This window comes from Oryzias latipes, chromosome 9, assembly GCF_053564925.1.
Source record: "Oryzias latipes strain Hd-rR chromosome 9, Olatipes_Hd-rR_3.1".
Classification (NCBI taxonomy): Eukaryota; Metazoa; Chordata; class Actinopteri; order Beloniformes; family Adrianichthyidae; genus Oryzias; species Oryzias latipes.
Genome location: NC_136245.1, coordinates 20,973,021 through 21,106,416, shown reverse-complemented (window position 1 = coordinate 21,106,416; position 133,396 = coordinate 20,973,021). Strand labels below are relative to the sequence as shown.

General features: G+C 39.7%; 11 protein-coding genes and 1 non-coding gene across 24 annotated transcripts; 7 read left to right on the top strand and 5 right to left on the bottom strand.

Moving 5' to 3' along the window:
- The first annotated feature begins 3,897 nt into the window (after window positions 1-3,897).
- Window positions 3,898-25,271, top strand: serinc5 (serine incorporator 5). 2 transcript variants are annotated; one of them, XM_078952284.1, is made up of 13 exons: window positions 6,773-6,931; window positions 17,518-17,685; window positions 18,887-19,364; window positions 19,435-19,613; window positions 19,847-19,929; window positions 20,255-20,348; window positions 21,209-21,420; window positions 21,709-21,801; window positions 22,484-22,610; window positions 22,968-23,037; window positions 23,132-23,168; window positions 23,491-23,635; window positions 23,718-25,271. In XM_078952284.1, exons 4-13 carry the CDS (start codon window positions 19,465-19,467, stop codon window positions 23,860-23,862), a joined length of 1,155 nt encoding a protein of 384 aa, XP_078808410.1. In that variant the 5' UTR covers window positions 6,773-6,931; window positions 17,518-17,685; window positions 18,887-19,364; window positions 19,435-19,464; the 3' UTR covers window positions 23,863-25,271. The 2 variants fall into 2 exon arrangements, with proteins under 2 accessions (XP_004072472.1, XP_078808410.1); XM_004072424.5 differs by lacking the exon at window positions 18,887-19,364 and having other exon boundaries at window positions 3,898-6,931.
- On the bottom strand, window positions 25,177-34,579 carry thbs4a (thrombospondin 4a). The gene is made up of 23 exons (XM_004072625.4): window positions 34,354-34,579; window positions 33,578-33,775; window positions 33,253-33,500; window positions 33,079-33,178; window positions 32,887-32,978; window positions 32,442-32,493; window positions 32,135-32,349; window positions 31,905-32,042; window positions 30,123-30,203; window positions 29,884-30,036; window positions 29,688-29,792; window positions 28,956-29,063; window positions 28,698-28,857; window positions 27,584-27,702; window positions 27,452-27,504; window positions 27,286-27,370; window positions 27,100-27,196; window positions 26,834-27,012; window positions 26,391-26,439; window positions 26,102-26,298; window positions 25,850-26,022; window positions 25,625-25,764; window positions 25,177-25,545 (listed from the first exon to the last, which is right to left on the bottom strand). Exons 1-23 carry the CDS (start codon window positions 34,433-34,435, stop codon window positions 25,499-25,501), a joined length of 2,871 nt encoding a protein of 956 aa, XP_004072673.2. The 5' UTR covers window positions 34,436-34,579; the 3' UTR covers window positions 25,177-25,498.
- A 1,240-nt stretch (window positions 34,580-35,819) lies between these two features.
- On the top strand, window positions 35,820-41,156 carry mtx3 (metaxin 3). 2 transcript variants are annotated; one of them, XM_011479231.4, is made up of 9 exons: window positions 35,820-35,977; window positions 36,847-36,916; window positions 37,748-37,824; window positions 37,905-37,997; window positions 38,625-38,807; window positions 38,920-38,996; window positions 39,183-39,340; window positions 39,540-39,640; window positions 39,784-41,156. In XM_011479231.4, exons 1-9 carry the CDS (start codon window positions 35,897-35,899, stop codon window positions 39,877-39,879), a joined length of 936 nt encoding a protein of 311 aa, XP_011477533.1. In that variant the 5' UTR covers window positions 35,820-35,896; the 3' UTR covers window positions 39,880-41,156. The 2 variants fall into 2 exon arrangements, with proteins under 2 accessions (XP_011477533.1, XP_020561636.1); XM_020705977.3 differs by lacking the exon at window positions 39,540-39,640.
- Window positions 41,157-42,919: 1,763 nt separating this feature from the next.
- Window positions 42,920-51,960, bottom strand: cmya5 (cardiomyopathy associated 5). Its single transcript, XM_011479234.4, has 14 exons — window positions 51,711-51,960; window positions 50,341-50,986; window positions 47,672-50,260; window positions 46,457-46,552; window positions 46,147-46,365; window positions 46,038-46,060; window positions 45,746-45,873; window positions 45,519-45,653; window positions 45,151-45,297; window positions 44,859-45,006; window positions 44,635-44,768; window positions 44,409-44,526; window positions 43,630-43,806; window positions 42,920-43,543 (listed from the first exon to the last, which is right to left on the bottom strand). Exons 1-14 carry the CDS (start codon window positions 51,824-51,826, stop codon window positions 43,291-43,293), a joined length of 4,929 nt encoding a protein of 1,642 aa, XP_011477536.1. The 5' UTR covers window positions 51,827-51,960; the 3' UTR covers window positions 42,920-43,290.
- Window positions 51,961-53,771: 1,811 nt separating this feature from the next.
- On the bottom strand, window positions 53,772-68,446 carry tent2 (terminal nucleotidyltransferase 2). Of its 4 annotated transcripts, none has more exons than XM_078952282.1 (15): window positions 62,531-62,825; window positions 62,307-62,458; window positions 59,416-59,529; window positions 58,816-59,071; window positions 58,607-58,721; window positions 58,448-58,536; window positions 58,315-58,372; window positions 57,787-57,853; window positions 57,609-57,685; window positions 57,367-57,495; window positions 57,234-57,277; window positions 56,514-56,650; window positions 55,906-55,997; window positions 54,591-54,670; window positions 53,772-54,511 (listed from the first exon to the last, which is right to left on the bottom strand). In XM_078952282.1, the coding sequence occupies exons 2-15, from the start codon at window positions 62,411-62,413 to the stop codon at window positions 54,425-54,427; spliced, it is 1,452 nt and encodes a 483-aa protein (XP_078808408.1). In that variant the 5' UTR covers window positions 62,414-62,458; window positions 62,531-62,825; the 3' UTR covers window positions 53,772-54,424. The 4 variants fall into 4 exon arrangements, with proteins under 4 accessions (XP_078808408.1, XP_020561637.1, XP_020561638.1 ...); XM_020705978.3 differs by having other exon boundaries at window positions 58,315-58,369; XM_020705979.3 differs by lacking the exons at window positions 62,307-62,458; window positions 62,531-62,825 and adding an exon at window positions 68,263-68,446.
- On the top strand, window positions 63,871-84,623 carry homer1b (homer scaffold protein 1b). Of its 2 annotated transcripts, XM_004072627.5 has the most exons (9): window positions 63,871-64,642; window positions 69,301-69,457; window positions 71,562-71,693; window positions 73,719-73,811; window positions 75,685-75,833; window positions 80,477-80,633; window positions 80,804-80,914; window positions 80,981-81,061; window positions 82,347-84,623. In XM_004072627.5, the coding sequence occupies exons 1-9, from the start codon at window positions 64,638-64,640 to the stop codon at window positions 82,536-82,538; spliced, it is 1,077 nt and encodes a 358-aa protein (XP_004072675.1). In that variant the 5' UTR covers window positions 63,871-64,637; the 3' UTR covers window positions 82,539-84,623. The 2 variants fall into 2 exon arrangements, with proteins under 2 accessions (XP_004072675.1, XP_011477541.1); XM_011479239.4 differs by lacking the exon at window positions 63,871-64,642 and having other exon boundaries at window positions 68,979-69,457.
- An 83-nt stretch (window positions 84,624-84,706) lies between these two features.
- LOC101163416 (junction-mediating and -regulatory protein) lies at window positions 84,707-97,471 on the bottom strand. 2 transcript variants are annotated; one of them, XM_004072628.5, is made up of 10 exons: window positions 96,156-97,471; window positions 91,822-91,995; window positions 90,181-90,331; window positions 89,316-89,485; window positions 89,067-89,232; window positions 88,712-88,881; window positions 88,282-88,365; window positions 88,031-88,126; window positions 87,447-87,963; window positions 84,707-87,364 (listed from the first exon to the last, which is right to left on the bottom strand). In XM_004072628.5, exons 1-10 carry the CDS (start codon window positions 96,942-96,944, stop codon window positions 87,057-87,059), a joined length of 2,625 nt encoding a protein of 874 aa, XP_004072676.1. In that variant the 5' UTR covers window positions 96,945-97,471; the 3' UTR covers window positions 84,707-87,056. The 2 variants fall into 2 exon arrangements, with proteins under 2 accessions (XP_004072676.1, XP_011477540.1); XM_011479238.4 differs by having other exon boundaries at window positions 88,784-88,881.
- On the top strand, window positions 90,725-90,796 carry trnaq-cug (transfer RNA glutamine (anticodon CUG)). The gene has a single exon. It is a non-coding gene; the product is annotated as a tRNA-Gln (tRNA).
- A 3,277-nt stretch (window positions 97,472-100,748) lies between the features above and the next one.
- cenph (centromere protein H) lies at window positions 100,749-104,253 on the top strand. Of its 3 annotated transcripts, none has more exons than XM_004072427.5 (10): window positions 100,749-100,856; window positions 101,599-101,710; window positions 101,837-101,892; window positions 101,964-102,009; window positions 102,107-102,175; window positions 102,258-102,314; window positions 102,404-102,467; window positions 103,625-103,676; window positions 103,788-103,948; window positions 104,094-104,253. In XM_004072427.5, the coding sequence occupies exons 2-10, from the start codon at window positions 101,610-101,612 to the stop codon at window positions 104,184-104,186; spliced, it is 699 nt and encodes a 232-aa protein (XP_004072475.1). In that variant the 5' UTR covers window positions 100,749-100,856; window positions 101,599-101,609; the 3' UTR covers window positions 104,187-104,253. The 3 variants fall into 3 exon arrangements, with proteins under 3 accessions (XP_004072475.1, XP_011477542.1, XP_020561641.1); XM_011479240.4 differs by having other exon boundaries at window positions 101,952-102,009; XM_020705982.3 differs by having other exon boundaries at window positions 100,783-100,908; window positions 101,952-102,009.
- A 102-nt stretch (window positions 104,254-104,355) lies between these two features.
- On the top strand, window positions 104,356-108,308 carry dimt1l (DIM1 dimethyladenosine transferase 1-like (S. cerevisiae)). 2 transcript variants are annotated; one of them, XM_004072428.5, is made up of 12 exons: window positions 104,356-104,545; window positions 104,951-105,024; window positions 106,397-106,483; window positions 106,763-106,824; window positions 106,896-106,989; window positions 107,066-107,115; window positions 107,186-107,309; window positions 107,386-107,478; window positions 107,548-107,612; window positions 107,691-107,754; window positions 107,825-107,931; window positions 108,019-108,308. In XM_004072428.5, the coding sequence occupies exons 1-12, from the start codon at window positions 104,488-104,490 to the stop codon at window positions 108,059-108,061; spliced, it is 921 nt and encodes a 306-aa protein (XP_004072476.1). In that variant the 5' UTR covers window positions 104,356-104,487; the 3' UTR covers window positions 108,062-108,308. The 2 variants fall into 2 exon arrangements, with proteins under 2 accessions (XP_004072476.1, XP_078808406.1); XM_078952280.1 differs by having other exon boundaries at window positions 107,545-107,612.
- An 881-nt stretch (window positions 108,309-109,189) lies between these two features.
- Window positions 109,190-120,992, bottom strand: kif2a (kinesin family member 2a). 3 transcript variants are annotated; one of them, XM_011479242.4, is made up of 21 exons: window positions 120,777-120,992; window positions 117,564-117,658; window positions 117,286-117,405; window positions 115,746-115,800; window positions 115,505-115,621; window positions 114,128-114,228; window positions 113,927-114,022; window positions 113,754-113,808; window positions 113,502-113,664; window positions 113,200-113,290; window positions 113,029-113,092; window positions 112,846-112,937; window positions 112,625-112,767; window positions 112,267-112,471; window positions 112,074-112,184; window positions 111,927-111,994; window positions 111,582-111,674; window positions 110,924-111,071; window positions 110,697-110,798; window positions 110,420-110,555; window positions 109,190-110,227 (listed from the first exon to the last, which is right to left on the bottom strand). In XM_011479242.4, the coding sequence occupies exons 1-21, from the start codon at window positions 120,835-120,837 to the stop codon at window positions 110,142-110,144; spliced, it is 2,202 nt and encodes a 733-aa protein (XP_011477544.1). In that variant the 5' UTR covers window positions 120,838-120,992; the 3' UTR covers window positions 109,190-110,141. The 3 variants fall into 3 exon arrangements, with proteins under 3 accessions (XP_011477544.1, XP_078808404.1, XP_004072477.1); XM_078952278.1 differs by lacking the exon at window positions 120,777-120,992 and adding an exon at window positions 120,616-120,652; XM_004072429.5 differs by lacking the exon at window positions 111,582-111,674.
- Window positions 120,993-122,966: 1,974 nt separating this feature from the next.
- unc45b (unc-45 myosin chaperone B) lies at window positions 122,967-129,435 on the top strand. Its single transcript, XM_004072431.4, has 20 exons — window positions 122,967-123,149; window positions 123,634-123,795; window positions 123,885-123,921; window positions 124,022-124,197; window positions 124,446-124,535; window positions 124,638-124,805; window positions 124,924-125,089; window positions 125,243-125,413; window positions 125,501-125,672; window positions 125,764-126,064; window positions 126,181-126,275; window positions 126,454-126,595; window positions 126,938-127,078; window positions 127,179-127,306; window positions 127,513-127,579; window positions 127,840-127,953; window positions 128,084-128,199; window positions 128,287-128,404; window positions 128,501-128,656; window positions 128,773-129,435. The coding sequence occupies exons 2-20, from the start codon at window positions 123,634-123,636 to the stop codon at window positions 129,043-129,045; spliced, it is 2,793 nt and encodes a 930-aa protein (XP_004072479.1). The 5' UTR covers window positions 122,967-123,149; the 3' UTR covers window positions 129,046-129,435.
- The last annotated feature ends 3,961 nt before the right edge of the window (window positions 129,436-133,396 follow it).

The window sequence follows — 133,396 nt, the reverse complement described above, 5'->3', positions numbered from 1 at the left end:
CATCTTCATCTCCGCTACCTCCATCTCAGCCTCTTGTCTCTGTCTCACTGCTACCGTCTCTAACCCATAGAGCAGAGCTGGTCTCACCACTGTCTTGTACACCTTTCCTTTGAGTCTTGCTGACACTCTTCTGTCACACAACACTCCTGACACTTTCCTCCAACCGCTCCAACCTGCCTGCACTCGCCTCTTCACCTCTTTTCCACAATCCCCATCACACTGAACTGTTGACCCCAAGTACTTAAACTCCTGCACCTTCTTCACCTCAGCCCCCTGTAACCTAACGCTTCTACCTTGATCCCTCTCGTTCAGACACATGTATTCTGTCTTACTACGACTGACCTTCATGCCTCTTCTTTCCAGAGCAAACCTCCAGCTCTCTAGCTGTTCCTCCACCTGCTCTCTACTCTCACTGCAAATTACGATGTCATCCGCAAACATCATTGTCCAGGGAGATTCCTGTCTTACCTCGTCTGTCAGCCTGTCCATCAGCATAGCAAACAAAAAAGGACTCAAAGCTGATCCTTGGTGTAGTCCCACCTCCACCTTGAACTCCTCTGTCTGACCTACAGCACATCTCACCACCGTCATACTTCTCTCATACATGTCCTGAACTACTCTGACATACTTCTCTGCCACTCCAGACGACCTCATACAGTACCACAGCTCCTCCCTCGGCACCCTGTCATACGCCTTCTCTAAATCTACGAACACACAATGCAGCTCCTTCTGACCTTCTCTGTACTTTTCCATCAACATTCTCAAAGCAAAAATGGCATCAGTGGTGCTCTTACGGGGCATGAAACCATACTGCTGCTCACAGATCTCCACCTTCTTCCTAAGCCTGGCTTCCACTACTCTTTCCCACAGCTTCATTGTGTGGGATGAAGCTGTGGGAAATCAACAGCTTTCATCAACTTGATTCCTCTATAGTTGCTGCAGTTCTGCGTGTCACCCTTGTTCTTAAAGATCGGAACCAGAACGCTTCTCCTCCATTCCTCAGGCATCTTCTCACTCTCTAAAATCCTATTGAACAACCTTGTTAGAAATTCCACTGCTGTCTCTCCTAAGCACTTCCATACCTCCACAGGTACGTCATCAGGACCAACGGCCTTTCCGCTCTTCATCCTTTTCAGAGCCTTCCTAACCTCATCCTTTCCAATCTCTGCTACTTCCTGCTCCACAACAACCACATCTTCCTCCCTTCTTTCCCTGTCATTTTCCTCGTTCATCAGCTCCTCAAAATACTCCTTCCATCTTTTCTGTACACTCTCTTGGGTTGTTAGCACCTTTCCATCTCTGTCCTTAATCACCCTTATCTGTTGCACGTCCTTCCCATCTCTGTCTCTCTCTCTGGCTAGCCTGTACAAGTCCTTCTCTCCTTCCTTTGTGTCTAACCTGTCATATAGCTCATCGTAAGCTTTCTGTTTGGCCTTTGCCACCTCTCTCTTCACTCTACGCTGCGCTTCCTTGTACTCCTGTCTACCTTCCTCAGTCCTTTCTACATCCCACTTCCTTTTAGCCAACCTCTTCCTCTGGACGCATTCCTGTACTTCCTCATTCCACCACCAAGTCTCTTTACCGTCTTTCCTCTTTCCAGATGACACACCTAGCACCTTCCTACCTGTTTCCCTGATAATCTCTGCTGTAGTTTCCCAGTCCTCTGGAAGCTCATCCTGACCACCCAGGACCTGCCTCAACTTCTGCCTAAATTCCTCACAAGTTTCTTCATTCTGTAGCTTCCACCACTTGGTCTTCTTTTCTGTTTTCCCTCTCTTCTTCTTCCTGACCTCCAGAGTCATCTTACACACCACCATGCGGTGCTGTCTGGCTACACTCTCTCCTACCACCACTTTGCAGTCATTAACCTCTCTCAAATGACCTCGTCTACATAGGATGTAGTCCACCTGAGTACTCCTACCTCCACTTCTGTATGTCACTCTATGTTCCTCTCTCTTCTGGAAGTAAGTGTTGACTACAGCCATTTCCATCCTCTTCGCAAAGTCCACCACCATCTGTCCCTCCAGATTCCTTTCCTTCACACCAAACCTGCCCATCACCTCCTCATCACCTCTGTTGCCCTCACCAACATGTCCATTAAAGTCTGCTCCAATAACAACTCTCTCTCCTCTGGGAAAACTCTCTATGACCTCATCCAACTCACTCCAGAATCTCTCCTTCACTTCTAACTCACAGCCAACCTGTGGCGCATACCCACTGACTACATTCACCATCACCCCTTCAATTTCTAACTTTAGGCTCATCATCCTGTCTGAGACTCTTTTCACCTCTAGAACACTGTTTACAAACTCCCCCTTCAGAATCACTCCTACCCCGTTTCTCTTCCTATCAACACCATGATAGAACAGTTTGTATCCTCCTCCAATACTACGTGCCTTGCTGCCCTTCCACCTTGTCTCCTGCACACACAGTACATCTACCTTCCTTCTCTCCATCATGTCTGCCAGCTCTCTGCCTTTCCCTGTCATTGTGCCAACGTTAAGAGTCCCTATTCTCAAACCTATGTTCCTGCCTTTTCCCTTCTCTCTCTGGCCACGGACCCTTCTGCCTCCCCTCTTTCTTCCACCAACAGTAGTCAAATTTCCACCGACACCCTGTAGGTTAACAGCATCGGTGGCGGTCGTTGTTAACCCGGGCCTCGACCGATCCGGTATGTCTAAAGTGTTGTGGATGATTCGCATGGTTATTTTGGCAATTTTTACGCCGGATGCCCTTCCTGACGCAACCCTCTCTATTTATCCGGGCTTGGGACCGGCACAGAAGTTACTGGCTTGCAACCCCTGTGGCTAGATTACATTTGTTGTCCTAATAAACTCAATTAATCCTATGTTTCATGAAGCTAAATAAGCATCAATGTGTTACGGTAGTGAACCGTGAATATATTCAGTCTATTATTATTAATATCTATTCCATTATTATGGTTTGCCTTTCAAGGTAAATTTCTGTTCTTGTTCTCGTTTTTTGTTTAAAAATTTTTTCCCCAAAAGTGTGATTTCTATTCCATCCATAATTTTTTTTTCTTTGTTATGCAATTTTTGGCTCAATTATATTAATTAATTAATAATGAATTATTTATCTTAAACTAGTTATAATCCAAAAAATTTGTAGTTCTTGCCTACATTATAATCATGAATGAGTCTCTACTGCAGGTAGGCTCTATTTTAAGGGTTTGCATAAGATAAAACCTTATTATTTTGCAGATTACTGATTAGTTGAGGGTTGGAATGTTTATTTTTCTGCTTCTGGTTTTGTCAAATGAATTCTACCCTCAGTTGTGCAGACAAGATGTGGATGTTTGCAGCAGGTTACCAAGTGGTTTGCATTTCTTCTTCCTGTTTTTGTTGTGTTATTCGCCAACATTCTTCCCCTTTTGATATTGAGAGGATATTTATACTGACACAGATTTCACACTCAGTGTGCTATTTGCAAATGTGCTCTAACAATGAAGACATTTGACTAAAGTTGACTAAACTTTAAAATTCCAAAGAATTGAGTCTTTGTTGGAAGATTTATTTAGAGAAAGAGTCTAATTTTTTAAGATAGAGGAAAGACAGACTTGCAAGCAAGGAGCACTAAAATGCATCCACATGTGATGGATAACAGAACAGAACTCCTTCAGACATAGGCAGAGGACCTTAAAACTCTCCTTGTTCTTGCAGAGTGACTGTGTTTAGTCTTTGCGATCTGGAAACTGTCCTTGAATTTAACACAAAAACATGGCAAAGATTTGAAGACTTATCTAAGACCTACCATTGAGACAGGAGTCATTTTTCCAATAGTCTTTAATCTACTTTAGTATTATGAAATTAGATACCGTAGAAATTGACTCATATTACAATGTGCATCTAATTTAAATGTATAATGGAATTGACATTTGGCAGACATAAATACCTGCTAAATGCTGCTTTACTCAAGTGTGTGTTTGTGCGTTTGCTGACTGGGAAATGTCAACACTGACGGGGATAGCTGCAGCAACAGCTCTATCAGCACAGCACATGTCAAGGCCGCTCCACCGGCCTGCAAAGCTGCAGCTGCTCTGAAGTCAAGCTTTTACTGTCAGGATGAGATTCTGGAGAAACTGCAACCTATTTCCAGGCCAGAAAAATTTCCATTTATTTTCAGTTTGTAAGTCACCATTCTTACTTATAACTGTTTTACATGAGCATGTAGGGAAATGAAACCCAGTTGCTTTTTTGAAACTGATTCTCCGTTGGGGAATTCAACCAAAGAAAAAAACAAAAGCAGTTTGAACTCTTGACAGAGAAATCCGCTAAACATTTTGCTCTTAAGGAACATTTTAGATTTTGATTAGTATTTCCAGACAAATAAACAAATTGTGTTTTTTTTACTTGAATTTAAAATTCCGAATTAAAAAGTGACTAAAAGTAAGGACATGCTAAAACAAAAACAAAAAAAAACTGATGACGTTAAGCCATTTAATAACTTTGAGCCAATCACACAGCAGCAAGTTGCAGAAATTGTCACTCTTTTCAGGATATATCAGACATTGAGAAACAGCTGTATTTGACGAAGTCAAAGTATTTTATCATTAAATTCTACAATATTCTGCGAAGTCATGCAAATAAACACTTTATACTTGAAATAATTGTGATAAGGAACTTAGTGTGGATTTATTTATTGTGCGTTTGTAACAGAGTCAAAGTGACCTAGTTCATTATTCTCCACAGAGCTCACATATCTTCTTATCAGTGCCAGAAATTCAAACCTGGTTGTTCTTCGTTGTGTTTAAAGTGTTAGACTGACACTAGTACTCTGACACACTGCTTCTGGTCCTGCTCAAATTCAATGTACAGCATCATTTGTCAGGAAATTTAAAAAAATTGATGGATCCTGCTGTTAGCAGAATATACAGCAGAAACCTATTCAGACTGATTATTTTCTGTGCTAGAAAATGTCTTTCTACAAACTGGATCTCTGACAACAAAATTCTAGGCCATGGAGAGGGAATTAATTCTCTTTACCTCTCAGCAAGAAGGCCCTGGTTCAAATCCTGGCTGGGACCTTTCTGTGTGGAGTTTGCATGTCCTCCCTGTTCATGTGAAGGTTTTCTCTGGGGACTCCAGCTTCCTCCCACAGTCTAAAAATGGGCTTCAGAGATGAACTGATGACTCTAAATTGACCTTGGGTGTGAATGTGTGTGTGCATGGGTGGGTGATTGTGGCTCTAAACAGGCTGGCGACCTGTCCGGGGTGTACCCTGCCTTTGCCCTACAGTGGCTGGGTTAGGCCCCAGCAACTTATGACCCTGTCAGGGATAAAACAGTCTCAGAATATGGATGGAGGCCACAGTAGAAGCAAGTTGAATTAAACAATGTCTCCCTTGATTATCTGATTGGTGGACTCCATCTTTGTCAAGACCTGGGAAGCTTTTCCTTTAGTGCTCTGACACTAAACGCTATGCCTAAGTTCTTATATTTTCTGTACAGGTTTATTATGCCATTTTAAAAAAAAAAATTTCAGATACTTTATTTATCCCTCAATGGGGAAATTCTTCTCCGCATTTGACCCATCCCCTGGGGGAGTGGTTAGCTGCAACTGAACTGCGCTCGGGAGGTGGTAGCGTTAAGGGTCTTGCCTAAGGACCCTCACTGAGTGATGTTAACTGCTCACCATTGATATGGTAATTGCCCCCAGTACCATTGTTTCTTCCCCTCCGGGAATCCAACCCTGGATTCCTGCATGGTAGCTTCTCACCTTACCAACCGAGCTACTCAGCCGTCAAAATCTTGCACATGTAACATTTGTCTTCGTTCTCAGGGGTCAAGTGTTCTGTTTTTTTTTTCGGTGTGTGATTGTGTCTTGTTTTTTGGTGATTTCAACATGTTCTTATATCATGTCTACATATTAAAATTGCATTTCTGAGTATTTCTTCATTCAAAACATTGAGAATCAGGAGATGAAAATTGCCATTTATAATAAATGTTAGAGTGATGTAAGGGCATCTATTAGTCTTAAGCTTCCTGCTCCTCTCTGTGCATTCACTTCCAGACAAATGGATCTATGTACGTTGTTATTTTCCTCGCCTGAGCTGGAATCTGGATTAAAACTGTATGGCATGATAGCTCCAAAATTGCTCCCCATTTTTGTTGCACCAGTAATTTTAGGTTGGGGTTGTGGGCCTGTAAACTAGCATGGAGAGAGTATAAACAAACGGATGATGGGAAATGAGAGCAGGCTTACACGCTTACAGTTCTGCCTATAACTCAGAGGTGAATTTTTGGTGAACTACTGTCGCTCTGCAGAAACTATGTACTACAAAACAACAAGTTTTTTTTCTCATTTTGTCTAAAAACGACATGATGATAATAAAAAGACAACTGAGAACGTTTTTACAATAGACCAAAATATTATAGCAGTGGGAATTTTAAAGTGTTAAAGATTTATAATGTCAAAAAGTGTCACTCTAAATTTAAAGAGATCATCCTAACAGAAAAGAAATACGACCCACTGAGCTTTACTGACGTGTTTTTTTGTTTGTTTATTTTTCTAATTTGAAGCCTCATAACATAACAGACTTAATTTTGATCTCAGTTCGCATTTAGTTTTGTTCTCATAAAGAGCCCAAAAACATGGATTGAACGGTAATCATAGACATGAATCAGTAACCCACTTAGACATAGTGGGTTATGGAGTTTGATGCTGGCCGTGGCACAAACGCGCGGCTCAGTGTCTGGATGTACAGTGGGAGGAGAGACAAGAGGAGAAAAAAAACCGGGGGGAGGACAGAACGAGAGACAAGCAGCAAGCAGGAAGGGAGAACACCACATACGCGTTGCTGGTGAATTATTTTTGAAATAAAGAAAGACTAAAGCCTTTGCTCCTCTTATTCCCGAGCGGATCGCCTTGGGCTGGGAGCCGTCCTCATGTGTACCCCGTGCTGTGTCTCGCAGGTGAGGAACAATGGGACTTCTGGACGCCTGTTTGCCTGTAAACGCTACATCTCTAGGTCGCATGCGCCAACGGTTATTTCGGTTTTGTTGATAGTCCGCCGTTTGATGTGCGCTCGTGTGTGTGCGTTTGTTATCCTCTTTTCGTTGTCTTTCATTTATATAATCAAAATTCCAATTTGTATTCAACCCGGCGAGAGAATATCAGAACCTAATGAAGACAAAGCGGAGCGAAGCAAGGCCAGCAAACAAGCTGCTGGGAAAACTAACAGATCCAGATTGAGATCTTCATCCCATTTTAAGAATGGCGGCTATAATGTTTCCCCAATTTAACTTAGAAAACTTTTAGTTAAAATGGACATCAATGTCACCAAATATTTTATTTTTGTTTGTGTTTAAAAGTTAAATAAAATGTAATATTAAGAGGTCTGCAACCTTTAATGCTGAAGGAGCCATTTGGTCCAGTATCATGCTGACCAATCAGAACCAAAAACGTCCTATTTACGGTTTAGATCAATTGACTTTATTTATGTTTTTTGCAGCCATTAAGCCAGTCATTTATGACATTTAGCTTTAAATATTTACAAAAATTGAATAAATTATGTTATTATATTGATTCGCAAAAAACAGCTTTAAATAATTTTACTTTGACAGCAAGATCCTTTCAAAATAAAACACACCATGTGTAAAAAAAAAAAAAGAAAAAGATCCTCCTACTGCAGCAGATTTACTAAAATGAAAAAACAAAACAGCAAAAGCCAAGTAACATACAGCATCAGTATGAATGGATGAACAGTAGATTTAACTTTTATTGTCGTGTTAATAATCTAAACATGAAACTCAAATAACTAACAAAAAAATTTAAAAAAAAACAGCAGTAACTATGTTGTCTTCAAATTGTTTTCTTTCTTTTTTTTCAAATCCAAGGTAGTGTAGTAAGTATGGTAACTAAAAACTTCTTTAGATTAAATTGATACATTTTAGGTTTACAATGCATGTATATAAGAAAACTTCAAGTATACTGTCCCACATTAAGTATAGATTAAGTATAGGTGTAGTATAGAATGTCTGTAAAATACTGTAAAATACTTATTCATTGTGTTTAAGTACTAAGCACAATATATGCTTTCCTTTTAGTTTTCTGATCTATTTTAGTGGTTTATTGTGTCGTAGTACTTTTAAAAAAAATAAAGTGTTAGGTAAAGGTTTTGCTTATTTGGGAGAAACTGGCAAAATTGTTGATTTATTGTCTAAAAATTATTGATCACTTTTTTCATTACTAGTATTGTACCTCATGAAGCAGTTATGTGCTACTTAAATAGCATTTCTTTAATTTTAAGCCCCCCCCAAGAAAGAAATTGCAATATCAGCATTTAACCAACAAATCTGTGTTGGAAACTGTGATAGTTCTATTTCCAAAAGAGAAAAGAAAAACATCATTTGGTAAATATTAAGCTCTAGATGACCCGTTTTAAAATGATAACGAGGGATATAAATACTCTGAAGGACTAGGTTAGGGAATAAAAGCAAGTTAGAGGGGATGGCTCTCAAAGTAGGTGCCCTTCTTTTTCTAAAAAATACAACGAACAGATTGTTTTTGACCACAGGGTCATCTCTGTCCTGCTGCTCAAGACGGGTTTAATTACACTTGTACATCCCTTCTTTTTAGGGGATCCCTCCCATTTCCTGTCCCTTTCAAAGACGGAGAATGACGTAAACAGGATTAAGAAAAAATAAAGAGCAAACAATGAAATCAGCTGTGCTCTGCAGCTTGGGTGGTGTATTAATCCCCGTCACGGACACCCATTTATTTAGACTCCATTTGTAATTGTCTTCATGCTTTTTAGTAACTTATAGGATGGTGCATGTGGCACACTTCAGTGTGGATTGATGTGTGGTCTGTTAATTTCCTCTTTAACTTAAAGGTAGAAATTTAAGAAGGGTGGGAGTTGTTTGGGTTCACTTTAAGGCGAGCAGAATGCGTGGGTCGCTCGCTTGTAATTTTGCTGTGGGTTAAGGAATGTGTGTTGTGATGTGGAAAAAAAACTTGATTCCCACACTGAGCATTTTCCAAAGTGCTTCAAGGGTTGGGTGTGCAGCAGGCAGAACAGGAAATGTGTGGCTGTCTGTAAGCACTACAACCATGGTGCAGGATTTGGATCCACTGATAAAACTGCCATAATGAAAAGTTCTTGAGGGAGATTAGAGTATTACTTATTGCACATTCTGTCCAGTGTCTGGATCTTTTTTTCCCCCTATTTGCTAGCATTGGCTTCCCTTTGTTCATCAACTTCATCATAAATAATAAAAATAAGTCAAAATTGATGGTTTTTTTGTCTAGTTTTGTATTTAAAGCTAAGAATTTCACTTGAATAAAAAAACCAAATACCGTTGGAAAGGTAAAATAGCAGCTTAAAGGCTTTTATGTAACAGTTTGATGGCTCTGATAACTGACAAGCGTCACTTTCCCCCATCCTAGTGGTAACAGTCTCTCACAAGCAGAATTTCTTTCACAGCGGCATGATTAGAATCTCCCGCCAGCATTGCATATGCAAGAAATGCCTTCTAATTTCAACTTTGGCAGGAATGTGGCTGGTCAGCAGTAGCAAGGGGGTTAGCATTCCCTTAGGAATGTGTCTGACTGTAATTCATCCCCTTTTGTTTCAGTCTGATATCTTTCATGGCAGAGAAGATGTCTTTCTAGTCCTAATTTCCAATTACTTAGTTCAGTTTTCACTTTTGTGCAAGAGTTACAGGTTCTGATGTAACTTTGTGAAACTAAAACTGACTCTTGGGGGAATTTATTGTAAAAGTCAGCCAATATCCGTAGATCTTTGTCATATTTTCGACCATCTTCCTGCTTCTGTCCAGTGTTTCCTTTGTTAAACGCACTTCTGACTGTTGGGTTGTTTGCCTCTGATATTCTGCTCTTTGCTGTTGATTTATTTTCGATCCACTGGGCTAAAGTTTTTCACTGTTGCTTGTAGCCAGGGTCTGTGTTTACTAGGAGGGAAGTAAGGCCTCCCTTTGTGCACAGGAAACAGAGCAGTGATACATTTTTGCTGTGTGTGTTCAGCTGCCTAGCGGTAAAGACAATAGTGAAAGTAGCAATGCTATAACCATTGGGGAAAAAGATCCTGCCCCGTCTATTCAAGAGGGGTCTTTTATATAATTATTTTGCCTTGCTCAGGATTTTTTTTTTTTTAATCTCCCCACTAATTTCCTGTGTCTGCCTTCAACAACACACTGTTGTAATCTGATATTTCGAGGGTGTGTCTGTTCTCTCGGCTTTTTTTTTAGCTCACTGTTTTGAAGCTCCATCACACTGGGAATACCCTACATTTTTGTTCACTTTTGTGTGATACATTAATGACCCACTCCATTGAAATTTGTGTTTTGTGTGTTTTTAATAGGTTTTAGGGCATTTTTCCCATGATGGAGGACATGAATAAATTGCATTTCTGACCATTTCCTGATTCAAATGATGGTGAACAGTTGGAAAATCACCATTTGAAAAAGAGCATTAAACGTGACATAGAAAACACACTGGGCGGGGCACAAGCTCCCTACTCTGAGCTGACATCTTGCTTAAACTGTACGGCTGGATAGCTCCCATATTGTTTGCTGTTTTTTGGGGCACCTGTAATCTTTATTTTGGGGGTGTGAAGGGCTGTACGCTAGTGGGAGTGAGTGTATATAGATGGGTAATGGGGTAGGGGGCGGGCTTTCTATGCACCAACATTCCGGCCCACAACTTACAAGCAAATTTCTGATAAATTCCTGCTGCTCTGCAGAAACTATGTCCAAGAAAACAACACTGGTTTTTGGATTTTGGCTAAAAACTGTGTAATCATAAACAAAGACCACTGGGATCACTTTTACATCCAAAGATGATCTGAGTGGGACTTGAAGAAATAGCCATATTGAGCTGTTGCTGGGTCCACCCTTTCCTTCCTACTGTAGGAAGTCTGCAGAAATTGTCATGACCACATGTCTTTCATGAATCCTTTATGCTTTCCAAACTTTACAGTGGTAGAGTGACCTATTTTTTCAATGAGTTCATTTATATTTCATAAGCAGTCCTACGCTGTGATTCAGAAACCTCCTGTTGTTTTTAGATTGACCCTGACTGTTTATATTTCAGTACATTTCAGTCCTTAACTGTTTTAAGGATAATAAAGCAGTTAGAAGCTTTGAACTTGAACTGCCACTCATTTGAAAAAAAGCAATTTACAAATTTGGTATTTAAAATCATGAGTGCACAGTTTTTGTGTTTTCTTCTGTGTGTTGTCAAGCTTTTATAAAAATGCCTTTCCTGATGGCTTCCTACTGGTATAACCTGTTTTTATTGGCATTGGGCTTTGGATGTGTGTGTGGGGGTGTGTGTGATTTTAACAAAGTAACATCATCACTTATCCAGGTCCCAAAAACTGGTAGCCAAACATTGGACAGCTGCAGATTACTAGGTTAGTTGTGATGGAAAAAATGTTTAAAACAAAATTGTAAAAGTTAATTATTTTTCCAAGGAAATGCATGGAGCTTGTTAAAGTTCCACAAACTTTTTCTTTTTCTTTTTTAGAACCATAGGTTCATTGCAGGTTGAAATTCTGGCTGGGATTTAGGTCCATGGAGGGTTACGCTGATGCTAACGAATGACACCATTCTGGATGAGTGCATTTGTAACAAACCCCTGATTGTTAAGATGGTGTTAAGTTCAGATACACCAGCCACCTGTCACCACGCTGGTGGAGCAGGCAGCCAGTGGAGGAGGGGATGGATGACCTGTGAAGTGGGTAGGGTCAGGCGCGGTTCCCATGGATACTCTTTCTGTATCGAAGTGTGGTGGAATTCCTCTTTTTTTTTTCCTCCGCTCCCTCAATGTGCTTGTTCCTCCTCAGAGCTGGGTGTCAGAGCCCCCTCACTGTGTGCAGTCAGCTTGTGAAACATCCCCTAACTAATGAAATCTAAACACCCTCACAACTTGAATAGTTTTGTTTTTCTTCACCGCTAACTTGCAGGTTGCTGCGGCTAATTAATCGCCTTTATAGAGACATGGGTGCAGCAGAGACTATAGAATGGGATTATACTGTTCAGTCATGTGAAGTCTGTCGGGGATCAGGAAACATGGAATAAAGCTTAACATCTATCAGACATGAGACCAAAAATTCGTAAACTTTGTTATTGACTTTTTCAGAGATGCATTGTGTAATCTTGAGCATCAGGCCTGCAACTTTTAGGTGTGCATAACTCACTTTTTAAGACCAGAGGTATCTAGGTTTGTGAGGGAAATTGGAGTTCAGTTATGGGTTTAATAGAATCTCATGCAGTTTATTCCATCTCATTTCAAGTAAGCTGTTTCAGGTTATTGGAGGCTGGATAGCTGCACTTGATTTATTAGTCTATTATATTATTGTTCGTGCTACATAATCTGGTTTTCCAAGTGAAGCTAGAAGTTCTCCAAAAGATCTTAAGGTTGGTTATAAGTTTTTCGTCAATTTAATGTGTTTATCTTGGACGTTAATGCTTTCAGAGGTCCTTGTTTGTGGTGTAGTATAGGCCTACGATGTGTGTGTGATATGTTGTGACCACTTATGGTGATGTGTGCACATGAGCAGCAATGAAACAGCTGCAGACTTAAGCTGTGGCTTGGGAATGGATGGATTAGATCTCAGGTTTAAAAGTATTTTTCTTAGAGTGACTGAGTCTTTTACATTAAAGTCCCACTCCGACTAGCTTTTGATCTTTTCTAAAAGCGCTCCCAGTGGTCTGCCAAAATTAAAAAAATGATGTTGTTTTGTAGGACATAGTTTCTGATTTAAAAAAATATATATTTTCTTCATATATGTCCTCAATCGTGCCAAAGATGCTACACCAAAAACACAATATTCGTTAAAGCGAGTCTTTAATGTTAGAGTTTGAAGCTCTATCATCTGGATGGAGCTCAGAGTAAAAACATTCCTTCAAATAAAGACATCCCACACTGAATCTAGCCTCAGCATTTGCACTTTTATTTTACCTCCAAACTGATGCTCCTATTTCCTACATATGACCATAAAAACTAAGCAACACAGCAGAGGGTGAGACTCACCACACAGCTCCTAGAAAATTCCACTTGACAAAATGATCCAAAACCAGAAAAAGAAAATAACTGACCGGAATTTTCCCTCGGTTTTATTGGAACAAAGATTTGGTATTTGGTTGCCATCTCGCAAAAATATTGACAGAAATGCAAAACCCATATCTAAAGTGGATGCTCAGTATTCTGCCTCTCCCTCCCCTGAACTCCATAAAAAGAAACTAGACCTCCAAACAAAATATAATTTGATAGCAACTGAAAAAACAGAACAGCTTCTGTTAAAATCACGGGGATATCTCTATGAACATGGCGACAAAGCTGGACGTTTCTTAGCACACCAACTGAAGTGTCGTTCAGCTGCTCAACTTATTCCCCAAATAACAAAAAAAGATGGCACACTGACTATTGACCCAGCAGAAATTAACGAAGCATTTACTTCCTTTTACTCCGACCTGTATATGTCAGAAATGACAGAAGATTGCTCGGAGATGGAAATGTTTTTAAATAACTTAGAATCCCCTTTAGTAACAGAAATACACAGGACCAATGCAGAGCTTCCACTGGACCATAAAGAAATCACTAATGCAATACACTCAATGCAAAATGGTAAGGCTCCGGGCCCAGACGGGTACCCTATAGAGTTTTATAAAAAATTCTCAAACAGACTATCCCCAATACTACTTGATATGTTTAATGACTCTCTCTCCCGTGGCTCCCTCCCCCAGACATTAACTGAAGCATCAATTACCCTTCTCCTTAAACCAGGTAAAGATGGTAAAGACTGTGGCTCGTACCGACCCATCTCTCTCCTTAACTGTGATGCAAAGGTCTTAGCTAAAGCCCTCTCTCTTCATTTAGAATCCACAATACAGGATGTGATCTCTGATGATCAAACTGGTTTTATGCCGGGGCGCCACTTATTCAAAAATGTACGCCGACTTTTTAACATAATTTACTCTCCTGCCTCTGCAGCAGAGGCAGAAGTGGTAATTGCACTTGATGCAGAGAAAGCCTTTGATAGGGTGGAGTGGAGATATCTATTTGCATGTTTAAAGAAATTTGGTTATGGTCCCAACTTCATCTCCTGGATCAAGCTTTTGTATAAATCACCCAAAGCCTCCATAATTAGTAATAGCAAGCGGTCACAATATTTTCAGTTGTCACGGGGTACTCGCCAGGGTTGTCCTCTCAGCCCACTACTATTCGCTTTAGCTATACAGCCCTTATCTATCACACTAAAAACTTTACCATCAATCAGTGGAATTCACAGGGGCGGTGAGGAACATAGAGTATCTTTGTATGCAGATGATTTATTGTTATATTTGTCAGACCCCATTCTAAACGTCCCTCACATAATTTATGCTTTGAGGAAATTTGGGGCTTTCTCTGGGTACAAATTGAACTTAAGTAAAAGTGAATGTTATCCTGTTAATGATCTGGCTCTCCAAATACAAAATGGCGCCTTGCCATTTTAAATGTCCACAAATGGCTTTAAGTACTTGGGTATCACTATTACAAGAGATATGCAACATCTCCATCAAAAAAACTTCTGTCATTTATTAGAAAAGACCAAATTAGACCTAAAGAAGTGGAGGACTCTTCAACTATCCCTGGCAGGAAAGGTTAATTGTGTTAAAATGACTGTACTCCCATAAATTTCTTTACCTTTTTCAGTGCATCCCCCTCTACATCCCCAAAATATTTTTTAAATCTCTTGATAACATTTTTGTCTCATTTCTGTGGGATGGAAGGAAACCTAGGATACGGCTTGAATTGCTACAGAGGTCTAAAAATCAAGGCGGTTTAGCCTTTCCCAACTTTCAGTACTATTACTGGGCTTCAAATGTAAAGAATATCTTACACTGGCTCCACAGTCCGAGTGTGGACTGGTGCCGTCTTGAAGCTGCATCATGCATCTCAACTTCCCTCCGTGCTCTGGTCACCTCTGACTTGTCTCTCTCTGCCCTTAAATATACCGATAACCCAGTCGTCATAAATACTCTTAAAATATGGTTTCAGTTCAGACGGAACTTTGACTGTGGGGATCTCCTGCATTTGAGTCCCATAAATATGACTCACTTGTTTCCCCATGCTAGACTGGATTCTGGTTTCATTCTCTGGAAACAGCAAGGTATTCATTTGTTCAAAGACATGTACATAAACTCTGTTTTTGCTAGTTTTGATGATCTTTCAATTAAGTTTAATCTCCCCCGGTCTAGCCTATTCCGTTACTTCCAAATTCGCCACTTCCTTCAGCGTCATACCCCAGACTTTCCATATTTGCCATTATGCTCAGGTATTGAAGCACTTCTAGAAACTCCAGTACATCTTAGAAGATTTATCTCAAGGATATATGATCAGATAACTTCATTAAAAAACACAAATCTTGTAAAACTCAGGACAGATTGGGTGAATGAGTTGGGGGAGGAACTGGCTTTGGAGGACGACATATGGAATGATACTTTACTGAAAGTAAATGGCAGCTCCTCCTGTGCAAAATTAAACTTAATACAATTTAAAGTTGTACATCGCATCCACTATTCCAAAGCTAAACTAGCAAAGATCTATCCTAATGTAGAAGCCAGCTGTGATAGATGTCACCATACCCCTGCTGACTTAACACATATGTTCTGGCTGTGCCCATCTCTGATGTCCTACTGGTCTGTCATTTTTAAAACATTGTCACAAGCTCTCAAAATTAATCTTGAACCTATCGCAGCCATGGCTATATTCGGCATCACAGGTGGAAAACAATCTATTCTAAGTAAACAAAATAAACATATCATTGCTTTTACAACACTACTTGCACGTAGAAGGATTTTACTTCATTGGAAGTCAAATAAACCACCCAAAGTGTCTCCATGGTTTAGTGACTTGTTACAATTTATGGTGCTAGAAAAGATTAAATACACTCTAAGGGGGTCCAGAGACAAATTTCTATCTGTGTGGGGGCCGATACTATCCTACTTTAATAAGCTCAAAACTGTCCCCGAGTAGCAGCTTCCGACAACTTTCCTGTTTGCTTGTGTTGTCACACTGAGCCTTAGTGGTGCACACCTGCTTATATCTCTTGACGTAATCACACTTTAAATATAATTTTTATTTTCTATTATCAGATTTTTCATATATATATATATATATATATATATATATATATATATATATATATATATATATATATATATATATATATATATATATATTTTTTTTTTTTTTTTAAATTATTATCTTTATTTTATGTTCTGTGGGATGGGGTGGGAGTGGGGTTCAGCTATGTGTTTGTCTTGTTTACAAAAAAAAAAAAAAGAGAGCATTGTTTGTATAGTGCCTGACATGTGACCTTGTTTTTGTACATGTTCTGTACTTTTGTTGCTCCATTAAAAAAAAAAAAAAAAAGAAATGCAAAACCCACATTGGTTTCATGATGTGGAAATTTGCTTTTGCAACATTACATTGTCAATTTTTGCCACAATTGTCAGCTTCACAGCTAAATAGATATGCCAGAATCTGGAGGTCAAACTGGCAAACTTGTACCACTCTTACATGTAAGCTTTCCACAACTTAAGTTTCATTTCACAAAACGTCTATTTTGTTGTTACACACATAGTGCCACAACTCGTCACTGCACTTTTATCTCACCGCACAAGCGTGACTGCAGTTTTGTGAGTCACCACATATAGTTTGGCATGACTACATGCAGACTTTGAGAGGGGCCTTTCCCAACGAGAACACAGCGATTGTTCCTTTTCCACTGAGACATGTCTGTCAGAAGAGACTGCAAACATTTCTGTGTAAAAGCGTGTGTTTTGTTTTGAAAGGCTTTTCCGTCTGTTCGCTATTCTTTCTATGAAGAAGCGAGAGGAAACATGCCTTGTGATCGAAACCATGAGTCTGCAAAGAGACAGGAACTTTTGGAAATATTCCTCAGACAGTTTCCACTGTCAATTAAGTTGCCATACTTTGAATTGATAGAAAGAAATAACTAATTTAATTCATGTGAAAATCAAACCTTACACAAATGTACACAACAAAGAACCATTTTCACGGATTGCATTTAGAAAAGTCAACAACCTAAAAAATGGAGTGTTCTGTCTCTACACAGGGTTTTATTGAAAATTTTATAGAAAGTTACTACACCTTGGGGGCTTGTGGGGAAAAAACAGGAAAAAAGGAAAAAAAGAAACCTCATGTAAAAAGTAGAGAAGGATGTGAAACAACCACATTTTCTTAAAGAAACCTGAGAATGTCTTTAGTTTCCCTTAAAGACTTACTGAAACACTTTCTTATAAATGTGCAGATTAAACTGTTTTAATTTTTTTATTCATTATAGGGGATTTTACTGTCCATTGTCAATAGAAAATATTTTCAGAATCTTTCGAGTTTATAATCTTTTGCATCTGTGTTTAATTTTAGTCCAATGTTTTCCTGAAATGCCAATTGTTTAATTTATGTAATCATGTAATTTTTTGTATTTCTTTCTCTCTGTTTGTTTGCTTGACCCTTTTCTGTCCAGCTGGCCTGCTGCTGTGGAGCAGCGGCCTGCTCATGCTGCTGTAACTGCTGTCCGAAGATTAAGCAATCCACGGGAACCAGATTAATGTACGCATTGTATTTCCTGTTGGTCACTTTCATCTGTGCTGCCATGATGTCCCCCACTGTGGAAGAGGAGCTGAGGAAAAAGGTGAGTACACCCAAGCTCATTTAGTTTGCTGCAATGACTTTAAACTACTACTAACAGTTTTTTAGCCATTCATCCACTTCTGTCATTCACTATTTCAATATTCTGGGGGGGACAAACATGTTTAGTGAAATTTTCAAAATGCCTTTGGTTTACTTTTTTCGCGTTGTGCTTGAGTCTAAACTATTTGGAATTTGGAAAGAGAATTTTCCCAAAACTTCATATGGATGTTTTTTTTTTTTTTTTTTTTTTAACAAAAATGTGCACTGGAAAGCAAAGTTCTGCCCAAAATGAGTTGTTTCAGAGTCTGGCCTGAAGCGGTCATCTGCAAACTATTAACACTTTGAAGTGTAAACACACTGCTTAGAAAAACAATGAACCCAACGAAACAGCTTTCAAACAATTGCTTTCCAAGCACATTACTGATATTTTAGATTCATTTAAATTAGTTTTGGTTATTAATTTCGATTAGCATCTTTTATTTTGTTGGTTTGCTTTAGGACCGAATAGAAAAAAAACATTTTAGTTAAAAAAGAAATAGTGGTGCATATAGATGCGGGACGATGAGCTTCTGCTGACTCTGTTACCATGGAAATGGATGAGCCTCCCTGACTGAAAAAGTTATTTGGTGACAATATTTGTCCACCAATCTTCCTTTTCCTTTGAGCCCCCTTTCTCAGTCAGAGGCAGTAGTTCAATATTAAAACGATTTCCAACTGAGGATCTCCTTGTGAGATGAGAACTCTGCAAAAAGGAGCCATTCAGATGCAAAATGGCCTCTGATAGGACCACAGAATGCATGTCGTGTTGTGCACACTCACACACAAACTCCAACACACAGTCATGCACACTGTGTCAGTTACTTACTGAGCACAGTGGGAAGTCTCAGCAAAGAGAGCAGCCATTGTGCGAACAAGAGCGCTGCTCTTTACTGAAAAGATTTACAGCAGTGATGCTGCCGGGCCCTTTTCCTCCTCACCCCAGCTCTATGGTCATGCTAATATACACCTCGGAGTGAGACAAAAGCTCCAAAAATAGACGTTTGGCTTTCTGTTGTAATCTGACTCCAATCTTTGCAACACACTGAGGTGATGACATCTCTATATCCTGGCTCTTCACCTCAAGTTTAGAACCAATACTAATTAGTAAAGTTGAATTAAATCTGCAAGCTGCATTGAAAGGCCTTGTATCATGTGTTCTCCAGGGTCTTTGGCTCTAAGAGAAATGATTCGTCACCTGACTGGATGACTGGATGTGTGAGGAACGCTTGAGCTTTCAGTCACATCCAGGGGGAGTTTTGTTTTCTGTTTTTAAACCCCATTATCTGTGTTGTCCCTTCAGATTAAATACATATATATTCATAGTAAATATCATGGCAAAGGGAATTCTGATATTTGCCTCTTTTCTTTTACATTTCCTCTGCCTTTCTGACAAAAGGGGATTCAACTAATTCATCTGTGCACTTTGTTTTCATGTCAGTTAGTTCAAAGAGCCCTCCAACAGGCTGCAGAGGATGAAGGATGAAAGCGGGCTTCGTGCAGAAAGAGATCGTTTAATTGCAGCTTGTTCTCTCTTTCTGCCGACTTGAAGGCTTAATAGTGAACAGCGACCATTGAGTCCTCTCACCGAGGCCACGCAGCTCTCAAGAACAAACCCACCTCTGTTTCTGCACCGGAGCAAAGGTGGCGTTTCTCTCAAGCACCACCGTTGTCCCATATATTGACATTTAGCATTTTTGCTTTTGTCCTTCAGATACCGTTCTTCAGCGAGCTTTGTGTGAAGATGAAAGCGGGGGAGAACTGCAGCACTCTTGTTGGATTCTCAGCTGTTTACAAGATGTGCTTTGGAATGGCTTGCTTCTTCCTTTTTTTCTGTATCCTCACCATACGAGTCAGAAACAGCACAGGCTGGAGGTCAGCCATTCATAACGGGTATGAAGAAGTATTTCATTTTTTCTCTTTTGTCCCGTCACTTGGAGAAATCTAAGATTAAAGATAAAATCAGGTATTTAAGGTACTCTCCTGTTAGAAAAGAAAACACTTAAGTACAACAGTATCTGTCAACAATTTTCAGGTTATGTTTTCTTTACATTTTACTATCTAATTATGTAAAAGAATCATTTTTTTCTAAAGTTTTTCCTTCTTTTCTCTTAATCAATTATCAGATTTTGGTTATTGAAGTTTGCTTTGTTGGTGGGTTGCTGCGCTGCGGCATTCTTCCTGCCAGACGAGGACAACTTTTTGAAAGGTAAACATGTGACCCTCACTTTCAGAGCCCCAACACTTGTGACAAAAGTTGGAAAAACAAGGAAAAATAGTCAAAAGTAATTCAAAACCTTAAAGAAAGTTCTGTTTTTAGAATTTATCGAAGTGTTTTTGTTTATTTCTATCATATTTTCTTTATAGTAACCGTGTAAATACATTTCCTGTGCATTTTAACTTTGATAAAATGTAATAAATGAAAAAAAAATTTTGTGCTACCTTTATATTATTACTTCAAAACTCACAACTTGATCTAATGTGTCACATCAAGTGTTATTAATCCTAAATATTTACACATTCTTTCACCACAGTGTGGCGCTGTATTGGGGCTACAGGTGGGGTCTTCTTCCTGTTTATCCAGCTCTTGATGTTGGTGGAGTTTGCTCACAGGTGGAACACAAATTGGTGAGGGCTACATCATGTCACTTCTATACTCCCTGCCCTTCTTTTTTTTTTTCTTCATCTTTAAGAGACTAGGGCATCTTTTTGTGTTGTTATTTTAGTCAAAAAAAAGCTGTAGAGCACTAGCATTAAAAATAAGGGCACAAAGGCTCAGCCTCAGGAATAAGGCCACTTCATGGAATATTTGTTAGTTACTACATAAAATCCGGTTTAAACAAGTCAGGGCTGGTGTTTTATAACACAGAAATGTATTTAACCAGTTACATACAGATGGCTGAGAACTTGGGGCATCCAATATAACACAACAGTGTGAATTCTGTTTTGTAAAATGCATAAAAGTTTGGAAAGAGAAGCTTTCTATTGTGGACTCACTGATGTGAGTTTTCAGCTAACTGATTCCAGCTATCAGGGCTAAACTTTTAATTATACTTGTAAACCTATTTTGGACAAAACGTCTTTTCTTTAATGCACCAATAAACGATTAATTTCCAGAAAGGTGGCTCAGTGGTTAATAAGAAGGATATTCTTAAAGAATTTGCCTGTTTGTGCACACACAAGCATGTACATTATTTTAGAAAATTTCAAAAGAGATTCTTTGTCACATGTTTGTGCTGTTATATAATAAAAAGTGCTAAAGCAGCTGCAGATCTACCCCCTCTTCTCCCCTGGGTGCAGTTCTATCCCTCCCTCTGTTTAGTTTTTTCGCTCTTAAAGTCAATCCTACACGAGTCTTTGTTTTTTACCCCACTACAAAAATATTTCCATTGCTGTAACTTATTCTCCTGCATATGTTATAATCTTTTCCTTATATTCAGTATGTTTTTTCTTTCTTTTTTACCCTCCCTTCGTGTTTCTGCCAACAGGAGTTCAGGGGTTGAGTACAATCGTCTTTGGTACGCAGCTTTGGCGTTTGTGACTCTGGTTCTCTTCACCATTGCCGTGGGAGCATTGGCCTTCATGGGGATGTACTACACTCACCCGGAGGCCTGTTTGTATAACAAGATCTTCCTCGGAATCAACGGCAGCCTCTGCCTTGTTGTGTCCATGTTGGCCATCTCTCCCTTCATACAGAAATGTAAGCAGCTAAAGAGTCTTGTTTTCATCAAGATAGAGAGATAGATAGAGAGAGAGAGAGAGGGAGAGAGAAGACTTTATTTGTCCCATGATGGGGAAATTCTTTTGTCTGCAGCAGCAAAGTGACATTCAGAACAGTGTAACATTATAAAAGAACAGAAGAACATCTGGATTTGTTGCACTGGATATTTAGAGTACATCAAACTTGCTGTAGTGTTAAAAATTAATCAATTTGTTTAATAGAAACGGTTGCTTAAGTGAAAAAAATGATATTTTGTGTTTCCCGTAGTGCAGCCCAAGTCTGGCCTTCTTCAACCAGCGGTCATCAGTGTTTACGTTATGTACCTCACCTTCTCAGCTTTCTCCAGCAAACCCAAAGAAGGTGAGTTCAAGAAAAAAAAAACATGTCACCATCTATAAGATTGTAATTGGATCACAACATTGTTAATAGTATGCAAGAAACACTGAGGTTAGCATAAAAGGTGGAATTTATATATTGAAAGTTTTATGGTTGGATTTTTGCATTTATCCATATGATAACATTTTTAACATGTTGGCAAAATCAGAAAACATATTTAGACATATTTATTTTCATTTAATAAAGACACAACTCCACATTAAAGTTTACTGGGGTATTTTAATAGATAATTTATTGGTTTTCTTCCTTTTAGGTGAATTTTTCTCTCCAAATTAAATGATAAAAACAATGGTTAAGAGATCAAGCTTAAAAAGTTTAGATAAACAGTTACAGACCTTTGTAAATATTTGGACATATGTCTAGTCTTGACACATTTATAGACACTTTGGCAGATCGTACTGTAGCTCCCCAATCTTGAATTATGTTTCCAGCAATCATTTCTCACATTTTAATATCTTTGTGCCGATTTTGGCCGAGATGTTCACCGTTACAGGGGCTTTTGGGGTTTGCTCCATGTATTCCCTCCTCTCCTTTTGCTCTTTTCACCTATAAACTTAGCTCAAATGTTCACCCAAAGCCACTGTCTGACCTTTAGAAATATTTAGACTCTTCTTTATTCACTCTTGTCTTATTTGTTCTTTTCCAGTGGTGGAAATTGACGGCGGAAACACAACCGTATGCGTGTTCCCCTTCAACACTGGGTCAGAGAGTGACAAGAAAATCGTCACTGTTGTGGGAGGCTTCTTCCTAGTTGGCTGCATCATATACTCTTGGTAAAGAAAACGTTCAAATCCTCACATCACATATAAATGCAAAACCTCTACTCTGTAGATAAAAGTAAAGAGTTTTTGTTTAATATCCAAAATAAGCTGATACAGAGCATCATAACCTGCACAGTTTGCATTGGCTGCATCTGTAGGAGCAGCACTATTTTAGCAGCGTGTTTGCAGTAACTGTCAGAGATGGGAGTTATGGCTTTTTGCTTTCAAATGGAGACATTCTGTCTCCTGTGGTCATTTCCTGAACAGGAGCAAATTAGACCCTGCAGTCTTTTAAAACTGCATATGACTGGGAAAAGAAAGTGATAAATCACAATTGGTCGTCTTCCCTTTTCCCCCTCCTCTCTCTAGTCTGACCTCCACTACCAGGAGAAGCTCTGCAGCGCTCAGAGTGTATCGGAACTCCGAGCCGGAGGCAGAGGTAGAGTTATTTTGCACCAAAATTTTTTTTGATGTGTTGTTAGTAAAACAAGTGTTTATCTGAGTTTGTGTATAAAATCATTTCCCTCTTGCAGAGAGCTCGCTGTTTCTTCTGCTGTGGAGATGACACAGGTAAAAAAAAAGTCAATGTTTTTCCAATAGAGACATCATTAGGCATAAATACAGTTACACAGTGTGTTATAGTATGACTGACACTCAGAGGCTGCACTATTTGCTATTTTCAATCATTGGTCCTCAACCCCATGACGTCATTGTTACTATGAGGGCAGTGTGCAGTAAAGCACGTACATGTGAAAGTCGACACTGCCATCTGCTGGAAAAAGACAGAATTGTTTAGGAAAAACAGTTAACGGCTTCATTTTTTTATATTCATTTGTAAAATAAAAAATAATTAGACTATATATATATATTTGTTTATTTCTTTTCTTTTCAGAGGACTACGATGAGGAGAAAACTGGTTCAGGCCAGGATGTGATCTACGATGAGAAGGAGACAACCATCTATAATTATTCCTACTTCCACTTTGTCTTCTTCCTGGGCTCTCTTTATGTCATGATGGCTGTCACCAACTGGTTTCAGTACGTTTAAGTACTTGATAGTGAAAACAGCCATGGGATATGAGCACAACAGGATTTCCTAAGCTGTGTTCTTCTCTTGCAGCTACGATGGTCACAGGATCGAGAAGCTGTTGGATGGGAGCTGGTCGGTCTTCTGGCTCAAAATGGCCTCCTGTTGGGTCTGCCTCTTCCTGTATTTGATGACTCTAATTGCTCCTCTGATGTGCCCAAAGCGGTTTGAAGCCTAGATCGTACGTCACCGCTCAAATGTGAAGCAGCTCTGATCTGTAGGATGTTATCAAGCTCAGCTCTCTTGCTGGGACAAGGGACCAATCCCCAGCTTTCACTATGGAGGATTATCTGTTGCCTTTTTATTAAATATAGAAGTGTCTTTGTTTTACAATGTTGAGCTGTTACTACCTTTGTGGTCATTTTTTCAGTCTTTTTCTATAACTGACTGAAGGTTTATATGAAAAATGTAATGTTGAGATTCGTCGCTTTAGAAAAACTTTCAATCTAAGTAGATTCCCGGAATATGTCACACTGAAAAATGAGCTCATTGTCATCTGTCCGTTTTTGCTTTCCAAGCTCTGTCAGATATTTCAGTTCTGTGAAATTGTAGTAGCAAAGTTTTGAAGCAAATTTATTTCCAGAACAAGTTATTTATTTAAGTTGGAGTTTACAAGATAAAAATACATTTAATTTGATTTGGCCGTAATTATTGATTTCTCAGGCTAACATTGAAGCTGTAAATGTTTGTGTTTTGTTCTATTGTTCCTTTTGTAGAATATTTCTATGCAACAGATCAAACTCTTCTCCATCTGGGACACTTGGTGTTGTTGCGTTTTCATAGACAATTTTTGATCATGTCAGTGTTCTTTTAAAGCTGGTATTTCAAAGAAAAACCCATAATTTATGCATTTCCAGTCATCATTGTGCAGGGAAAGCCTTTCATTTCGCGTGCTTTATGGTGAAAAAATAATGTGGCGTTTCACTTTTCTAAAGGGAGCTGCAGTGTGGATCATTTGCCAAAGGTAAACAATTCTCATGTTTTGGTCTGTTACAATAAAAAAAAATAATGTTGTCATGCAGATGTACTGTGATAAAGGCTGTGGAACTTCTTTTTTTACATACGTCTACATTTAATGAATAAGATAAGGTAGCAAGACTTTAGAATCAAGTTATACAACACTGGATGTTGAGTTTAATGGCTAATTAAGACCCCCACCATGTAATCTCTGTGTGGGGGTGTTTAGAAATGTGATAACCTGCAAAAACCAGATCAAATTGTTTCAGTCAGTAAGTTTTTTGTACTTTTTTCCAAATTTTATGCTTAAAAATACCTTTGTATGTACATTTTGGCTACTGTGCATCAATCTGTGGACTTTGTAACTAGAATTTTTGCATGGCATAACTGCAAATCTGCCTTTTTTCGGAAAACATCTTGCATTTTAGTTGTATTAAAAAGAGTAAAAATGTGGTGCTCAAAGTTTTGATGCTGCAGAAAAATGTAAAGAAATGGGTGAAATCGGAGAAAGCTAGAAACTACGATGACACAGAGAAACGCATCGTAATTTTATTTAAATAAAAAAAACAATGTGTCATTCCTTTAATGTTTTTTTCTCATCCTTTCAATAAAGCATATGTGGAATGCCAATTTTTGTCTTTGTTTTTGTCTTTGCCACTAGTCACTAGTAGTAGTAAAAATGAAAATAAAACAACAGAGATTTTTTTCCATTGTGTATACATTTGATTATATAAATGCATTCAGAAATAGCTGCTTCACTTATTGATACTTTTACTGGTTTCTTAAAACTCCATTACCAAAACCAATTGCCATCTTTCTCTTTACTCTTCCGTCTTCATCTCTTTGCCGCAAAAACCTTAGGCCTGTGCTCTGGATGGATCCTGGTAATCCTCTGGAATATTATCTGTGGCAATAAGTTAAGCAGATGTCTGAAGGCTGATTTCCAGCTCCCATTTCAAAGTGGCCTGCATGCAGAAACTCACCGTTGCAGCGGTACTTTAAGTTGGACCAGATGATATTTTCCTGAGAGAAGCAGAACACACCCAGCCGCCCACCTCTCATGCTGGTGTCAATGATCACCCCCGTGTCCGCCACCAGCTCGGAGCCCTCATAAAACCGAGCCCTGGTGCACACATGATTTAAACGAGACAGTCGCTCATGCTGCGTTCGTGTTTATAAAATGTGTGTGAGACATTTATTTGTCTTACCTTATGTATCCAACCTGGGGTCTGTGCTGAAGGAACCAGCGGTAGGAAACTTTGTCCTTCCATCCAACATTCCTGGGGTCTTTCCATAGAAGTTGCACTTGGTCTGTTGTGTTTCCTGTGTGCCAGAGCGAGTTCCTCATATACTCCCCAGGACCTGTTCTAGACTTCACCACCTATTGGAAGAAGGCCATGTTGGTTAAAAGAGGGAAAGATGTTTTAGTAGTGGACAAAAGCAAAGCCTTCAGTCCTCACCTTGAGCTGTATTCCTGGCTCAGCGACAGCCCTGAAGGGTGAAGCCTGCCAGTAAGTCTGTTCTGTCTGTTTCCACATTACAACGTAGAAGGAGGAGGAGTCTTGGTAGCCGAAAATGAAGCCAGCATAGTCATCATCCGTAACTGTGTTTACATGGAATGTTCCTTCAAAGTCAACACCGCTGAATGCTGTGTAACCTACAGATGTGCACAGTACACAGATGCGTCAGCTCAAGGAACAGGACATGAAGAGATGGAGCTTTGACATTCAGAGGGACATCTGTGCTCACCTACAGCCAGGCCCGGGTCAGAGTTCATGGTCTGGACAATCTCCATGCCCTGATAAAAGAAAGGAGAACAACTTAAGTAAGAAAACCCTGGTTCAATCCCAACGAGTACCTGTCTGTGTGGAGGTTACATGTTCTCCCTGTGCATGTGTGGGTTTTCCTCCCAAGGTCCAAAACTGCTTCACGTGTTACTTGATGTATTAAAGTTATACCTGGGTGGGAATTTGAGTGTGGGCTGTCGTGTGGCCTTGCAAAAGACCGGCAACCTGTTCACAGTGTTTCCCACCTTTGCCCAACTGGCTGGGATAGACTCCAGCAACCCCATGATCTCAATGAGGGTTAAGCGGATTCAGAAGACGGATGGAGAGATGGTAACTTTCTGGCCACATTCTGAGACAGTCTGCCACTGCTTTAAAGTTAAGAAAAAAACAGGTGAACTTGTGTACCTGGTTAAGTACCACCCAATTAGGGTCGATTTGTGACTCCCCTTCCGGGTCGAGCACCACGGTCTGATATGCTCTGAAGTCAGTCAGTGTGACCTCGGCATTTTCAGGGCAGTGGTCAATCCTGTCAATCACGTTGTCTTTGTCAAAGTCTCCTTGGCAGGCATCTCCAACTTTGTCCACTGCAACACAACCCCACAACTCACCGTCACACAACAGCAGGCCAGACTTTGCTCAACGACCAAAACAAAAGCAAACGTGACACAAACTGTCTGAGTCTTTTTGGTCACGGTTTGCAACCAGTCTGCAGTTGTCCTCAGTGTCTGGGATGCCATCGTTATCGTCATCATCGTCACATTCATCTCCCTGCAAACAAAGACAACATGGAGCGGTGAAAAACACACAATATGAATCCAAAGTGTGGTCAATCTAAAAAACAAGGGAAGGCATAAAACCATTCCATCCTTGTCAGTGTCCAGCTGAGAGGAGTTGATGACGTCGGGACAGTTGTCTTTTGTGTTTTGGTGGCCATCGCCATCGCTGAACACAAATGAGCAGGTGAACACAATGATAAGCCACTTGTAAATGATTGCAACCCCCAACAACACAGGTTGCTTTTACCTGTCTATGTTGTCATCGCATGTGTCTCCTATAAGATCATCATCTGAGTCCGACTGCAGGCAAACACAACAAACATTCCTGATCAGGAGTGCTATCCAAGTAAGCCGTTTCTACCTATTGGTTCTTTGTTACCTGGTTGGGGTTGGCCACATCAGGGCAACTGTCACAGGCATCCCCAACACCGTCGTTGTCTTTGTCCCTCTGGTCTGGGTTGGGAACTTTTTGGCAGTTGTCAAGAATGTTTTTTAAGCCTGAAAAACCAAAGAAAAAATCTATTTCGCTTGGCACAAACTGTGCAGAGTTTAGCAGAATCAGTCACATCTGCAGACAGCAGAGATTGTTTAAAACGGAGGACAAATAGTTTCCAATGGCCTTCAACCCTCGTTCGAGGTTTACCATGGAAAAATTGTTTAAAAGAGCAGACAGACATGACCAAACGCTCAACAATCCAACCCCAAAATCAAAGATTAAACCAAATGATCACCAGGTAGAAAACCTGCCAAACTCAACAAAAAGGAGGTCATCATACTTGTGACCAACAAGGTTTCCACAGAAAACTTACTCAAATGTAAACACGTCTTTGAGAGTTTTTATCTCACATTTATCACACACCTTGAAATATTTGGACATTTTAATTTCAAAGCAGTAACCCTCGTGCTATCTTAGATGACCCCACCCTTACATTGACGTGTTCTCCCTACCATGACAAAGGTGGATAAAGGTGGAAAGATTTCATGTAATCCATGGACACCAGTGAAGATCACAAATCATTGAAGAAAAAAGGTTCAGAGCACTGTCTAGTGGGTCTAGATGACCCAACTCCCAATGGTAAAGTGCCTAGGATAGCACAAGGGTTAAACATTTTCAAACTAAGAAATTCAACTATCAAAAAAAGATATGAAGGAGGACAGATTTGCTCAGGTTACGTCTCTGCCGTTCCAGTAAAAGTGGCAGACCTCTAATCGGAAGATTGCAGGTCCGATTCCCGCCTTGCCCGCCCGTGTGTTGAAGTGTACTTGGGCAAGACACTGAACCCCACCTTGCCTCAGGTGGAAGGTTGGCGCCAGTGTTCGGCAGTGGAGCCGCCATCTGTGTGTGAATGTGTGTGTGTGAATGAGTAATTGGGACTGTAACTTTAAAGCACCTTGGGCCTTCAAGGAAGGTAGAAAAGCGCTATGCAAGGGTGCGCCATTTCTCATCATTGTTCGCCAACAGTAATGACTTAATGAACCGTCAAAACACTCACCATCCCCATCTATGTCATCATCACATTCATCTCCAAGACCATCTTTGTCAGTATCTTTCTGTGATGGATTTTCCACATGTTTGCAGTTGTCGCAGGCATCGCCATGGACATCTTTATCCGTGTTCTTCTGGTCCACGTTAGGAACCAGCCAGCAGTTATCCTGGTTTTGACAAATGAGGTCCAACATTTATAAAATTGGTGACAAAATTGTATAGTGCTTTGCAAAGTGTATTAGCCAAACATATGTGAATCACGTGCATCTTCATTGATAATGCCATCACTGTCTGCATCATGATCACAGGCATCACCCATCCCGTCCCTATCTGCGTCCTCCTGCCCAGAGTTGGGGATGTACAGACAGTTGTCCTGGAGATGATAGAACAAAAGTCAGCCAGAATACTTTTTAGCCCAGGGATGTCTACACTTTTTGCAAAGTGGGGCTGTTTTAGGGAAGTCAAAATGTGTGAGGGCCATCCTTTTGAACCCTTATAATAACATTAAATGCAAATGAACTATTAAATGAACTTTGCATTTCAATTTGATACTTTTCATTTCTCTACATAGGGCAGAATTATACCTAAATACATATTTTAAATAAATAAATTACAATTTGATATTTGAAGGCCAGAAAAAAAATAAAGAAAAAGTCAATCTGGAAAAAATATATTTTGTCAAAATTAAATCTGGGTTCATACGATATGCTACCTATTTTTCATGATTAAATGCTCACTGTAAACTTCTAAATTTAAATCATGTGAACATAGAAACAATCATAGATCATAGAAACTAATCTGTTTCTCTTATATGGCTCCTAAGGCCCATAAGGTTGCTACCTCAGGTTTACTACAGCTTATGACGTAATATGCTCAATCCCAATTAATAAATCATAGTTCTTAAAAAGTGTAGGGGGCTATATTTCATTGATTTTATAGCAGAAACCTGCGGGTCGATGGAAATTTGATAGAAGGATGAGGGGATAGAATTCTGTACCTTCTTACAACTGTTGTCGGTGCACAGGAGCTTGTTGTCAGGATAAGCATCAATATCTGTGTCCTGGCCACACACATAGCCATTGCCAGCCCAACCAACTCCACACTAACACCAGAACAAAGAAAGGAAGGAAAGTAACGGACATATTTGGAAAATACATAGTTTAGTTATATTTCTTTTCACATTGAATTCTCACCACACAGCTAATGCTGCCATCTCTTTCCACAATGCACTCCCCATGGATATCACAAGGACTGGGCTGGCCATTCGGGCAAAGCCTGGAACCATGGCAGCCTCTTATCTGGTCACCTGTGAAGCCAGTCTTACAGTCTCCACAGCGGAAGGAGCCCTGCAGAACGCAGAAGAGAGTCAAAAGTCCAGACCCTTCTTTAAAAAAATGCAGAGCAGTTCATGAAGCAGTTCCTGTGATCTTACTACAGTGTTGTAGCAGTGGGAGTTGGCCGTGCAGCCTCCATTCAGAGGTGGACCAAGGCACTCATCGACATCCTCACACACCTGGAAGGAACAATGAAAACCATTTTCGAAGAAAAATACTACTTTGGTATGTGTATCCTTTATTGCTTAAAACAAAATGTTCAACAGATAAAAGCTTTATTTGAACAGAAGCTCAGCGCTTTCAAATAGCAAAATCCCTGATTTTATTAGACTCTGAGTAGAGCCCAGATGCGCTCAGTAAACTTATATATTTAGCAGGTGTACCCCTGTTAAATAGGAAAAAAAGTTTGATTTGTTTTCTCATTTGAAGCAGATGGAAACCGATGGACTCAGGTGCTCCAGTCATTCTACTCGAGGAGAGGTCATGAAACCATTTTCAGCCAGTTGTTAAGATCCGTTTTTTCAATGCATTATTCATGAGCATAAATTATTTAAGTTAGTTTCCTTTTTCAGAAATTGATGTGTTAGTGAGTGTGCTCTACAGTGTGTGGGAAACCTACCCAAGAGCTACACTTTTAGAGAATTTTCACAGCAGTTTATCCCTGCTGAATCAGCTCAGAGCCATAAAAGAAAGCCTTGATTTTTCACTTGAGGGTCCAGGAGCTTGTTTTGGGGCATTATTGCAGAAAGGGTTAACATTACAATAATGTCCTCTAACTATTATGTAGTATCTTTATTATTTTTTTAGTCCTCTAGATTGTCAATTTTGCTCTGCAACAAAGTTCAAGTCAGTTGTCACACTTGTCAAACAAAGTAGACAAAGTAGCTTCAGTAAAAACCAAACAGCTAAGAGTGAAAGCACATTTTAAAGTTGGTGTTTCAAATATTAAAGTGTTTGACAAACCAAAGGAATCCTAAACCAATATCATTTGAACTGTCAACACTTCAGTGGGGAGGTTTATTGATGGTACAAGTGAATAAAAGCCAAACATAGAACATCAGCATTAAGTCCCAAATCTTTAACATCATAGGCAAAACTTGGCTGTTAATGTCCCAACCTGTCATAATGCTACTCTAAAACAATTGACACACAATTGGAAACAATAACAAACAGCTGGTGATTTTAACAAATTAAACAATAACAAAAATCCAGTAAAGAATCAATTTTCAAAACCTGACCGGGCTGTCCTGCAAACTACCATTGTTCACAAGTCCCCAAAACTCAAGGGGTCTAAAAGTCCCTGCCTGTGATGTTGAAGTGTACTCAAGTCAGAGTCTCGTATCTCGTATCCTTGTATCCGACATCAACATTTACATTGTCTAAAAGGTGCTGGAAGGATTGAGGTTTGATCAGCACAGGACTTCGTAATATGAATCAGATCATCTGTTACAGAGTTTGAGAATCGAATGTGAGTCCATGTGCTGAACAGTAAAAGTTGATTGAAATTTTGCCTTGTGGGACAAAAGCTCAGCAGAAAATATGGTTTACAGTAACTGAGAATCATGAATCAAGAGTTTTTAATGGTAAAAGTCGAGGCAGCTAATGCTTTTCAAGTTCACATACAGTAAATTTCAATGAAGAGTCCTTTCTTCAGGAATGGAGGGCTTCATTCAGGAAACACACTTTAAATGAGAACAAGTCAAAGTATCCAAGTACTTTTTTTGGGTGTAAAACCTTTTTCTTTCTTCTTAGAAGTCCATCTGGAAGCACATTACTGTAGCTGTTCCAAGGCATGAAACTATAATTATTATTTTACATGACTATAAGCCTGAAGGCTTGACAAAACAATCTACTGATTTATACTTTACTTTTTATTGTACCTGTTTGTGTGACTTAGCATAAGACACTCCAACTCCATCTATTTCAGCTCCTACGTATCCAAGAGGGCATTTTTCACAGCGGAAACCAGGAGCCGTGTTCACACACCGGACGCCAGGAAAACATGGATTAAACTGGCACTGAAACACAGGCGGGACACGAAAACGAACATCATCTGACATCTCACTATTTTCACTTATTGCAGCACACATTTGACATATATAATCCATACCTCGTCAACGTCATCACAGTTAACTCCATCTCCAGTGAATCCATCAGGACAAGGTGCACACTGGAACCCCCCTGATACTGTTGGGATGCACATGTTCTGTCTGAAGCAAGTCCCAGGCGGGCACTGAGTCAGGGGCTGAGGCTGCATGACAAACCGCAAAGGACTTGGAACTGCGCCTTTGTTGGCATCCATGTTTGTAGGACTGCCTCCAAGTCCTGAGCAAAATGGATAAACATAATGTGAAATTTCGGTTTTACGTGTAGATACTTAACTCCATGACTAAATTGCTTGGAATAGAGCTTCTTACCACAGGCCAGACACTCTGCAATGGTATTTCTCAGAAAGTTTGTCTCTTTAATCTGATTTGGAAAGAAGCAAAAAAAAAAATGTATTTCAGGGTTAATGAAGTGTTCAAATTTGAGTATTCTTTTGAAATAACTGCTAACAAATATATATTTTTTAATATCTTTCTTGAGAACTCATATATACAAGTACATAAGATAAGAAAACTCCAGTTTTTTGTTTCTTCATCTTCCGCAGTTTTTCTTCTTATTGTGCCAGAAATATGATGCATTTAGGTGTTACCCTTTACTATTTTTTCTATGATGGGCTAAAAAACAAATTTTTAAAAAAACATTATAAAGAAATAATCCAGCTATGTTTATTGGTCATACAAAATACGTTTTATTGCATCTTACTGTTTAAGACATCCTATATCAATAAAGTTTTTGATTGATTAAAAATAGTGTAACCTGGTTGTGGAGCAGCTCTCTCATTTCAGACACCATGGCCTTCAGCTCCAGCATGGTCACCTGATCTTGCACTACTCTTCCTCCCTGTATGCCTGAATGGATTTCACAAATCCTATATTAAACATGTGATGCATCCATATTATAAAATCCATGCTTCTGTTTATAAGTTTAACCAGTTCAACTTAAACTTACCCAGCAAATGCAGAGACTCTGGTTCCATAATGCATTCCTGCAGAGTGGCCACATTTTCTCTGGAGTCGTCTATAACCAGCTTTAAGTCTGTTAGATTATCCTAAAAGAAAGCAGTGATACTCATGTCAAGCATTGTATATTGTGTGTTACTGAGACTATAAATTCTTCTTTCACCTGTCCACCTGACTGCAGAGTCCTCAGCGCCACCTTGTTGGGACCCGGAGGGAGTGACCCAAACGCAGCTGGCAGATCATTTAAAGTGTGAACCAGCCTGCAGTCGACATACATGTCGAGGCGAGGAGGGCCGCGCTGTAGACCTCTGGCGTGCAGCATCACGTGATGGACCTGCCCGTCTGCCAGGGTTGGGTGGTTGAAACTGGTGGTGCCAAATCTCCCATCAGTCTTCTGGTAACGAAGAGTCACTAAATATGGGGCAAAAACAAAACAGGTCAGAAAATATGTATGCACTAATGTAGCATAGTCTGGTTTGACAACATACCTTTATTGAGCTTAGCTTGCACACTTAAATCCAGGTATTTGTTGTTGTCTTTAGGGTTGTAAACACTGAAGAGAGAGGTGGGGGCTTTATTAAAAAGCCTGAAAGAGGAGAGCAGGAAGGCTTCATCTCGCCCTTTGTTCTTCAGACTTCCTTGAAGCAGATCTGGCAGGCAGTCCGGAGACACCAGCAGGTCATACACTAGCAGGAGGTAACAGGAGGGATTTATTAGAGAACGACACTACCCTGCTTTAGAAGTATTGAACACATTCTAGAGACACAGCTAAGGGCCTGTATATAAGACTCAGCTCCCAGCTGCTTTTTAAGTGGCTCCAGAGTGTACTGTAACTGCGACTGCAGAGTTACTGTAATGTGGGACTTTATTATGTGTGACATTTTTAATGGTTTTGCATGCACATATGCATGTGAACAGTCATACCAGTGTCCTGCTGTTTTGAGAGCATTAGACCGAGCCGCTGCAAACTCTTTCCACTGCAGCACGTGCTCACACTGCCAGTAGCAAAAACTCAAGAACCCAAAGTAACTGTTTTTTAATAGAAATAAATACATTGGAGGCAGTTTGTGATTGTTTTGGAATATCTAACAGTGCAAAATCACAAAAAAAAGTTAAGTCATTGTGAGCTAAAAACGATTGTGTTAAGATAACTTAAACTACATAGTAAATTGTTTGCAAATAGAACATTTAACATCTGCAAATACTAAAACTCTCTGTGTCAAGGTTTCCAGAAAGACGTGGATGGAGTGGAGCAAGTACTTACCAATACCCTGAGCAGTGACAGTGAGTACCAGCTGCTGCAGGACCAGAGACAGAGCAACCGCTCTGCCACACATACCTCTCATCAGCACTTGGGTGAAAAAAAATCTGGAATATATATCCTCCTTTGGTCATTAAGAGCTTCAAAGAATAGTGTCCTTGAAAAGCAGAGTGCCAATAGAGGTATTGTGGCTTGGTGTCCACAGGCACAGAGTTTCAAGCAAAGGGGGAGGGTCCTTGTTCACTGTGTTGCGCATGTGAGTATTATTTTTTCAAATCTGTGGGGAAGCCACTACTTTTTTACTGTTTCCTGATTTATCCAATAATAAGGCCTGAGAAGAGAAAGAATTTACTATAAAACTTTTGAGCTGACCATTTTATTGAAAGACGTGAGTCACTTATGAGAAATTTGAGAATCAATTCCAGGTAAGGTTAGGACATGTGTTTGTGATAAAATATCAGAAAACCTCTATAAATCAGCCTCACTAAACTCTTTTAAAATTCCTGAAACTTTCCAGTGAAGAAAAGTCGTCTTTGCTTTTCCAGTTTTCCTAGTTTGCTAACCTGTTCCATAAATGTGGATTTGATCCCTCAGCTACCCGAGCAAACCCAGTTGATGCGAGTAAAATCCCAGCAGATGTTTTAAAACTGAATTCAATTAACGTCAACCCTTACGTGCCACCGTTAATTTTTCTTTGCCGAAATCCAGTGCAGACAGTAGAAAAGCAGGAATAAGCAGGGAAGCCTGGAAACACTTACTGATATCTGGTACTTGTCGGTAATCTTTCTATGTTCATCTCTGTCATATTTCAATAGTTCAGATGTGAGGTGTGGGCCAAATGAGAACGTTAGCAGTTTCCTCAGAAAAGTTCCATTTTGCATTCATCTAGTTTCTGGCTGTCTGGCCTCTGACCACAGCTGGCAGCCTTTACCCATCTGAAGCAGACATTATGCTTTTGTTATTAAAAGCAAAAACCGCAGCATAAAAGCTGCTGTCTTGAATTTAAAAGTAAATGGATATTTTTTTTTGTATTAATTTTTTTTCCTGGAAGGTTCATGGGATCTGCTTGTTTGAGATTAGTAAGACAAAAAATGAACCAAGCTATTGGTCCAGTCATACAGAGACCGGACAGCCCTCAGTAAGGCTCCCAGGGCCCCCTACACAGGATACCACAGGGGACGCGGTCGAACGCCTTCTCCAAAACTACGAAACACATATGGACTGGATGGACGAACTCCCACGAACCCTCCAGCACCCTAAATAGGGTGTAGAGATGGTCCACTGTTCCACGACCAGGACGGAAACTGTTGTTCCTGGATGTGAGGTTTAACTATTGGACGGACTATACCTACAATATAATTTAATATAATGTAATGTAATGTAATATAGTGTAATGTAATGTAATATGGTGTGGTGTAATGTAGTATAATATTTTCTGGTTATTTTTCAGGATTACCGGTAATTTTTTTAAACAAACGCACACCCTCCCTCGCCCCAGCTCTGATACGACAGGTCGGAGTGACGTCACCGGCTCCCTGTGTGAAACATGGCGGCTGCCATGGAGCTGAGATGCTGGGGAGCAGACTGGGGTTTGCCTTCTGTTCACACCGACTCCCTCGTAGTTCTGGTAAGGCTGTCGCCGCGTCAGAGCGACTGCTCTCGGCCCTTGCAGGGCTGCGCTTCGGAAGCCTGCTTTTCTCCCCGGTTCTTCCTCTGTCTCCTCCATTGTCACTTTCTCGTTAGCCCCCATGCTAACTCTGCAGCCTGCAGATATCAGCTGCTGGGCAGGAAAGCACGTTCAAAGCTTACTTTAGTGTCGCCGCTGCAATCAGGTCCGTGTTCACTACAGGGTTTGACCTTCATGAATGACTGCATGACCTTAGTCTTCCTCCCTGTGACAGAGGAGGGCTCCTTCAAGGTCAGCTTGTTGTTCAGGCTCTTTTTTAAATTGCTTTTTTATTAGATATTCATCAAAAATGTCAAAGGCAGAAGACTTGTGGGGAAATCAACACGTGTCTGGTGTTTGCTTGTTATTTGACATATTCTTGTTGATCCGAGTATGCATCATGTGATCGTTGTCACCTCTAGGTGACACAAATTTTCCAATTAAATAAATCATTTTAGAATCTAAATCTGTGGTTTAATTGATATTTTCTGGTTTTATTGGCAGCACTCTGACCTATTTATTAGTATTTATCCAATCCAACACATCAGAGTTGACCACAGAGAGCCCTTTGTGTATTTTCTCTTATGCCTCGGATTGTGCCCTAAACTCAACAAAGTATTTCTAAACCAAAACTCCATGCTTATCCTGAAGTAACCCAAGTACACACCATTTTTTTAATGTAAACATGCCTGTCGCTGCAGTAAAGCTATAAAAACCTTGTGTTTTGGATCACTCCTATCAAATAGTATTCTGCTGAAAACTTTAGCATACAAATGGGTCTTTTGGTGTGGATTTTATACGGATGTTTCATGTGTGTGCTTCTCTTTCAGGCATACTCCAGGTTTTCTGGCGCCAAACTGACGGTTTCCCACATTGACTGGACATGGAAAACTCTAACAGGTGGGCTGCAGCGACTATAAACGACAACCTAAAGACACAGTGGCAATGTTACCACTACTGCAGAGCTACATGACCCCTTTAGAAACCTCCTTTTTATAAATGTTTACCCAGAACAGCAGCTGGGAGAGGACTGAAAAAGATTTTACAACCTCAGTAGGAAATTGTGTTTTCACCTCTGCATTCTGGGTGTTTATGTTTCTGTGTGTTTTATCAGAGAAATTACTCCACTCAAGGCACTTTTCAACTCGTGAGACATTTATGTGCATTATGTATACTTGATATGATTTCTTAAATTACTCTAAGCATTAAAAATACTGCACTAAAAAAACTTTTTTTTGGATATAAAGTAATACAATGATTAAGAAATAAAGAAAAATGTAACAAAGATGTTAGAAGATGATTTCATCTTCCAGTGTAATTACTCATAATTATAAATAGAAGTTTTTGCAGTAATGTATACAGTACACACACACGTCACATTGGATGCATAAATATCATGATTAGCAGTTAAAGTCAAGTCGAGTATGATTTGTTTCTTGAAAGGGAGTGTAAAGAAACCCACCCCTACTAAGTATTTATAATATTTAGATATTAGATATAAAATAAAGTGTTTAGTACTTTCTTTTTGTTTTGGTTGAAATGAAATCAAGTTTTAAAGGTCAGTGTGCTCTAAAAGCATCATGTGGAAACATAGGAAGCAGCTCACAGCTGTCATAGTTTGGATTAACAGGTACTATTTGCAGATTGGAAGAATTGAATTCAGACATTCTGCACTGATCTCAAGGCGGACGTCCTCCTGCACTGCATGATTTTGGTCTCATTTGTTCTCAGCGAGCAGTCCAGAGTTACTTTGTGGAGAGTCTGTAGTTCAGGAACCCGCACAGATTCTCAGTTTTATGAGGAAACAGGTGAGATTTTGCTTTTATTCAAATAAATTATAATTAAATCAGCCGATTCACTCTATCTGAAGGTTTTTTTTTTTTTGCAGAGGTTCAATGCAGATTATGAGTTGACAGCCAGACAGGGAGCAGATACAATGGCCTACATTGCCTTGCTTGAAGAGAAACTCCGGCCAGCTTTGGTAACATCGCCTCTTAACTGCTTTTTCTTAAAGACCTGCTTCGGTGAAATTTTTTTTTAACATGTTCTTGTAGCATTTTACTCATTATGCAGGGCATATATAAAGAAATTTATTATTCAAATTCCTTAGTATTTCTTCATTGAAATCGTGGTCAGTCAGGAGCAGACAAAAAAATGCTGTTTGTAGTTATGTACAAACCACAATCGGCAGGCCACAAGCTCTCTGCTCTGCTCCATTCTTGTGCATTCACTCTAGATAAAGAGATCCATCTCTTTTAAACTGTACGGCTGGATAGCTCTGATATTGCTCACCATTTTTGTTGCACCGGGCTCGTGAGGGGCTGTAAGCTAGCTTGGAGAGCGTGTAAACAGAGGCATGATGGGAAATGACTGCATGCTTCTCCATGCCAACAGTCCCGCCCACAATACAGAGGCGAGTTTCTCATGAACTCCTGCTGCTCTGTCCAAAAAACAACCAAGCTCATTTGATTTGACCTAAAATCTGCAGAATTATTCTAAAAGATCACTGGAATTGCTTTTACAGTAGATCAAAGATCATTGGAATGAGTCTTTTACAAATCCCAACCATTGACTAAAAGAGATTTTTTTCTTTTTCTTACTTCAATAGCTTCACACATTTTGGGTGGACACTGAAAACTACACCAGCCTGACAAGGCCGTGGTTTGCCTCACGCTCACCTTTCCCATTAAACTTTATCGTCCCGAGTCGCCTCGCCAGGATGGCGCTCTCCCGCATCCTCCTCACCAAAGGGGAGGCACCGTTACACAGAATCTCGGAGATAGAGGGAAAGGTGAGAGCGGTTGTTTATGAGACATGAATAGTGTGGTCTGTCGACTCTTCCTGTGCGCCATCTGAGAGCGATTTGTGGCTTAGAGATGTAAATTATTCCCACTCTGCTTCAGATTTACAGTGACGCTAAAGAGTGCCTGAACCTTCTTTCCTACAGACTGGGAACTGCAAACCACTTTTTTGGCAACTCGTAAGTCTATTGATGTTGAAATATTTATCGAATGAACTGTTTATAGAAAAAACAGGGAAAACAGAATTGATTATTTGCAGTCAGACTGTGTATATATAACATTTTAATTGACCTTAAATGTACTTTTCCTAGCTCTAACATGCTTATTTTTGGGGGGTTTATGTCTGTGTGTGTTTCTGATCACAGGCCAACCAGTCTGGATGCCTTTGTGTTTGGCTTCGTTGCTCCTCTGCACAGAGCGAGTCTTCCCAGCAGCCATCTGCAGAGCCATCTCAAACAGCTGGAGAACCTCACGCACTTCTGCGACAACATCCTTGAAGTGTACTTCAGCTCGGACCACCCCTGTAAGATCTGGGCACACGTTGGCTCTCTGCAAAGCTAACCTCATCAGCTTCTCACCACTTCTCAGTTATTAGCTCCCAGCACTTCTTTCCTGTACTTTACTTTTGATGTTCGATGAACTAACACGCTTCCTGCTTGGCTCACTTTTTCTTCCATCTGTCTTTTCTCCATTTGTTTTTTTTTTTCTCCTTGTCTCTCCAGGTCCCCCTCCTCTTCCTCCTCCTGCTGTTCAGGAATCGATGGATGCCAACCTTCAAAAACTAACGCAGCTTGTAAACAAAGAGTCCAACTTGATAGAGAAGGTGCTCCTGCTTTCTTTTTCTCTTCTTTTGCATGGTTACTTTTTACTTCACCATTCCATCTACTGTAGCTCACAGCTTGTTAATTAGTGATAGCTATGCTTTTTTGCATGTGGGAACTAAGTCATCTGTACATTTTGCTGTAGATGGATGATAATCTTCGCAGCAGCCCGCAGCACAAACCCCACAGACTTGACCCCAAACCCAGCCTGTCCAGTGCAAACAGCTCCACTCCTGCCTAACAGCCAAGCTTTCAGCTCTGCTCCTGCCTCATGGAGCGCTCAAAGCTAGCGGCTTTGCTCTGACTCAGCGTCTTCTAAAGGGGAAAAAAAAGTCTAATGGCTGCAAACGGAAAATACATTATTGGTTAATTGGGTTATGTAATTACTAGAGGCTATTTAATAATACTTAGAATTGCTCTTGAGGTTTGAAGGGAGGAACCAGCATGTGTAATGTATTTAAAAAGAAGAGTGCATGGTCAAAGATGCAATACTGAGAAGTAGCTCTGGATTAAAGGGACACAGAACGTTCAAAGAAACAAAAGAGGAAATGACAGGAAATGACTTTAACCTTTGAGTTTCCTAATTTGCTCTTCTTTCTTCTTTTAACCTTAAACTGCTTTTGTTTTGTTGAAGGGTTATGTACTTTCTGTTGCACTCACAAGCTAAGCTACTAATGTCAGTCAAGTATAAAAGTAAAAGCATCCTACAACTGAAAATCAATGTACTTTTTGAGAATTCATCCAGTTATTTTCATGTATTCATGCTCTTGTACATTGGCCTCAGCTACAGTAAAGAAGTCTATTTTGGACGATGCTTCAGTATGTATGCAGTCAGGATCATTCCTTGCCTTTATCTCCACTGTTATTTATACATAGTTGTAAATATTTGGAAGGATTATAACGATTTTTTGGGGTCATTTTCTCTAAATAAGACCAAGTTAACTCACCTAAATTCTTTTTGACACACAAGTGAACAAGCTTTGCACTTTATTTTAAGTTGGTCATTGATGCTAATTTTTGTTTTAACCCGATGCCTAATATTTATTTAATTGTGAGCCTTTTTTTCCTGCTATATAATGATCATTTTCTGTACCTCTGTTGTTCATTTTGTCTGAGCTGAAGTGTCCTTTCATTGACATTTTGTTTGTGTTGTGGTTTATTTTTACCGTTTCTTTTCAAACTGTTCATAATTTGATATGTTTTTCAGCTGCAATGAAATCGTGTTCATACATTCAGAAATATTCTGCAGCACAAGGTGATTTCTCTGCTGGTGTTGTTTGGTTTGTGTGTGCTTCCAGCATCACACCACACAAAGTGTGGCTGCAGCGGGCCTTCATGACTGCCTGTGTTTCTGTTTGTGCCGAATGCCTACCGTGTCGCTCTTCGTTCACATTTTAGTGGTTGGTTTTTTTTCATGATCTTCATTTGATGTGCCCATAATGTGCTGACATTATAAAAAATCCACATTTTTTTCTCCTTTTTTGAACAAATTAAAAATAAAATGTCTCTTTTCAGACAGTCTTCTCTAATGTAAAATGTGTTTTTTAAGGAACTGCACCCATTTTCATTTAGTTGCGAAAGATTTCCTGGCTGTCCACCGCCCTTGAGCGATAGATGGGTTGTTTGTTTGGATGTCGAAGGATAAAGTCTGTCTGGTTTGGCCGTAGACATGGAAAACATTAAAGCAATCGGAGAGAAAAATGATGCAATCATTCCAGAAAGGTAGGGAAGTTGCAGGAAAAGGCAGCCGTCACTTCTCAGGCTGCAGCTCAGAGCCACACAGATGGAGGCCAGCTCGCTGATGGGTTGCATGTGTTTGCCCTCCTCTGTTTCCCTGCCGCCCTCCTTTTTTTTTTTTTTTTTTTCCTTTCAAAAGAGAAAAAAATTCTGAGACAATTAAGGACGGAGTCTGAGGGCTTGGGAAACAATTTGACTCTAATTGTTCGTGGCATGTCTTGAGGGGGAAAGTACATCATCTAGACAAAGGCATGATTACAAAGCCCTGAGACATGCATTTTACTAGATTTATGATGGAATATAATGTTATGGTGATGTTGAGGCCAATGTTCAGTGTAACCCTTGTGTTATCCTAGGCACTTTAACATTGGGAGTTGGGTCATCTAGACCCACTAGACAGTGCGCTGAACCTTTTTTCTTCAATGATTTGTGATCTTCACAGGTGTCCATGATTACATGAAATCTTCCCACCTTTATCCACCTTTGTCATGTTAGGGAGAACACGTCAATGTAAGGGTGGGGTCATCTAAGATAGCACAAGGGTTAAAAAAAACATATCCTGTTCTCGGCCTCCATCATATTGTGATTTTCAGTTTTTGTCTTTTATTAAATACGCTGCAACAACCTTTTTAAATATGTGAATATGCATTTTTTACATTCTAGTTATTGGGGGGACTAAATTGAGAAATTATGAGAACAAATAAAATCATCAAAACCTTAGAGAAACGATTTTGACTGATTTATAATAGTATAGGCCTGCAGAGTCTGTACACAGCTGATTTCTTTTTGCATGGGATCATATACATACAGCTTATGTGAAAAGGAAAAAGCCTTTTAAAATCCCTCTCACAGTAGATGGAGGGGCAACGCCCTCTAGTGGTGAATGCATGTTAGAGACCTCTAGTCGAAACAAGCCATCCATCTTCTACCACTGAATCCTTTTCAGGGTCACTGAGCTGCTGTGGCCAACCCAGCTACTGTTCGGCAAAGGTGGGGTACACCCTGAACAGGTTACCAGCCTGTTTCAGGCCTACACCCACACATATATGAAGAGAACATGCACACAAAGTCTCAGCTTGGATTTGAACCCGGAACCAGGGCCTTCTCCCGGTTGGCCAAGAGGGCTAACCTCTGTGCCACTGTGCACCCCTCAAAACAAGCTTTTTAAAAATGAAATAAAAAAGCTTAAATAAGGAATACGTTTTAAAAGAAGGAAGAGAATGTGTCTGTAACCCTTGTGCCATCCTGTGGGGTCAAGATGACCATTGACGTGTTCTCCCTACCATGACAAAGGTGGAGAGGATTTCATGTAATCCATGGAAACTGGTGGAGATCACAAATCATTGAAAGAAAGAAGTTCAGCGCACTGTCCTGTGGGGTCTAGATGACCCCACTCCCAATGTCAAACTGCCTAGGATGGCACAAGGGTTAAACACCCTTGTGCACAGAATCCTTCTTACTGACACGAAGAACAGTCTGAAAGGTGGTGACAAGAGTTTGATTCCCATATGTGTCGAGTAAGTAGTCAAAGAAAATGCATTCAGTTAGTCTTTAAAGTTTTTACTAAAGCAGTCTGTCAAAAAAACAGATGCCGGGGAAACGGTCAACGATAAATCTTTTACAAAAGATAGGAAAACTCACACCAGTGGTCAATATTACAAAACTCTTTCAACAAAATATTTTTTCCATTCTGAATCAAAATATTAGTTTTTTCTTTTTATTCTTTGAAGTTGAACTGCTATCCTATAAAACATGCAATCCTATAAATGAGATATTAACAAAAATGTCCCGTTGTGTTTTCTGCATTTCTTCTGCAACAGTGGTCACTTCATTTAAGAAAAAGAAAGCAATCAAAGCAGCAACAGTTAAACACCCTCTGTAAACGTTTTCTTTTAGAGTTAAGAGTGTGGCAGGGCTAGCTGTCCTTGGCAAACTGGGGCAGCTCCTGCACCATGCAGAGCTGCATGCTGCCTGGCTGCTCCAGCGCCAGAGCCGGGCAGCAGGGCTCAGTGAAGCGCTGCTTCAAGGTACCCAACAACCGGCCGCTTTCAGCGTTGTAGAAGGACAGACAGCCGTGCTGGTAGTCCAGGAGGGTTCCCACTCGCTGAAGAATATCCGTCACAAACACAGATGACTGAATGCTATTGTGGAGCAACATAAACCTGCAGCTGGAGACAAACAGGATAATAGAGATTTGAACATCACAATCCGAAAAGATTCTGGTTTTAAAGTGCAGAAAAGATCTTGTGCATACCCTGATGACGAAGGAACACACTGCAAACACCATGATGAGCTGTTTTCACCAAGGGAACCATTTGAACTGGCTGTGCTGTAGGCCACCCCGAGCCTGTAAGCTGCACTTCCTGACACAACTGTCTCCCAGTAATAGAGGCCTCTTGCTGGAAACATCTCACCCAGGATGGACGGACACCTAGAAGAAACACAAAATCTGCTTGATTCTGCTCGAAACATACATTGGTTTTTTTACTTGTTCAAATTAGGTCAAATTTACTCAAGAATGATCGCTTTTGTCATAAGTCCTGAAAACAGAAGCAGAATAAAAAATATCAGAAAATAATGAAGACTTCTATCAAAACTAAGAACAACTGCTATCTTCTTGCATTACAAACCATGGATTTAAGGCTGTCAGGTTGTTGATCAGGGTTTATATCCTATTCTTAATTAAGTCTCAATCCAACATTTTTTTTGTTTGTGGGAAGCCTGTGAGTTGTTTAAGATAAGTGTTCGCTAAACGTAAAAACTTTTTTCAACTCCAGTTGGTTCTGCTTTTTCCAATGTAATGTTGTTATTATTAATATTTGTCCCACATGATAATTTAGTGGTTATTTTGGGTTTCGGAATAAAGGTAAAGAGCCGGAAGATATGCTAATACTCTTTTTGGACAATTTTCAGATCAATCACGATAAATGATTTGTGTTTTTGTTCTTTACACGTGTTGTTAATTCCAAATTAATCTTCTGCCTAGAGAATTTATTGGAAAGCTTTGTGGGAGCTCGTCTGGGTTAAACTCACTCTGTGTCAGAGAATGCAACAGCTTTGCGAGCATCTGGAAAATAGTTCAAGGTGGTCTGGTCCTCTGACAGCTCCAGAGCGGCGTGAGCGGAGTCTTTTAGCAGGTGGAACCTCGTCCCTGCAAGGTGTAGCAAGCAACAGAAGCAACACGGAGATAAATACTTGTAATCTGTGTAATGTACACCCACTTGGAGCTGAATTCATTGCATCAGTGTGCGTTTTTGACCTTTGGTAGAAATGAGTGCAGCCTCGCTTTGCTCGCTGGCACCAGCCTCGTTCACAGCTTTGATGTAGAACAGGTAATTCTCGTTGGGCTGCAGGACGACTCTCTGTTCACAGACGCTCACTCCTGAGATGGACCTGTAGCACACAGGAACAGGCAAAGTTTTCAAGAGAAGCTTTTTTGTTTTAAAGGCTAAGGTCAGAATGAAACATTCTTCTGAGACAAACCTGAGACCCTCTCCCTCCAGTTCATACTGGCGGCAGTACTCCAGAGTGTAAGTCTGTCCAGGAGTCTGCTTTGCTGGGCTCCATCTCAGCGTGGCTGAATCCCACAGGACTGTGCAGCGCTCAGTATCCATCACTGGCACTGAGGGAGCTGCCAGAAAGAGGAGAGGAGCTTCAGGACTCACATTGAAACGCTTTCAAATTGTAGCCATTGTGATTTTACCTCCTTTTTTATGTCATAAATAGAAACAAGAAAGCAGTGACTTCAGTTTTACTGTGCAGAACTGCTACTGACCAGTTCTGAAGATCAGCCTGTCGCTAGGCAGAGAGCAGCCGGTGTAGTTGACAGCCATCACCCACACTTTGTACATCTTGTCAGGCTCCAGCTCCTCAAGGACACAGTAGCTCTCCTTCACCGTCACACGGTACTCCTCTGACACCACTGTGGACCACAGCAACACAATTTCAGCTCCAACATGAGAAAAAGTAATCAAGTATTTGTCTGTGTGCCCACAACAGGAAATATTTAAAAAGGATGAAGTGACAAGTTTTAGGTTTTATCTCTTAATTACATAATTTAGATCCATTTTTTAAATGTATAGTTCACTATGAATTGAGTCAAAAAAATTGTTTTTTTTAGTTTGAGCAGGATTGTGACAGTACCTCCCTGTGGATGCTCCATGCAGTAGACCTGGAAGCAGTCAATGACATCTCCAGTGTTGATTGTCCAGTAGACAGTGACACTAGTGCTGGTGGCTGAACCTGGTTCCTGGGGCTGCAGGGTGGGTCTTTTGGGAACTGAAGAACACACCAGAGGGATTCTCAACAGTCAAAACTCCCCACATCAGCAAGGTTTGTCTAGCAAACACAGTGGATGTTTGAAGACCTACCTGGGATTCCTTTGCGTTGGGCAAGGCTGTTGGAGCTGGAAGTGTTGGCCTTGGCGTAGTCCTCAAACACCAGCAGGCCCTTGGGACCCAACTCCAATGACAAGGTTGCATCCAGAGCTGCTTTTAGTCTGACCACAAATGCACAAGTTTATCTTCAGCTTAGAGTTTGACATTTTTCAAATAGCAACAGTTGGCAAGTTGTGGTTCTGCAGCAGTGTAGCGTGCTGCTACGAACAGTCATGTCTTTAAGTAGCTGTTGTGAAACCACACACCACCACACAAGGTAAATTACCTTGCATGAATGTCTTCAGGCGGCTGTTGGGAGAAATTGAAAGTTTATCACACATTTGACCCACTCTCTAAAACTTAAAACACCTGATCCACAGGTTTGCAGGACTCACCCGAGCATCAGTCTCTGCCTCCCTGGCTGTGATCTCCAGAGTGCTCTTGGCAGAGTCAATTTTCTCCTGGAAGGAAACAATCTTGTCGTATAGCTGCTCCAGCTTGGTCTTCTTCTCCTCCTCAATACTGACTGACATGCCATTGTACTGCTCCATTACCAGAGCCTTCATCTCCTCATTCTGCGCCTGCATGGCCTCCTCATTCTCCACAAACTGGTCCTGACAGAGAGAAGAGTAACCAACCAATAATGACCTTTCTTTATAGCTCTGTGGTAAGGAAAACTGTGCATTTACAGCAAAAAGGATGTACCTCTACAGAGTTGTAGGCCAGCTCCAGCTCTGACACCAGGTCTTCAATGATCTCTGATCTCTCCTGGAGCTCTGAGATCCAGTTGCCCAGTGTCTCCTGTGACACAGTAAGTTTACAAAACATTCTGTATTTTCTTTTAATTCTACATTTATTATTGCAGTCAAATTCTTTTGAAAAATACAGAGTTTGCAGTTTTGAGTCATGGAAACAATCCCCTTTTGACGTTGTTGGGCAAATAAAATTTTTACATTAAAAACAAACATAAAACCTTTTTTTAAATAAAGGTCATTGTCAGAAATCTGTTGCTCTGATGTTTGCTCTATCTTAGTTTGGCATCAAAAATCTTCAAAAAATGGAAAAAGGTTCTGGTGCTGAACAACATCACAGTCTACACGTGTTCATGTGTAATATGTGTCAATGAAAACTGAAACTCACAGTGTAAATGTATGTCCATTTGTAAAACAAAAGTAGGAGAGATTTGCCGCTCTAAGAACAGAGACTAGATAATAAAAAGGCTGTAGTAAAGTTGGATTGATTTTCTGAATTGATCACCTCTTTGTACTACAGTCAAATCTTTAATACAGCTTTGATCTCAATTCATATTCTGGCTCTTTATCTGAAAAGGACACTGAAAAATGTCCCTTCTCACTTTTCTGAATCCAGATTTTTTTTGCTTAAATATCTGCAACAGATAAACTTGTTTGTGACCTTATTGAAACAAATGTAGAGAATGAAACTGCGGGCAAAAAAAAGTTTTAAAGTTCTGGCTTGATTTTAATCTGGGGGCTGACCTTGAAGGAGACAACTGAGCTGGGTTTGTGAAAGGATCACATATCAGTCTGTACATCTGATGTCATCTTGGACCATTGCAATGATTAAAGCAGATCTGTGCAGCACAACAAATCAATGTGGGCGCTGCAGTCTGCCGGCTCTCTGAGAGCGTGCAGACTGTCAGGGTCAATGGAAAAAAAGAAAGATGACTAGATGGAGGCCAGTTTATCATCTGATGACACAAACTAAACCCAGAAATGATATGAAACTTGAGTAGAAAATGATAAAGAGTCACACTTATGATGCTGTCTGTCAGTAGAACTGTTGACTTGTGTAAAATATCTTCTGTTTTTAGTTTTTCTCTTACAAGACTTCCTGCCTCAAACGCTGCTTTCTGTCAAAGCCAGTGTTACGTTTCACATGCGTAAATCTGGATTGCATCACCTTGATCTTCTCATAGGCGTTATCCACAGAGTTGAGGTCATGGCTGAGGTGCTCCGCAGACGTGCTGTCGTCCTCTGACAGCAGACATTCACAGGTAGCACAGAACCAGTCCATACCCTGCAGCTCAGCAGCCAGTCGGGCCTGACTTTCCTCCTCACCGTCAATGATCTCATAATCTTCCTCATTGAGTTCTTCACTAAAAAGTTCAGTTTGCTCATCCTTCTCTATGTCCATTTTCTCTTCTTGCTCCGGGAAAGTCTTTCCAACCTCTGTTCCTGACTTTGCTTCTTGCTCAGATATTATTTCATATCCGAGCTCTTCAACAGCTACAGCTACACCTGCAGCCTCCAGAACAACCTGGTCCTGCTGCTGTTTCTGTTCAACATCCTCATTTTTCAGATCAACAATTAGAAGAGCATCCTCTGTAGGAATATCAGTCTCCATTGCATCTGCTAACATTTGCACATCAGCCTTTTGTTCCTCCTCTGTTTGCTTTGACTTCAAAACTTCCTCATCCAGCCCTGACAAATTGTCCCCAGGAGTGAAAGCCACTTTGTCCTCTTCTATACCCATTTCCATCTCATGGTCGTCTGTGGCTGGCTCTTCAATAAGCACGGCCTGTGGCTGTTCCTGCTCAAGATCAAGTTGATCTTCTTTTTCTTTAAGTTCTGGCTCTGCTTCATCAGTCAGAGGCTCTGGAGGCTGAAGTTTGCCGGTTCTGTCTGGCTCTAGTGGAACCACTGTTGCTTTTGGAGTCTTCTCTGACCATTGACCAACCTCTATGTCCATCTCTACAGTTTGTCCTTTGGGGACCAGAAGGATGAACTCATCACCAACACTCACTATGTCCTGAACATCATCTCCACTGTCTTGTGATGTGAATTTGGAACTGATTTCTGATGTTTTATCAGATTCTTTGTGGGTTATGCTTTGATCAGTTTGATGTTTGATGGCTGGTTCTGTTTCGGTTTCTGCTGGGATCAAAGGCTCTGTCATCTCAGCCGGTATCTGGGTTTGAAGCGCATACTCCTGACCTTCATCTCCAGTTTCCACTGGAAGAAGCACTTCTTCAGATGTTTCTGTTTGAGATTTTGGCTCTTCCACTTTTGTTACCTCCTGATCATCAATCCTAACCTGCTTTGCTGTTTCATCATCTTCCTTTTCAGACACTTTCACCTCTGTCTGTACTTCACAGTCACAGTCAATGATAACTTTTATCTGTGTAGGAGATGCTTCTCCTTCTGGACATTCAGTTTCCGGTTCAGGCTTGCTGGAAGCTTCTTTTTCAGGTTCCTTTACATGATCTACAGCCTCTGCTGCTAGTGTTTCTTCACTAGACACACTCTGAAAATACAAACTGTTTTCAGTGTTTTCTGCCTGTATTTTAGTCATAGTGTCGAGTGCAGGCAGTTCGTTTTGTCCAGATGCTGTGGATGTAGACATTTTTTTAACCACCTCTTGCGTCTCATGTGGCTCTGCGGTGCCTATTCTGCTTTTGTCAGTACCTTTCTTATCATCTTCCTGAATCTCCTTCCCCTCCTGTGTTAGCTCAGCTTCCAATACAGGTATTGTTTCTGTGCTTGGTGAAGGAGATTCTGTCGCCTCTGCTTTTTCCTTGTGGAAATGATCCTGTTGGTCCAATATCTGTTTCTTCTCAGATTTAACCTCCAAATCTTCTGCAGCTTCTACAGCTTGGGCCGCTACAAGGGGTTCCTCTACAATCTTTTCAGAGTGCAGATCTTCTCCAACACTCTCCTCCTGCATCTTTCCTTCCTCTGTCTTTGTCTTCTCCTCCTCCTCTTTTTCTTCTACCCTAGTCAGGCTTCCAGTCATTTCAAACTCGCTCTGTGGCCACACCATCCTCCCTTTATTTGTGTCCTTCACCAACTCCACCTGTTCATCCACAACCGGTGTTTCGTCTTTTAAAATGAATTTCTCCAGGTACCCTTCTGCCTCCTCAGAGTCTGACAAACGCCTTCTGTAGGACTTCTCAGAAACCACGCTCTCTGCCTCAGAGCATTCTTCATCACTCCTCCTCCTCTCACCTTCAGCATCTTCATACAGGTCTGAGTACATGAAGGATAAAGCAGAAGGCTCTTCCAGGAGAATGGGGTCAATGATCTTAGGAGGTCCAGGAGAAATGAAGATAGGAGTGAGGGTGGTCTCCTCAGTCATGAAAAGGACAGAACCGCTCTCCTTTGTCGACCTCTGGCTCTCACGTCCTGTTCTCATCCTGGCTCCACTGTCCTCATCTTCTCCCCTCTGCTGCAGTGCAGGAGGTCCTTCTCCATAGAAAACCTCATCCAGGTGTTCTCCAACTATCTCCACGTCTGTAACAAACACAAATGAATCTTCGGATGCAGAGGGGCTCTCTGTGGCGGCCTCCTCTGCAGCCTTTCGCTTGTCTGTTGGGGGTGTTGCCGCTGGCTTTGCTGCGTTGTCCTGCTGTACTGATGCTTGTTCTCCAGAAACCACGTCCAGAAGAGTGAACTTCTCAAAGTAGTCGATGTCACAGGCACTGTCTGTCTGAGCTGGTGTGTGTCCAAGCCCTTTACCCAATGATGGCTGTGAAGAATCTCCCTTTGAGGACTGAGAAGAAATCATCAACTATCAATGATTTTTGAATATCTAAACTTATAATAATCAAGACTAAAATGTTATATTAATACCTCAGTGGTTTCTGGTCCTTCATCCTCCTCCTGCTGGTCATCAGTCTTATGCTCTGCCCAGTTCTGGTGATTCCGAGCTTTAATCTTTGGAGTCTGGTCCAGATAAAACAGATTGTCCTGCAGCTCTGTACTCTCCTCTTCATCAACAGTGGGAAGTTTGGAGGGAACTCTGATGTTTAGAATCTCATAACCTTCTGAAATTAAACTAAACAGCTGCTGATCTTTGTTTTTTATTTCTTCCAAGTCTGTCTCTGTTCCTGTGTTCTCCTCTTTGACGTTGGGAAGAGAAACTTCTGCCATCTCCGGCCGCTCAACTCCCAAAGCCGAAGCTGACCTGGAACTCCCAAGCCTGCTCAGTCTGTCCCCCAGTCTGCTGCTTCTTCCTCCAGACCTCGTCCTCCTGCGGATGACTTTGTCCTCATCAAACTCAATGGTGATTTTTCCTGCAGCCCCAGAGCCCTCCATACTGTAAGATTCCGAGGTGGAGCTGGCCTCAGAGGCCCAGGGAGTAGAGCAGCGGCTGGAGGCTGTCTCCCAAACAATGCCGCTGTCCTCACTCTGAACCGTTACCATGGAGAATGATGGATCCACCATCAGGCACTGGAGCTTAGGCTTCACAGACTGGTCCTGGACAACCTCTCGTAAACTAAAGGAAAGAGGAACAGCTAGCGTTAGAGGGCGAAGAGGAGGCTGTTGGTGCCATCTGCAAAAAAGAAGAAGGGCATGACAGAAAACTCTGGCTTGCAAGAGGAGATCCTTTTGGCCCAGGCATTGGAAATCTAAGCGGAGCACAAACCAATGAATCAAATCCAAACATGTTTGAGCAACTTACTTGAATGTTCTTCAGTCTAAAAAAACCGAACTGAAAACAAGCAAACAAGTAAATCTGTTGTTGATATCAGGTGTCTGGTGCCAGGATCTCTGCATGAATTATGGGAAAAATTCAAATGCACCAGAGGCTTTCCCCCCCCTTATCTATGAATACATCTCAACTCACTCTGGGTTATGGGAAGGTGACGTCTCAAAGCGTCATTTATGTAATATTAGAAAAGAAATGCTTGGCCTTGTCAGATGCAGCCAACATATCAGTGTCTTCTCATATTTCTGACATGGCACCTATGCTCTGAACTCTTAGTTTTAATCATGTGAACGGTACAGAAGCGCATAATATCCAGTAGAAGAAAGAAAAGCTAGTGTTGTAGGGTCATGTTTTCTTCCTTTGGGAACCAAGTCCTCTTTTCTGTTGTTTTAAGACACTAACAAGCCACATTTAAAAGGTTAACGGACGTTTCTGACAAACACAAATTGATCTCTCTACAGAAATCCTTTTCAAACTACATAAAATGTTGTGATCTGTTTTCGAAGAGTACCTGTTTTGTAGCTCCTCCACTTCATCTTCATCATCTTGGCTGATGACATCTGAGGCTTCATACCGACTCTCCTGTAGTTCCGTCATCTCAAACGCTACACTCTCACATTCCTCCATCACGGTAGTTTCTTCCAGATTTGCTCTTTTGAGCTCTCAAACTTGTTTTTTGGTCTTTTGAGGTTCAGTCTCTCCGTATTGGGAGGTGGTCTGCCTATTTGTGTCATTTGAAGTTGGGACTTATCCATCTGACTCAGCGCGGGACAGAAATAGAGTGGGGGAAAGAAAACAGGGGAGAGAAGGTGGAAAAGGAGAAATGCAGAGTGAAAATGAGGGGATCACTTTTGACAGCTTTTAAACAAAACTAAAAGTCAACTCTGAGAGAGAAGTTCAGATCTTTAGATCACGACAAAGACTGGAATCGAAATACAGCCTTGAATGCATCAGTGGTCCAAGCTTGATTGAGGCGATGTGGCTTTAAGTTCTTAGCTTGTTTAAAAATAGGCTCTGTGCTGAAACAGTAACCCTGGTTCCTTTACAGCTGCTGGCAACAGTAAGCCAGACATGTCATGTAAAGTACCCCCCCCCCCCCCCCCCCCCCATGCCAGGACTGGAACTACAGATTAAAGTCATGTAACTAAGTGAAAACAAAACAAGATCCGAATAACTGCCGGAGGAGTTTGATAAAAAGTAAAGAAAACAGTACTCATATTTTATTCTCCTTTTTTTTAAAGCTTGTGCACAAGACACCAGAATTAGGCTTCCACAGAAATTTCCTGAAAAGGTTCGGCTTTAGGACTTCACAACCATCAAAACAATGCTGAACTCATCGGAGGTCTCTGAGGGCTGGAGCTCATTTAGATGGATCAAATATTTTTACAAATACTATAGAAAATGATGGAGAACACCTCTGAATGCATTCAGCTAAGTGAGTTTCACAGAATTTCATCCCAAAAGATTCAATACTTGATCATTTTTCTATTCACATCTTCTAGTTTTTTCTCCATATCATTTTTCCAGGTAGAATTCAAAGATAAGAACATATTTTAGGGGTCTAATAGAGAAATGAGAAAAGGAAAGCCTTGCTGGGAAAACTAACGGTACACATATTTCCACATGTCCATATTAAAAATATATATTATTGGTCCCAGCAATGTTTAAAGAAGGTAAAATACAGATTCTCAATTTTCAAATAATGTATGGTTTATTTTAATTAAATATTTGGTATTAATTTTGAGCATTATAGTCTAAGTGCATGATAATGCTGCTTTTGTACCTTTTTCAAGTAATTTTGGTTTAAAAAATGACTTTCAAAGAAAGATGCATTAAATTGTTCTGTCTTGTGACCTTGACTTCAGTAATGGTGGAAAAGATTATAAACCACATTATAAACCCATTATAAACCACACACATTATAAACATTTTTTTTAAATAAAGGGGGGGGGGATTTGTGTACAAAATCAGACAGAAAAAAAAAGTGTCAGAAGCAAATGTTTGTATGGATTTAGATCTGAAAATGAGAAAAGGGAAAACATGCACTTCTGCACATATGACAAAGAATGATAACAGAATTACTGGAAATAAACCTAGACCTGACCCAAAGCTGTTTTACACAACTTTAAGACTTGGTAAGAACTGTAAAACCGTTTTTAAACATTCATTTGGACCTGTTTTTATTTGATCTGTTTAGTTTACTGACTGCGTGTCACAAATTCTGAGTTAAAAGCAAATTTGTAACAGTGCTGACATATGTATTTTATGTATAGTATTATTCAAAAATCTTTAATGTGTCAAAGTATGCAGGTTCATCCACAACTATTTTTTTTAGACTTTTAACATTTATTTCTCTGTAGGGAGGGTTTTGGAAAAACCTTTAAAACCTGATGATAGACATAGTCAAAGCAGGCCAATTACACTCAAGGTACACAATTTCAAACAAAGTTTGGCACCATTGTTTAGATAAAAATGTAAAAAACTTTAAGGCAATAATCAAAAATTTTGACCTCATGTTTTAAAGGTCAGCCTTGAAATGAATTTCTGTAAGGAAGAGCTTGGAACATCAGGCTGGTAGAAAAAGAAACTGATCTTTAATGCATTTGTAATATATCCTTCAAAAAAAAAGGTTCATATTCGGGCAACAGCTTTGTGAAGTGCTGACTAGAAAAAAGAACAAAAAACAGTTTAATGTTTTTATATCACAAATCCACACAGCTGATACGATCAATAAATGATTGGGCAAATTGACCGATTGCCCAATCAGATGGAGCAGGAATAATGACATCTTCAGGTGGATGTTACAGTGGAGAAGATGTTCCATCATTGTGACGAATCCGGTAAATAAATCAGGAGAGCGGAACCTTTTTAGTGCAGATTTGAACACAAAGTCACATTAAGTCATCTTCAGATGTAAGAAAAACTTTTCTGCATGGATTAGGAAAAACAGGTCCAGCAGAAAATGCAATAATGAAAATAAACAATTCAGAACAGTAACTGTCAACAGCTTTAATGGCAGTATCTTGAAGTCCACTTGTTTATTCCATTTTTGAGGGCTTTCATACCAACAATCCTTTGGAAAAATGTGAAAGATCCTACATCAGGCACTCTGCAGTCTAAAGTCTACACTGCTGTGTTTTACACGCCAAAGGTCATCCATCGTTTCAGGCTTGGTCTCTTCTTGAGGTAGAAATCACCAATTAGCCGAATGATAAAGATGGCTGTTCACCTCCTTAAGGCCTCCTTATTGATGATGGCCCTCAGTGGGAGGATGGAGTTCAGGTCCCGTCTTGCCTGCAGTTTCCTACTAGACTGTTTCCAGAAGCAAAGGAGTCATCATAAGGTGCAGTCAGGGAAGTGTCAAATGCAAAAAGAAAGGACAGAAGCGTACCTGAAAAAACTGAGCTTTGATGGCATCAAACTTCAGTTTCTCGTGAACAGCTCTGGCAACGTTATTTCTTTCAAAAGGTTCTGAAACACAAGTTCATATCAGGGACATGTTTCCTACTGATACATGGACTTCACCGCTTTTTTATGGCCAGTTGTCCTGGAGACCAGAATCCTGAAAGAATATGACCTGGAGGACTGAGAGTCCACATTAACAGGAGTTGGTGGACATTGACTTATACAAAAGATTTTGTTGATAACATTACAAATTATTTAAATTCAAAGTCAGTAATGGAGATTCACAAACAAGAAAATATGGGCTTGTTTAAAAAACAATTTGATTTTTACTTAGAAAAATGCATAATTACGGTAATATTAATTAATTAATAATTCAGTATTTAGCTTAAAAATAAGGTATTGCATCTTTTTTCAGGCAAAAACTGATTTGAGAAAGTTCTTTAATAATCATTTGTAATTGCATAAATTAGTGTTCAATCTTTTTTAAATCAATAAGAATGTTTGCACACACAAAAAATTGAATTGTAAACCTGTGAACAAAATTCCAATTGATCTGGTGTTTAGGCAGCATCACCTAAAAGAGAATAAAACAATCATACTATTGGACGTAAACATTTCAAGTCGAAGGTGGCAACTAAGTGTGGCTAATTTGGGAATAAACAACAATAATTACATCACCTAACTCATCGAACATTTATTTTTACATTAAGATAAACTAATTGACAATAACACCAATACAATTCTTGGGACATGCCATGATTCTTCTACTTCCTGTGACATCACTGATTTTAATATGATCATTTTTTTCTACTGAAACTTTAAGTTAATTTCTTTATCTTTTTTCCATCTTCATTTTTTTTAATATACAAATGAGGACAGTAGGGCTCTATCTGCACAGATCAAGCAAACGTCAGTGTGTTTACAGTGAGAAAGGAAGCCAAAAAGGAATAGAGCCAACTATAAAAATAAGACTTTATACCTTCATCACATGTTTATTTCTGATTTTAAACTAATCAATAAAACTGATTAGAATTATGCAGACCACAGTAGCATTTCTTCATCTCCAACAGTGTTTTCAGTTAGTCATGGTTTTCCAGCCCAAACGTATTCTTAAAAAAACAACCAGACCCCATAAAAAAATAAAAATAAAAAAAAGGTTAATATACGTTCAAACTGCCAAACAGACCCCAAACCCATCCACCTATTTCCTCCTGGACAAAGCAATTCATCAAAATCAAAACCTCCCAATTGGGCGAGAAACCACCCAATCTGGCAACGCTGATCTCCATAGAACTACTTACCTTCCACACAAATGAATTTCTTTCTCCACTCTTGAGCGTACGTCTTGGGAAAAGCTGTGGCCTCCCGCACTGAGATCACCTGTTTATCCCAACTGTAAAACACAAAGAGCAGTCCAACAAGAGGATTGCTTAATGATACAATTGTGAAAACGCCCACACAACTGTGTGTGTGATTCTGCAAAAAGCCTGAATCGAATACTAATGTGTTAATCCAATTGGTTGCAACGGAATTCTGCAGAACCTGCAGTCTATAAGTTAAAAGAAATTTTAAAAAATGAACGAGTGGTTTAGTTGTTTAATAATGTCATGCAAAAACAATAAATAAATAAAAATCTCTCTGTTTGAGTCACAGTATTTTAATTCAGCACAGTCAGTGTCACACATACTGCAAATGCAAGGATTATGGTATGTCATGTTAGTGCCATGTGAGGCCCGCCTGCTTCTGCCCCTCACCCGGAAACATAAAACCAGAGAGGACAGAAGGTGAGGACAGACGAAGGACCACAGGGGGAGAAGTTGGCACAAAAAACAGGGGGGGGGGCAACGAGGAGGAAAGCTGTGAACGCAAACCAAACTCAAGAACTGATCATTTGATTCCCCTCAGATACCTGAACTCTGACGCATAATATCTGAGAAATCCCAACAGCAGCTCTCCCAACGAGGACTGGTTCCTGGAGATGTAGGGTGGAACATGTGTGGAACCCTCTGGAACCATGTCAATTTCCATGCAGGGACTAAAACAATCCTGAAGAGAGAAACATGCACAGGATGAAACTGTCAGAAAGGTCAAATGAGTGCAAACTCAAAGACTTTATAAAATCCTTTTAATGTCTTAGAAGCTTTTTTAGGGTTGAATATTGTTGCCACTTGTGTAAATACATTTCATTTAGATTCTAAAGCTCTTGATTTGATTTAAATTTGTATATGAATAAATATACATTTTGTTTAGTTACACAAAAGTGGTAGTTAACATTGAGCAAAGGGAGAATTTGCTTTAATAAAGTAAGAATTTCTTGCCTTATAAACTAACAAAAAAATATTTTTTAAGAGAAGAAGAACAATAAAAAATGCTTTAAGGAAAAAAACGTGATCCATGGATTTTATCATCCAAGTAAAGATTGACTTAAGTTGATATATTTATTATAATAAATGTTATTTCAAAAGTCCTATTTTTATTTTAAGGACCAAAAACAACCAATAATCTAACTATAATCTCAAACATCTGCATTTCTCTTAAACTCCAATCCTGGCAGAGTAAAGACAGAAAGTAGGTTAAAAATAGTTTGACTGATCCCAAAAACTAAATGACAGTAAAGCCAAATACTTACGGGGTGATCCCTTTGCAAAGATGGAAGCACCGGATCTCTGACAGCTGTCAAAAACAAACAAATCGGTTCAGATGGCTTATTAGTTTTAACATGTGGGATTAAATCTGAAAGGATTCTATATGAATGCACAAACTCTGGAGGTAGTGAAGGACCATCAGCACCAGCGTGTAGCTGCTCAAAGTTCCTTTGCTGGCATCATTGATTTGATGGTGACACGCCCATTTTTTCACAACAAGGATCATAGGTCTTACTCTGGGATCCGCTGAGAAAACATGAGGACAGCAGATCAAACCAACTCGCATCTTCAATACAAACCACACAAAATCAGATTTGAGGAGGTGAACAAAGGACAGTGCTATGAGCCGCTTTACCCACCATGGGCGTAACTCCTCAACAGGAATGTATTTCTGATCCCCACCGTGTTGTTGATGTTCAGATCAAACTCAAGGTCACTGTGGAGTTTAGGAATAACATGGTCACGGTCATAGAGAGGCTTTTATTGTTAGACAGAGTAAATTCACTTTTTTTTTTAAAAACAATATGAGAGTCCTACCTGCCTTTCTCTTTGAACTTCAGAATCGGCACTTTAGCACGTATCAGACAAGTCCCTTCCACATATGCTAGAAATTGAAGGTTAAACTCTGAGGTCAACTCTGTTCAGTTTCCAAGAAACCTTCTCAAATGAGAAAACGGCTCCACCTAGTGGGCACCGTAAAGAATCTCACAGCAAGAATAAATACTGTGAAACAATCCTCTGTCCTTTGTTTCTGTGAGATAAAACAACATGATTATAGATCCAGGGAAACGTAACAATCAACCTAATATTTACAGGACTTGAAAGGCTCCCAAAGGAGCAAAGGGATCGGCCGATGATGACCTGACCCTCTTCTGTTGTATCCCACAGAATCTTTGCTGACCCATTTATTGACAGAGCTGGGATCTATAACCAACTAGGATTCCTGATGCTGTGGTTATAAATAAATAGAAAATTTCCAGCTATGTCCACAAACAACTGACTTTCAGCAGCGTGCCATGAATAAAAATGTATTGAGAGCTGCAAAAGGTTCTTCATTTGACTTACAGAGTGTCCTGAAAAGCTTTCTGAGGCGAGACAGGACAGAGAGGGGATCAGGCTTCTTCTGGGAAACAAATAAAGATGATTTCAAATGATTTACAAGCCCGTTTATTTGGATCAAAAACTGATGAGTACTCACATTTCCCGTTATGACCAGACACAGGTCTGCGTCGCTGCTGCGGCAGCCAAGTCCATTCATAGATGACCCAGTCAAGTAGAGCCGTGCCACTGAGAGAAACACGTGATAGGAAACTTAGCCATAACATGCAGTTATAAACATCCGTGTTTTGCTAATTACCTGAAAAGATGCTCTGTATGTCTTCCTGCAGCCGAGCTCGAAATACCTCCTTCCGTTCTAAATCTATAGACTGCTGCTGGCATGCCTCAAATAGCTCCACCATCTGTCGACTCAACTAGATACAAAAACACACGCAAACCCAGTTAAACCACTGCATCTGCATGAAAACACGGCTGGCCTCAAATTAACTTGGTAGCAGGTTAACATACATGATCTCCAGCATACACCTGAAGACTGTTGAAGCTTTTTGGCACAGTTTGGCCCTGTGGAGGGGTAGAGATGTGTCTACTGGGTCCAAAACGATCCAAACAAGAGAGAGCTGGTGTCGAAAGTGCTGCTACAGCTTGATGTGGAAGGCGGCTAGGTGGGGGGGCCCAGTTTAAAACTGGTGAAGCTGTGGCATGGGAGGGAGGATCAAGGCGTAGGCGCTTCTCAAAATAAGGGGTGTTGTCGGCATTTGGCCTCCTGGAGGAACCAGTGATGAAGGAAACTTTATTAACAGAGCACACTTTACACATAAAAACAAGATATTACAAACATCACCTAAATTCAAATGATCAGATTTTTTCAAAAAGCAAAAAGGTTATCTGGAATGCCAGTATTTTCTGAAATGGACTTTATTTATTTTTATTTTTTACTATTTTATTATTATTTTTAAGAATTTTAACAAGAAAGTTAGCCACCATCAGGGATTGAGGTCCAACAAAAATAAGCCAATCATCAAACGCTTCAGAGTTTGTTGAAGCAATACAGATTATCCCTTTATAATAAACTGAAAGTGATGACTGAAATGACTGAAAGTTACATACTTGCGCCTGTAGTTCAAAGCTGGTTTCTGAGGAGGAACCATTGCAGGAGCAAAATAGGGAGGAGGGCTCCATACATACGGAGGAAGCCTCTCTTGTTCAAGGACATGGAAGGCTCTGAAACATATAAGAGATAAGATAAAACGTTATTCATCCCACAATGGGGAAATTCTGGTGACCACTGAGGCCACCACAGTTTCATAAAAGGTCCTAGCAGCTGTCTGCACACACCAAAAGACCAAAGTCTCCTCAGTAGGTGCAGGCGACTCTGACCTTTCCTGTACAGAGCATCTGTGTTATTGGTCCAGTCCAGTCTGTTGTTGAGGTGAACACCCAGATATTTAAATGTGTCCACAATCTCAATATCTGAACCCTGGATGTTCACCGGTGGGTGTGATATGGGGGACCTCCCGAAGTCCAGGACCAGCTCCTTTGTCTTGCTGGTGTTTAGCAGCAGGTGGTTGATTTCACACCAACCAACGAAGTCAGACATGACCCCCCCTGGGGGGGTATTCCAGGAAGCATGTTTAAACTACTCTGACTTTAAGCCTGAACTCTGGCTGAAATCCGCCTGAACTTGCTTACTCTGGGTATGTCGGTTCCAGAAGACCGGATATGAGTAAGCGTAATTGAGCTCGACTTGGTAACCCTGGATTATGGCTAATGCACGTGCACAGCAAGTACATAAAGACATTCTCAATGGATCGCCGATTTCCGGACTCACCATGGAAACGCTTGGAGAAAAAAAAGAGAGCGCCATACTCCAGTGACTGAGACGGAGTCAAAATGACGGCGTATGAAGATTATGCGGCCATCAAAAAAGTAACATGGCTCATCAGCAAAAGAAAGTTTCTGCTTGGTGAAAAAGAACGGACAAAGTAAACGCACGAGTTTCAATCTCATTTCTATTTTCATTGTGACACACACACACACACACACACACACACATACATATATATATACATATATATATATATATATATATATATATATATATACATATATATACATATATATATATATATACATATATATACATATATATACATATATATATATACATACATACATACATATATATATATATATATATATATATATATATATATATATATATATATATATATATATATCCAATATTGCCAACTTAAATTAATTACTTCTATTGGTAACAAGTAATTGAGTTAAATTTATTCAACCTAATTTCTTACGTCTATAAAACTCAATAACTCAATAATTGTTTATAAAACTCAAATGTACATATTTATCTAACTAAATGTCATATTACTCAAATTCAATTAATATTTTTTTCCATCTTAATTTATTGTAATGCTTGAACTCTCATATGTCTAAGTTTGCGCCGGCAGATATACTCATTTTTACAAACAATAAAAAGAAAATCAATTTTTCACTGCCAACAGTGTTCCATTTATCCGACACTGTCTTTACAATAACAAGCACTAGGGGTGCTATATAAAGTCATCATCCTCTCCCTCCCTCTGACTCATGGTGAAGAGACTTAAACATAGTAGGAAAAAATAACTTGGCAAAACACAGTAAAACAGCTAAACAACTAAACACATTTGGTTAAAAACCCACACTTAAACCCAAATCCGTCCAGACAGGCAAAGGGAATGGTATCCCAGAATCCCTTGCGGTGCTGATCTAAAAGCAGCACCAAAGTTACACCTACTTAATTGAATTAATTTGAATTAAAGTAAAATAAATGTCTGATAACTACGTGTTATTTTTAAGCTGACTTAACAAAAAAAATGATTTATCTTAACTGAAGCAAATAATTAAGATAGATCAAAGTGAAAAAGTTTATCTTTCCAACATCCATACGTGGTCTTATCACCCTCTCATGGTGTTGAAAAAGTATTATCTGAGCTTCCTCATCCACTAAAGCATCTTCAAATGGACACGCCATGCTGCTGCACCTCTCTGAAAACAATCTAACCTTCAACTAAACCTGCTCCAGACCAGGTTATGTTCAGAGCACGAGTTGCTATGGCAACTTGACATACCCTGAAACATACCTCCATTTCTGGAACCGAAAGCTGAGGTTATCAACTTCCTTAGCCTCAAACTTACCGTGGGAGCTAGCATAACCTGCTTTCTGGAATACCCCCCTGTACTCCTACTTGCCTGTTCCAGGCGCTGCTCCAACTTCTTCCTGTAGCTGTCTTTGCACCTTCTGATCTTGTATTTCAGGTCCCTCTATTCTCTTTAAAAAAAACTCTATACAAAATGTAATCTCTAAATTAGCTATAAACACTCGTATATTGGTATATTATTCTGATAAAAATAAATAAATAAAAGTGATTTAAATCACAAGTAAATATGTTTTCTTTTGTTCTACTATTGTTAAATGCATTTGTATTGTGTCTAGTCCAGTCTTTTTTTTTTTACCTTAGAAAAAAAAAGTTTGTTGAAAAAAGACACCAAACTATATATATACATTTTTTATTAGAGGAAATGCTTAAAATGTTGATATTTGCCAGACCAAAAACATCAACACCAAATGATTTATTGTCTTAAAACAAGTCTTTACATATTATTGAAAAGTTTTTGTTTTGTTAGTTTTGTCCTGTATTAAGTGTAATACGATATGTAAACTAAAAACTAGACAAAAATACTTGGTGAGATTTTGTTGTGTGGTACAGGAAGGCCTCGTCTTCTCTGCCAAGAACTATTTTTTGCTGTTTTTTTTCCTTCTTCTATTTTGTCAGACAATTAATTCGAATATTTGGATCTTTCATTTTAAAAAAGTGAGATGTGGAAAGTAAAAAAACACACATTTGAAGATATTCTAAAAAGAAATAGAAGCTGTAAATTTACGGGAATATCTGGGTTAGTTAAAAATATTGTCGCCACAGCTGCGGTTTACTCACCTATTAGCGCCTTCGATGCGCTGAGGATTGTGATTATACGTAACAGAGACCTGCGTTGGGGGATAAGGACCGTTTCTGTGTGACGGTGCCCCGTTTCTGTGAAACATGGCGGCGCGCTTCAGGAGGCTCCAGCATCAGTTTCAATAAAGTTCCTAAAGCATAAAACTCAGACTTGCAACTGGTTCAGGTTTACAGCCAAGCTTTCAGAGGAAAGCGAAACTCACCTGTAACCGGAAAGTGCAGCAAGCTAACGGTTACTTAATGCGAGCTGCCTAGCTAGTCATTCAATAAAAAAAGAAGAAAAACGGTCCAGTTTAATCCTTTTAAACAAGAGTGACACTATAAGAAACGTACCACTAAAATTAGATGGTGTTATTTTAATTCTGCATAAAACAAACACTGTTATAAACGCCAGTGTCAACAAAAACAAAACTCTAGCAGATCCCTCCGCGTGGACTTCCGCGTTAGTTTTATGACGTAATGCACCCCACTTAAAGTGACCGCGTGCTTCTAATCATTAAAGGGGCAATCAACACAAATCTTTAAATATTTCTGCTAAAAATATTTTCACGTTTAGTGTACACATATAATATTTAATAGATAAAAGCCCAGGTTTTATTTTTATGAACATTTTTTGTACAAAATTCAGGCAGGCCTACGGTACAGTTATGTTCTAGTTTTACATACAAACATGTCAGAACATTTTCCTCAAACAATTTGAATACAAATAAGAGAATATATAAGTTTGTAATATATTTGAACAATTTACGTACTCTGTTTGTAATGACTTCTGGTTATATACTATTTTCTTTAATTTTCTATAGATACATTTTAAAATATGTTTCTTTAAAATTATTTAATAAGGGGACATTTCCTAACCATTTTCTCTTATCTATAAAGTATTTATCCAAAATAATGATTAGGTTAATTATATAAGTTTAGTTGGAATGGAAAATTGAGTCATTAATGATAAATAATATCATAAATAATAGCACATTTTCCCAAGCATGCCTCTAAGATATTGTTTGCAACTTTAAGGCCATTGCAGGGGAATTTAAAAAAAAAAACTAACTCTGGTTTAATTGACTGTTAACACATTCGGCACTTTGTGTGTGAGAAGTATTTGTTTAGGATAATATCTTGGAGGACAATGAAAATGTTTTATATTTGAATAACTGATCAGATTAGCTCCGTAAAAACTCTATGGCTACAATCAGTTCATCTTTCATTCACTGGCTGCCAGCAGGCTTTGTCCATAAAATAAAGACTTAAAAAAAACTCAGAATAACGATTTACCACAAACGCAACTTGGGGAAGAAATTGGATTTTAAATCACAGAGGCAGAAAGTGGCTTGAAAAACAAGTGTTTTTTAGTGTTTGTTACTATCAATATTCATAGTGACGCGTTGAAAAATGAACTGGCCGTTTATTTGACATGTTAGTGGTTGTCTGCTGCTGCGCCAGGGCTGGTTTGGCAAAAATAATAAACAAAAGTTATCTTTTTCAACGACAAACGCATCCAGCGGCCCCCTGAGCACTGAGTGACGTCACTGCGGAGGACGACACTGTCACGTGGGCAGCTCATGAACTGAGTAGGTGGCAGGCGAACGCGTCCTCCAGATGTGGGGGATTTGGTGGGGTTGGGGTACGAACGTTGGGGGATGAGGATTCAATCCGTTCCCCAAACACTGCAGGATGGCATTAAACATCTGACTGCTGCTGCAGGAGGGGAGGGGGTGTCACGAAAATTGCGTTAATTTGTGTTGCAGAACCACAAAAGAGCACTTTGTTAGGAAACGAGGAGTTTGTGCAGAGGCTGCAGACTGGGGGTGTAGCCTGTAAGCCTACTATAATAGGCTAAGAGGGAGAGAGGGAAAGACGTGGACAGTGATGCTGCGCGTTATCTTCCCACTAAATGAGGGTTGTCTTTCCCAGTTCAGGCAGCAGGGCTCCTCCACCCAACCAGCGAAAATCTGGAATTTAAGCGACAGCAGCAGCAGGGCGTCTGTCTGCTGGACTCCCATCAACCGCACCTCCGCCGCTCCTTCGCCACACGCCAGAAGAGGAGGAGGAGGAGGAGAAGACTCGATCGCAGTGCCATGTGCAGAACGCCACGGATCCGTGAATTCATGCGGTGACAGACGAGCTGGAATGGAGCGCTTCTCCACAAATTCCTGCAGACGCACCGCCTGTGATACGCTGGGGCTTCTGCTGTAGAGCGACAAACCTTCACGCGCAGCAGTCAACCGCGACGATCCGGTCTTTATTGCAAAGCAAAAATAAACGCGGATCTGTTGTCAGGTGTCACCTTTCAGTCCAACAACCACAACAATGGGGTAAGTGTTCAACATTGTCTATCATGACCGAGTTGCCTTCACTGCGTTTTCTCTCTTGGTTGTGGAAAATCAATGCTGAATCTGTGCGTTAAATGGATTAATCTGAAGTATTTTAAAGCTTCTATGAACAGATTGTCTGAAGTGTGGTGTCACCTCAAGGCCTCTACGTGACGTGAAACAAAACTACTAATTCCCAATGAGACAAATGATTTTTTATTTTCAATCTTCTTTTCTTCATATAGGTTGCATGGACAGAAAGAAATAGCACAAATATGGCCCCATATTTTTGATATTTCTATCAAAAATGAAGGTGCAGAAGTTCATCCAACTTTTGGGATGAAAACTGTTTTTGAAATGTTTTTGAAAAAGTTTATGCTGTTTGGTTTCATTATTTTTCCATATAACACTAAGAAAACTGCAGCACAGTTTTAGCTGCTGCTCGGATATATTATGTAACTCCCACAGCAGCATCATTTTTCCAATTGCTCTTCGTTCTCCTGCTCCAATGTTCATATAAAGTAAGGACTGAAGGAATGTGAGGAACGCTTCTGAGCTCAATCCAGGCAGCTCTCTGTCTCTGTGGCAGCATATAGTGAATGCTACCTTTTCACATCCTGAACCACAGTTACCCCAAGTGTCATCACCCACAAGCTTCATGCACTCATCTGCATGTTCCCTGTCCCTGAGCTCAGCATTCCGTGTCTTCCACCAACCCAGCCGTTCATTAACGGCTGTCCCCTGCAGTTCGTTGTGATTAATTACCCAGTGGGAGGTTAACAATATGGCATGAGCTTGGTGTGATTTCAGGGCATCAGCCAAAACTCCCGCTTGAACTCTTTACGATACACTGGAGGCTGCCCAGCCACCCACTCTGTCCTGCTTCAATGTGGGCAGCCCACTGTTCACTCATCCGACTCAGCATCAGCGCTCCACCAGGCTCTGCCATATGGGTGACTAAGTTACTGTTATGCAACAAACTCAATGACTCAATTGACCCACTGTGGAATTTTTCTAAACTTTGCTTCAGTGTCCTTCGCTGCTACCAGTGTGTGTGATGATGTCGAAAAATGTGCGGGTGAGATTGGTGCAAATGGGTCCCCTGGATGCTTGTCTGGCTGTACCAGTTCAGGCAGATGGAGTCATGCTTCACTTTCGGCCTTTTGGCTCAATGCCAAGGCTGTTGCAGCTCTAATTTTAATGCCACAGAGGATAACTGTGGTGTTGGACAGGACCAAGATGCCTATCAACACACCCTCGGTTTCTACATCCTCTTGCAAATGCAGTCCGTACACAGTTGAATTCAGTTTCTTTCTTGCCCGCCTCCTCTTTTCTCAATTAAGCGTGTGCAAATGCAACTCCAGTCAGCCAACAATTCCCGGCACAGACTATCTCTGTATTGACTTCTCTCTACTTTGAATAAAACCTGTTTCATGATCTTCATGGTGGAGTTAATGGAAATCTTTGGAAATGAGAGCAGGTGAGAGAGGGAAGCAAATGGAAGAAACCGAAGGAGAAAAGGAGATCTCAGGAGAAAGACAGTTTTATTACATGTCTGCATCCCCTTTTGGTCTTTGCAAAAAAAGAAGCCCAGCTGTGCAGATGAAGGGGAAACACTGGAGTTGAAAATAGAACAGAGCCCTCTGAAGTAAAAAAGAGGGCGCCTGTGCAGGCTGTACTTCAACTCTGCACTGCGTTCACATCTGGGCATCAAATCCCAGAAGCACAAGAGGAACTATAGGCAGCACCTTTAGCCGTTCCTACGTCTGTGTTTGTGTCATAGCTAAACAGCAGTCTCTTCACTGAAAAGGTCAGCCTTGTTATCAGCTGGGACCTTTTTGTGTGGCTCTGGTATGTTTTCCTATGGATTTCTCTTAGCTTCTTTCTCTAAAGCATCAAACAGCATTCATGTCGACTGAACTGATAACTCCACATCTGCTGTTTAAGCCAGGATGAAAAATCACCTGCTAATGGCAAACACTAGAGCTTTTTGCCCAGTGACATTGGTTCTCTCTATTGTTTTTTCTGTAAATAAGCCTTCATTTACAGGAATAAGATGGAAATTTCCATCACCTACAAAAAAAACAAACCTCTTTTCCAGGGTTTCCCAAACCTGGTTCCAATCTTTTTATGTATTCAGTTATAGAACCAGATAATTACCTACAAGTCAGAGACACATTTACATCCACATTTTTAGTTATTTCTTTGTAAATAATTTTTTTTAATAATAATTTTTTATTATTGTTTTTAAATAAAGTTGCAACCGTTTAAAAGTCTTAAGTTACCCCGGTATGTAACATGGTACGTTTTCAAAAGCCCATCAGAAGTCCTCTCCTAAAAGGGGCCTCTTCAAGAACAATTTGTTCTTTATTTGGACAAAAAAAATTGTGAAATTAACAGTCAAGATCAATCAGAATTAGAATAAAAACACTTTAAACTGCTTAAAGGAACTGAAGCAGGCACCATCCACCTCAATGTTTACATATAATCATATGGTCTTATTGGCGCCTTAGGGGAGGGAAAAATAACAAAAACAATAATGAATGATACTATTATTATCATTTTACCTAAAAATCAACAACATATTCCCTGTGTTGCTGAAAAAGACTTCCCTTCGGTTTTCCTAAAAGATCCCTGTTGTGTTCGTCAGACTGAAGGAGCACTTTGCCATACGTCTTATAATTGCCTGTAGCACACTGATGCAGGTCGGAGCATCCGACTCCCTTCGACGTTTTCCTCCCAGAAGATGGGTGGATTCATCAGCGCTTCAACTTCTCCCACATTTATCACCTCCTCCACACTTTCCTCAGCTCTTTTCTTCCTTCACTTCATCACTCTTGCTCCTAAGCTTCTTCTTCTTTCTTTATAGCTTTCCCTCTCTGTTGTATTACTCATCTTCCTTCACCTGCATCGTGCTGGCACCTCCCCATCCTGTTTCCCTCACTCTTTTCTCAGTTAAACTACTTGCTGACTTTTCTTTTACTTCTTATCCAGTTATTTCTGTTTCCTGAAATCATTTTTTAAAGGGAGTCAGCAGATTGTTGGTGTAATTTCTGTGCAGTTTAGTTACTAAAAACTGTGAAGGATCTTGGGTCAGTCCAGAATTAAATGTAGATATTCAACAATAAGCCTTTTTTTGAAGGAGGTAAGTTACACTTAACATTAGGAGCCTTTTTCAGATTTGATTACAGCCATTTTAACTCAATTTTAACTCCTCCAAACTGTGTTCTCAGATTAAGCTTTGCTTTTCTTTCACTGGTGGGTGTTTTTTTGGAACAAAGCTCTTTGGCACAGGCATTCATGTAAAATAAAAGCTCAAGAACATTTTTGTTTTGAGTGCACACAGCAGACGAAGCAACAAGAAGAGCAGAATTTTAGCTGAACAGCCCAGAGAAACCGCCAAGTTAGAAAGCGTCCAGCGCATGGATTGTCAGGACAGGCCATGTTTGTGCTAAGAGAGTTAAAATGACTCACTGTACCGCTACTTACACTGCTGTCGATGATTATGATAATTCGCACGCAGCCCTCTCTACAAGCAGCTTTGTGGAGCGACATTAATCATCCCAGACTCACTCTGACTTGTTTTACCCCATCATTCTCCTTCTCTTCCCGTCATAACGTACCTCTCTGTGTCTCCATGTCTTCATGGCTTCTTGTTCTTCCCCAGTTGTGGCTAATCACACACACAGGAGGGGTGCTGCTGTTGAATTTTAATATTCATTTATACAGCAAGTCTTTGATGTCCCACATCACCCCCACAGTGCGGCGTAAGCACTTCTCTATCTCGTGTTCTGCCAGCACTGCCAGCCCAGAATATCTCCCTCAGCACCCTGCACTTTCAGTGTCTGCGTATGTGCGTGCATGTGTGTGTGTGTCTACTGGAGATACTAACCATTAAACCCCAACAATGCTGCAATATATGAAGGGGAAAAGTGGAGAGAAACCTATGGAACGTGAAGATGAAACCAGAAACAAATCAAATTATCAGCTAGTCCTAATCACTGATCACTGGTTTGTGTAACACAAAGGTCAATGCAGAATTAATCCATTAAGATTGGCCCCAGAGCAGAGTTTCCATCATCACACATGAGCTACATAGAAACACACAGTTTAGTGCGGATTCATAAATCTAAGCCTTTAGTGTAATTGTTTTAAATGTTTATGAGTGATATTTTCCGGCTTATGAGAAAGCCGTTTGCTCCGTGGGGTGTGTCTACAGTATTTAACCATGACTTACTGTCTATATTTAGCCCTAAACCCCTTCCTTTCTCCCCCTGTCCCCCTGTGTGACCCTCATTCAGAGCTGCAGGCATTCCCATATCTGAGCAGAGAGACGGTGCTGCCTTGTAGAGGTGCAGAGTTGCTGAGTTTCCATCGTCAACCTACATTGCGATAGTGTTTAGGTCAAAAGTAAACGCACAAGAGGACGCTCAAGCTGCAATGGGAAAGCTTACACAGCTGACAATGACTGTATTTGTGGTCTCGAAGTGACTTCTTTTTTTTTGTGCTTCAATCATGCAAGATGGGGAGTTGGTAATAACGTTGCCAGGGCGATCTGACTCTCCCGTGGGCAACAGGGGTTTTCTTGCAGGTGGTGGACTTGGTGAGACACTGGTGCTTCGGCACAAAGAAGTTCACCACTTCTTTTTTGTGCCCTTCAGGGAGCAGCCCATCTACAGCACGCGAGCCCATGTCTTCCAGATTGACCCCAACACTAAAAAGAACTGGCTGCCAACAAGCAAGCACGCCGTCACTGTCTCCTACTTCTACGACAGCACGCGCAATGTCTACCGCATCATCAGTTTGGATGGCACCAAGGTGAGCAAGGACTATTGCACCGTATCACCAGGTTTGCCTCATTAGAGCTAAATGCATCAGAAGATTTAAAACGCGTTTATTGTTCTTGTCTGGTTTGACGGGGAACAGTGTTCCTTAAAAAAAAAAAACTTTGCTTTAAATTATTGACATCTACAGAAATCCGTTGATGCACAATTCTGTCTTGAAGCAGCATTTTTAATCATTTCAAGGTCTGGCAGCACCCTGATTCTTTTTCCTCTTCAGTCATTTTTATTGTAGATTTAATTGTATTCTTGGTGTCACAAAACCTCATTTCTGTTAGCTTTGGTATTTTTATATATATATACTCTGGCATATTAGTGACTGCAAAATAAGCTCAAGTGTGTCGTCTTGATGTTTGACAGTTAGTTTTTTTGGTTATTCAAGATCCAAGATACATTTATTTGTCAACACATTTTTATGCTGTGTTACTATTTTTAGATAATTGATTCCTTCCTGTCCAAAGACCATTTTTTATGATTTGCTCGGATGTAATTTTTCAATTTTGAGCCACGATGTGTCTTTTTTGTGAAACAATACTTTAACCTAACATGTCAAATTAAATGAGATAAGTGGATACCATGGTGCTTCCTTCAAAAATTACTACCTTATAAAATTACTCTACACTAATGTCAATGCTTTTGCATTGTTTCAACAATAGACATATAAATACGGTTTCAACACACCTAAATGCTTATTCTAAACAGTAATTCTCTGCTTTGGTAGATGCCTGCACCACCTACCAGCACCTGGCTACACCTAAACCAAACATTTAGCATGTGATCAGTTCTCAGAGTGGTGTTTCTGCGCTTTGGTCAAAAAGCAAAAGAGATTCATGTCATGAGTTTGTTCTCTTATGAAGCTTCGTGCAGTGAGAACTCCAATGCTGGAATAGTTCAATCGATTGATAAGTTGTCAAAAAACATGTTTTTAAAATGTGAACTGTATAAAAATGAGTGTTTTTTTTTTAACAAATAACCAAAAACAAAACAAAACAAAATCCTTTAAAAATTTACCCTTAACCTGACAGCATTTTTGAAAATGGCGCATTAAAACCAAAGATGCTCATTTCTTAACAGCATGTTTAGGTTATATAAATTCCAATTTATTGGAATTTTGAGAAGAATTCTTCTGAATTGTTTAAAAAAATAGCTTTTGGGAAAATACAGTAGTAGTTCCTTTTTTTTACGTATGTTCCAGCATTACATATGTTCTAGCATTGAGATTTTAGTTTGATTATAATATTTAATCTATGTAACCCATTCAGGAATCATTTCATGTCCTGGAGAATGGTAGAAAAAACTGATCACTAAAACGTGCAACAAACTCAACTGCTGCTGATGTTCCTGAAGCATGTACTGACATCACACAACACCCACCATAAGTTTGTTCCACACTAATATATATTTTTTAAAAAGGCAAATGAATTGTTTCACTCTTTTAAACGTACACTTGCAAATTAATTAGTGTTTTTTTTGTTCTTTTAAAAGAAATCTGCTGATGAAACAAAATTAAACCCTACTTTCCGTACAAGAGCTTAAGGCTTTTGTTTTTCTTTTTGATATCAGCCATTAAAAGTGTCTTCGAAAAGAAAAAAATGATTTTCTGTAACAGCTGGACTTGAATTCCATCACTTGAGCTTGTGCTGTTTCCTAAGAAACTTCCTGACATCTTCAAAATGTTTTGCAAATCATGAAGAAAATCTGCCGATGTTTTTCAATGTGACATTGTGTTCATTGTAGATTTTTTTTAATGTTTAGAACAGTGACATGCAGTCTGAATAACACAATTGTACATTTGTACAGTTACCGCAGAAAATGTGTAAAATTTTAATGCCTGACCTTTGTGTGTTGAATTACTGGCAATATTAGGCTGCAGATGGAATTATTTCCTCATGAAAAACCAATAACAGTCTACTGAAGAGGTCTAACGTTTAAAAATGTAGCTTATTATTTTATGCAGTAAAACCCTCAGTTTGAAATGTTCAGTTTTGCTCACCACAATCAGAAATTGTCACACCAAAAAAACCTACATCTGATGTATGGTAGTGTAATACACACTAAATGGGCTGGGTTTTTTCTTACAGGCAATAATCAACAGCACCATAAGTCCCAACATGACCTTCACAAAAACCTCGCAGAAGTTTGGCCAGTGGGCAGACAGTCGAGCAAACACCGTCTACGGGCTGGGATTCTCCACCGAGCATCACCTGTCCAAGGTAGCATGTCATCCACTCCAACCCTGTACGCTCAAAGCCTCCAGCGTCTCATGGTGGCTTACTTCACTTCTTCTCAGATTGAGTGAAGTAGCTACAGATATTTGTGAGATGATAGAGTTTCACCTTCTAGTAACAGAAAAACTTCATGTAGTCTTGTAATTGTATGAAAACTCACACACTTACACCCACCTTTATAAATAAACTCACACTTTCCTTCATTAGGAGAAATCAAATAGTCTCTGCTAATATTATTGCAAATTTTTTTGGATTATTTCATTTATGCGACAAAGAAACCTTTTTTTAAAAACTGCTAATTTAATACTCCAAATTTTCTATTGCATGAATGAAAAGCTCAGCAATGTTATGGATGGGACTGTGCTATTCTGCTTCCGAATCACTGTGCACATGTCTCTCATCTACCTATCCTGACTCCTAACTTAAAGTCAGTTTTGTTATCTCTGTAGATCCAAGGTGAAAGAATGTACTGCTGCTTTCAGGTCTTTTCATCTATTCTTGTCAGATTTAATCACAGTGATCATTTAAAATAAAAAGTTAAGAACAACTTCATACAAACGAAAAAAAGGCAGTTGTTATTCAATGATTTTTATTCAAAAAACAGAAGAATATAAAAGGGTTTCGGTGTCTGTAAAACTGTGAATGCACTGAATTTTTGTTGAAGCTTTTTTCAAATGCAATATTAGATCAGTCTTCCTATTTCAAATTATATCAATATGAAAAATAAGTTTTCTTTAGCACTTTAAGAAATAAATGAATGAATAAATAGGAAAAAACTCTAAAAACACTTGCAAAAAAATACAAAAAAAGTTACTAGTTTGACTAGGTTGAATTTGACAAAGTCAAGTAACAATACAGAAACAAGGAGAAATCATTACATCTATAATAAAGCAACCCACTGTACTGGCTTTACACAAAATAGGAAGTACAAATAAATTTCAAAAATGAACGTTTTTCACCCTAGAAAACCTAAGAAAAATCTCCCTTTGGCTTTTTAAAGTTATTTTAAACATTTTTTAATAGTTTGTTCATTTTGGATGGCAGAAATTATCACCCAAAAAAATAAAGGACTAAAAATTAAATTATAAAAATGGAGAAAAACTATTTAAAATTTAAATTAAAAAAACTGAAAAGAAAAAAACTGAACAAATTTTCTATGTTGGTTCTTGAGGTTATTTATAAATGTTAATTGTTAAAGCAAATTCTGAGCATGCTTATTAAAAATGGTCAAAAATGTTCAATAAATAAATAATAAGAAGATTACAGTGCTGACCACACACTTACCAGCAAGATGTGAGGATCTCCAACAAAGTGTATTTTACTTCTCAGATGACCATGCTTCAAACACTTCTCGAGCACTTAAAAGAGATTCACTGCATTTGGACCTCTGCAGAACCATTAGATTACACCAAAGTTAAAAGATATTGGGTTACTCTTTGCAGCTCCACTAATGGTGAAGACAAGACCAGCTCCTGCAAAGTTTTCAATTAGATTTCCGAACCTATCAGGTTTCGGAAGCCTTATCTGTGCTAAATTACTCTGTAAACTAAAGGAGCTGTATGATTGATGAACTGCTCCTTAAAAGGATGTGTGCATGTCTGTGTATGTGTTAGCATGTTTGCTCAAAACTACTCAGCTGAGCTCATTTTACCTCTTAGAGTTTGCTACATGTACCTGAGCTCTCAACCCAAAAAACCTGGAGAGAAACTTTTAGTCTGAGCACTTGTGGAGAAAAGCACTATGGCCCTGTTGTGTGTGCTCTGTGTATTTTTGGATGAAGGTGGGTGGACGTTTGTTACGAAAAGGTTACCGGCGCAGACCTATTGGTGCTGGGAGGTATTATGGGTAATTCTCTTCAGTTCAGCAGCGGGTTGTCATTGGCAACAGCTTCCCTCCATCCTTCAGTGCTGACAGTTTACATACTGATCTCCCCTTTCACTTCTATATGGCTTTGCTGAGCAGATTAAGCCTGTAGGATTTACCGCACTGATGGCTTTCCTCTCTGTCTAGTTTGCAGAGAAGTTTGCAGAGTATAAAGAAGCCGCGCGGCTCGCCAAGGAGAAGAGTCAGGAGAAGATGGAGATGGCTACATCTCCTTCTCAGGTAAGATTTTAGCACTTACATTATCTCCACCTGTGCCACCCTCTGAATGACGTGTGCAGTGGCAGTGAACGATGTCACAGGACAAACTATGGGTATAGAAAATCTTTAACTGACATAAATAAGTTTGAATGTTTATCCTAAAATATCTTTTCACTACTTATTTACAAAATGGACTAAAACTTTCTGGATTTTACCCCCTGGATTCTCCTGGGTTATGCTTAATAATATGTCCATATTTCACAACAAATCAGAGAACAAATTTTGCTTTTGTGTTTGGTCTTTAAATGTTAAATTTCAGAAAGGATATTCAGTATAAATAACCGGAATATTTGTAGCTGTGTGTTTGCTTTTGATAAATCATGCAATTCAAGTTGGTCAGAGTGCATCAAGAACAGTTCAGACCTATGACGAAGCTGAGAAGGCCATGTGTGCCGTGGCTGCAACAGTAATATAGTGACAAGAGTCACGACAGGCTGTAACTGTGAAGGCTCCCGGCGTCCTGACACAAGCCTACAGGACTCAGCTGAAGCTGTCTGCTCTCTTCATTTACAGACAGTCAGGGCTTCACCCACGAACCATCTGGCTTTCACTCTAACCTCCTCTTCCTCACTTCTCCAAATGAAGCAAAAAATAAATAACTAAATAAACGCATTAGACAAATAAATCTCAAATGCTGGTTCCTGCAGGCTAAGGAAGTGCATCGAGAATGGATATTAATAAAATTTGAATGAATATAGGAACCAAATGTTAAAACTTGCTATAATCTCCTCTGTACTTCCCCTCCTTCCTGCCCATTATAAGCTTGGAGAGAGCCTCATTTTTTGTCTGCATTGTGCTCAAGCCCAGAGTCTTAATAGCTTTGTTTTATGTGAGTGCTGCAGTTAAAACTATTTGTCTCTCGAATAATTCTGTGGTTGTATGGTTGTGAAGATAGGAACTCATCTGTAATTTTTTTCCAATGCCAAAGACGGTTTAACAGCCTATGGGGATGTAGACGAGTTGGCCAAGATGTAAGAATGTGCAGCACTGAAGCTGTGCAGGCTTTGTCAGAGTATGTCATTCTGCACTGCCGCAGTCGGCAAACACACTGCTTTATCATTTATCATATCTCAGCTCTCATGTGGGATTAATAAAAGAAAAAATTGCAAAATGGACCTAATGGTGATATTAAAAATGTTTAACATGATTTGTATATGAATAAATCAAACTCGAGCGGTCACATCACTGAGAGTTATAAACCCAGAAGCTTTGCCCAAAAAGTCTGGAGGTTTAAAAAAAAAGGACATAAAGAGGACTTAGTGAGAAATCTGTGGTGTTTTAATTGTCTCTGTCTAGTAGGGCTGCACGATATAAGGAAATTTCGCGATTTGTGATATTTTTTATCAATATTTCAAAGATGATATAACTTGCGATACATGAACAAATAGCAAAAGATCTAAATACATAATTTCCATTTCACTGTAACAGTCTAATTTAAATAAGAATCAACATAACTTAAATTATACTCCAAATGACTCTCATCTACATGAGAGGTGAACAACTACTGTTTACGTTGTTGACCAACATAAACGGGTCCATCTGATTGGTCAAATGTATAAAGGGATTTATTTGATTGGTTAATTACTTCAATCTGCCACAAGATTGTTTTAACACGTTTAAGGTTACCATTTATCGCAATTTTCGCCCACATTTGCCATAAGCGTATTGCACTGCTTGATATTGCGATAACGCTAAGTTTTCAAATGATTATGCAGGCCTACTGTCTAGTTTTTCATTAAATCTTGACGGCCAATAATAATGATCTGAAATGAAGGGTTTTTCTCTTTTTGGTTGGCTTGGCTGGAAGTCACAGTGAGCTTTGTTTTCTTTGAAGGAGTCTCCAGCTGGGGAGCTCGCCTCGCCTCTGACCCCCGTGACTCCACCCATGGAAAATATCAACGGCACAGATGAGCTGTGCGACACGACTCCAAACTCAGACTCCCGTCCAGAGCCAACCCAGAATGCGCTGGCATTTGCACACAGGTACACCCCGCAATGTGATACTGTGTGCTCCCGCTCCTAAAGTTCCTGTGGCACTGATGTTGTATTTTGAACATTACACACAAATAGATCCATCTTTTTTATGCACCCCTTTTTAATTTGTTACATGTCAGCATGGCAGTAAAACCTTTCCATTCACAGCTGCTCTTTCGTGTGTTTCTTCCCTAGGGAGCAACTTAAGACATGTCGGGTCTGCTCTATCTAATAATGAAGTCTTGACAACTGCGACACAAAGACTACAAAATAATAACTTAGCAGTCTAAAAATGAAATAAACAATCAGGTGCAAACTTTTATTCACAAAAAGTTGTTCCTGGTTGCATTACAGCAACAAGTATGGTGCTCCTTACAAAACCCGATGCACTGCCTGGTTAGTCACTAATTCCTTAAAGTTCCACTCCGATCATCTTTTGATCTATTGTAGAATTCCCAGTGGTCTTTTAACAATGGAGTTTGTGGGTAAAATCAAGGAAAGTGTTGTTTTCTTGGTCGTGGTTTTTGTAAAGCGGCAGTGGTTCATTAGAAATTCATCTCTGAGTTGCAGACGGGAGTGTTGACACGAAATAGGTCTGCCTCTATTTCCCATTATCCCTTTGTTTACACTCTCCTGCTAGCTTACAGCCCCTCACAACCCCAAGCTAATATCACCACTGCAACAGAAATGTTGAGCAATATTGTGGCCATCCAGCCGTACAGTTTAGAGCCAAATGCCAGCTCAGGCGAGGAAAACGAAGACGTACATGGATCTATTTGTCTACAGCAAATGCATCAGAATGGAGCAGAGCAGGGAGCTTGTGGCATGCCCTTGTAGGTCTGAGGTTACAAGCTTTTACTCCTTCTGATTAACAATGATTTGAATAAAGAAATACTCAGAAATGCAATTTCAGTCATAATACTTTTTTATACATGTCCTCCACCATGAGAAAAATGCTACAAGAACATGTTAAAACACAATTTTCATTGGAGTGGGTCTTTAAATGAAAATGAACGCAATAAAACACCAGGAAGCTTGAATGCAAGGAAATATGTGATCGCGAATTTCTCTCTGGAATACCCAGTAAATTGCTCAAACTGTCAAAGTGACAAAGTGAAGTCAGACAGATGAACTTTTTCAGTAGTTCATTTTTTCAGTCTCAGCATGTTCTGTCAGGAACATTAAATGTACAGCAGTACATTAATAGAAATGCAAATTGACTGAGTAGGTGTTGATGTCACCTCTGTGCATGCACCCCAGCTTTTGTATATATGTTGCTGTTTGTGTTTAGTTTAGAAATTGACCCTGAAATGTTTCGTGTGACCCAGAATGCAGATCCATAAAACATTCGTTTGTGGAAAATAAAGAGGTCAACAAATGTGAAATTTGTTCATGATGGCTGATAAGGTGCTGTCTTTCTGTCGCCCAAAAGGTGTTAATGAAGTAATTACGTAAGACTTACATAACATAAAGTGGGTAGTGGGAGGCACAGATAGAGGAAGACAGACACTCGGAGTGTGTGGATTGTATGAAGCCTCTACATGAGTCATTGATACCTTAACATCCACCATCAGGACACTTTTATTGCGTTAAATGAAGTGAAAAATGATGTTTAGGAGTCACGTACAGGATTTCTTTTTTCTTTATTTGTAAAATTTCTGTAACTGGTGGCACTTTTATCATTTCTATGGCTTTGATTTAATTAAAGATGTCAATCCATGACTTATTGTATTGTCACTCTTTTTCTGGATTCCCAAAAGAGAAGCTTTTTGGTTTTAAGTGTAAACATTTGGAGATCTGGAAGAGCAGTCTGTGATATTGTAGAAAAGTGAAATTCCTTCCACTACGCGAAGAACTGTCCACAGCTGAAAAGATTTGGCAGTGAGAGCAGTGTGAGGACACCCACTGCCTACTGCAGCCCTGCTGCAGATCTGTCTATTATAATGCATGCGTGGGAGACAGGGTTGACTCTGCGCGCTCGCCGTGGCAAGTGTGGACGTAACAAGCAACCCCCAATTTCACATTTTCTCAGAGGCCAATTTAAAGATCTTAGATCCAAGGACCAACCATATTACTATTGTTTCCCTCCTATTGAGCCACTATGACTCACTTTGATCGACTCTTCTAGTTTCCACAGTTAAAATTGTTCTGCATTTTATCCCTTGTTGTGTAAGCATGTGATTATTCCCCGAAAAGAACTAATAAAATCTTGGCAGTGTAATTTTGTAATTTGTATGCTTTTCTGTGGGGATTCTGAATAATTTGAACACAGACAGCATCCACCTGCAAACACAGGTGTCTTACCACACCAAACTCCCGCAGTGAATTTGGTGCGTCTTCCTGACTGCATGATGGCTCGTCTCCTCTGAATATAAAGCATGGCGCTGCTCAGCAGGGCTGTGTAGGCAGGTGTGTGTGGGTGCAGCGCTCGGATGAGGAGCAAAGAGGAGGCAGGATTTAGTTTGTGTGTGTTTGGCAGATCTTGACTGGATTCATGCCGGACGGTTGTTGGAGGACTGTAAGACCTTTTTGTTGGGACTTCCTGCGTTGGATGTGGTGGTTTGGTGTTGATGAACGTAGGCGTCAGGCTGTGTGTTTCTGGTAGGCTTGTGTTAAGGGGGATGTTTTTTTCCTCTTCTCCTATGGTGCTGCCATGGCAACTGCTGTGCCTCTCTAGTTCTTGAAGGGCTGTGTGAGGAGCAAAAACCTACCTGACAACAAACCCCGATCAGGACATCAGGCGCGCTATGTGTGTTTCATGAGTTCATACTTGATGGTTTTACTGAGAAATTACGTTGGACATTTTGAAGTAATAAAACACACAAGAAGCTGTTCATGTTTTATTCAAGACTTATAATATTGACATCAAGTACAAGTTAGGTCTCCAACTGTAAAAGCATTCCAAAATTCAATTAATAAAAGTTAAAAGAACATTAAAAACAACATAAAATATTAATCGGTTGCCGTTTAAAATTAAAACCTGCTTTTCAATGACCATTTTTGACACAAACAGACAAGTGTTAGCTTCTTTTGTCCAAATAATTAGTCCTAAAATATTTCTATCTTTCAAAAGTAAAGCAAAAAATTCCAAATCAATGTACGGCAATTGTTCACAAAAAGCAAAAAATTCTCATAACAACATATAATGGCAAAAATTGACATTTCAAATTCTGAAAGTAATTTAGCAACAAACTTACCCACAGTGCGCTTTTGTCTCTGCTGCCCAGACTGTCATTCAGCTCCTGAAACCTTTCAGCCAGACTCACCAAAAAAGACAAACACCAGTGTCAAAACGGCGTTCATTTAACTCTCCCTCCGTCGCTCTCCTCCGCTCTCCTCCGTCCTCCTCCGTCTGTCTCCATCTTCACATCCTGACATCTTGCCTGCACTCTGCCGCTCCGAGCTGCTGTGTGGGGTTTATACATTGGCGGAGCGGCATGCCGTGGTGACAGCGCTGCTCTGTCTGTGTGTGAGTGTGTGTGGTGGTGTGTCAGATACGTGCATGTGTAGGATGAAGTGTCGTCTTGCTCCTATGCGTCATACATGCAGACACACTTACACTCGCAGAGGGGGCGGCAGTTGTGTAAGAACTGAAGGTGCCGTGAGAGTTCAGCGTGAATTATCGCTCTTCACAGACTCAAAGTTGCAGCACAGTGGAGTTCTGCTGCAGTGTGTGACAGTACACAACAGGCTGTATGAGAGTGTGAGTGTCAGTGAGTGGACGTAACATAAACTAAGTGTTTTCTTTCATTCTTATATCTCGGCTTGTGTGTGTTTGCATGACTCTGTGAAAGATGTAGGCCTGAAACTCATTTTCAAAAATATGTTTATTTCACATATTTTAATGCATTCTCCTGCCAACATCAGAGGGAATGGACAGTAATCTCAGTCCAAAACGACAACATGCAGTGAACACGTTTAAAAGACATGATGTGCAACCTTCTAAAAGATTAACTATGAACTTAAAAGATGAATTAGGGCTGAAAATAAGCAAAACAAAAACACAGCTTCATACGTCTTAAAACTAATACATTTACATTCTAACGCTATGTTAGAAAAGAACAATGAGCGTGGAAAATGGAAGGAAAAATGACAAACTACTGTCTCAGGTCCTTATAATAATGCATTTTTTTTTACTTGTCCTGTCCAACAGCTGAGCAAACAGAGGAGACCTAAAAGCCTCTTGTGTTGGACATATTTTACTGTTACATCAGGGGTTATGAATCTTTTGACACACTAGATGTATATTTGAATTAACCCCTTTTGTAATTTAGGCTAAACTTTATTCATCTTACTTATATTTGTAATATTTTTTTGTTGGAGTGGACGGAAAAGAAAAGGAGGGAAGAAGAGAGAGGGATGTTAGAGAGGGGGGTAGGAGGATGATTATAGAAAGCAGCAAGTTCCTGGATGTTAAAAAAGAAATGAGAAAATTAAAAATTCACAGGAAGCTTGCATGAAACACAAAGATTTACACAGAACTCAACCAAATTCATGCGTGCATAAGAAAGAAACGCCCAAATACTCAAAAATGCAGCCAAGGTTCTGACACAGATACACTGTCATTAATCTACTGCAGCTTTCATCACTAAATCTGAGCACTTAGTGCTGGCAAACTCACAGCATGTACCGAACATTTCTGTGTTCTGCAGCCCAGCCATGACCAAACACTGGGAAGCTGAGCTGGAGGCGCTAAAGGGGAACAATGCCAAGCTAACGGCGGCTCTGCTGGAGTCCACGGCCAACGTCAAACAGTGGAAACAGCAACTGGCCGCCTACCAGGAGGAGGCAGAGAGACTACACAAACGAGTGAGCATGGAAGGGCTTGTTTTTTTCTTACTCATCTGTGATTAAAACACTTTTGATCAAACGAGTGCTCAAATAGAGCTCACTCAGGGTCCAAATATTGAAGTTGGCAGGAACGAGATTGTGATCACAGTCCTGATGCAACAGTTTAAAGGAAAGTGTTGTCTTTCCAGGTGACAGAGCTAGAGTGCCAGAGCAACCAAACCCTGGTGGTCAAATCCCAAAAGACCGAACTCAATCAAACCATAGAGGAGCTGGAGAACACTCTACGGGATAAAGAGGAGGTGGGGTCAGAATACCAAATAGGAACTGCATTTGTCCTGCAGTCTTTTAATGCTTTTGACCCGCAGGAAATGGAGAAGCTGAAAGAAGAGCTGGAGAACATGAACGACCTGATGGAGCAGAAAGACACACTTACTCAGAAGCTTGAGGTGAGCCTCAATATTAAGTCGTATGGAGTATAAGTCGCATCGGAGTATATGTTGCATCAGAGTGCTAGTCGCAGGAGCCAAGTAAAAAAGGCACAATAAAGATGAAAAAACCATATTCAAGTTGCTTCGGGGTATAACCCCGGATTTACACTGGTCCATCTCTGGTTCGTTTCCATTGTTTTGCGTGAGGAGTCCATCTCACGACTGTCAGTTAATTTACATTGACCCTGTTGCGTCTCCAGCCCATCACCCCTACCCCCTGGATCCTGGTGGAGTGGTTTGCCCTTTTTGAAAATACAACGGAATTTTTTATCATGAAACCTGGACCTGTTTCCGTTTTCTCTGGCTTTTTACCTTGAAATTGACGCGTAAGCGGACTGGAAATGGAACTCCTGCGTAAAGCTTGGGTTGCGTTGCGGAGGGCTGGACGTGGATCACAGACATGATGGAAGCGATGTACACATTCTGATGAATGTTGTCTTTTTTTGTGTTAACGCAAAGGAGACACACTGCAGACAGCCTAGTGGAAATAACTCTTAAGTCGACATCGACGATCTGTCAAAGGAGCCCAAAATCAGCATAGTAAAGAAGAAAAAAACAAATTCAAATCGTTCTGGAGAATAAGTTGCACTTTTATTTCAATAGTTCTGAACAAACCTGCCAAGCTCTGCGTAATGCTGCGTTCACACCGAATGCAATTCACGCGTCAAATTTCTATCTGGAGCCTCTTTTTCGACGCACATCAAGTTCTGTGCTCAATGCTTGTCCAAAAATGCAGTTACAAGCTTGACACCCCTGTTGCGTGTGGGAGAAGCTATTGTTTTGGAAGCATTGACTGTATATCTCATTTACAATGCTTGGAAGACGTGGATGATGTTGAGATATTCAGATTTATTTATTTTGAGTCTTAATGCAAACAGAAAAATATCATTAAGTTCAGGAGTTGAACGATGAGATTGTCCTCCATGTTTGTTTTGGGCAGTGTTTCTTCTTCTGCGTTGCTTTCGGTGGCAAATGCTGGTACACACACATGCAGTGCCCTGTAGTGGTTGTTAACAGGAAACAACCGCTAAAGAGCAACCGGTTATTAGTGGGGGAAAAAGCAATACGTGAGCCAATATATATATATATTTTTATATCATATATATATAAGAGGCTCCTGAGTATGAGTCGCACCCCTGGCCAAACTATGCAAAAAAATGTGATTTGTACAATACAGTACCTGCAAAAGGATCAGGGCAAACCCCCTGTGTTTGGATGAACAGCTTTATGTAACTGTCTGCAGGAGACGGAGCTGCGCAGCCGGGTGCTGGAGGAGCAGCTGGCCGGAGCCGAGCAGAGGCTGGAGGAGAACCAGGAAGAGCAGGAGAATTTCAGAAAGAGCCTGCGAACACTGCTGGAGCTGCTTGACGGGAAGATCTTTGAGCTGACGGAGCTCAGAGACACCTTGGCCCGGCTCATAGAGGAGGCCAGCTAAAGACAAACATCCCTAACTTTCACAGCCAGAGCCATATTATAATTTACTTAAAAGCCCAAACGTACCGGCACCATACCCTCCTCCCTACTTATGAAAAATGACAAACTGCACTGCCCACACTTATACGTTACTGACAAAGGGCAGCTGATCTCCTGTTCTAACCTTGCAGGCTCTGAGTTTCTACCAACTGCAAACAATCCTGCAGTTCAAAATGACGCAGGGACTACCTCAGCTCGCCTTCTGATTGGCTCGGTCAGCCTGGTTGATCCGGTGGTACATTTGTCTGCTGTGACATACTGCAACTGCCCCCCCATCCAGTCCAATCACACCCACACGCTTGAGACCTGTGCCTCAGTGCCATCTATCGTTTGACCAGGAGAGCTGCAGCACAGCTCACAGCTACATCAAACCCACAAACGCCCCTCAGGGGGTACGTTGAAAGACAAGTGGAGATCATTGTTGTTAAGACTCAGAGAACTGTGCCAAAGCTGCCAAATCTCCTGAAAATGTTGTCCTCTTGCTTTGATCCAAAGTAACGTTGTGTACAGAGAAGATTTGAAGAACACACACACTTACTCGTTGTGCCACAAGAATGTAATTCACAACTGAATATTTTAAAATCAGCTCCTAGTACCGTTTTGGCTACAAGTGGCATCACGGTTGCCCCCCAGTTTGACTCCCTGCTGGGAAGTAAAGTCAGCCCCCCAGTGAAAATAAAGGTTTCTCTAAATCACTACCTCTATTAAAACTCCGATATGATGAACGACTTTTGACTCTCCTATTGTCCTTTTTCCCGTCCAAATTAATCTGATTGAAATTAAGGTTTTTTTTTTAACATCCAAACTGCTTCCACCGCCACAGACAAGTGAGCTGTCTTCCTGCCAAACTCAGTGTGGCAATGTGTTCTGACAAGGTGTGACGTAGTGTGTGTCCTGAAAGCACATGAGGGGGCACGTTTGTAGATAACACACACTGAGCAATACCAGACAGGCTCCGTGTAACAGTTTCAGGTAACATACTCAGTGGAAAGGACAAACACAAATTAGGCTGATCCCTCCCTCCCTCCCGTCTGCCCGTCCGTTCCCCCCCGCCGTCTCACAGAAAGTGTACTGCTGTTGACCGCTAAACTGTGTGGCAGCCCTGTGTGGTCAGAGTAGTGCATCCAGAAGGGCTTACAGAGCGTCATCTCCATGTTCTTAAATCTGGACCCTCAGTGAAACTGGCCAGATTTTCACTCCTTACAGGTGAATTCAGAACTGTACTTTTCTTTCTGTTTTACTTTCTTTATTATTATTTATTTTCCACTGGACATACTACGGATTATTCCAACTGTATTTGACAACTTTATACTCATGCTGGCATTGTAAATGAATGGATGGGTTGAATGCAGTGACACCCTGCAGTGGCTTATTGCTGTGTATTAACTGTGCGTGGGTACACTCTCAAATCCTCTTCTGTATATTAAAAAAAAAAACAATCAAACAAAAGCACTCCATGTGAACGCTTAGCATTATATGTTTTGTACCAAATTACACATGTATAAAAACAGCTTTCAGCTTCTTTTAAAATGAAAAATATATAAATATTTATCCTCATGAGGTGCTGCTGATCTCATATTTTAACTGAGCGCCCAGTTTGCACTATGTTATTACACTGGTATAACTTAGTCATAGACTAATAGAACTGCATTTAGCACTAGTGCAAAAAAAAAAAAAAAAAGTCATGTACCTGAATTGATTTCTGTAATTAGTTCCACAGGTTAATACACCGGAATAAGACTAAAGGAGGGGTGTGACTTTCTTCCATCCAGAGATGCAGTCCCTTCATATTAATGCTGTTGTTAATGAATGCCTTTGTACAGTAGTGGATAAAAAGCTTTTCATTCTCCTGTTTTGTAACTTATAGTATTTCAATGTAGGTATTATTATTATTACTGTTGTATTTAGACGTATGAGAGGACTGGCAATATTTTTGATTATTTAAGTAATTTTGAACTGATAATATTAAAGGGGTACCTCAGGTGAGCTGTGATTGTAAACTGGTGAGATTTATGTCTGCAAATGAAAGAATTTGCCCCCCAAAACAGAGATGTTAGTATCTGTTAGTGTGTCTGTTGATGGAGAAAATTCTATTTTTTTTATTTTGTTGAAAAGAATTTGACAACAATCTGCTGCTTTATAGGATTTATTCAAATGGAGGAGTGAGGTACATGAAAAAGCTTTCAAAGAATGAAAACAGAAGGGAAAAAAGCTAAAATTTCTTAACGTGTTATACTGTAATAAAAAGCAGTGCTTAAAGGTCCATTATTCCAGGCAAACTCAGAAAGCTTTTCTTTGCTGTTTATTTTTTTTTCTTAATTTCCATATTGCACTCTGTGTTGAAGGACCAACTCCAACAACAACCACAAAAATGTCATAGTGTACTTAAAGTCATAATAGGAAACCTTTCAGGCAATTTATCTTTGGAGAGAAAGAACAGATAATAGCAACCTGCATTTAAGGTTACCAAAAGGTAAGTGTAAAATCCATGACAGCTGCTCAGTTTAGATAGAAGAGGGGGGGGGGGTGTCCTCTTCAGAGGTCTTTCCTTCAGCTTCTGTGACATCAGGGCCTCAATGAGGCTGAGGTCAGGGTCAACTTTGCCTCCTGCTAAAAGAAAACCCTGCAAAAGAACGCTACACTAATAATCGTGCATTTGTTTCATGGACTTAAATTATTTCCTTGTAAATGATTTTGGTGTCAAAACAAGGCTTTTTTTGGGTAAGGTTTTCATGTTCTGTTGCATCCTCCCAAACTACTAAACTGTAGAAACATCTTTTGTGATGTTTCACCCCTGGCTTTGGTTACTGATAGATCATCAAACATAAATGCGATCACAGAATCACTGCATCCTCTCATTATAATCTAATTATTTTTGTGTATTGGTGTCTCAGAATGACTCCATGAAGTGAGAGCACAAACCAAAGAAGCACAAAAAGTAGCAGAATAACAACGAAGCTCTTAAAAATCTGAAATATGACCTTAAAAACCTTTTAGATTTCGTAGTGCTCCAAAAGTCTTTGGTCATTTCTCCCTATCATAGATCTGTTTTATCTGTGGGTGAAGCTGCAGTGTCGATTTTTACACAAAAACTAACTGAGAGAATGTTTTTCGTAAATGGGCTGGGGTTGGCTTTGCCAAACATTTGTTAAAAGTGAAACATTTTTCCTTCCTCCTTCTGCTGTTCGCTGATTGCTGGGAAGATGAGAAATCTGCAATACAGATGCGGAAACCGAGTGAAGGAGACGGCATGAGGAAATGCATCAATCACGACTGCCGGCTGTGGAGCCCGCGGTTACCCTGCTTGGCACTGAGGGAATCTAGCCTCCCACCAAGCATCCATCATTGGAAAAAAGTGCAACATGTAATAACAGCTCTGTCATAACAATGTCAGAAAAAAAAACAGTCAAAAAATTTAAAAGAACCTTCTGCTATGCAGCCCCCTCCTTGAAGACCCACTCCGATGAAAATTGTCTTTTTAATGTGGCATTTTTCTCATGGAGGACATATATGAAGAAAACCGAGCTTAAAATCAGGTTTCTGAGTATTTCTTTATTCAATTGTTGTGAATGAAAAAGAGCTTATTTGTGACAGAAAATATGCTGGGTGGGCCTCAAGCTCCCTGCTCCGAGCTCTTCGCAACAGATAGGGGAAGGGGGGCGGGGTTGCTCTGTCCCAATATCCCCACCCATAACTAAAAGGTGAATTTCTAATGAACTCCTGCAGATCTGCAGAAACTATTTCCTAGAAAACAACACAGATTTTTTTTTTATATAGACTAAGAACTGCTTAAACATAATGAAAAGACCACTGGGAACACTTAAAATAGACCAAACGATGATCGGAGTGGGGCTTTAAGGATGCATTCTCTTTTTAAAAATAAAAAAAATAAAAAACACGTTTGAGACTTGAGATGAAGCAGATGGAGACATTGCCAAAGAGATAAATTGCTAAATGGCTCCTTGTACCTGAGAGGGGTTGGGATCTGGCATCTGGTAAAGGGAGAGGAGATGTTGGTGTTTTTCATGATTAGTTTGATTAGAAAAGCTGTGGTTCCTTCAGTTTAAAGCATGAAACGTGTGAAAATAATAAAGTTTAGAAACTCTTGACTGTTTTTAAGCCAGAAGTATTGAAGTCATGCTGATGATGTAAATGCTGAATGATCTCACTCCTCTCATAACTTTCCTCAACCAGCTTCAGTTTCTTTAGGTGACAGTACGGTGCATAAGTGAACAAAGTTCAGAACTTCACAGTACACTTCATAAAAATTGAAAATCAAACTTGGCATCAGAACAATCTGAAAGTAGGAATGAAACCACAGTGACACACAGCAGAAATAAAAACAAACACCAACAGGGTGAATGACCTGCCGTAACCACCAGGTATATTTGAGCCTGTGCTGTGTGCTTGAATGAGTGAGCTATAGTGTTTACAGCGGAGCGCAGCGGTTTTCAGTGTCAGGAGGGCTATCTGATAAACCTTAACTCTCCCAGTCAAGGCCTGCCACTCCGTCATCATCTGAGTCCGACTCTGGGGAGGCCTCCTTGATGCGCCGCAGCGCCTCGTGGATGCTCCTGGTCAGGGGGTCGGTGGATGCAGCGAGCTTTCTCTGCTCTGTTCTGTCTTTACAGGGAACCCGTTTCAGTTTGACCCCCTTGCGAATCTGAACCAGAATGCTGTTGGGATCGTCGTCACTCTTGGAAGGAGGCAGGGGCCGTTGGTCAACCTTCCTCAGGTGAAAGCTGCCTCTCTTCAGGGAGGCCAGCACCTCGTCCATGGGTGAACTCACTGTGTGGGGGACAACAAGCAAACTGATAGGTGAGAGAATGCAGGCATGGTGTAGAGCTGTGGACTAGTACTCTAACATTACCTCTTCTGCTGTGAGCTTCAAACTCTGGGACTTTCCTCAGCTTCTTCCGTGCGCTCACCAGTTGGCTGCTGTCAAAAAAGCGAGGGACGAATGGACCGAGTGGGGTGATCAGAAGTTGTTCTACGCTCTTTAGTCCAGGGCTTTCAGAACCCAATGACTGGTCTTTTGCTGGAGGTGGAGGTGGGGGAGGAGGTGGGGGAGGTGGAGAAACAGGGGAGCCTAGCAGTGAGGAGAGGGAGCAGGGAGAGCAGGAGGAATCTGCCGGGCTGGGTACCGGCAGAGGAGGGACTGATGCCCTGACCGTCGCGACGGGCTGAGTGGTGAGCGTGGCGCTGGGGTCCGTCTGCACGCTCGTACTGAGACACAGGGGCTGGTTGGCCGTCTGCACGCTTACGGAGCCCACACACTCCTCATTCTCGTCCACGACCGTGGTGTCAGCGCTTCGGCCTCGTTGCTTTCTTCTGGTGAGGGCAGCGCTGAGCCGAGTGGACTTCAGAATAACCTGACCTGGGTATCGCTGAGCAAAAACAGTAATCAGTATCAACACACCCTAATATGCAAAGTCATAACAAACGAGCACTTACCTGTTTAAAGGAGCGCAGTCTGTCCAGGGTTTTTTGCCTCTCCTTACGTACTCTGCTGTTCTTCATTTCCTCATCTTCATTCGTTTCCATTTGTAGCTAGAAAAGCGTTTAGATTAAACAATGTTTGTTTACATTCCTATGAGAAAAGGAAATGCAACCAAAGAAAAACCTCTCTGGGGTGTTTCATCCTTTAAAGAACTTTCCACAAAAAAACACCTGGTTTGTCTAAAATGATTACAATACAAGTTTACCTGCAAGCCGTGGCAGCAGACGGGGTCCTTGTGGATTTTTAGACGTCTCTGCTGTTTCTCGTTGTGGTTGGACACACAAATCTCCTGCAAAGAAGAGGTCAGTAAAAATAACAAAGCTAAACGGTTCCAAAAGAATAAAAGTTACTTTAGCTTTTAAGACCAAAGAGCACATTGAAGGTTAATTCAGTGTAAATTCCAGACACTTAAAAGGAGGCATTATTTCCTCTGAAGATGCGAGCATTTTATTGTAGTACCAGCGTTCCTGGTTCTGCCTCTTTTCTTATTATGAAGCTCTCTAAAACCCCCAAAAAGCTCAATTATTTATATGTCAGAGAGGTGGGGAACACGCAGACAGGGATCCTGGAGATCAGGACTGCTAAGACTCTGATGTAGCATCCAAGAAGAACTTAGAGTCGGAGCGGAAACACACCCGTTTGTTCCGCAGATAGGAGCGCTTGGCAGTGATGCGGCCTCGCCTTGCCTCAAGCTGTCGAGCGCTCACCCGAAGTCGGCGGAGTTCCTCTCTCTCAGCAGTATCGACTTCTGTTATGTCATCTGCACTTTCAAACGTGTCATAGTAAACCACCTCATTCTGACGTTCTGAAAGCACACAAACATAACGCTTTGTGTCGTCACGCTTCACGACTTTCTCTCTCACACTTTTTATAATTATAAAATCTTTTTTTCTACTCGCTCATCACATTTGACCTCAAAATGGCAACACATATATTATTATGATGTCTTTCTCTCATAAAGTTGATCAAAATGGGAGAAAAGTAAAAGACCTGTCATTTGTCTGTGGATGCTGTCGAGCTGGGCGCTGAGCAGCAGCTCCTCACACTGTAATATCTCAGCCTGTATTTCATACAGCTGGAGCTGGAGCTCATAATACTGCGTCTCCAGGTGGTCTAAAAGGGTCATCGCGTCCTCACTGCTGCACAGACCTTGCATCTGATGGGGAAAATCATGAGGAACAATCATGAGTAAAACTCCAAGAAGAACTTTTTAAAGGGGTTGAGTGAAGCTCCACACACCTCCTCTCGAAGTGCATGCTTCCTCTGCTCCAGACTGATCTCCCTGGCTCGCTGGAGCTGCAGGGTTTCCTTGGCGACAGAGTAGCGCAGTCTCTCCATGCGCTCCACCGCTGCAGTCCATGAGGATTTCCCAAACTTTCTCTGGTCCAGTTTCATACGCTCATAAACTCCTACTCACACACACACAACAAGATCATTATAAACAGACACACTGAGTGGGCCCGTTACCCAATAAACTATTGTCTAATGTGGCACTCAAAGTCATCCCAAAGATTGTTAAGTATTTAAAAATAAAGGCAGACCTCTCTAGTGGCCACATCTGAGAATTACAACCATTTTCTGTACACAGCTGAAATAGGACTCTAGTAGACATGAGACAATTCAGGCATCAGTCTGAGGAGAGGATGGGAGGAGAACGCAGTACAGAATATTCCAGACAGGGGAAAAAAAAAAATCCCCGGCCTTATCTGTCTGATCGATCGCCTGTCCCCATTTCCTCTCATCTCTGTTGGAAGCTCGGCTTTCTATGGAGACTCATTTTAACAAATTCAGCCCGCGGCTTGAAAACCATTCACAAGTCAATAACAAGCCAATACCATAATATATATGTGTGTGTGTGTGTGTGTGTTTCTGTCTCTGTGTAGTCTCTGAGAGCCGTCAAAGCCTTTTTCTGCTGCTTTATTAACTCATCAGTAGTGATGCCATACACATGTGTGTTGGGTTATATGGCTTACCAATGGGTTCTATGTTTTCTGTATGAACACAGTACAGGTACAATTCATCTCCAGTGCCATTTAATTTTGTACTTATGTCTAATGCTTTGTGATGAAAAAATAAACGTATGAATAATAAAGAAGAGTAGAACCTTTCTGGGCTCTGGCAGTGATCTCAAAGTATTTTACGGTGAACTCCTGGATGTTCAGGACTGCCTCCTGAGCTTTCTTCTGCCAGTCAGAGTCCTCCTTTTGTAACGCCGCAATGCGTCTCGGACCCAAGTAGTCATTTTCCAAAGAAATCTGATGAGAGAAAAACAATACATTTGCAAAAAAATGTTGATGATTCAGGAAACAAAGTGCACGCTGGGTAATAATTGAGTCAAAATCAAGTTGTGCTCTTTATTTGTGAATCTTGTAAATGGAAAACATCTCCATTTGTCACCTATAGATACCAAAGAGCAGCTTCAATTGCTCAAATGAATGAATACTTCCACCTTAAACACTAGAAGTCCAGTCAGCACAGTGTTTTCTAGCTTTCTGGGTTTGAATCAATGAGGTTCAAATAGATGTGTTCATCCTGAAAAGAGATTCTATTGATTAAAGAGTATAACAAATAAAAGGATCGTAGTGGTTAACATTAACAGCCACAAACCCTAAAGCTATGTAGTGGCACAGCTGCCACATGCAGCAGGTGGTTCCATGGTGTAATGGTTAGCACTCTGGACTCTGAATCCAGCGATCCGAGTTCAAATCTCGGTGGGACCTGCCTCTATAGCACCTTTTCTTGCAAACAGTCGGCGACCTCGCTGCTTCCTGCTGACTGTAATCCACCAAACATGCTGACGCGTCAGTGCACTCAATTAACTGCAGTACAAACCGAAGCACAGAGGCAGAAATGAAGGTCTGCCACAAAAACTGAGAGGTGGAAAAGATAAAGTGCCGACATGTTTAGTGTCAAACGCACAGGGATGCGATCTGATGCAGGCAGGCTGCTTCTTTAAAATGCTGTTGTAGAAGAATTGATCAAACATTCAATCCTTGACATAAACTCAATCATTACATCGGAAGCATTCGATTTGCTTCACTTACACGAGGAAACTAAACTTTAGGTTTTCTGCCTGCTAAACTCTCTGTGTCAGCAGCTGTGTTTCCATGCAGTAAATGTAGAACCGCGTATGATATGATTTATTTATGTCTCTGTAAAACTATAGGAAACTGGAGATGCCTTCTAGCTGCCAACATGTCACTCAAGCCCAAAATATAACAGCTCATTAGTATTTTAGCTATTTATGCTGGACAGAGCTAAGAGAAAGAAGAAGGGCTTTTAGAAAGAAGTAGTTCTCTTTGTAAATTGATTTTTAGTTTTTTTTACAAATTAAATCAGGTCATTTTGATTCACAATTCAGTTCAGTTATTCAATTAAATATTGATTTATTGTGTACATATATTAGATATATAGAAAAAAATGTGTTACTAGAAATGTATCAACTCTATGAATCCACTTTCTGATGGATTCTTTTTACAATTCAGCCTCGGCCAAATCTCATCACCCATTTCAGCTGCGATCAGACCTGCACTGGGAGAACGGCACAGCTTTTAGAGTTTCTGCACCACTCTTCCAAATCCACGTCAACCTCTGTTCTTTCACAGTGATTCTTATTTGTCCAATAACATGAGAAAACTGGACATTAGTTTTAGTGAATCACTACAAATCGATTTTTGTGACAAATACTTTATTAGTCCAGGATGATTCCACTTTTTGTTTTTACTGTAACCCTTTGATTGCTCACCTTGATGTGCTGTCTGCGCAGCATTGCCAGCTCCCTCATGTCTCTGAATGGCTGCAGCAGGTACTGGTGCAGCTGTGTGGAGGCCTCCAGCAGCCCTCCATAGGCCTGGTCCTCCTGCTCATACAAGTCCAGCAGCTCCACCATGCTCTCTGTGCTTTTGTGCATGTCCAGCAGCTGCAACAACAGGAGTAGGTCTGTTTAATGAGTCATGTTCCATGAATTCCCCCCATTTGAAAAAAAAAAAAATTAAAACTGGATACCTTTTGTGTATAATCTATTTCCTGGTGATCAGGAATATCAATGCACAAACATTTTAATCAGACTGAACAGCTCTGTTTGTAACAAGAGCCCAATAGCAGAGGCATTAAGTTAGCCCTCAAATGGAGTTAGAGGATCAATGGTTCAGTGCATGGGTGGGAAATCTAAACCAGCAGCTGATGAACCCCAGAGCACTGTCACTTTAGAAGGAGGATGAAGAGCTCGTTCTTTATCCAAAAGCATCTTCAAGCACAACCTCAGAAAGACAAAGAAACATTGGTGTAGAACTAAATCAAATCTGGCTCACTGACAGATCACTGTCCCACACTGACTTCTCTACTGTCGGATCGGGACAGAAACGAGGTTTTGGGTTGAAAATGGAGGTAAAGCTGACTGGGCGGAATGACACATGGTGGGGTTATGTATCTGTGCAGCTCTGCTGAAAAGAGGAGCAGAGAGGAAACGTCTCTGTGAGGAAATCATTCAAGCATGTCAGTAATCGTGTATGGAGTCTCAACCATTTCCTTTAGCAATGACAGGAAAATCCAGGCAGATGGAACACAGTCAGAGCCATGCTGTCACCTGGACTCACCTGCAGCTATGCAGGATGTCTGCACATCCATAGTAGATACTCTTCAAACTGCACCATTCAGTAAATGGTGGTCAACATTGCATAATGTTAAAATAACTTAGAAGGGATAATTACAAAAAACATGTTGAACTGAAATACCTATTTTTACTTTTTACAACGTGAATCATACAGAATTTATTAAACCCGAACAAGATGGTTCTTCAAATTTAAAACCCATTAACTTTTTACACAAACACACCCAAACACACATGATAAATTGTAAACACTATAACTCAGATTTGTGTTTGATAACATGTTCAGATAAAGGCATTTTGAAAAAGTTCATTGCAAAGAAAACATCAGAGGAAATTCAGAACATGCATAATTGTGGATTCAGATATATTTTTTGAGAAGATTAAATTTTTGGACAAATAATCAAGTTTGAGCCAATTTCACCCTTGTGCTATCTTAGATGACCCCATCCTTACTTTGACGTGTTCTCCCTACCATGACAAAGGTGGATAAAGGTGGAAAGATTTCATGTAATCCATGGACACCAATGAAGATCACAAATCATTGAAGAGAAAAGGTTCAGCGCACTGTTTAGTGGGTCTAGATGACCCAACTCTCAATGTTAAAGTGCCTAGGATAGCACAAGGGTTACTTGCAATTACAGTGTAGGGAATGTTTGGATGAGGCGACAGCAAAAGTCTGCATATCTAGTTTTCTTACAGACAAATATTTAGAGCACAATAAAAGCTGTTATACTGGGATTTTCCTATATCACTAGTCTAACTTGCTTTTAGTACTTATGCTATTTCCTACAGTAATCACAACACTTTGATGCATGAAAATCAATCAGTTGTATATGAGACCTGCACTGAACAGCTATTCCATGTTAGTCAGAATAGCCATTCTTGCTCTGCTACCTTTTTAAACATGTTGTAGCTAATCCTAAAAAAACATTTTTTCATGATTTTTTCCCCGTAGTGCAAGGTATTCAAGTTATAAACTGGTCAATCAGATGCCTCGATAAAATGTGGTCTTGCGTCAAACGTTCGAATCGTTTGATTGACAGATTCTACCGAGCCCGCTTTCAAGTGAGTGGACTTCGAACAAGCTCACTCCTGATTGGTGAGAGTGGTTGCCATAGAAATGTCGACTCAGACCAACTCGGACCAATCCCTGCTTACTGACGACATCTGCTTCCAACATGGTGACATACGTATCACAAAAAAAAGTTGCAACTGAACTGACGTCGTGTGGTTTAAACCGGAAACAAGTCATTTCTTTGGGTGACATCACACTCGCTCAGTCCAGTTCTCATACACAGTCAATGTGCAAATCATAAACAAATCTTTGAAAGCAAACTGGTCATGGCCTGGATTATCTGCAGCCACCATCCCAGGGGAAGCTGGCCTACCGAGTGGAATATGAGTGTGGGTCAAAGGAGAGGAGGAAGCTGTGCTTTTAGGCAAAGAGAGAAAAGAAAAGGCAAGCGTGCGGAACTTTGAATAGGAACTCTGATTAGGAAAACTACAGCGTTGGCTGACATGATGAAAATAAGAAGGATGAATATCCTGTGCCTAAAGAGACCAGAAAGGAGAGCACGTTCAAGCTGTTTTATCCTGCTGTAGATGGAAAGAGGAACAAAGGAGAATTGATCCTAAAGAAGCTTGGTGTTGTCAGAGGTGGGATGGGAGCTAAAAGAAGGAGAAATTCTGAAGGGAGAGAGCGGTGATGGTGGCAGACTTTAACGGATATAGAGGAAGACCAGGAAGAACCTTCATGTAGTCCAGAAGGATATGAGGATGGTTAGCGTGAGGAGCAGGATTGGCACTGGCCTGTCCACAGACATGTAACCCTTGTGCTATTCTAGGCACTTTAACATTGGGAGTTGGGTCATCTAGACCCACTAGACAGTGCGCTGAACCTATTTTCTTCAATGATTTGTGATCTTCACTGGTGTCCATGGATTACATGAAATCTTTCCACCTTTGTCATGGTAGGGAGAACACGTCAAAGTAAGGGTGGGGTCATCTAAAATAGCACAAGGGTTAATCACCTTTTTACTCTCATGACAAATGTAGCCCTTTTCAGGTAAACTTATTTTCATCTCACTTTATCATGATCCTATAAGGATTGATCACTGATTGTGCCAAATAATTAAGGAATTATTTTAAGAAATACAGGTCTCTAAAGCAGACCTTTTTGCACTGGAATAGTGTTTGACCAGGAAGTGAAAAGGAGCAGAAAATGTTATTTTTGCCTTTATGAAAATCATACTTAAGCAGGTCTTTTAGTGCTCAAAGATATTTGCTACCACCAAAATGTACACTTGTATTACTTCAGAGCTCTTTTAAAGAAATATTACCAACATACCACTACAAAGGATCTTGCAAATGATTTTAAAATGGTTATAATATTAGCTCATCAAAGTTGCTTGAAATCATATGCCTTGTTTTTTTCTAGAGCAAAATGGTAAATGATATGTGTGTGGTACGTTGGCTTCATGGAAACTTGGGTATATGACTAAAATGATTAAAATCCTTCCATGAAATATTTCAACCTCCTCTTGCTTTGTGGGGTTAAATGGAAAACTGCTGCTTTAATGACAGCTGTCCATACGAGGGTCAGTATCTTAATGAAGCTGTAATTTTCATTAGGAAAAGCTCTCAAAAACTAGATCTATTCATTTTAATGTCTTTTCCTCCAAATGTTTGTCCTCTTATTTTATTTAGTCCAAAAAGAGCATAAATAGAGAACTCTCAAGTCACTATTTTTGCTTGGAGAAAGGAGTTCAACTTAAAACAAATAAATAAATGTTTTGATAACTTGATGCATTTGGAATTCATCATCTGGGTGTCAGAAAATCAAAAGACCACTGTAATCATCTTTTGATCTATTGTAAAAGCGTTCCCAGTTGTCTTTAAATTATGGTTATGCTCTTTTTAGGGTATTTTCCCCCCATAAATCTGTCGTTTTCTAGGACATAGTTTCTGCAGAGCGGCACGTGTTCATCAGAATTTCACCTCTGAGTTGTGGGCAGGTACTGTCCCCTCATTTCCCATCATCCCTCTGTTTACACTCTCTCCCGCTAGCTTACAGCCCCTCACACCCCCAAGTCGTGGATGTACAGGATGAGGAAAACGAAGACATCCGTGGATCTATTTGTCTGCAAGTGGATGCATCAGAATGGAGCGGAGCATTTTTTCCCCGTCTACTCCTGATTCACGACTTAAAATAGAAATGCTCAAAAGTGCAATTTTAAGTTTTACTTTTTTCTTAATAAATGTCCTCCATCCTAGAACATGTAAAATACAACAAAAACTGGATTTTAATTGAAGTAGGGCTGTAAAACAATATTCAAAATGTTTTTTGAAAGAGTAAGTTAGTAAGTTAGTTGATTCAAACTATTTCTAAAATGAGATATCCTGTTTTTTAATATAAATATTAAATAGCAATAAGTCCTTTAGAAGAGCGTCCTCACACTACTACTTCTCACCTCCTGCAGATGTTTTGTGGCTCGGTTTAAAGCGTCTTCGTAGCCAGACTGCCTCAGCTCGCTCAGACTCTCGTAGTACTCGTCTGGGTCGTCGTTGTCCGTGAAGAGCACCTGCGACAGGATCTTCCAGCCGCAGGTGTCGAGCGCGTGCCCCAGGTACACCTGCAAGCCGGCGCACAGCTCGTCCATCTCTGTCTGGGACACCTCCGCGGGGCCGAACAGGACCGTCCACATCCCCGCTGGCTCCTCGGGGAAGTCCGGCAGGCACGGCTCCAGCACCGAGTCGACCGCGCACAGCTGCTGGTGGACGGCCCGGAGGTCCTGGAAGGAGAACAGCCCGGCCCAGCTGCAGTCCTCTCGGCTTATCTCCTCCAGGTCCAGAGAGTCCATGGAGGCAAAGAGATGCTCCTCTGCGCAGGTGTCGACGTCGGCTGTCTGGGTTTTGGCGGGGCTCGCTTTGGATGCTAGCAGAAACTCTGCTTTAGCGCCACAGCTTTTGCCAGCAGCCTCGTCGGTTCCTTTGCTCGGACTTCGAGACACTTTATCCCGGATGGGACTTTCGGGCCATTTTGTTTTATCTTCATGATCTAGGCTCGTCACCGCAGACAGAGGGTCCCTTCCCAGGCTTCTCCTCTGAACGGTCCTGTTGTGACACGTTATGGCAAATTTTCCCTCAACTTCATTCCAGGCGACGATAAAAACAATTTTGTGCTTCTCCTTCTCCTCAAACGCATTTGGCCGAACGGCTACCCACCCGGACTCCAAACTATCCTCCATTGTGAAGGACATTTCTGCAAAGTATTTCAACGCAGATGGACTCCAGAAAATCAAAATTAATAGAATAAATAAGCTACAGTACGCGGGGCTGAAAGTGTGTTTTATTAAAACGCAGCTGTCTTCTTCCCTCTGAGGATACTTCGGGGCTATCCTCCATCGCGGAGGGAGATAATAATTTGGAGCATTGCGGTGTCATTTCCCATCAGTCTCTAGTCTAGCCCACCTGCTTCCACGGAAACCTCCCACCGCCGGTAGCTTTCGTAATAGAAAAGACTTGATTCTGACTCATAACCCGCATCAGTCGAGCCTCCGGCCGGCCGAGAGGCTTATTCTCCATCCATTCCAAGCCTCCTCCTTTTAAAGTATTACAGCTGGGACCCAAAACAGAACGCGGTCCAAAAATGAGCTACGGCTGTATATCACAGCGCGGTGATGGATACGTTAGCGTCCAACTCCCATCATTCCACGGTTTCCTTCACCTCTGGCTCTTCTATTTATTTACTGAAAAATACTGATGAGACGCAAAACGGCGATGCCTTCACGTACCATCAAAAATGTCGGAACTACTTTGGAAACACAAACTCCTCGGATACATTTGATGACAATAGTATGGAAATTTTAAAGTGAAAAGAGAGCTGTCCGTATTTCCTATTGGGAGTGATAACACCGGGGCAGGGCTAAGAAAAAAAGTTGATGCATGACATAATTAAACGAAAGAAACCCCTTGACACTTTTTAGGCTCTGAAGCACACAAACGTAACACTGATACAGTTCACGTATGGACGAAATGACGTCTAGAATGACTCCTATTTAATTTAGTTCATTTTATTTTACTTTATTTTTGAAAAATTGATATCCAATACCAACATAATGTGTTCCTCTCGTAAACCTGAAAATTGTCACTCATTTGCTTTATTTTGGCTTTGCTCCTTTTCTCATTCTTTTTTGAAAAAAAATGTTTTATGTCTTTTGTTACAAATTTATATTCACATTGTCTTTTGTTACAAATTTATATTCACATTTTCTTTCTTTCTTTCTTTGCACCAACATAAGAACATGCCATCTATATTTTCACTAAACCTATTCATACTCCTTGCTTTTACATTCATAAATGTAGATTTTCCAACAAAATCCATTATTTTTCTTTCGTTTTGGTGGACTTCAGTGTATTCTTCGTTTTTTCCATAATCCGTTTTTTTGTGTGGAGTTTTTCCTTACTGCAAAGGAAGGTCTAAGGGAAGGGATCCCCAGTTTAGTTTAGTCTATTTAGTTAAAGCTTAGTATTCTCCTATTGAATTCTATGCATTTATGATCCTTTTGATTGTATGTTTACTTTATCATTACCGGTACGAAGCCCATTGAGACGACTGTTGTTGTGAATTTGGGCTATTCAAATAAAATTTAATTCTGAAGTTTTTCAAAGAACACAAAAAGCTTTAAAATGTCTTACAATTTGTTCTCAACATAAAATTGTTTAAAATGTTATATCTGTAATGTTTTGTCCAATCTAGTTTTACATTTTATGTATTCACTCCTACCCCTTGTACTCGGGACCTCGTTCTTTCTGTCACGACCCAGAGCTCATGACCACATGTGAGTATTGGAACCGGTAAATTGAGAGATTCGCTTCCTGGATTAGTTCTCCCTTCACCACAACGAACCAGTACGAAGACCGCCAATCCGCCTGTCAATGTGACGCTCCGATCTTCATTCACTCGTGATAAGACCCCCAAGATCTTTAAACTCTTCCACCTAGGGCAGGAGCACTCTATATGCCCAAAGAGGGCAAACTACAGTGAAGAACCATGGCCTCAGATTTAGCTGTGCTGACCATCATCCCTGCCACTTCGCACTAGGCCTTCAAACCGCCCCAATGCACGCTGGAGGTCCTGGCTCGGTGAAGCTAACAGAACAACATCATCTGCAAAGAGCAGAGAGGAAATCCTGTGGTCCCAAACCAGATCCCCTCCGGCCCCTAGAAATTCGGCCACCTAGAAATTCTGCCCGTAAAAACTATGAACAGAACCGGTAAAAGCAAGCTCCTGCTCTGGTCATTTGAGACCGGACAGCCCTCAGTAAGGCTCCCCGGACCCCATACTCCCAGAGAGGTCCCAGAGCTTCCTCTGTAGGATGGCTGAGTGCTCCCTTAGAGACAGGATGAGTCACCAGCAGAGAGCTTGGAGTAGAACCACTGCTCCTCCACATGGAGAGGAGCCTGTTGAGGTGGCTCGGGGATCTGGTTCAGATACCTCCTGGATGCCTCACTGGGGAGGTGTTTCGGGCATGCCTCAGGACTTCGGGGATGACCCAGGACGCATTGGAAAGACTACGTCTCCCGACTGGCCTGGGAACGCCTCAGTGTCCTCCCAGAGGTGCTGGAGGAAGTGGCTGGGGGGAAGGAAGTCTGGGCATCTTTACTTAGACTGCTACCCCCACGATGGATGGCATTCCCACCCCTGACATTTTTTTTGATTTTTATATGTTTGTAATAATATACATTGTAAAGTCTTTTGATATTTTTGTACTTTACCTGGCATTTACAAAAAGTTTTATGTTTATCTTTAATAAAATTGTACATTGAATACAATAATAATATATTAACATGAATGTGTTCATATCAGTTTAATACTGAATATTCACTCTTACTAAGGGCAGTTTAGAGTGTTAATGGAACTTGTTAGTATTTCTACTGTAGTGAAATGTATTACCTTTTAAGAGTGAATACATTATTGATGAAATTTAATACAAAAGCAATTGATTTTAAAACCTTTTAAGTATTCCTTGGAGAATGTGTTGTCCAAATGTACTTGAAGTATCTGTGGACAGAGGTGTATTGTTGCCTTCATGGGCTGTTTCCACACATTTGTCGGAGGCTCTGCAGGAGACATCGACATGAAAAGCACTTTTGGTGTTTTTCATGGTCAGTGAACCCCTCATCTCAAATTGCAGTATTTCTTATGCAATTTGAGATGAGGGGTTCACTGACCATGAAAAACTCGACTGGTGTTTACCTTTTTTTCCCCCCTTTTAAACAAGCTTCATGAGGCACCGTGTTTTTATGGTTATGAATGCTCAAAAGTTCTTTATCAAGTGTAACCATCCCTCACCTTAAAATACATTTTTAAAAATCCTGTTGTGTGGATAACAGAGCTAATCTTTTCAGAACAAGATTAGAGATGTAATGCAGTAACAACAACATAAATATTGCATAACTTAAATAAAAGAAGTCTGGAATGGCACCTGGGTTTATTCATTGTATCTTTGTGACAATATGATGTCTAACGTTTTCACCTGGGTTTGCCAAATCATGGTCCAATGTCCTTAAACTGTAAAATATAGGGAATGTTCTTTTTTAAAGAAGGTCTTTCAGTTTAGTTTAAAAAATAAAATGAATTAGAATGTATCAAAAACATGTTTTATTTTGACTGACCCGTTGTTTTTTAAATAGTATATATACTAATGTAAATCTTAAATTTAATTAAAATTTGTTTTTGAACGAATGGTAAAAAGAAAATCTAAAAATTCGCTTTTTAGAACTTCCTTCCAAAAATCAACTTCGGGTTTAACCAACAGCAAAAACAACAAAAATCCATGGCTAAATAAACGTAAATCTATCTTCCACCCATCTTCAATCAAAAAATATAAATATTACTGTTTGATGGCATCTTTCTTGATCTAATTTTCCTTCAGGAGTGATTGGTTATTTGTCTCTGATCTGCACTGCTGGTCTGTCCCTGACAATCCCTTCTCCAAGTTGTAGGTGAAGTAGTTAGTAATGGCCAGGAGGAGGCGCTACATTTTTTTCAAGGACATCAGTTTGAAAAATGTGGAAAAAAAATGCAATGACGTCACTTCCTGGCGGGTGAACAAACCCTATTGTACAGATTTTCTGTTTTTATGATATTACTGTTTTATAAAGACGAGGTAAACTATTTATTTGACTTTTCTTCCTTTGGTTTGCTCGTGTAACAAAAAGGTAACTGAGTCGAAAGCAGAGAAGTTTCGGGGATCGAAAAGTTTGTGTTTACATCATTGTTTTCCGACATGCGAGTCACAGAATTTGAAACGAAAGCAAGAAGATTATAAATAAAGTCGATGACTTAGTGTTATACTGTGGTCTTAAAATTATTTGGTAAAGATATTATTTTTTTGGTAAACAATGCACGAAATGTCGTATTTTTTAATTTTCAAAACTTGAGTTAAGATTATAAATTATGACCGCACTGTTTACGTAAACTTTAAGTTTAACGTAATCGCTCACTGCATAGGTTTTCTTTACGGGTTTCGCTGGTAAGCACTTTGACTTATACACACACACGGTCACGTTGCAACAATGCCAACAATGTAAACAGCGAGCATTCTGTCGTTTTTTTAACAACGCCAAGTGGAAACCTATAGACGCTGTCACACATATGAATCGGAAATTTAGTTTTTCTGATTAGTGTAATCTGTTCAGACAAAATGAGAGCAGATTCCTTTAGATTTGACCATTACATGATGGTCAGACTGCAAACGCAGTGCAGTTAAGATGGTTCAGAGCAAATGTAAACACATTCATTGCACTATATTGTATAGATTATTCTATATGATCTTTAAGATACAGTTTAATTTGATATTTTTGCATACATTATATGTTTAACGGGTCTGTACTTTGGCTGCTTTGCAGAGCCCCCAGACATGGATTCATCTGGTGAAGACATAAACGATATGGTAAAGAAAGATGATGCTCCTAAAGGTCCCTCTGGACAGAAAGAAACCTCGACTGCAGATATGCTAAGGTTTCACCTTCTTTGTTTTGTACTTTTTAAATGTTTCATTAGAAACCAAACGCATCCTAAAATCCACATTCAAGATTTCCTATAGCTCCACCGTGCTTGCAGTAAACGCCACTGATTTCCTTTCAGAATTAAACAACAAATGTCAAACCAGTGCTTTGAGATGGAAGTACACCTTAACGCAGGTAATCAAGCAGAGTTTTATTTCAACAGATTGTAAAGTATTTTAAAAAAATCATTGAAGTTTCTGTTGCAGGGAAAAACAGACGATCTTGCAGCACTTCTGAAGCAGAACGAGACTAGTAAGTATATAAACACCTAAACATTTTTTAAATCAAATGTGATGTTGTAATCCGTTCTTAGATCTACTGTCTGTGTACATGGTTTTAAATGTTCCAGCTCGGACCACATAAGTGAGCTTGAAAGAGTAAAGACACTCCGATTTAACCAGACTTTGGCTCTGCACAGGTAAACAGGTTTTGTGCAAAATAGAACCGAGATGCTGTGAACATGCTGGAAGCGTTGACTTCATCATGTGGGTGTCTTTCAGAATGCAGATGTGGCATGCTATGGAAGAAAAAATAAAAACCAATGATCCGGAGGCAGAGTGAGTTGTTTTTCGCAGAACTCAGAAAGAAGTAGTGTCTTCTTGTTTGACTGGTTTTGACTATTTTTACCTACTTGTTTTGTTGTCAGTGCTCTAAGAGCTGTCAACCAACGCTGCATGGCGCTGTGCTGCCGAATAAAACAGATTCAGCAGGTATGTTGTCCTGAATCCTAATCCCAAATAGTGGCTATGATTGAAATATTCAAGTTTTGTGATGTGGAAAGATCCCATTTATCTGGTAAAGTTTGAGTTAGTCCAACCTGGAGAAATTCTCAGTGGGAATTTGTGGCAAACACATAAAAAGGTAGCATGGAGTCAACTATAAATAATGATGTGACCGACTATATTCAGCTTGTTTTTATGTTGAACCACAATATGTTTAAGAGCCATATTGGAAAAAAAGTGTATTTAACTTCACAGAATTTTAATTCTTCTAGCTTTAAGTAATGAGCAGCTGCTCTTAGAAAACAGGTTTAGCACTTATAAAACAAATATACCTCAAATTTTTGAACTTTACTTTAATACAAATGTTAATAACACAAAATTGTTGCCAGTCAATTGTGAAAACAATAAATTTATTGAAACTAAAAGTTTTTTTTTAGAGTGTTTTTTAGTAACAAAACAAAACTATTTGTATAAAGCCCAGTGTCCCAGTCAAAAATTGAATGACTAGTTAATCTTTTTATTTGCACAAATTGAAAACATCTGGGGTTTTTTTTTTGGGCCGACGTTATTTGTACGTAATTCAGTGCAAACAAGCACAAAAACTGACATTTAATACGTATTAACCTAATGTAACCCTAAACCTTCTTCCGGGTCCGTAGAGCCAAGAAAAGACTTCAGCACATATTTAGAAAATTCCGTGTGAATAGTCACTTTCTTTTATTTTTAGGTGAGATTGTTCTGTAGTTGCTTGAGCTTTAATCATATAACATCTCATTAATACAGATGCTGTAAAAATAAAAGCCCCCCACATATCTAGAAGTGAAACATCCATTTTTATCTTTCCAGACTTTATCAGATGCTCCGGTTAGCTACTTAAAGACCCCTCTTGTCAAAGTCTTAAACTGTGATAAGCTCTTTCTATAAACTCTTCTATGCTGTTTTTTTGTAATTGAAGGTAAATATTAGTGTTCTAGGTATTGTGCAAAAATCAGATGACACCATAAAGGGTCATTTATTAATTGAATCTTGATTGGATTCAGCTATTTCTCTACTTTGAACAAATAAATTCTTTTTTTGGAGTTAATACATATACTATGTAAATGATAGGCCTATTTTTTAACACAAATCCTTCTTGTTCTTAACAGGAGACAAGACTTTTACAAGATGAAATAACAGAACTACAAAAGAAGAGACTCGGTATGTTATAACTGTAATATTTGAACTGTTTCCTGCTGCATGTGGAGTCAACAATAAGATGATCAGTGCGTTCATCCATTTGATTATTTCTGTTTGTTTGTTTGTTGGCAGAGATGAAACGCCTCACACACGAGAAAATGAAGGAAATGGAAGACTTGATGTCCCGGAAGGAGCACCCAGATACAGAAAAGTACAAAGCTGCATTGGAGAAGGGCCAAACAAACCTGGAAAAATATAAAAAGATGTCAATCATGGCACAGAATGTCCTCAGGGTAAGCTATGTTCAAGATTAAAAGGAAATGTAGTTAGCCTAATTACATTTTTACAACAACTATTTTAGAAAAATAAAAATAAAAGTTGGGCGGTGAGTTGCAGACTCGGGAACCATGTGGAGCTAATGTGTTGCTGTCTCATCAGGGCCTCCTCTTGGCATGTAAAATCAACTGGCTGGATGATCCCAAACTTCGACACGTTGCAATGACACTGGAGGAGTTCCCTATTACTGACTGAAAAAGGCATCTAGTCCACTGTATCTATTTATCTATTATTTTATCAATAAATTACACAACTGTTAAAATCGTGTCCGTATTAATGCTTTTTTTTAATTATTTTTTTAAAACTTTTATTTCGGAAATTAAATAATTCTAAAAAAGCTCCCGCTAGAGGGCGCTACTATCTAAAGTCTGCCGTACATCCAAGCCAGAGAAGAAGTTGCAGCACACGTGGTTTTAGCTTAAAGTAGAGATACTCTAAAAAACAACAAATATCAGTACTTGTACTTCACGGATAGGCCTATAATACTACCAACAAAATGCCGAAAGTTAAAGCGGAGAAGAAAAGCAGGCAGCACCAGGAGATAAAAAATCAAGGTACGTTTACAGGAATGTTCCTGCTAGAAAGTAGAAAACCTTCCCATCAGATCAGCTGTGCAAGGATGGTAAAAACAAGAATATAATCTGACCTTTAACATTTTTTAAAGTATCCTTTGGTTTAGCCGCATATTATATACAGAGAATATTGTGCTCTTTGACGTGAGTTCTTCTTAGACGCTGTTATGAGCCTGTCTTAATTTAACATTCAAATCTTCATCATGGATTCATAAGAAACCGCTTTTACCAAATGCAAAGTAAAGTATATTTGTTGTTTCTGCTGTTTCAAGATCAGGTCAAACCAACCAATCAGGATACAATATTTGTAATTGATATCTCATTTATTTAAACAAGCCCGAAGCTTTCGATGCCCCAGACTGTTTTTGAATGTCTGTATTTTTGAAGGCATCGTGTTCAACACCGGGATTGGTCAGCACATCCTGAAGAATCCTCTCGTCGTGAATGGAATCATTGAAAAGGTGGGATCTTCAGGTCAAGACTGGAAATAATTCCCTTCATTGCATGATTTATGTTGTCATAGAATAGGGGTCTGCAACCTGAAAGAGTCTTTAATTAGTCCAGTTTCTTTCAGACTAAACCAGTGAGACGCCAGCAACTCCCACTTCAATGTTTAGAGAGAGAAAAATATGTTTTATTTTTGTGGCCATTAAGCAATTAGTTAATAAAATGTTTTAATATTTGCAATAATTGAATTATAAGTGTTAAATTATAGTACTCATGACAGCAGTACATACAAGTTCCTTTCAAAATAAAATACATCCTGTGTCAATTGAGATCCTCCCGCTGCAGCAGATTTACCTGCAAGTATATTTTAAGTACTTTGCCTCTGAACAGCAACAAGAAACAGATTTAAACTTATTCTCATATTAACCAGTCTGACAATAGATCAAACCTTTTATCATAATTTTTCTTATGCAGGAATGGTAAAGCTTGTAATGCTGATTTAGTGTGACTTCAACAGTGGTTAAAAAAGTTAATTTTTACTCATGTAAGACCACCACAGTTTAAAACTCTAAACAGAAATGATAGAACGTTATTAAAAAAACAGTTATTTATATTCAAATCATTGGCAGCCACTTGTGTCTCCAGAGTCTCTGGTTGTAGACCCCCGGTCTAGAATAAAATACTAGAACTCATCAATCCTTGATCTGGATGGATGAGAATCTTCATAGACGACAGCTTGTCATTTCAGAACTTTAAAAGGTTTTAGGATCTGGCGGCTTATTTTCGGAATCATCCTCTGTTTATGTCAAAGATGTAACCCACGCAAAGATAATGGTTCACATTTTAAAGCTTGTTTCTATTTACCCTAATATGATGCTGAGGACACACATGAGTTAAAGATCCAGACTCTGTCCCAACTTGAAGACTCATAACCCAGTACTGAACGGGTCTATGAAATTGTGTTGTTGACATTTATAGAGGCTCAGTTGTCGTTTCTTCTTGCTTAATAGAATAGAACCAAATTTGGATTTCCAGATTTTAATGTGATGCGACCAACATGGTGGCAGATCACTCCAGAGGGTCTCTGGCATCTTTTTAGGTCTTTCAGTTTATAAGGAAACATTTATCACTTTTTTCTTCTTGTGACACAAGGCATAAAAAGAAATAAAAGGTAATTTTTCCCCTTAAATACTTTTGCACTTACCATCTTCAGGTTGGATTCATTTACTTTCACATGAGAGCAGATTTGAGCTTTCAGGCAACAACAACAGGCATTGTCCAAAGATTAATTTTTTTTGACACAATCACAAAAGAACTTTGTTGTTATTGTACAGATGATGGATAAACTGTTCTGCAGCTGTTGTGTAATGTGTCGCTCGGTTTCAGGCAGCGTTGAGGCCAACAGATGTGGTTCTGGAGGTTGGACCTGGTACTGGTAACATGACCGTAAAACTGCTGGAAAAAGCTAAGAAGGTAAACTTTACCAAGAGAAAAAGGACATTTGTTTAATAATTATATAAAAAAAGCATCACTCAAATACAAATTACTGTGACATTTAAGAAGCTTCCTGTTTGTAATTAATCTTCTAAAATAACTTTTACTTCAGTTCAATTGTTTATCTAAAGTTGGATCAGCCAAACAACCGATTCAAACCATTTTAAGGTTGAGTTGTCATTAAGGTTGAGCAAAGTTTTAGGAAAATTGGACAAAAAGTTGAGAGTTTTTGTTTGAACAGTCAACCCCTTGTTGCAGGTGGTAGCCTGTGAGCTGGACACCAGATTGGTAGCAGAGCTCCAGAAGAGAGTTCAGTGCACGTGAGTTTTGCTTCGGGACTTCAAGGGAGTGTTTGATTTCAATGCTAATATCATTTTATTTTATCCCACAGACCAATGCAGGCAAAACTTCAGATCCTGATTGGTGATGTTTTAAAAACAGACCTTCCGTTCTTCGATGTCTGCGTGGCTAACTTGCCTTACCAGGTAACGGACGCTGGAAACGATGGATTCTCCTCATCAGTGATCTATGGTTCCTAACAGCCTCTTTTTGATGCTGTAGATTTCATCTCCGTTCGTCTTCAAGCTCCTGCTGCACAGGCCTTTCTTCAGGTAGAGGGCTTGTCGGGAATCTTGATGGTATTTTCTGTGTCGCCCCACTCAGTGTTGAACTTTTGTCCAGATGTGCAGTGCTGATGTTTCAAAGAGAGTTTGCCATGCGGCTGGTCGCCAAACCTGGAGACAAGCTGTACTGCAGACTCTCCATTAACACGCAGCTCCTGGCCCAAGTCGATCACCTCATGAAGGTCTGACATTTAATTACTTTGGCATTATTATGGAGGTGACTTCAGGTGCTTCACTTCACGGTTCTTCTGTGACCAGGTAGGGAAGAATAATTTTCGGCCTCCTCCCAAAGTGGAGTCCAGCGTTGTCCGTATAGAGCCAAAAAACCCACCTCCTCCCGTGAACTTTCAGGTAAAGTCTGCTCGCCGTCTGTCTGCGCTCTCGGAGAACATTTTTCTCATTTCTATCCTCTTTCAGCAGGAGTGGGATGGTCTGGTCAGAATAGCTTTTGTACGAAAGAACAAAACCCTGAATGCAGCGTTCAAGTGAGTGACTGCCTCCTGCAAACATGAACAGCTCTGTCCAAAAAAGAAAAAGCAGTCTAATTATTTTTTAAATTCTAGATCCACAGCAGTAGAGCAGCTGCTGGAGAAGAACTACAGGATTCACTGCTCCGTTCACAGCGTGGTGCGTGGATTATCCCGACGGTCGTCTTTTCCCCGGTCTGGTTGGGTTGATCTTTGTTTGATCTCCACAGGACGTCCCAGTCGACTTCAGCATCAGCAAGAAGATAGAAAGTGTTTTGCAGGAGGCTGGCTTCAGCGAGAAGAGGGCCAGATCAATGGATATTGATGACTTTATGGTGTAAGCTGTCTTTGATACTTTATGGTGAAAAACATATCAAAAATTCTGCTTAATCCTCATTGAGACCTTCTTCTTTTTGTTCTTCAGGCTGCTGCATGCGTTCAACTCTGCAGGAATCCACTTTTCATAAATGCAAAGTGAAGCTAGCACCTTAATTCAGGCAACAATATATGCTGCCCTAATGAAGCAGCATATGAAAAAAAAAGAAAGAATGGAGGATTAGATCATATAAAAGGCTCATATTGAGTGGTAAATTGAGTATTTGTGCAATCGATTGATTTCTGACATGAATTTAAGATGAGATCTTTAGAGACTGTGTTAAAATAGGATTTTAATTCTCAAAGACTTTCAAAATAAAAGAAATTATACATCCTTAATTTGTGTGGTCATATTTACTGTCTGTGTCATTTTTGTCTAAACAAAAAATCCTTTTGATGCTTAAAAATGAACAAAGTCAAAGTTCAGGCGTGGTAATTTTATTGGCTTTTTTTATTAATTCAGTTTTTTCTGAGAATAAAGGTTTTCATAATCTGCAGTAATCTAGAAAGGGATCCTTGGTGGATTAATGAACTGCCACCTCTCGTTGAAGGCTTGCTCCAAATTTAGGTGGGGGTGTTCGTGTTTGACCCGTCTACCAGAAACACATTTGTGAGGTCAGATAGTGATGTTCTTCACAGGCTCGGCCTTCTTATTCATTCTAAACCTCCGTTGTCAGGGATCTTTAACAGATAGTCACATTCTTCCAAAGTTGTTCATCGGTCTTTACAGAGCTTGCTTTCTGCCTAGAAGCTTAGTCGTAATGGAACATCGCCCAAAAAACCTCATCCATCTCTGCCAAACCTTAAACTTGGTACAATTTTAAGTCTTCATCAGATTATCAAATGGAGAATTTACTCTCTGGGAAGAGTGTTCGCTGAGTTAAGTGACACAATGCTTTGCAAAAAGCATCCATCATTTTCTATTGCTCTTGATGTGTGACATGGATACAACCGCTCGCCATGGAAACCTTTTCCATGCAGCTCCAATACCCTGATCTGGAGTTAGGCCACACGAGATTAGGATGTCTTCAGTGATCAACTCTGCAGAAAGCTACTGACCCGTTTATGTGGTTTTCTCTGAAATTTACTGATCTCCTGCGACTCTGGAAGAGTTTGAAACACCTTAAGTCAACAAGCTCATCAACGCCGTGTATGATATTTACACACACATTTCAATGAATTAAGAACTGAAAACAGCAGAGATCCGAGTTGATCCAGACTAATAGAGAATCCATTTCCTTTTATTACAATGAATCATTAAATATGATCAGATTATTTCATGCATACATTTTGCAAAACAATGCAAAAATGTAGGGAACAGGTCGATTTCAGATGGTGGCGTGAGAGTTTCTGCCTTTAAGGTGACAGTTACTTGTTTATTCTGAAGTCCTTCATCCAACTTTAGATCAGTGCAAACACACAAAACAATGGTAGCTCTGTGGCCTTAACATTTATTAACAGTTTTTCTTGCTCTTATTTTTTTTACAACAATGGAATGAAACGTTATCTGATGTGAAGAAACATGTTTAACATGAAGTAAGAGCTTTTAAACACTTTGCCATATAAAATGTCATGGCACAAAGAAAATAAAACTACATGTAAAAAACACATCAAGACTCGAGGAAGGAAACACAAAGGAAGAAGAACAAAGTGGTTCTGCCAAACAGGTAGCGAATGAGGAGAGTTCGCCTACTATGGAACATGTTTTCACAGATACAACCGAGAACCTCTAAGCTGTGGTGCACTAATGCTTTCACAGAGTACATGCAGGGATGTCAGCCACAGAAACCTGAAAGCAAAATACTGGTTTTGTTTGACAGATGCCAAAAAGTTCACTTCAGATTTTTCTTCTTAATCAAGATAAAAAAAAATTTTGCCAAAAAAAAAGAGAAAATAACTTAAGAAAATGGAAAGGAAAATTGAACTTCTTCATGTGGAAATTTTACAAAAATTTCTAAAAATGGAAGAAAATCAAACAAAATGCTGAAACTTCTATGGTCAAACCAGATGTAGAGCCAGTTGGGTTACAAGCGAATAAGAACAAATGCAATTTAGTAATCCTGCTTTTTAACTGAGCGCTTGGTTTTGTGTCTTCACAGCTGTTAGTGACGGCTACAGTTGGGCCAAACACCAAGTGGTTATGTTTTCTGCATGTGCCAAAGTCTTCAGCCTCTAAAGAGCACGTGGCCTTTTGGGGTTGATCTGCTTACTGGCTTGCTCCTCCTCCTGGAGTGTAGAACGGAAAGATTTCACTTTATCTGTTTGGGAGAGACAAATGGTGCTGAAGTCAAACAGCTGTCTCATACAGGGAGATTGAACTACACGAGGAGACAAAAACCAAATCCTGTGGCCTTTGGAAGTAACACATTCACAGATTTAAGTAAACAAAATTTATGTTGCTGCATATTTTCTTTTATAAATTTCTCTTTAAAGCAGATCGGTTCGAGTACCTCTAAGTTCGATAAGAATGTCTATCTTCTGATCTAGGATCTGCTCCAGCTGTGTGGCGTACGACTCCACGTCGTAATCCACCTCCTCCGTCATCTCTAGCAGCATCTTCTCATCTTCTAACCACCGGATAGATTCCTGGTATAAAAAACAAACACACCTGCTGGTTAAAATGCTCTTACGGATTATATTTCCGACTCCAACATTACATGCATTACTTCGATCTAAAGCATATATAATATACTCGTAAAAAACGTTTAAATGTTTTTCCTCCCCAACCTGGAAAACCGCTCTGTGGTCTTCCAGAACTTGCTCCTCCATCTCCACCAGCTGAGACACAGCCTCATGGAAGGTGAAGAGTTGGGGAGACACCTCCTCCTCCTAGGAAGCAGCAGGAACGTCAATTAAACATAAATTCACAACGGGATGACGGTGGATTTAACACTAGACTACAAAAATGTGAAATTCCTCCCAGTTGAAGCTCTTTTTTTCCCCCTTGTACTCACATTCTGCTCACAGAGCAATTTGAGGTCATCTCTCTGTGGAGAGATGCTCAGCCACTCCTCATCCAGCAGATCCACCTGGTTGACAGCATGGATGTTGGGTCGCCCTCCGTCGATGACTTGGTTTGGGTCAATCGTTAGTTCCTTCACCCTAAAAAAACAAAAAGAATGTGTTTAGCTCAACTCTAATCTAAATTTAGTTGCTTAAAACTTTTTTGGATCGCTTCAGCAATGTGATGGCACCGTGACAGCTCTGGACTAAATGACTTGGTACACATCAGATGTGTGTAGAGAGAGATTTCCGGTTGGTTAAAATCCTCACATCCAAGGACCAAAGCTAGACTAGAGTTTTGGGGAAAACTGAAGTTTTGTAGTAAACCCTTGAAGGTTTGAATGCTGTGTGTGTGCCAGAGCTGATGGTAATGTGTAATAAAACCAAACGGGTAAAGAAAATAAACAGTGGGGGAGGAGGGAGTAAACAGCAAAATGAAGACGGAAGTAAAGCAGAGATGAGCATCAAAGTGTCACAAAGACATCCACAGAGATAGACAAATGGAGTAAAAGATGTAGGGATGGATTCCAATGTTAGGAGCAGCATGCAGTGATTGGGCGTAGCAGCTACCACATGCGCGTCACGGTTTCTTGAACAAACGGGTCATACTCGAACGTGTTGGTGGGCGAGTGCTCGAGGCGACTTCCCTGGCCGCCTTGAGAGAAGGGGATGTCTGACGGACTTATCCCAAACTCCTTGACCCTGTGCGGCGGTGGCGGCAGCCACACCAGTGCACAGAAGAACACACAGGCGGCGATAAACAGGAAACAAAGCAGGAGAGAAGAGGATTGAGAGGGCTTACAGAGACAGGAAGAGCTACTGGGGACAAGCTGAGAAATTCACCGTAGGTTCAGCTAATTTAAAGAAAAACGTTAAGATAATAAAGCTAGGAGACCATTTTTTGTGTGGCAAACAGACGCTCCACATCTCTGGCAGATGGCAGAGTAGCCCCACCTGTTAGCATAGCGTAGAGTGTTAAGTGTATTCTCACAGGATGTCATGCCAGGAGAAATTGTTGCAATCTATATGGAAGAAAGAGAATTGACATCAACATGGATGAAATAAGAACAAAAAAAAGTACATGTGGATATATAGACGTACCATACATGTGCGGGAATTTTCACCGATGAAGGAGTCTCTCAGGACCTGAGTGAGCTTGCTGGCCCTGAATGGTGTGTGGGGCTTGTTACGACCGAGAGCCCTGATGCACTCCTGACACAAGAAGCATAATAGTATGACAAACGTGCGGTACAATAAACCTCTGCACTAACTGTAAGTCTCCAGTAATTGCCACCTTTAAGGCCAGCAGGCTTTTGTTGATCTCGGCTCCTTCCAGGCGAGTCTGCCGGTCTGCACTTGAAGTATCTGCCCCCCTCTCATTACCTGCCAGATCTATGAGCGAGAACTTCCCGTGCATCTTCCCTTTCCGACGGAGAATGATCTGGAACACGGCGTGGCTGCGGGACGAGTGTGCATTGGCTGACGTCTGTCCCGATGTTCTAAGAGTAAAAAATGAGGTTTTAAGAGAGAGCAACGACAGGACGCTTTGCTTTGAGAGAAAAACATGATCAAAACCATTTATAAACTAAAGGGAGACCTGCACATGTCCGTTTACTGAACCCAAAATATTGGAACGACTTCTGCTTTCATACCTGCAGCTGTTTCCTACTTCAATCAGTTTGAGGACATCCTCTGTGCATTTCACTTCTTTCTCCTGAAGCCCAACGACCTGAACTTGCTGTTTACCATCCTCCAGCACCCTCAGCTTTGCCTTACGATTCAGCAGGTCAAACACCTGTGCAGACATGCACCCGTTAGCCTTAACGCATCTTTTCCTCAAAGAAACGCTCGTTCAACACTGTCCTTTACTTGCCTTTCCACTGTAGATTTCAAAGTAGGTCGCGTACACTTGAAGATCTAATTTCTTATAGTTAGGTTTCTTTATCATTAGAAATACATCCCGTGCTGCAAAAAAAAAAAAACAGAAGTTCAACTATTTTAAGACCAATTTAGCTCATTCAGAGTCAAAAGCAAAAAAGATGATTTATTTTCTTACCAGCTAATGCATAAATGCCCTTAGAGCAGTCTTGGTTCTTCCCAGAAAAATCTCCACCCATAGTCTAAACCAACCAATCAGGGGACATGGAGTTTATTCATCTCTTATAAATTATGTCAGACGGTTGAGAGGAAATCCTATTTATGCTTCATTTTTTGGGGTCAAACTCACATGTGTTTTACCGCTGCCCGTCTGCCCATAGGCAAAGCAGGTGGCCATGCCCCTCTCAAAAATGGTCTCCACTAAAGGTCGGGCGGTGAACCTGCAGGGTAAAATAGCACACACACGTCAGAATCGAAATCAAAATAATAAACAGCCTACATTTATTTCCAGCAATGAATAAATAAAATGTTTGCTGTTAAGTAGATTCTAAACTAAGGAAAGTTTGGAGCAGACGTGGTTTGACACTTGTGTGCATCAATAGGCATTAAGGGGTTAAACCTTCAGGGGGCTTTTGATCAGCTGTTACAAACCTGTAAACCATCTCGTTGGTTGTGCTGTCATCAAATGCGTAGTCAAATCGAAAGGTTTGATTCTCCAAGTACCGAGTCAGGTCCACTTTCTGCTTGGGTTCGTGCACCATCACCACATCTTTACTAGGAATGGTGATCACGTCCAAGTCTTTCATGGTCAGCTCTGTAGCACAGCGGAGAAAAGCCTCCAAGCCGTTAGTCCACAGGAATAATCTCCACACGAATGATGAAAAATCCCCAAAACCTCCTCACCCTTTTTGTTTAGTGGTCGCTTTCTGACACAAACGCATATCCTGTGCTCTTCGATCTTGACCGGGCGACAAAGAAAGTATTTTCAAATCATCACAAAATCAAAATCATTTCAAATGATGGTGTCTGATGGCACGGAACACAAGAGAATAGGAATTTTATCGGTCTCCACTGACCACATCTGCAGTAGTCAGAGGCCGGTAGTCGAGACTAGCCCGGAAATCTCGAATCATGTACAATATTTCATAGTTGGGGATGGTGGTATCCACTTCCTAAAACATAGAAAAAGAGAAGTCAGAAAAGCTGCGGTGAAGAAAAAAAACACTCAACAACTTGGCTCCAGTATACCGGTACTTAGTAAAGATGATCAGCTCTACCTGGGCTCGCTTCTCTCTGAGCTCCTGCTGCTGAAGTCGCCGCCGTTCTCGTTTCTCCTGCAATTTCTCCACTTCCTTCACACAGTTGGACTTCCTCCTCGCTAACATTAAGAAAGGAAAAAAACAAAAAAAAACAATTCTTTACATGTCAACAAAAACAACTATTGTTTTCCTTATTTTAGGTTCTTCCCTGTTTTTTTCCTTTTTGTTACTGGTGTTCCTCCAAACACAAGGGAAACCAGGAGATGTTGAAAACTGAGCACGACTGCAATAATCCCTTCACAGACCAGGATGGAACAGCTGGCACGCAGCGGTTCCAGCATTACACTGCCTGCTTTCTTTTCCCCACCAACAAAAGGCCTTTACAAAGAGCTCAAATTCTGTTCTTCTAAAACAACCAGTACCTTCAAACGTGGTACAAACATATCTCACTGAAACAGTTTTGTTTCTTTCATTCAATTTATATAAAAGAGGATCATCTGATTAGCTCAGAGATTCAACAGATTAGATGAAGTTTCAAGCGCAGCACATCCACCGATTCATGTTTGTGATTCATCAGAACTTGTTACACACAGTGACTGAACAACAAATTAGAAAAACATGAATAAAAGCCACTCGATTACATGCAGATTTCTCAAGCAGCCAGGTCAAGAACAATGTCTGATGGCTTCCCATCTGCTTAAAATCCAGAGAATTTACCATTTAGAGCAGGGAGATTAATCATCTGCTGTAATCTGGGAAAATATGATTATCTGGGTCAGCACCAGGACAAGAAAGTTGAAGAAAAAAAAAGAAAAGAAAAACAGGAAATCAGCATCACCACTCCTGGGGGACTAAATCTCATAATAGGAGGCTCCTGGTTCAGAAGGGGGTTTCCTTTTGGATAATCAAGCGACACTTTGCATCTATAGTCTGAACGACACACTTCTCCTTTTTACTACAACAGCCAAGAAAGCAAGTCTGATGGCCGGATTAACCCCGACACCGAAGCTCTAAGCTGTCGATGGTTTGTGTTTGTCAGCAACCTTATGAAACCAAGACTCTCACATTCTATCGGGAAATCTAAAGAGATCACCAGAAGAGGGGCCATTACATTAGGTACATCAGGTGATACATACAAAGCTGTCCAGACTCCTTTCTGGATATCAGGAGATGAGCAGATTCTGGGGTAAACATGCAATTAGTGAAGCATGAGATAAAAGGAGATGTTTATGACATGTTGGTTTACATTCTCAGAAAAGAACACCCGGACACTTCATGTATTTTGTCAATGTGTGGAGAATAAAAACAATTCCATTAACTCAAAGAATAGAATCCAAAATAAATAAATACACAAATTATGGGTAATTAACAAAACAAACACAAAAGTTATGTTACCGTTCTGTAGCTGCAGTTGCGTCTGGGCTTGAGTGGGCTGTGCCGGCTGTGGAGCTGGAGGAGGTGGAGCCGGTTCTGGCTGCGGAGGTGGTGGAGGTCTTGCTCGAGTTGAAATAGCTGGAAAAGTGCAAATAAAGATAAAGCTGTTGATGAAAATGTTGCTAAAAAAAAACCTCAGACACCAAATAGCATTAATAAATAAAAAATGACATTTTTCTTTGGGGATTTGTTCAACACAGACCTCTGTTGTCTTTGGATGGAGTATCATTTTTACTTGGTGCTATTGTCCTTCGGTTCTGGAGAAAAAAGAAGAAGGAAATTTTGATTTTAAATAAAAAAATTGAATAAAAACAACAAACATAATATGTTGACATCCAGCTTTTAGTGTCCCATACGACAGAGTTTTAGGGCCACCTAAAAAAAAAAAAAAAAAAAAAAAAAAAAAGTAAACTTACGAGATTTTATCTCGTAAATTTAGGAGATAAAAACTCATAAATTTAGGAGATTACAGTGAAAGTGAGCATGCAGAGCAGCAGGTGAACGCCGTGCAGCAGCAAAGCAGACCCACTAAACTTAGTTAAACAGGTGAGCTGAATGTTTATTGACAACGTTCCAAATGTCTGGAAGCTCATTTGTTTGATTTACGATTCTTTAAAGTTTTATTTATTGATGGTTTGTTTGCAGGATCTCTGCAGCCCGATGAAGCCATCGGGTGTCCCTGCAGAAAGCTGTCCGCTTGAATCCTTTCTTCCTCCACCAAAGCCAAGATCACTACGTTTGCGTGACGCTTCCGTCACACAAAAGGAGGAGCACTTTTTTTTGGCATTGTCAACGTTCTACAGCTAATATAACAGACAATTGTCATTCCTCTTTATTGTTTCATGCTGAAACGGGACATTTCATCTGCAGGAGGGGGCGTATGTAACACTGTTTACTTCCGCATTGGTGTTGGGATGACAGGTTCATGACGTAATGAGACAAATGAACTTCAGGATATGTGAATGTAAAGGAGAATAAAGGCTGCAGCGATCCTTTGCATCCAAACGTGTCTCTGAGCTCCTTATTTTACATATGAAACTCCGCTTTACCGACACTGAACCCCGGAAACACTGCTATACGATAAATAATCTTGAGTCATCAAAATGTTCAAAATCTCCCATAATTCAGAAATAAAGCTTCACAACAGGCTCCACATATTTCATCTTCAAGCTAGGCTCCGAGAAACGGGCAACTTCTGTGTTTTCTCCTTAATCTACGACTTTTTTTCTCGTAAATTTACGAGATAAAATCTCGTAATTTTAGTTTCTTTTTTTTTTTTTTGGTGGCCCTAAAACTCCGTCGTAGTCCCACCTGTAAACATTCTGCTTGTAAAAATGAAAGGAAATGTAACTAACTTGTGTATCTAGTTATGTTCTTACAGTAACAGTACTTAAAAATCATTATTATAAAATAGGGAATATTTTCAGAAAGATCCCATTTTCTGGTAAAAAGGCAAAAAAATGAACCTATTTTTAGCACTCCAGACAAACGCTAACAACATTAGTATTGTGTTTGTGTCTTTGTTTAATATCAATATATAAAGAAATGTATCAGGAAAATATTTGATAGCATGATTACATGTATTTATATTCAGAAAAGTAGAACTAAAACACCATGGGACAAAAAAAACTGGCTGCTGTTAAAAATGATTCAAAACAACATGAAATGTTGAATAACTAAATAATGTCATACCTGATTGGGTCCATGTATTAACAGAAGAACATGGCATAAGCCCGACTTACCTTTGCGATTCTGTTTACTTTTGCTAATGGCGTGGGAGCTGGTGGAGTCTCTGGACTCGGTGCAATCTCCTCGTCGGGGGCTACATCTGGATTTAGTGCAAAAATACTCTCCAAGTCAATCTGTCCAGAAATAGATTAGAAGTTAGTGGATTGGTTCCTAATCTAGTGAAATGTGAAAGTTTGCAGCATCAGAGCAGAAGTTTTAGAAAACAGACGAGTAATTCATTTCTATGGAAAGATTTGCACTGGTAGAATCATAGTGTGTGAATTATTTTCACCTCTTTTCCTTTTGTGTCTCCATTTTCTATCCACTCCACTGTAACACTTTCATTGTCTTCATTCATGGAGGTCACCATTGCCTGATGTATACGTCCTATAAAAAGGCACAAATGAAGAAGACACAAAAATCAGGAGGGTGTTGCTTTCTAAAAGAGGTAAATTGGATTTTTCCACCAGTATCTGTGTCATGTACATAGACACAACAACACGTCGTTCTAAGCTAATTAATTTCACAAGTCTGATCAAAATTAGCACCAGTGGGATTTTTTAATTAAAAAAAAATAATAATTACGCACTCTAAACGAAAGGAACAAAGTTTCTTGCTTCTTTTAAGTTACATTTTAATATTATCATTTAAGCGATTTGGAGCTACTTTATGGACATTCAGTCCTATCCAGTGTTCCAGGAAAATGGCACCAGGTCAATATAAAAACCACTGAGGAGACAGACAGTCAAAGCTTCTGCGTGCCTGCAGATAACTTTCACTGCCTGCAATGGAAATATAAAATCCTTAAAAAGCTTCTTCAGCCCTCCTGTGTGTCTGTGAAGATCCGACCATGATATATGATGTCAAGAAAACAGCATTTAATGTCCATTGATCAAGAATCTACTTGGAGCAAACAAATAAAATACTACACTTCAAACACTCATAACTACTGAACACTAAATTGAAGTGCACTGGTTTTAACTGACAATTTACAGAAAGTGTGAACAAAAAGACCAAAAACAGTCAGGTAAAATATATATCTACGTATAGTCGGGCAGCACGATGAGGAAATCTCGCGATTTGCGATATTAGGGGCGGCCGTGGTGCGGTAGGGCGGTCGACCCATGATCGTAAGATTGCAGGTTTGATTCCCGGCTTGCACGCCCATGAGTTGAAGTGTCCTTGGGCAAGACTCTGAACCCCACCCCACCTCTGGTGGGAGGTTGGCACCAGTGTTCGGCAGCGGAGCCGCCATCAGTGTGTGAATGTGTGTGTGACTGGGTGAATGGATCTGTGACTGTAAAGCGCTTTGGGCCTTGTAGGTAGAAAAGCGCTATACTGTATTAGTATACGCCATTTACCATTTATCAGCAATTAATATTGCAAAGACAATATAACTTGCGATACATGAACGAATAGAAAAAAATAACCAAAAACACAATTTCCATTTCACTGCAACAGTTGAATTTAAACAAGAGTCAACATAAATTCAATCATACTCCAAATGACCCTCGTCTACATAGGAGGGGAGCAACATGCTCAACAACATAAAGGGGTCCATCTGATTGGTTAAATGCATAAATAGATTTATTTGATTCGTCAAATACATCCCGCTGCCATAAGACTGTTTTAGCCCATTTAAGATTTTTGCCAACTTTTGCCATATGCGTATTGCACAGCTTTATATCACTATAACAATTATTTCGTGATTTTTTTGTGCAGGCCTAACTTAATGTAATTTTTGAGCCACAATGATGGATTAGAAAGAGATTTTATAAATCAAGTCTAGATTAAAAACTCTCTTCAAACAATTTATGCAGTAACATTGAGCTTTTTTCCTCCCTTTTATGTATTGTAATTTAATGTACACATTAAAAGTTTACATAGTATCAAGATAATAAAGGGTATAACAAATAAATAAATGAGTCCAAAGTTAAGTTCAGTATTAAGATTCAAACTTTCACAGAATAAACAACTTACTTTTTCCCCTTCCTACAATACAAAAATGTGTTATTAACATACATTTTTTTACTTGAGCTCTTTAGAAACTCTCAGCACATATATACACAGGCCTTTTCAATCCTTGAATAGAACTATTTTACTGACTTTTTAAGTCACCTTTAAAAGTGTTTCATTGTGGCAATGAAGCACATGTATCATATTTCAGACAGAAGACAATGATTACCTGCTGCATTGAGTAGACAGCTAATGCCAAACAAAAGCACTGTAGCTTCTTTATTAGATGTTGAAAGCATTACATCATCACCCTCATCTGTAAGTGTAATTACCAAAAACAATCTACAGTACCTTTTTTGCCTTTAATGAACATATCTCAAATAATGTAGCATTTATCGGAGCGTTATTCCCCCCCAAAAAATGAGAATTTTGTTGCACCAATAATTGTCAGTCAGGAGCACAAGCCTAGTTAAAACCATAAACAAAAATACTAAAAGACCTCCCCAATATTTGATACTGTACGTGTTCTCCAGTATTTCAACATCTGTGTTTTGGTAACATTATTATTATTTTTTTTACAATTTTTTTCACAAGCTGTCTGTAATTTTATAAATAAAATACCTTTGCTTTTTGAAGTAATTTACAGTTAACTTCTCTTCATAATGATCTATATTACATACAAGATACATCATTGAAAATAATGCCTGAATTACTATTTGTAAATCCTTTATTGCTTGCTTTATTTTAACACAGTTGCCAAAGGATCTACGACTGCCACTCCTATTCTACATCTGCAAAGCCAGGAGTGAGACCTAAATACTCTGGGGCACGCCTGTCTGTCCTGAACTAATGACAAAAACATCTTGGCACAGCATTACGTCAAATATAACAAAACTTCCAGACTTTTGTTAATTTTAGCTAAACCACTTACATTTTTAAGCTAACAGAATGTGCCACTGAAAGATTATTAACTGATCAAACTCATGCAACAGATAATACAAAATTATTGACTACCACGACATGGTGGCTACGTTATTTTATTTATTTATTGGCGACGTTTAAGAACCAGTGACGTTAACTTCTGGCTAGCTAAATGGCTAACGCTACTCTAGCCCAAAATGAGTAAGCTAACTTGAATGGTTAGCAAGTCTGGCTTACTTTCATTTAATATGTTTAAAAGAAGCAATGTATGTGTTCAAATAGTTTAATGTTGATACGGTAGTTATTTCTAAGACAACGTAAAAAAAATTATTAAACGAGGCTAACATGATACAGCGGGGGAGCGATCTCTTGAATTCGTAAATCTTAAGATGCATGCTAACAAAGGTAAGCGCCCATTCAAACGCTAAGGCCGTGCCGAAACTCTCCGCCCAGAACGGGAACATTACCATCTCGATGCAGCTAACGCAGCTAACACCGACAGTGTCTGTGCTCTGCGGACGAGAACAACGGTTGCTATATATGATCCAAAAGCACCACAGCAACAAAGATCCCCAAACAATTCACACAGACAGTGCGACGGGAAAACAAAAGACAACGTAAAACTTACCATCACTCCGCTTTATCTCCACGTACGTACCAACGACTATCTTTCCAAAAGCAGCCGCCATCCTACATCGCTTAAATAAAAACAAATGCAGGACAAGGGACTTATTATAAGCCGGCTAAGTGTAGCCTCTTTGGTTTGAGAGGAAGAAGCAGGCAAACGAATGTGGTTGCTGCGAGAAAGTGTTTCCGGACAGGTATTTTCAAAATAAAAGAAAATGTCGGTTCACTTTAGTGAGTGAAATAAATGCCATCACCGTTTTCACCGATTACCTGAATACACTTTTTAATAGTCGTCTACAAATTATTATTATTATTATTATTATTATTATTATTATTATTATTATTATTATTATTATTATTATTATTATTATTATTATTATTATTATTATTATTATTAAATATTAATAATATTATTAATAATAATAATAATGGATTAGATTTATCTATGCTTTTTCAAGGTGCTGAACGCGCTTACAATGTGTCCATTATTTATTCACTCTTCATTCATACTTGGTGATGGCAACCACTAATGTAGCCTCAGCTGCCCTGGCTGGGCAGACTGACAGGGTTAAATTGGCAAAATTGCAGTTTGATGCTTAGGATTTCTGAAACAAGTCCAACTGTAAGTGTTATTTATGATTCTTTTGAATTGTTAATGTACTCACATTTCGAGGATGAGCTACCAATGATACATTCTTTGTCTGTCATCTTTTCATATTTTATTTTAATGCATTATTTTCAATTCCATTTCATTTTGTCATCACTCCATATTACAAACACATATATTCCTTTGTTTCCCTCCAAAAGCAGCATATCACATATTTTTGGGTATAAGAAATAAGAATAAGTCAAAAACAAGGAAACCCAAAGAAAAGTATAACAAACAGCAACAAAAATGACAAACGTAAATGTAAAAATTTTGTACATTTAACCTTTATTTCACCAGGAAAATCCCATTGAGATTAAAACCTCTTTTCCAAGGAAGACATGATTCATGGCCGATATTAGTTCATCTTGAACAATCCAATTTGATCAGATTCACTAACCTAAAATGGATCCAGGACATCTTTAGCCAAAGATTCAACCAGTGTGTCTCAGAGATAAATATCTGGGTACTGAACAGTGCAGCTGAATCAAATCAAATCAAATCAAACTTCATTTATAAAATGAAGCAGCTCGAAGCGCTTTGACATTAAAAACAGAAAACACAATATTACAGTGAAAACCCAACCCACCCTTCACCCTGAAGTTTTCCACATTCCTGGTATATCTTGCAAGACAATCAAGTGTAAATTAAATGTGTGTAAAAACAAACAAGTAAACACGAATGAATGGAAAATCCATTCACATTTTAGTTTCATAAAGTTCAGCCCACTGTTGTTTTTCCACATACAAAATATATAAAGGGGACATTATTTGAATATTCTACCACACTGTATGGTTACATGTCTTTGCTAAATTCAGTGTTTCCACACACTTTACTGCAATGATGGCTATTTGTACTACAAATAGACAGAAATTTGGTTGAATACACAAAAGAGACATTAATCTTTATACATAAAGTTATTCTCCTCTCAAAAATCTTTTCCCTCCGACTTCTTGGTCATTTCCGAACAAAATAAAAAGACCTTTGAAAGCTGTATAACTGGATCAAAGTGTTAAAAACATTAAATCTGATGTCACATGACTACACAATGAAAAAAAACCCTAAGCATTCAGCAATTTTAGATTTCACATGCAAATCTTGCAGTTGCTTATGGGCTTCTTTACGGCCTCATTCCCCTTCCCTTAATGATGGGGTCAGGTTTTTAATTTCCAAGGTCGGTCTTTTAATTGTGAGATCACATTCTTTCTAGAAGCTACCAGTTTCTTGTGGCCCCACATTTGTCAGCCCCCTTCATGTGTCTTCACACACCCACCCTCCAGGAGATCAGGCATTTGCTGGTAAGTTCTCAGCTGTCTATGCCCAAAATAGCTCTTATCAGGAGCAGACCATCTTCTAGGGGTCACCTAGACTTAATTATTGTGTTGCAAACATTTATTTAATGTGTGAAGAAATGGAAAATTTAGCAGCAGTAAAGAAAGTTTTTCATAAGTCAAACTGTCAGTATTTCTTAGAATTTTGAATAGATTGTAATTATTCAGGGGCTTTATATTATATAGAAAGAACCTCCTCACGTCATGGATCGTCCACCTTTGTCACGACCCAACTCACTGAAGCCCAATATAAATATAAGCTGAAGGATCAGTAGGGGGAAGGTTACAATAGAAAAACTTTTAGAAACTTTAGTGACTGGAAATCCAGATTCACTTTGCAAGAATAACAATCACAACACACAAACCAAAGATCTTGAGGCAGGAAAAGAGTGTGAAGGTACAGTATAGCAGCTGCATATTTTTCTCTTTTATGTATTTTTTCTGGTTTACTGAGGGCACAAAAAGGGAACAGACAAATCAGACAACAGGAGCAGATCTTTTACTTGGTAATTTGTTGAAGGACTCAGACTGGGGTGCAAGAACATGCCCAAATAAGGCTAGAGCGGAGGCCATTTAAGTTGGAGAGAGCTTGTGCATGGCCATTTGCTTCTAAAAACTCAGGTCAGCAGTGCAGTGCCGTGCTTTGCCATGGATGAACCCATGGTAGCAATAACTTCATTTTTTATTGCAAAATAATCACAAAAATCTGTTCTGTATGTTTAACTTGAAGAAGCTTTGAAGCAGGAATACGTTTGTATTTCTGCTGTTTGCTGTCTTTGTAAGAAGAAAATAAATCTTTGCTTTTCACATTTGCTAGTAGATGGATTTTATTATCTACAAAATCCGTTTTGAAATGATAAGTAATTAGGGTTTTCCTCCAGATGGACGACGCAAACCAGTTAAAAGATGAGGGAAATAAACATTTTCAGGCAGGTGAAATTGAAAAGGCCATCGAATGCTACACCAATGCCATCAAGGTTTGCAAGGACAAAACATTGCTGGCTGTCATTTACAGGAACCGATCTGCATGCTTTCTCAAAAAGGTAAGCAGGTTCTTACTATGTTCAAATGTCATTTCTAAAGTGAGATGAAAAGGGAAGTTTAAATTTTTTTGCTTATTTTTTTTTTACAGGAAAGTTATGCCAATGCAGCCTCAGATGCATCAAAAGGTACGCAAGTTGGAAAAAAGTATAGTTAACCCATATACTTTTAAAACAATTAATAATGTCCCCTCATTTTCATCATTTCTCATTTGTCACTCCTACATAGCGATTGATGTGGATGCAGCGGACATTAAAGCCTTGTACCGTCGCTGTCAAGCTCTGGAGAAACTTGGAAAACTGGATATGGCCTTTAAAGATGTGCAGAGATGTGCCACTCTTGAACCAAAAAATAAGACATTCCTGGAAACTCTCCGCAGGCTTGGAGCAGAAATTCAGGCAAAGGTAAGTTTCAAATTAAGATAATTTAATTTTTTATGGAATCTCAAGATATTAATAAAAATATAAAAATTCGATTCCGTTAAATTAGTGGGTTTAAAAGCAGTCATGTGCACTTAAGTCCAGTTGAATGCTTTTTACCAACTACAATGATTCACATATGGATTCATAATAGAAAAAGGTTTTTGTTAAATTTATTTTATAAAAATATACAATTGATTTGTTTATTTGAATGAAGCTTTTTTTCTCCTCAGCTCAAGACAACATTTTCCACAGATTCCAGGGTGCAGAACATGTTCGACATTCTCTTCGATGAAGAAATGGACAAAGATAAGAAGGAGAAAGTGTGCATCTTGGTTTATTCTAAGTTAAAAGAAGTCCATTCTTTTGCTTGTTATCTGGGAATTTAGTTTGGATCAAGCTGCTGTTTCTCGTTTCAATTATAGGCTGCCAACAACTTAATTGTGTTGTCAAGAGAAGATGCTGGAGCTGAGAGAATCTTCCAGAATAATGGAGTACCTCTGCTGCTCAACATGATAGACACAGGAAAACCAGAAATGATCGTGGCTGCTGTGCGTACTCTGTCAGGAATGTGCACAGGACACAAAGCTCGGGTAAGTTGAAGCGAAAAAGCCAAAAATTATTTAAGTTGAGGACACATCACAAACAAATTCTGAATATATTGTGAGATATTTTTCTGACTTTAGCTTTTTTTTTGGCTGTTTCAAACAGGCCATGGCCATTGTTAACATGGTCGGTGTTGATAAGATTTGCAGCATCATGGCTCTTGATAATGAAGAAATTGCTTTGGCGACATCCAACCTCTTCCAGTGCATCAACGACTCCCTCACTGGTGCAGACACAAGGGAGTATGGGAAAGAGGCAGCCTTGGTTTTAGGTGAAGAACAATGTTCATTGGTGAAACATAGTCTTAAAGAATCCTACACCCTTTTCTTTTGTGTTCACTTCTCACAGTCTATGACGAAATGACAAAGAAGGTTGTTTTCTTTTAAAAATAATTATTCTAAAGACACAACATGATTGTTTGCAGATGCAGCTAAAGATCTAAAGACTATTCTTCTTGCTCTACTGGAGATGATTGCCAATAAGAATGTGTCTGGTTATGGCAGAGATCAGGCACTGAACCTCTTATCTAAGAATGTACCTCGCAGTAACAAAAAAAACCCTGACTACTCACGGACGCTCTTCACCATTGATCACGGTAAACCAGACAGCCACAGCAGGCCTTTGTTACAGCCTGAAGCTGAAGCTCAAACCCACTAACCTAAAACATGCTTTTATTTTTTAGGTCTCAAGAAGATTCTCAAGGTTTGTGGCCAAGTTCCTGAGCTACCAGACCAGTTGCCTTTAACAGAGAACTCCCAGATGATTGCAAGTGTGCTTCTCAACAAGTTATATGATGACCTCACATGTGACCCAGAAAGAGATAATTTCAGGGAAATTTGTGATCAATATATCAAGTATGTGTACAAAAGGGAGAAGCCCACGTATCATCTTCTGTAAGCGTACAGCATTTTTTAAAATCTGGAAAATCCTACCTGTTCCTTACAGATCCAAAATAGACCCCAACAATATGGACAAGACACTCCATGCTGTCAACACCATCTCAGGGCTGCTGCAGGGTCCCTTTGATGTTGGAAATGCTCTGGTGGGGCATCAAGGCGTTATGGAGATGATGGTCGCACTGTGTGGCTCTGAACGGGAGGTGGACCAGATGGTTGCAGTGGAGGCACTCATCCATTCCTCCACGAAGATGAGCCGGGCCAGTTTCATCATCACCAACGGCGTTTCCCTGCTCAAGGACATCTACAAGAAGACCACTAATGAAAAGATTAAAATCCGTGCGCTGGTGGTAAGTGGGCCACAGGACAATTTTGGTCAAAGATGGTTAATTCTGGCTACTAAGCACTAAATGAAACATCTATTTTAAAGATTGTTATTAGATACTCATGTGCACATCTTTCACAGGGTCTCTGTAAACTGGGCTCAGCTGGAGGTGACGACTACAGCTTGAGGCAGTTTGCTGAAGGCTCAACAGAGAAATTGGCCAAGCAGTGCAGAAAGTACGTACTTTTGCTCAGATGGTTAAAAAGAATGTGCTTCATACAATTTTTATTTAACAAAAGCAAAAAATGTTTACTTAAAAAAATGTTAACAATTTTATATTATATTTTACTTAACACAAATTCCTCACATTTTTACCATACAAGCTGTTATCCTTTTTCTTTTTCCATTTTCTAGGTGGCTTTGTAATCCAAAGATTGATGCCAAAACAAGAAAGTGGGCTATTGAAGGTCTTGCTTATCTGACAAATGATGCTGATGTGAAAGATGACTTTGTGGAGGATGAGCTAGCTTTAAAAGCCATGTTTGACCTGGCTAAGGTATGTATAAAATGTTTGTTTTTAAAGAAGTTTGTGCATTTAAAAAGGTTAATAAAAATAATTGTGTGATAGATTTTGGGTGACATTATAACAGTTATTACTGCAGAGGATTTTTGCCCAAAACAGGAACTAAAATAATGATCAAACTCTAACATGTTTCTATCTATAGCGTGTACTCACTTAATACCAGGTACAATTAATATTGTTTTATTGGATCATTTTAACTAAAATAATACAGAATATATTTGTATTTTTTACTCAACCTACCCAAAGTGACCTGATTGGTTTAGTTGCAATGCCTTGCAATTAATAACAGTTCTGTATTTATATTTCTGTATTCAGTCCACAGATAAGACGATTATTTATGCAGTTGCCTGCACTCTAGTCAACTGCACTAACAGCTATGAAAAGAAGGAAATCCTCCCCGAGCTGGTTCAACTGGCCAAGTTTTCCAAACAGCATGTCCCTGAGCAACATCCCAAGGTAAAAGATGAAGAGAAAACCAAACATATGTGGTGTCTAAACAGAAAATGTGTAGGAGGTAGTGGGCTCAAACATGTTATATGCTTGATGATGCGCTCAGGACAAGAAGGATTTCATAGAAAAGAGAGTGAAAAGGCTGCTGAAGGCTGGGGTCATTTCAGCACTAGCAGTCATGGTCAAAGCGGACAGCTCTATCTTGACTGACAAGACGAAGGAGATGCTGGCAAGGTGAAGAAACAAGCATGTTGAACTTTGTTTAGAATGTTTTTTTTATAAATTGTAACAATTTATGAACTCTATTAAAACTGTTAAGTTTTAATGGATTTAAACTTGACTTCAGTCTTTCTAATAGATTTTTTTTCAATTTCTAGTGAAATTGCAGTATTTCTCAAGAATGTACAGTTGCTAAGTACGTTTTCTGCATGTGTCTTCAGGGTTTTCTTGGCATTGTCAGCTGATCCAAAAGACCGTGGGATTATTGTTGCCCAAGGTGGAGGAAAGGTGAGACAGTGTAGAAAATCAATATACTTTGGAATCATAAAAAATGCATAAAGAAACGCTCGGATGAGATGAGGTTTTGTGCAACGCTGCACCACCAAATCTCGAGAAAATAACTTTTGCATGAAGATAAAGGGACAGGAGAAACCTAAAAGGTTTTAACCATATTTATCCAAGCTGACCGGCTTCTACTGGTCATAGTATTCTTCACTGTTGGTTGTTACTGACATGTCTTTTATCTTGTTCTGTAATTATGCTTTCAGGCTTTGATACCACTTGCTCTTGAAGGAACAGATGCTGGAAAAGGAAAAGCCTGCCACGCCCTTGCTAAGATAGCAGCTGTCTCTAACCCAACGATCGCCTTCCCTGGGGAAAGGGTGAGGCGTTCACTTGTAGATGTCCCAACCGTTACAAAACACAACAACAAACACCACTTCTAAGCCCTCGTTTGCACACTTGCAACCTTGCTTAGCCTATCAATTGATTTTTTTGTTTTTGGGCCGACAGGTGTATGAGGTGGTGCGGCCTTTAGTTAGCCTCCTTCACACGGACAAGGAAGGCGCTCAGAACTATGAGGCTCTGAGAGGTCTCACCAACTTGGCTGCCTATAGCGAAAAATTAAGGTGGTTATTATTGTCATATTTAATTTCTTAACGACAACTTCTCACAGGAATTTGACGACACTGAGTTTGGCTTTAACTCCTTTGCAGGTCAAAGATTGTGAAGGAAAAAGCTCTACCGGAGATCGAGAACCTCATGTTTGAGGAGAACGAGAAGATCAGATTGGCTGCAACTGAATGCATGTGTAACCTTGTGACGTCCAAAGAGGTGGGACGAAAACACAACAGTACCGGAAATGGAAGCAGTGTATTTGAAGTGTTGCATAGCAAGAGTCTATGCAAAAAAATTGTTGTTTTGTTTTAGGTTCAAGAGCGTTACTTGGAAGATGGCAATGATAAGCTGAAGCTGCTGGTGTTGCTTTGTGGAGAAGATGATGACAAAATTCAGATAGCAGCAGCTGGAGCTCTGGCCATGATCACTGCTGCTCAGAAGAAGCTGTGCACTAAAATGACTCTGGTGGTATGTCACACTTTCTTCATTAAAGTTTTGTTCCCCCAAAATTGAAACTGTTACAACACAAAAAGGTAAAGAAAAGTTGAAATTTATCAAATAATTGTATTGATCTTGCTCAACAGACTGTCCAGTGGCTTGAGATCCTGCAGAGGTTGTGTCTTCACTCCAACCCAAAGATCCAGCATCGTGGTCTGGTGATTGTTTACAACATGCTAGACTCGGACAACAATGAGCTAGCCAAGAAACTGATCGAGAGCGAGTTGCTGGAAATCCTCACTGTGATTGGGAAGGCAGAGGATAATCCAAAGCGGCAGGATCCCATTGATGCGGCGCGCACATGCCTCGTCAAAGCTATGGATCTCGGTCTCATCAAACCCTTTTCCACCCCTTCATAAAAAGAGACAAGTCAAATAATGCCAGAGGACTTTCTTGTATTCATTTCCTCTGTTGAAAAGAGGCCTTTTTCTAAAAACTTTCAAACAAACAAAAAAGATGTATTTCAGAAACATAAATTTGACTGCTGATATTTTTTTAATGATGCTTGAGAATTGAGACCGATACTTTTAAAATTTTTCCCAATGTGACAAAAAATGATTAGCGGTAGTTTAATTTAGCAGAGAGTGTTTTGGTTTGCCCTGAATTTTAACTTTGCTTTATTTTTTTGTTACTTTATATACAGTTGTTTTTATTTAAAATATATTTGTATGGCTACAAATCAAGTGACATTCAGATCTTTTGTTTTGTATCAAAAGTTGTACTATTAAATCAAGACTCTACCTATCAAACTTTGTGTGATCTGAAAGACTTTTGATTCATTTTTAGATGAGTTCATTTACAAAACACTATCTACAACGATGCTCCATGCAGAGGAATTTAACTGATAAACAAAATCTGAACGGAATGATACAACACAATCCAGATTAATAAAGACCAAATCATACTTTCAGATTTGCAAACTAACAGATTACAGTACAAAAATATTTGATGTCTTCATCTTCAATAAAAATTCATATGGGGGAAAGTAAAAGGGAATAAGTCAGAAAAAGTATCTAACAGAACCAGCCTCAAAAAAAAAAAGAAGAGAACCCATCTGCTGCTGGTGTTAAGATGGCAAAAAAGAGACACAAAAGTACATGTGATAGCTTAAAAAGAAAAGAAAGTTGGTATTGTGATCTGGAAATCATCAAAATGCGGAGTTTGTCATACATAAGGTTAAATATGACCAGGGGCAGGGCTAGAACATTTGATATGAATGGGCGGCAGAAAACTTTAGAAGTGTGGCAAAACACAACAGTGGAAGACCACCACAAATGCAGCGATAAAAAATGTGTATTTCTAACACTTATTAATGTCATTTCATTTAGAAATATGACTTACAATGCTTAAAAAAGCTTGTCTTGAAGATTTGTTCATCTTTGTAAATAATGATCTTAATATTAACCCTAAATTGGGGAGGCAAGTGTGGGGCAAAGCTTTTTGCTGGGATGGCAGTTGTCCCCCCCCCCCCCCCCCCAGCTCCGCCCCTGCATGTGACAGAGGAATTTCAATTTTTGATTTTTTGTAATGGACATTCAATAAAGAGAAGATAAAATTCTGTTTCTCATGGAAACTCAGGCACTCAGACCTGTTGAAGAATTTAAAATGAACCTGTTGATGATGAAAAATGTCAACGGTCTAATATGAACTAGTTTGTATCAGAGGACGACAAATACAAAAACATCAGTCAAATTACAGAATAAAATGACTTCACTGGGGTTTCTTATAGCAACAAATATCAAAGACATGTTATCCAATAGGCTGCACGCTGGTGCAGTTGTTAGCGCTTTTGTCTCACAGTGAGAGGGCCCCTGTTCAGATCCTAGGTGGGACCTTTCTGTTTGGAGTTGGCATGTTCTCCTTGTGGATGCATGTGTTTTCTCCAGGCACTCCAGCTTCCTTCCTGTGGGATTGATTGTGTGCCCTGGACGATCTCCGGCAACCCCGTGACCCCGACAGGGATGTAGTGGGTTTAGAAGAAAAAATCCTATCCATTATTATTGCATTTAGGTGTGTGCATGAGGTGTGTTCATGACCAAACGGTTGTCCTGATGTTTTTCTCTAATTGAGGTTGTTTTATTTGCTAAAAATCTCATTGAAGTGAGAAATCTGGAGTTAGACAAATTGATGTTTTAGAAAAACTATTGCTTAAAGGGAACCTGGCTACAGTGCTTCAACTGTTCTATCTAGCATTGCCTCATGAGTCGTCTGACTTACATTTATTCTGGACTAATTGAAAATCTTCCGTTTGAGTGGCACACCTCTCCCTTGCTGGCTTGAATAAAATCGGCTTAAAAGGAATTAGAGGTAGTTAAAAGTTGTCAGACAAGACGGGGTCATTTACCTACTGTGTTGGAAAAAATGCAACTTTGAAGAAAGATTAAAGAAAAAAACCCAAAAAAGAGTGTGAGACAGGTGGGAACCAAAAAAGCATCAAAAACAGGAAAATAAGTAAAGAAAACACAAATTCGGGTTTTCAGGGAGGAGACAAGCAAACAAAGAAAAGGTTGTGAAATTTCACAAGAGAAACCTCTAGAATGTGCCCTGTAAGGTGTGATGAGTAATGCTGCTGTGGGTGGTGATTAGGAACTGAAATCAGAAAATACAAGGTGAAATTGAAAAGAAAAGACTAACAAAATAAAACAGGATATACAGGTAAAACCCTGAAAGCAGAAGAAAGGAAGAACAAAAGTCCTGCAGAGCCTGACAGGTTCTTGATAGATGACTCATTCTGTGACGACATAGTCTCTGCTTTCAGCTGAGACATTCCAGCCTTTAAAACCTTGAGTTATATTCTTTTATCATTTGAAACCGAGTGCTAACTTGTCTCTATAAGGCCTTTTAAAATGTGTAATATTTAATACATTTTAAAATATTTCAAATAAAAAATTAATAAAAAGAAAATAATTATAAGGACATCTAATTTTTTAGATGTCATGGTGATATAAAAATGGTGAAATGGACTTCAGAATCTGACATGAGCTGTTGTGAAGATATATAATCTATATATGTTTGAGGTTTGAGACTTGTAAACAATGTTAATTTTTTTATTCTTACTTTTTGGGAACAGGGCATCTCTGTCTAGTCTAAAGGTTAAATAGTGATCAAGAAATTGAAAGATTTTTAATCTCAATGGGACTTTCCTGGTTAAATAAAGGTTAAATAAAAGAATAAAGATAAATTAAATAAAAAAAGTATAAAAATAAAGGCTCTTCTTGTTATGCAGGAGCAATGCAGAAACATCAACAACCTGTTCTTGTGTCCACACAAACAGTTTAGAATATGGTTAAATGACAGTCTGCAACATTAAAATATTTATTTAACCATAAGTTTTAGAACTTGAGTTTAAACTGAAATTACATCTATAGACTTCAGACTTGACTTGAACTCAAATACAAAGACTTCAGACCCCACTGGGACCGATGGGGGACCTGTGAACACTTTTGTGTTCATGTCGTGATGAACACTTTGGTTTTGTTCTGCAGGTATAAACTTGACAAAATACATTTAAAATAAAAACATGAATCAATAAATTAATAGCAAAAACATTTATTTAGAAAAGTGGATAAATATAAAAGATTGACATAGCTGAGGATTAACTACATTAAAATGATGGGATCCTAACTGTGTAAAACAATCTGAAAGTGTCTTGATTACAGCAAGTATAGCGGCACAAGTTAACAATTGACAAAGGAAGCAGTTTGAAGGATTTCTTGATCATTGATTCCAACCAGATGGGGGATATTTTAGCTTTTTCTGAACTTTGAAAGAACTTGTTATTATCTGACATTACTATCTTTATGCATCATCATGATGCTTTGCGTCAACATAGCCACACATTCGTAAGTGCGCTTGGACGACTGCTCACTGGTATGAAAACAAATACAAACGTGTGTCCTCTCCATTGATAGAAACAACCTCACCTTAACTTTATCAGGTGGTGTCTGACTCTAAATTTGACCTCATCTCATTGCATGTATTATAGCTCTACACCTAAGAAGGAGCCTAAAAATCTGATTCTGCCACTTTGAGACTAAACCAATTTCTACAGAACTTATTGGTTTAAGGTCAGTTAGTGTGGCAAAAAGGCAATGCGTGTTATGAGAAATATATTTATAGGTTTTAGCGAGCTGAATGGCAGTTTAGCAACATTCCTAATGGGAAAAGTGTAAACAACCTAGTTGGTTACAACAATTTTATTTTATTGATTCTTTCTTTTTAGAGATACTTTGAACATGCGCACAGTTCCACTGCCTTTATGAAAACTCCTTCAGCAACATCTCATTCAGTAATTTGTATAACTTCAAAAACTGTTTCTTTGGGTTCTGCAAGAGGATTATTTAAAACGGGTCTGCAACCTGAGCCCCCTCTGGTTAAAGAAAAATAAAACGTGTGATGGTAAAGTAAAAAGTAGTGGGGGAAAATCAACTCAAACTTTATTTAACTTATTCACAAACAATAATGAAGGACAGTATTTATCACAACCCGAACAAAACATTTTGACAGATATTGTGCGCTGTGTACCACAGAAGATCAAATGGAGATCAGTAAGCACAACCAGAATTATAAGGTGATTTTTTTTTCTATGTAAGAGAACCTCATGGTTAAAGACATACAATAAGGGTAACTTAATTAGCTCTGATTTTTTTTAGTTAGATTTTTTACAAATTTCTGTTGAAGATGCACCACAAATAGTAAAATAAACAGTTT

Coding starts and splice junctions, on each gene's coding strand:
- tent2 (XM_078952282.1), bottom strand. CDS start 62,413: ATGTTTCACAGAAACGGGGCACCGTCACACAGAAACGGTCCTTATCCC. Junction 58,722..58,815: donor AGGTGTATGCTGGAGATCAT/GTATGTTAACCT, acceptor TTTTGTATCTAG/TTGAGTCGACAGATGGTGGA. Junction 58,537..58,606: donor CATACAGAGCATCTTTTCAG/GTAATTAGCAAA, acceptor TGTTTCTCTCAG/TGGCACGGCTCTACTTGACT.
- serinc5 (XM_004072424.5), top strand. CDS start 6,905: ATGTGTACCCCGTGCTGTGTCTCGCAG. Junction 19,930..20,254: donor CGAGGACAACTTTTTGAAAG/GTAAACATGTGA, acceptor CTTTCACCACAG/TGTGGCGCTGTATTGGGGCT. Junction 20,349..21,208: donor CACAGGTGGAACACAAATTG/GTGAGGGCTACA, acceptor TTCTGCCAACAG/GAGTTCAGGGGTTGAGTACA.
- cenph (XM_011479240.4), top strand. CDS start 101,610: ATGGATTCATCTGGTGAAGACATAAACGATATGGTAAAGAAAGATGAT. Junction 101,711..101,836: donor TCGACTGCAGATATGCTAAG/GTTTCACCTTCT, acceptor ATTTCCTTTCAG/AATTAAACAACAAATGTCAA. Junction 102,010..102,106: donor TCTGAAGCAGAACGAGACTA/GTAAGTATATAA, acceptor TAAATGTTCCAG/CTCGGACCACATAAGTGAGC.
- cmya5 (XM_011479234.4), bottom strand. CDS start 51,826: ATGGAGGAATGTGAGAGTGTAGCGTTTGAGATGACGGAACTACAGGAG. Junction 50,987..51,710: donor GTGGAGGAGCTACAAAACAG/GTACTCTTCGAA, acceptor TCTTTCCTTTAG/TTTACGAGAGGTTGTCCAGG. Junction 44,769..44,858: donor CTGGAGGGAGAGGGTCTCAG/GTTTGTCTCAGA, acceptor TGTGTGCTACAG/GTCCATCTCAGGAGTGAGCG.
- mtx3 (XM_011479231.4), top strand. CDS start 35,897: ATGGCGGCTGCCATGGAGCTGAGATGCTGGGGAGCAGACTGGGGTTTG. Junction 35,978..36,846: donor CCGACTCCCTCGTAGTTCTG/GTAAGGCTGTCG, acceptor CTTCTCTTTCAG/GCATACTCCAGGTTTTCTGG. Junction 39,641..39,783: donor AGTCCAACTTGATAGAGAAG/GTGCTCCTGCTT, acceptor ATTTTGCTGTAG/ATGGATGATAATCTTCGCAG.
- dimt1l (XM_078952280.1), top strand. CDS start 104,488: ATGCCGAAAGTTAAAGCGGAGAAGAAAAGCAGGCAGCACCAGGAGATA. Junction 106,484..106,762: donor TGCTGGAAAAAGCTAAGAAG/GTAAACTTTACC, acceptor CCCTTGTTGCAG/GTGGTAGCCTGTGAGCTGGA. Junction 107,932..108,018: donor GATATTGATGACTTTATGGT/GTAAGCTGTCTT, acceptor TTTGTTCTTCAG/GCTGCTGCATGCGTTCAACT.
- LOC101163416 (XM_004072628.5), bottom strand. CDS start 96,944: ATGTCCTTCACAATGGAGGATAGTTTGGAGTCCGGGTGGGTAGCCGTT. Junction 91,996..96,155: donor CCACAAAACATCTGCAGGAG/GTGAGAAGTAGT, acceptor CTGTTGTTGCAG/CTGCTGGACATGCACAAAAG. Junction 88,127..88,281: donor TCTGCTGCCACGGCTTGCAG/GTAAACTTGTAT, acceptor ACGCTTTTCTAG/CTACAAATGGAAACGAATGA.
- homer1b (XM_011479239.4), top strand. CDS start 69,155: ATGCAAGATGGGGAGTTGGTAATAACGTTGCCAGGGCGATCTGACTCT. Junction 73,812..75,684: donor TGGCTACATCTCCTTCTCAG/GTAAGATTTTAG, acceptor TTTTCTTTGAAG/GAGTCTCCAGCTGGGGAGCT. Junction 80,915..80,980: donor CTCTACGGGATAAAGAGGAG/GTGGGGTCAGAA, acceptor TTTGACCCGCAG/GAAATGGAGAAGCTGAAAGA.
- kif2a (XM_011479242.4), bottom strand. CDS start 120,837: ATGGCGGCTGCTTTTGGAAAGATAGTCGTTGGTACGTACGTGGAGATA. Junction 117,659..120,776: donor GGAGATAAAGCGGAGTGATG/GTAAGTTTTACG, acceptor GCCTTTTTATAG/GACGTATACATCAGGCAATG. Junction 113,291..113,501: donor ACCAACGAGATGGTTTACAG/GTTTGTAACAGC, acceptor TTTACCCTGCAG/GTTCACCGCCCGACCTTTAG.
- unc45b (XM_004072431.4), top strand. CDS start 123,634: ATGGACGACGCAAACCAGTTAAAAGATGAGGGAAATAAACATTTTCAG. Junction 123,796..123,884: donor CTGCATGCTTTCTCAAAAAG/GTAAGCAGGTTC, acceptor TTTTTTTTACAG/GAAAGTTATGCCAATGCAGC. Junction 126,596..126,937: donor CCATGTTTGACCTGGCTAAG/GTATGTATAAAA, acceptor TTCTGTATTCAG/TCCACAGATAAGACGATTAT.
- thbs4a (XM_004072625.4), bottom strand. CDS start 34,435: ATGAGAGGTATGTGTGGCAGAGCGGTTGCTCTGTCTCTGGTCCTGCAG. Junction 27,013..27,099: donor TGACCAAAAAGACTCAGACA/GTTTGTGTCACG, acceptor GTTGTGTTGCAG/TGGACAAAGTTGGAGATGCC. Junction 26,440..26,833: donor ATTGGGTGGTACTTAACCAG/GTACACAAGTTC, acceptor TTCTTTTATCAG/GGCATGGAGATTGTCCAGAC.